This window comes from Mobula hypostoma, chromosome 1 (genome assembly GCF_963921235.1).
Source record: "Mobula hypostoma chromosome 1, sMobHyp1.1, whole genome shotgun sequence".
NCBI classification, from domain to species: Eukaryota; Metazoa; Chordata; class Chondrichthyes; order Myliobatiformes; family Myliobatidae; genus Mobula; species Mobula hypostoma.
Window position 1 is genome coordinate 164,420,015 of NC_086097.1, and position 143,344 is coordinate 164,563,358.

General features: G+C 42.5%; 1 protein-coding gene and 1 pseudogene across 1 annotated transcript; one reads left to right on the top strand and one right to left on the bottom strand.

The window, feature by feature from the left end:
* Nucleotides 1-2,273: 2,273 nt before the first annotated feature.
* Nucleotides 2,274-10,153, bottom strand: LOC134347239 (RNA-binding protein 25-like; annotated as a pseudogene).
* A 48,041-nt stretch (nucleotides 10,154-58,194) lies between these two features.
* On the top strand, nucleotides 58,195-100,472 carry rab12 (RAB12, member RAS oncogene family). Its single transcript, XM_063059007.1, has 6 exons — nucleotides 58,195-58,555; nucleotides 85,489-85,549; nucleotides 87,963-88,101; nucleotides 93,354-93,443; nucleotides 95,049-95,153; nucleotides 98,421-100,472. The coding sequence occupies exons 1-6, from the start codon at nucleotides 58,288-58,290 to the stop codon at nucleotides 98,529-98,531; spliced, it is 774 nt and encodes a 257-aa protein (XP_062915077.1). The 5' UTR covers nucleotides 58,195-58,287; the 3' UTR covers nucleotides 98,532-100,472.
* Nucleotides 100,473-143,344: the final 42,872 nt, after the last annotated feature.

A 143,344-nucleotide genomic window follows, 5' to 3' on the forward strand; every position in this document is an offset into this window, starting at 1 on the left:
ATGAAGGTAAGCTAGCCAATAATATAAAAGATGATACCAAAGGTTTTTTCAGGTATATGAGGTGTAAAAGAAAGGTGAGAGTGGATATCAGACCATTGGAAAATGATGCTGGAGAGATAGCAATGGGGTACAAAGAAATGGCAGATAAACTTAAGTATTTTGTGTTAGTCTTCTCTGCGAAGACTCTAGCAGCATGCCAGAAATTCAAGAGTGTCAGGGAGCAGAAGTGAGTCTAAGGAGAAGGTGCTTCAGAAGCTGAAAGGTCTGAAGGTAGATAAGTCACCTGGATCAGATGGACTACTCCCCAGGGTTCTGAAAGAGGTAACTGAAGAGATTGTGGAGATACTTGAAGTAATGATCTTTCAAGAATCACTAGATGTTCCAACTTTCAAATCCCTTACTCACTCTTCCTTCAGTTAGTCCTGACAAAAGGTCTCGGCCTGAAACGTCGACTGCACCTCTTCCTATAGATGCTGCTTGGCCTGCTGCGTTCACCAGCAACTTTGATGTATGTTACTAGATTTTGGAATGTTTCTGGAGGACTAGAAAATGGCAAATGTCACTCCACTCTTTAGGAAGGGAGAGATACAGAAGAAAGGAAATTATAGGCCAGTTAGTCTGACTTTAGTGTTTGGGAAGATATTGGAGTCTATTATTAAGTTTGAGGTTTCAGGGTACTTGGAGGTACATGTTAAAATAGGCCAGTCAATATGGTTTCCTTAAGGGGAAATCTTGCCTGACAAATCTGTTGTAATTCTTTGAAGGAATAGCAAGCAATATAGACAACAAGACACAATGGAAGTTGTGTACTTGGACTTTCAGAACACCTTAGACAAGGTGCTGCACATGAAACGACTTAACAAGATAAGAACAAGATAAGAGCCGTGTAATTGCAGGAAAGATATTACGAGGGGTGATTGATAAGTTCGTGGCCTAATGTAGAAGAAGTCAATTTTAGAAAACCTAGCACATTCATTTTTCAACATAGTCCCCTCCTACATGTACACACTTAGTCCAGCGGTCGTGGAGCATACGGATCCCTTCTTTGTAGAAGTGGTCCACAGCAGGGGTGATTGATAAGTTCGTGGCCTAAGGTAGAAGGAGATGAATTATACAGCTCTCATTACATGAGCGTGCAGTTCAACTCTTTGAGTGAAAATGCAGAAAGTTTGAAGTTTCTCCTCACCTCCTTCTACTTTAAGCCACGAACTTATCAATCACCCCTGCTGTGGACCACTTCTGGAGGTCCAAGACACTGACTTTAACAAAGAAGGGATCCGTATGCTCCACAACTGCTGGATTAAGTGTGTAAATGTAGGAAAAATAAATGTGCTAGGCTTTCTAAAATTGACTCCTTCTACCTTAGGCCACAAACTTATCAATCACCCCCCATAGAATGGATAGAAGATTGGCTGACTGGCAGGAGTCAAAGAGGAAGAATAAAGGGGGCCTTTCTTGGTTAGTTGCTGTTCACTAGTGATGTTCCGCAAGGGTTGGTGTTGGGACCATTTTTCTTCACATTATATGTCAATGATTTGGATGACAGAATTGATGGTTTGTGGGCAAGCTTTTCAGTTGATACTAAGACAGGTAGAGGGCAGGTAATATTGAGAAAGCAAAGAGTGTGCAGAAGAACTTAGACAATTATGAGAATGGGCAAAAAAGTGGCAGATGGAATATAGTGTAGGAAAGTATATGGTCATGCACTTTAGTAGAAGGAATAAAGGCATAAACAATTTCCAAAAGAAAGAAGTTAAGATTGGAGTCTAGCTTCATTTTTATTTTAACCAAGGCACACACGTACCACCTGATGCATAATGACGTATGCCATTTACATACTTTTATATATAACCTGCAATTAATTATTTAAACAACCAAACAATGCTTAATCAAATATTATAGTTACAATATTACTCAAATACAGCCGAAATATTAAATGTATAATACTTCTTCCTGCTTAGTTATAAACTCCAACTAAATACAGAATTTGTATCAGCTGTATACACAGTATACTATATAATACAACTACTATACAGACAACCACAATATAGAAAATTTTAAATTGCCCCACTCAGGCCCAAAGATTTAATCACTGTGGAGGATTTCATACTCTTGTGGGATAACACCGTTTCTGACAAGGGAGGACATTCTGCTTGGCAGGTGAGACATGTGGCTATGAAAACAGTCTCAGGTTCTGGGGTCTCCTCTGTGGTGGGTTGTAGGAGTTGACTCTGAAATTGCAAAAAGAAGTTCTGACTTCTCTGAGATATACTTCAATCCTTGCTTTTCTCCCAGTCCTGGCTTCTTTCTCTCTCTTTATCCAACTTTTTTTCTTTATCAAATTCTTTCCCTCTTACATGTCTTTCTCTTTCTTGCTCATGTTCTTTCTCTCTATCAGCACTCTCCTTTTCTACTTGTTGTCTTTCTTTTTCTCACCTTCCTTTTTCTTCTTTGAGTTACTTGTGAGCATCCCTGAGTTTACTAATTTCAACAGAAATTATGTCTCATTTATCCTCTTCCATTTCCATAGCACTTACAGTATGCCATCCTCCTCTTGCTTTTCCTTTTGATCTGGATGTGCATCTTGATCTAGGGAACGTGCATTCAGCTCACTGAAGTATTCTCTTAATAATCCTTCTAATGCTTCTTTTACATTCTGATCTCTCCTCCTGGTTTCCTCATCCACAACATCATCTGGCAAATCCTCTGTTTTCGTATCTCCATTCATCCGTTCTTTTTCACCTTCCATTCATCTAGCTGGGCCTTGGCCTTTACATCTACCTTTACAAGTTGCTTTATGTCTTTCATTAATCTTAGTACATGCAGAGTTGATACTGGTTCTTAAAATATAGCCACATTTCCAAGTAACTGCCTGATTAACATATCAGAAACTTAGTCAGATATGTTGCCTACAAAAATTGCTGTAGGCAGACCACTGCTTTCATGACTTTCATGTTTCCTCTGAACTGCATGGTCCTTCCTTGATGCAGTATGCTTTCCAACCAGAGGCACAGGGGTTGGCACAAACACCTATTTGTCCACTGTTGGGCAACAGTTCATGACGGTTGGTATGGGAACAGTTCTGGCATTATCCAGTACTTTTCTTAATTCACTTTCTGTTGGTTTTGTTACAGGGAATGTAGCATGCAAATTCTGGATGGATCTCCAAACAAGTTGTAATTGTCTCAGGCAATCATGCCCCACAATGCTAGTCCTTCTATTTTTACCACATACAATCTCAATGTGGCTTGTTGGTTGTTGTATTTCACTGTTATGGCTGTCATTTCCACAGGAGTTATCTTTGCTCCAGTATAAGTTCTTGGTTGGATATCTGCAGGTTTCAGTTTAGTATCTTTCAAATGTCATTCAAATTCATTTTGTGGAATGACTGAAACAGCTGAGCCAGTGTCCAATTCCATTTTAATTAATTTGCTGTTCATTTCTGGTGAAATTATTGCTTGTCTACTGGAAGATTTCACATTGTAAATCTCAAAGCTATTCAGTTCTGTGACATTTTCATTATTATCATATTTTTCATCAACAGCATACAGATTAGTGCTTTTTTTAAAACTGCAACTTGACTTTTTATCTTTGTACTTCCCCGTGCAGATCATTTATTTTTGACTGCCTGATATGCTCTTTGTATGTGTCTTTGTATCTGTCTTTTCCATTAACACAGCTATTTCAACTGCTCCTTTGAGTTGTGCTTCAGTTAGAAGCCATTTTTGAATGATTTCCTGTGAGGTTCCACAAATGAAATGACCTCTCAGAGCATCATTAAGCACATCTCTGAACTGACAGTATTTGGACAATCTCTTCAATTTAGCCATGTAAGCTGAAATGGACTCCCCTTCCTTTTGATTCCACTTATGAAACATAAAGCACTCTGCAAACAGCAATATTTTTGGATCTAAATGGTCCTGCATTACTTTCACAATATCAGCAAAGCTCATTTCAGTTGGTTTGGTTAGAGCAGTCACATTTCTAAGTAAACTGGATGCCTTTAAATCCAATACACTCAGCAAACTGGCACTCATTTCTCATCGGCTATTTCATTTGCTTCAAAATACTGTTCCAACTGTTCAGTATACATGAACCAATTATCAGTTGTGTAATCGAATGTGTAGCCAGGGTTTCTGCTCTTTAGTACTCAAATGTTTATGAGCCCATGAATTTTTCTGTTTGCTACTTTTTTAAAATCAACATTCCCTGTCTGTTCCTGAAGAAGCAAATGCAATACTGTTTTCTTTTATTCGACCACTTCTCACTGCACTTCCTTTTAAACTCAAACATCTTGCTGCGATTCAACAAGTAAGTATCCATCTTGGGTTTGTTTAAAACTTTCTCATCACCATTGGTGTATTTTATAAATCTAAAACATAAAGGCTAATTGAAAGGAAAGCAAGGGAGCTGAGTATGGGAGTCTAACTTCATTTTTTTACTTTGAGTGAGTCGCACACGTACCATGTGGCAGCATAATGACGTATGTCATTTGCGTACTTTTACATATAACCAGCAATGAATCACTTTAAACAAAGAATGGTTAATCAAACAATATATTTACAATGTTACTCAAATACTACTGAAATATTGAATACACAACAGAATGCTCCTCTTGTGGTATGTGGGAAGGCAGGGAAATCTCTAGTGTCCCTGATGCAGCTTCTTTCAGTCATGTTAAAGAATTGGAGCCAGAGCTGGAGCTGGATGAACTCTACATCATTAGGGAGGCTGAAAGGGTTGACCAACAGGAGATGCGGGGGGTAGTTACTCCCAAGCCGCAGGACACAGGTAACTGTGTGACCGTTAGGAGGGGGAGGTGGGAAAAGGAGATAGGCAGCCAGTTCAGAGTACCCTTGTACCACTTTGGAGACTGCTTGGGGAGGATGACCGAGCAGGGTAAAGTCACAGCAGTCATGTCTCTGACACTGAGTCTGGTTCTGTGAGTCAGGAGGGAAGGGATGAGAAGAGGGTAGAAGAACAGACAGGACGAGATTTCCGAATGGTGTGTTGCCTCCCAGGTGCCAGGATCAGGGACATCTTGAACAACGTCCTCAGCATTCTTAAGTGGGCGGGTGAGGAACCAGAGGTGATGGTCCACATCAATACCAATGACATGGGTAAAAAGAGTGACAAAGTCCTGCAGAGTGAGTTGTGCTAAGTTAAAGGACAGGACCTCCGGGGGTTGTGATCCTAGGATTGCTACCCGTGCAATGTGCTGGTGAGGCTAGAAATAGAGAGATTAACATGTGGCTAAGGAATTGGTATGGAAGAGAGGGCTTCAGGTTTTTAGATCACTGGGCTCTCTTCCAGGAAATGTGGGACTTGTACGGACAAGATGCTTTGTACCTGAACTGGAGGTGGACTGATATCACTATGGGAAGCTTTGCTAATGTCACACGGAGAAGGATTAAACTAGATTTCCAAGGAGATGTGAACCAGTGCCAGAACAGTTAATGGAGTTGTTATAGGGAAAGATGGATCAGCATGTGGAATTATGACATTGTAGACATTAGTGAAACTTGGTTGTAGGGGTTGGGGTGAGGACTGGCAACTCAATATTTCAAGGTTCCAATGTCTTCGACATGATGGAGCAGGAGGGATTAAAGGGGGGAGGGGTGACATTACTCATAGTCAGGGAATTGTCAAGGCAGTGCTCAGACGTGACAGGCTGGAGAACTTATTTATGAGGCTAAATGGGTAGAACCGAGGAATAAGTATTCCTTTTTCCCTCTCTCATTCTATCTCCTTACCTGCCCATCACCTTTCACAGGTGCTCCTCCTCCTTCCCTTTCTTCCATAATTTTCTGTTCTCTCCGATCAGATTTCCCGCTTCTACAGCCCTTTACCTCTTTCATCAATCTACTTCACAGCTCTTTACTTTACTCCCTCCCCCTCCCAGTTTCACCTATCACCTACCACCTTGTACTTTCCTCCCCTCCCCCACCTTCTTTATCTGCCTTCTCCTCTTTCTTTCCAGTCCTGATGAAGGGTTTTGGCCCAAAACAGCGACTGCCCTCTTTTCCATAGATGCTGCCTGGCCTGCTGAGTTCCTCCAGCATTTTGTGTGTGTTATTAATAGAAAAAGATGACCATGTTAATGGGATTATAGACCACCCAACAGTCAGCAGGATTTACAGGAGCACATTTGTAGAGAGATCATAGACTGTTGCAAGAAACACAGGGTTGTGATAGTAGGTGATTTTAACTTCCCACAGATTGACTGGATCTCCCATACTGTAAAAGGGCTGGATGGGATAGAGTTTGTGAAATGTGTTCAGAAAAGTATTCTTAATCAATGCATAAAGGTCCCAACTAGAGAGTGTGATACTAGATCTCCTAGTATGGAATGAGACAAGACAGGTTTGAGTAGGGCAATGGTTCCCAGCCTGGTGTCCACAGACCCATCGGTATTGGTCCATGGCATAAAAAAGGTTGAGAACCCCAGGGGCTTGTATGGTGTGCCTCATGGGAGGTTCAATCACTTGGTATTCAGGAAAAAGTAATAAATGGTTTAGAAGAAGCCACAGAGTGATAGTAAATGGTTGGCTCTCTGACTGGAGGCCTGTGATTAGTTGGGTGTCGCAGGGATCGATGCTGGATCTATTGTTGTTAGTATCTATATCAATGATCTGGATGATATTGTAGTAAACTGGATCAGCAAACTACTGATAGCTCCAAGAGTAGGGGGTAGTGGACAACGAGGAAGGCTATTAATGCTTGTGGTAGGGTCCAGACCAGCTGGAAAAATGGGTTGAAAATTGTGGATGGAATTTAATGCAGACAAGTGTGAAATGTTTCACTTTGGGGAAAAAAAACGGGATAGGACTTGTATGGTGAGCGGTAGGTCATTGACTAATTTGGTAGAACAGAGGGATCTGAGAATATAGATCGATAATTCCTTGAAAATTGTGTCACACGTCAATAGGGTCATAAAGATAGTATTTGGCACATTGGCCTTCATAAATTCAAGTATTGAATACAAAATTTGGGATGTTATGTTGAAGTTGTATCAGATGTTGGTGAGGACTAATTTGGAGCATCGTGTGCAGTTTTGACCACCTACCTACAGGAAAAATGTCAATAAGATTGAAAGAGTGCAGGTAAAGTTTACAAGGATGTTTCCAGGAAATGAGGGCCTGAGTTATAAGGAAAGGTTGACTAGGTTAGAAATTTATTCTCTAGAGCATAGGATAATGAGGGGTATACAGTACACAATTATAAGGGGTATAGGTAGGGTAAATGCCAGCAGGCTTTGTCCAATGAGGTTGGGTGAGACTACTACTAGAGGTCATGAGTTAAGGATGAATAGTAAAATGTTTAAGGGGAACATGAGGGGAAACTTCTTCCCTCAGAGGATGGTGAGAGTGTGGAACGAGCTTCCGGTGAAACTGGTGGATGCAGGTTCGATTTCAATATTTAAGAGAAATTTAGATAGGCACACGGCTGAGAGGGGTGTGGAGGATGCAGGGCAATGGGACGAGGCAGATTAATAGTTTGACATGGACTGAATAAGACCATAAGACCATAAGACGTAGGAGCAGTATTAGGCCTTTTGATTCATTAAATATGCTCCACATTTCATCAGGACTGATCCATTTTCCCTCACAGTCCTAAACTTCTGCTTTCTCCCATATTTCTTCATACCCTGACTAATCAAGAATCTATCAACCTCTGCCTTAAAAATACCCAATGACTTGGCCTCCACAGAAACCTGCGGCAATGCTTTCCACAGGTTCTCCACCCTCTGGCTAAAGAAATTACTCATCTCTGTTCTGAATGGACATCCCTCTACTCTTAGGCAGTGTCCTCTGGTCTTAAGCTCCCTCACCATAGGAAGCATCCTCTCCGCATCTACTTGTCAGTACCTTCATTTGAACTCTGTCTTTTTGTATGTTTCCCCCAGCTGTCAGTCTGTGGTTTTGTATTGTCATGTGCTCCTGTCCCCGCTCCTGCTCTACTCCGGCCCCTGTAATACTGAGTACTCTATCTCTCATCTGTTTCTCATTATTACCTGTGTTGCTGCCACCTGTATCTCATTGTGCTCCACCTATCATCTGCCTCTCTGTTTATTGCTCAGTGTATTTCAGTCCTATGTTTTCAGCCGTTTGTTGCCAGATTGTGCCAGTGAGTTTTCCTGAGCCTTTCCAGCATTTGTATCTGTACTCTGTCTGTCTGTCTGTCTGTCTGTCTGTCTGTCGACTCTGCCTGTTTCCTGATTCTGGTTTTTGGATTTCTCTGGATGTTTTGATCTCTGCCTGAATTCTGACGCCGACTTTGTTTGCACCTCTGGATTTGTTACTCAATTAATATCACTGTGTGCACAGTACTGGGTCTGCAATTGGACCCCTGCTCTAGCACCCCGACAGTACAATCTGGCCGGAATGGATCTAGCAGACCCTGATCATCTGAGAGCTGCCCTGGAACAACAGGGTGTGATGCTGGGGAGACACCAGAACCAGCTGGACTCTGTGTTCAGGGCAGTGGAGTTGCTTTCTGCCAATGTAGCCAATCTTGTGGCCCAGACTCAGTCACTCCAGCTGTCCTAGAGCACCCATCAACATTCTGCAACAGCATCTTCTGCCCTGGCCTCCGCGTCGACTGGGTCTGCGATTGGATCCCTGCTCCAGAGTCCTGACACTACTCTATCAAGACCTTTCAGTATTCGATAGGTTTCAATGAGATCCCCCCCACCATTCTTCTGAATTCTAGTGAGTACAGGCCAAGAGCTACCAAACACTTCTCATATAATAAGCCTTTCAATCCCAGAATCATTTCCGTGAACCTCCTTTGAACCCTCTCCAATGTCAACACATCATTTCTTAGTTAAGAGGTCCAAAACTGTTCCAAATAATCACAGTGAGGCCTCACTGGCACATTATAAAGCCTTAATATTACATCCTTGTTTATATATTCTAATCCTCTCAAAATGATTACTAACATTGTATTTGCCTTCCTCAGCACTGACTCAACCTGCAAATTAATGCTTAAGGAATCCTACACAAGGACTCCCAAGTCCCTTTGCATCTCAGATTTCTGAATCATCTTTCCATTCAGAAAATAGTCTACATTTTTATTTCTTCTACCAAAGTGCATGACAATATACTTCCCAACCTGTATTCCATCTGCCACTTCTTTGCCCATTATCCTAATCTGTTTAAGTCCTTCTGTAGATTCTCAACTCCCTCAGTACTACCTGCCCTTTCACCTATCTTCATATTGTTTGCAAAATTGGTTAACAAAGCCATGAATTCCTTCATCCAAATCATTGATATATAACGTAAAAGGAAGCAGTCCCAACACTGCTGAAAACCACTAGTCACTGGCAGCCAACCAAAAAAGGCTCCCTTTATTCTTATTTTTTCCCTCCTGCCAATCAGCCACTGCTTTATTCCTGCTAGTATCTTTCCTGTAATACCATGGGCTCTTAACTTGCTAAGCAGCCTCATGCATGGCACCTTGCCGAATGTCTTCTGAAAATCCAAGTATACAACACCCCACGATTCTCCTTTGTCTGTCCTGCTTGTTATTTCTCCAAAGAATTCTCATAGACTTTTCAGGCAAGATTGTTCCATAAAGAAATCATGCTAACTTTGGCCTATTTTGTCATGTGCCTCCAAGTACTTTGAAACCACAACCTTAATAATCAACTCCAACATCTTCCCAACCACTGAGGTCAGAATAATTGGCCGGTAGTTTCCTTTCTTCTATTCCTCTCCGTCCTTGAAGAGTGGAGTAACATTTGTAATTTTCCAGTCCTCTGGAACCATGTCATAATCCATTGATTTGTGAAAGATTATTACTAATGCCTCTACAATCTCTTCAGCCACCTCTTTTAGAATGCTAGGGTGTAAACCATCTGGTCTAAGTGACTTATTCAGTTTCCCTAGCACCTTCTCCCTAGCAATGACAACTTCACACACATCTGCCCCCTGACATTCTCAAATTTCCAGCATACTGCTAGTGTTTTCCACAGTGAAAACTAGTGCAAAATACTTATTCAGTCTGTCTTCCAATTTCTTGTCCCCTATTACTACATCTCCAGTATTATTATCCAGCGGTTCAATATCTACTCTCACCTCTTTTTAAAATTTTATGTATCTGAAGATACTTTTGGTATCTCCGGTAATATTATTGCCTCGCTTACCTTCATATTCCATCTTTTCCTTCTTTACAACTTTTTAGTTACCTTCTATTGATTTTAAAAGATTCCCAATCCTCTCACTTCCCACTAATTTTGCTCTATTTTAAGCTCTCTCTTTGGCTTTTATGTTGGCTTTGACTTCTCTTGTCAACCACAGTTGCGTCATCCTGCCTTTAGAATACTTCTACTTTGGGATGAATCTATCCTGCATCTTCCAAATCACTCGCAGTAACTCCAGCCATTGGTGTTCCACCATCATCTTTTTTAGTGTTCTCTTCCAATCAATTCTGGCCACCTCTTCTCTCATACCTTTGTAATTCACTTTACTCCACTGTAATACTGATCTATCTGACTTAAGCTTCTCTTTCTCAAATTGCAGGATGAATTTGATCATATTATGATCATTGGCTCCTAAGTGTTCCTTTACCTTAAGCTCTCCAATCAATTCTGGTTCATTTTACAACACCCAATTCAGAAACCTAATCCCCTAGATGTGCCAAATAGGCCTTTTTCTGTGTGGTAGTACTCTATGACTTTGAGACCACGAACATGCACTCAATGGCCACATTATTAGGTTAGGAGTTACCTAATAAGGTGGCCATTGAGTGTATATTTGTCATCAACCTTGAGTCAAGGACTTAGGTCTTTGCCAATGCCATATAAATACAGCGCTGGAGTAAACACAGATCCTGCCCTCAATTTGGACAGAGGTTAACAAAATTCTATGCACTTATACTTGATGTTGAGCCTTAGAGCTTTCATATCACTACAATTGATGACCAGTTCACACATGGGTCCAAGGCTTACTTCTTAAAAATGAGTGCTACTAGCATCATCTCCCTCACAGGAAGAGGTTCACAGTCTGCAGTTGTGTGCTTGGATCGCAGGGATTCACCTCAGAGAGACATTACTGGGAAGTGCAGGCGGTGAAGAGTCTGGACTGGAGATTGGGAATCACCACAGAGTCTGTGCAGAGTAGGAATTAAGGACATCCAAATAACTTAAAATATATTAAAACCGCCAGACAAATCTAAAACAAGCAAAAACTTTGATCATTCCTGTCCATTCCAGTGAATGGAAGAGTAGGAGAAAATTCTCCTGCCTGAATTCCAACTGTGTGGCAAGGAATCACTGCAATTTTTTGCTCCCGGAGTGTATTCTGCATGGTGCATATTTTGGTAGCCAGCAGCGAATTTCCATAGAGCATCTCCAGATCTTTGTGTGCATGGAAACGCAAAAGTGTCTCTAGTTTACAATGCAAGTAAGTGTTGTCAGTATTGTAGAGATTTCTCTTCAAATTCAGGCCAGTTGAGTATAAGATGGATTGATAATATATATAATATGTGCCTAAAAAAGATTTGAGATTTAATGTGTGAAAAAGCCAGAGAGGATATTTTGATGGCAATTAGTAGCATGGTTAGAGAGAAAAAGCCAAAGGTGATGGAGTCTGGAATGTATTAACTGAAAGGACAGTGGAGGCAGAAGCCCTCATTATCATTAAGAAGTTCTTGCACGTTTCTTTGAATAATGCTGCCCTGCAGGGCAATGGACGGGCGAAGAGCTGTAACCTGGATTGAGGCACGGCAACACCTTTCCAACAAGCACAGACATGATGGACTAAATGGTATCCTTCTGTTCAGACATTTTCTTTGATTCTGTTGATCAGTGGCTGGTTAATTTTGAAGGATAGACTCAAGAAGAAGCAAGAAATATTTTTAATTGCACATTTTGATTAAATATTCATTTACAGTCTTTCTACTGTCTTTGCAGTAAATTTTAAATTTCCACTATTATTTGATTTCAATTTGCATCAATCAAATATGCTGTGATTATGTTTTGATTTGCATCATGCAAAAAATTGCATTTTCTCAGCCTATTAAAACTAATTTTGCTGGTGTCATCGCTGATAGTAAATAAAATAACTGGACCCAGAACACACACATTCTTAAGAGTCAACCACACTTTATTCTATTTGTGCACAAGGAGAACAGTATAGCCTCTATCACCACTCTGTTACAAAGCCAGGACAGAAAACTACTATTTTTATACAGAATTGGGTTATCAGTTCTGAATATTGACCATTTGGTAAATTATATATGTTTGAATTTATTATTTGCAAGATCAATCGCCATTTAAATAGAGGAGTTAAAAGTCAATGGAAACTACGAGCTGGCAATTGACACTACTTTGAAGTTAGTAAATCGATTGTCTGCTAGTGGTTGGGTGTGTTTCACATCCTTCCATTATTCCTATCTCGTCTATATTTTAGGAAGACCCTTTCAGAAAAAGTCTCTCTTCAGAGATTTTACTCGTCTGGCTTGAGTACGCTTCAGTCACCCCCACCTATCTCATGTGTAGTCAGCAGAGGTAGCTCTGGTGGTCTCACTTCAGGGGTCTCCTTTGTTTTGGTTTGACTACACACTGCTGCAGATCAATCTCACCTGGATATTGTCTTTAACCCTTGCCTTACCATAACATAACACACACTGGTAAAGCTGGTTTAATTTTGTAGCATTTCCCATCACCTGAACTCAGAATTTAATGACAATTTCATTGCCAATCTGAACAGAAAGAAAAATAGGTCATCTTTAATGCCTCCTAGAGACCTCTCAGCAGCTTAAATAGAGAGGTGGAATGCTTCATGGAAACACATCCCAGGATCCAGGATGGTTAGTCATAAAGTCATTAAGCATTAGAAACAGACCTGCTGGATCACCACATCCATGACATACATCAATACTCATGTAATTTTTCCCCTCCATGGATTCTGTCTATTTTTCTTGCTGCCTCACTAAAGCATAATCAAAGACTCCAACACCCCAAACATTTATTCTTTTCCCTTCTTCAATCAGACAAAAGATCAAAAGCCTGCAAGCGTGTACCACCAGCCTCCAGAGCAGCTTCTGCCCTGCTGTTACTAAACCCTTCAATAAACCTCTTATACAATACAATGGACTCTTGACCTTACAATCGGCCTCATTATGATCTTCCACTTAATATTGTGTACCTGCACAGCACTTTTTCTATATCTTTTGCACTTTATTCTACATTGCTATTGTTTTACCTCAATGCACGGTGCAATGATTTGACCTGTATGAACTGTTTGCAAGACAAGTTTTTCACTGTATCTTCGTACATGCGACATTAATAAATCATTACCAATATCAATTGACCAGCATTCCGTCAATAGCTTTCTATATATTGCACTTAACATCTTGCTTATACCTTACAAGAGCCACTGCCTCCACCATCCACTCAGTTAGTGCATTTCAGATTCCAACAATTCTCGGTGAAAAAATTTTTCCTCAACTACCCTTTAATGCTTTTATCTCTCACCATTAACCCATGCCCTTTAGCTTTCAAAACCTTTCCTATGTGGAAATGTGTACCCCATAGCTGAAACACTCCATTCCAGACAACGTTTTTGCGAATGTCCCCTGGTGATCAGCACTATTTTTCATCCATATGGAGGGAAGCTTTGCAAAACAATGATAGTTCAAAAAAAGCTATCTCAAAGTGTTCCAGATTAATTAATGTTTTATTATTTGTTGTTTGGTTGATAGCCTCAATATCACTAATTTTAAAATTGTAAGTTCAGCTTCAACTATAGAAACCTGAGTACAAACATCTGTACAATGCTGTTCTTTGTCTGTGTTCTATGTTCTATGCTCTCTGACGGTCTCTGGATGACATTTCAAACCAAGGTCCTACCTGTTTATAATATTCCATGGGACAGTTTTGAACAAGAGCAGAGAACTTTCTCTGATGGTCCAGCCAAACCATAAGGCATTGCTCCACATTTTCATTGTTCAGTTTCCTCTTCTATCATATTCCATCATCTTCACACTTTGTCACTTCCACCTATTATCTCCCAGTTTCTGAATTCATTCCCACCCCCACCCCCACCCCCACCCCTCACATCACAGCCGCCCCACTCCATCTGCCTGGATGGAGGCTGCCAGGTTCTCCTCCTCACCTGGATCCATCTATTGACTGCCAGATCTTCCTCCACCCCCTCTCTTCACCTTTTTATATTGGCTGCCTCCCCTGAAATCTCTGTGTGTATAATTTCACTGCATTGTAACAGTGACTGCGCTGAATAATATACTCCCCGGTTGCAAAGAACTGTTTCATAGTACAATATTCAACAATGATAAGTTTGATTTAAATATAATCTCTAAAATAAATTACCTGACCATTGTCCGAGGCAACTTATTGCACAGGAATTAACAGACATTACATATTCGCTACATTACAAGAATGGTTGCACGTCACAAATCCAAAGCACTCTCATCCTTAATTTTGAAAATGTATTGTTCTGTGACTCCTATTTGATGAGTGAAGGTCAAACACAGCACTTTCTTTGTACTTCTTAATCACACTGTTTAATAAGGTGCTTCTTGTGTTACATGCCCACTGTTTGATCATGGGTCAGTGGTATGATGTAATTGTCTCATGACCGTGGGGTGACGTTATGTCACGTGAATGGCATGTTCCCTACGGTATTTAAGGAAGCCCGCCAAAGTGTGACGCAGTTTTTACTTTCTGTTTTAAGGTGCAAATGCGTTGTTGCTGGCAGTTTCGCCAATCGCTGCCAGTTTTTGTTTGTTGCACCTTTGTTTTACCTTTACAGTCTAGTATTGGAGAGCGAATACCTTACCAAAGTACGAGAACCCAAAAGATTGGGAAAAGTTAACGATGTTTGGTGTTTTGGAAGTGATCGACCATTTAGAATCGGAATCGTCCAGGAAATTGTGGCATGCACGTTCGAGTTACACCCCTGCAAGATCAGGACGGTTTGTGCAGTGTCCACCCTCCCGAGAGAAAAGGTCAGTTACTTTATGACTGTATATTCAGCGTGACTCCTTTTGTCAAGGCATCGCTCGACTGTGATCGGCAGATTCATCATTTTCTTTGGAGGAATTGTTGCTGCAGTAAAGTTTCTCCTTAAAGACTGTAAAAATCACTTGGACTTTTGAATTTACCACTTTAAGTCTGTGTTTGAATTTACCCCTTTTAGAAGTATTTTTAAGTTCGACTGTTTGTTCAAGATAGCCCAATAACGGTTAACTTCCGGTTAAGCTACTTCGTTTAATTTTTCTATGTTTTTAAGTAGAGGTTAATAAATATAGTTGTTTGTTTATAAAACCTGACTCAATTTCATATCCATTGTTGCTGGACACATGAAACTTGTTATAAAGCATCTGCAGAGCCAGTTGCCATTACTGGGTTTTGTGCAAACTCTGGTCTGTGAATCTCAGACATATGAACACGTAAAATGTACCATATACAAGGAGGGCATGCAAAACACCATTCCCATGCTGCTTGGAAAAGTGCTAGTGACCTAATGCCATGTTTCCACTCTAGTCCGTAATGTAATGGGCCATGACTCTTCAAGTACACAGATAAAAGCTTTGTTTAAAGGTGATTAGGGTTTCTGTTTTGTAAAATGCATCAGGTCTGTACCACCTTCTGGGTGGAAAGTACCTTTCTCAGTGCTCCTTCTACCAAGTTTTGACCCTTTTAGGCCAAGAACAACACAGCACATTACAGACTCATACCCCCTAGGGAATCACAGGAGTGCCTACAGGACTGCTTTGAATCGGTGGACTGGACTGTATTCAGGGATTCATCTTTGAACCTGGATGAGTATGCTGCAGTTGTTACCAACTTCATTAAAACCTGTGTGGATGAGTGTGTGCCTACAAAGGCTAACTGCATATTCTCAAACCAAAAACTATGGATGAACCAGGAGGTACGTCATCTGCTGAAGGCTAGACTTGTGGCATTCAAGTCTGGTGACCCAGGCCTGTCCCCGAAAACCAGGTATGATTTGTGGAGGGCTATTTCAAGGATGAAGAGACAATTTCAAATGAGGTTGGAGATAACATCGGATACACGACAACTCTGACAGAGTTTGCAAGGCATTACTTCCTACACAGCAAAACACAATAGCATGAATGGCAGCGATGCTTCACCACCAGATTAACTCAACACCTTCTATGCTTTTTTGAAAGGGAGAATACAACTGGAGCTGTGAAGATCCCTGCTGCACCTGATGACCCCGTGATCTCTGTCTCAGAGGCCAATGTTAGACTGTCTTTAAAGAGAGTGAACCCTTACAAGGCGGAAGGTCCCAATGGAGTACCTGGTAAGGCTCTGTAAACCTGTGCCAACCAATTGGCGGGAGTATTCAAGGAGTTTTCAACCTCTCACTGCTACAGGCAGAAGTTCTCACATGGCAACGACTGGTCAAGCGTGCAGACGTTAGCCAGGTGAAAGAGCGAGAAGAGTTAAAAGGAGACAGCTTTATAGAGCAGGTGTCGGAGGAGCGAGCAACAGAATAGTGGGAGACAGAGTAAGAAGGTTTGGCTCAACAGAGCTTCGGCGATAACAGACTGAGGCGAGGTAGGTTATCTGTGTAGAATACAGACAGGAAGTATGTGAGTGAGGCTGGTGTTCTGTGCTGGGTGTCAGATGTGGGAAGTCCAGGAGACTCCCAGCCTCCCGGATGGTCACATCTGTGCCAGGTGCATTGAGCTTCAGCTCCTTAGGGACCGGGTTAGGGAACAGGAGATGCAGCTCGATGATCTTCGTCTGGTCAGGGAGAGTGAGGATGTGACAGGGAGGAGTTATAGGCAGGTATCACACCGGGGCCTCGGGAAAGAGATAAGTGGGTAACAGTCAGGAGAGGGAAGGGCAAGAAGCAGGTGCTAGAGAGTACCCCAGTGGCTGTCCTCCGAAACAATAAGTACTCCTGTTTGAGTACTGTTGGGGGGGGGGGGGGGATGGGCCGACATGGGGAAAGCAACAGTGGCCGCACCTCTGGCACAGAGTCTGGCCCTGTGGCTCAGAAGGGTAGGGAAAGGAAGAGGATGGCAGCAGTGATAGGGGACTCTATAGTTCGGGGGTCAGATAGGCGATTTTGTGGAAGCAGGAAAGAAACACGGATGGTAGTTTGCCTCCCAGGTGCCAGGGTCGGGATGTTTCTGATTGCGTCCGCGATATCGTGAAGTGGGAAGGAGAGCAGCCAGAGGTCGTGGTACATATTAGTATCAACAACATAGGTAGGAAAAGGGAGGAGGTCCTGAAAACAGACTACAGGGAGTTAGGAAGGAAGTTGAAAAGCAGGACCACAAAGGTAGTCATCTTGGGATTATTGCCTGTGCCACATGACAGTGAGTACAGGAATAGAATGAGGTGGAGGATAAATGTGTGGCTGAGGGATTGGAGCAGGGGGCAGGGATTTAGATTTCTGGATCATTGGGACCTCTTTTGGGGCAGGAGTGACCTGTACAAAAAGGACAAGTTGCACTTGAATCCCAGGGGGACCAATATCCTGGCGGGGAGGTTTGCAAAGGCTATTGGAGAGAGCTTAAACTAGGATTACTGGAGTGTGGGAACCGAACTGAAGAGTTGGAGGAAGAGGCAGTTGGCTCACAAATAGAGAAAGCTTGGAGACAGTGCGAGAGGGAGGATAGGCAGGTGATAGAGAAGGGACTTGCTTAGATTGATGGTTTGAGATGTGTCTATTTTAATGCAAGGAGTATCATGAACAAAGCAGATGAGCTTAGAGCGTGAATCAGTACTTGGAGCTATGACGTTGTGGCCATTACAGAGACTTGGATGGCTTAAGGGCAGGAATGGTTACTTCGAGTGCCAGGCTTTAGATGTTTCAGAAAGGACAGGGAGGGAGGCAAAAGAAGTGGGGGCGTGGCACTGTTGCTCAAAGATAGTGTCACGGCTGCAGAAAAGGAGGAAGTCATGGAGGGATTGTCTATGGAGTCTCTGTGGGTGGAAGTTAGGAATACGAAGGGGTCAATAACTCTACTGGGTGTTTTTTATAAACCACCCACTAGTTACAGGGACATTGAAGAGCAGATAGGGAGACAGATTCTGGAAAGGTGTAATAATAACAGGGTTATTGTGGTGGAAGATTTTAATTTCCCAAATATCAATTGGCATCTCCCTAGAGTGAGGGGTTTAGAAGGGGTGGAGGCATAATATGATTAGAAATAGTCAGCATGGCTTTGTCAAAGACAGGACATGCCTTACGAGCCTGATTGAATTTTTTGAAGATGTGACTAAACACATTGATGAAGGTAGAACAGTAGATGTAGTGTATATGGATTTCAGCATGGCATTTGATAAGGTACCCCATGCAAGACTTATTGAGAAAGTAAGGAAGCATGGGATCTAAGGGAACATTGCTTTGTGGATCCAGAACTGGCTTGCCCACAGAAGGCAAAGTGTGGTTACAGATGGGTCATATTCTGCATGGGGGTCGGTGACCAGTGGTGTGCCTCAGGGATCTGTTCTGGGACCCCTTCTCTTTGTGATTTTTATAATTGACCTGGATGAGGAAGTGAAGGGATGGGTTAGTAAATTTGCTGATGACACAAAGGTTGGGGGTGTTGTGGATAGTGTGGAGGGCTGTCAGAAATTATAGTGGCACATTGATAGGATGCAAAACTGGGCTGAGAAGCTGCAGATGGAGTTCATGCTAGGTAAGTGTGAGGTGATTCATTTTGGTAGGTCAAATATGATGGCAGAATATTAATGGTAAGACTCTTGGCAGTGTGGAGGATCAGAGGGATCTTGGGGTCTGAGACCACAGGCCACTCAAAGCTGCTACGCAGATTGACTCTGTGGTTAAGAAGGCATACGGTGCATTGGCCTTCATCAATCATGGGATTGAGTTTAAGAGCTGAGAGGTAATGTTGCAGCTATATAGGACCCTGGTCAGACCTCCCTTGGAGTACTGTGCTCAGTTCTGGTTGCCTCATTACAGGAAGGATGTGGAAACCATAGAATGGGTGCAGAGGAGACTTACACGGATGTTGCCTGGATTGGGAAGCATGCCTTATGAGAATAGGTTGAGTGAACTCGGCCCTTTCTCCTTGGAGTGACGGAGGATGAGAGGTGACCTGATAGAGGTGTACAAGATGATAAGAGGCATTGATCATGTAGGATAGTCAGAGACATTTTCGCAGGGCTGAAATGGCGAGCATGACAGGGCACAGTTTTAAGGTGCTTGGAAGAAGATACAGAGGAGATGTCAGGGGTAAGTTTTCGACGCAGAGACTGGTGAGTGTGTGGAATGGGCTGCCAGAAACAGTGGTGGAGGCAGATACAATAGGGTCTTTTAAGAGACTCCTGGATAGGTACATGGAGCTTAGAAAAATAGAGGGCTATGGATAACCCTAGGTAATTTCTAAGGTAAGGACATGTCCGGCACAGTTTTGTGGGTCGAAGAGCCAGTATTGTGCTGTAGGTTTTCTATGTTTCTATGTTTTCTATGCAACAATTATACCAGTGCCTAAGAAGAATAATGAGAGCTGCCTTAATGCCTATTGCCCGGTAGCATTCACAGCTACAGTGATGAAATGCTTTGAGAGGTTGGTCATGACTAGACTGAACTCCTGCTATCGCCACAATAGGTCAACGGCAGATGCAATCTCAATGGCTCTCCACACGGCTTTAGACCACCTGGACAACATAAACACTTATGTCGGGATGCTGTTCATCGACTATAGCTCAGCATTTAATACCTGATTAAGAAATTGCAAAACCTGGGCCTCTGTACTACCCTCTGCAGTTGGATCCTCGACCTCCTAACCAGAAGACCACAATCTGAGCAGATCTCCTCCTTGCGACGATCAACACTGGCGCACCTCAGGGGTGTGTGCTTAACCCATTGCTCTACTCTCTATATACACATGACTGTGTGGCTAGGCATAGCTCAAATACCATTTATAAATTTGGTGATGATACAACCATTATTGGTAGAACCTCAGATGGAGACAAGAGGCTATACAGGAGTGAGATATGCCAACTTGCGGAGTGGTGCCACAGCAACAACCTGGCACTCAACATGAGTAATCAAGGAGCTGATTGTGGACTTCCAGAAGGGTAAGATAAAGGAACACATACCAATTTTCATAGAGGGATCAGAAGTGGAGAGAGTGAGCAGTTTCAAGTTCCTGGGTGTCAAGACCTCTGAGGATCTAAGCTGGTCCCAAATATCAATGCAGTTATAATGAAGCAGTTATACTTCATCTGGAGTTTGAAGAGATTTGGTACTGTGTGTCAACAAGTACACTCAAAAACTTCTATAGATGTACCATGGAGAGCATTCTGACAGGCTGCATCACTGTCTGGTATGGGTGGGGGGGGGGTGCTACTGCACAGGACCAAAAGACGCTGCAGAGGGTTGTAAGTTTAATCGGCTCCATCTTGGGTACTAACCTACAAAGTACCCAGGACATCTTCAAGGAGCCATGTTTCAGAAAGGCAGAGTCCATTATTAAGGACCTCCTTAATAAAAAGGCATGCCCTTTTCTTACTGTTACCATCAGGTAGGAGGTACAGAAGCCTGAAGGCTCACACTCAGCGATTTGGGAACAGCTTCTTCCCCTCTGCCATCTGATTCCTAAATAAACATTGAGGCTTTGGACACTAACTCACTTTTTTTTATTATATAGTATTTCTGATTTTGCATGATTTTTAATCTATTCAATATACATACACTGTAATTGATTTACTAATTTATTTATTATTATTATTTTATTTTGTTTTTTTTCTTCTATATTATGTATTGCATTGAACTGCTGCTGTTAAGTTAACAAATTTCACGTCACATGCCGGTGATAATAAACCTGATTCTGATTCGGATGAATCTAACACTTTCCCTCCCACATAGCCCTCCACTTTCGTTCATCCATGTGCCTACCTAAGAATCTCTTACATGTCCCTAACATATCTGCCGCTATCATCATCCCCAGCAGTGTATTCCATGTACTTACCACTCTCCTTTTGTTAAAGCAAAGAGGACCTTTATATTTATTCATCCAGGGCTCTTAATTGCCTCAACTTTATTAAAATAAAATACCAATCTTCTCAAAGCTCATCCAATCTTTCATAATTGTTTAAAATTTCCTTGTAAACCTCCTCAGCACGCTCTCAGGTACAATAGTAACTTTACTATGCTGTGATGACAGAACTAGAAACAATATTTGTCTGTGCTAAACTGGTATGGTATACAGTTCTAGCACAACTCCCTACTGTCATAGCTAATAAAGGAAAAGATCTCATATGCTGTCCTGTTTTAACCTTTTTATTGATCTGACTTGCTGCCTCAAAACCTATATACTGTAGATGTATACCCCAAAGTTCCTTAATATCTCCCTTAATATCACTTAATCTTTCAACAATTGTTTTTCTATATTTTCTTACAACATGGGACTAGGTGAGAGTAAGAGTTCGGCATGGACTAGAAGGGCCGTGATGGCCTGTTTCCCTGCTGTAATTGTTATATGGTTATATGGTAATATATGGTTATAGAAGGAGACCATTTGGCCCATCAAGTCAATGTAGGCTCTCAGAACATTTCCATTCTCTGTAACATATTTTCTCATCACATTCCCATCAGATTCTATTCCTCATTTTCACAAAGGGCAATTTATAGCAGTCAATTGACCTGCTATTTGCACATCTCTGGGATATGGGTGGAAACTGGAGTGCCCAGAGGAAATACATGTAGGCATAGGAAGAGCTTGCAAACTTCACACAGACAGAACCAAAGGTTAGGATGGAGCCAACACTGTGAAGCACCCCATTATTTTGACCCTCAGCTGAGGAAAGTACTCACTTATTTTGCCCTTTACTTTTATAGATAGTTTCATGGTGATCCTTCAGCCTCCTCTATTTCAAGGAAAACATGCTAACAATACACTCTCTAGTTTACGTGCTATATAACTCTAACTGGCAGTATGAGATCAATTGCAGACTCCCTGTGACCGGAACACTATACTGTACTCAGGCAGTGGTTTGTGATCCTCTGCTGCCATCTATTGACTATTGTTATTTCAAAAAATATACTGAAATTATCATGTATAAACTCTTAAGTACAATCAAACGAATCTTTCTCTCCATTCACTGCACACACAAAGTGTTTGAGAGACTGTTACACAGGACCCACCCTTCAGTGTCCAACAGGACCCTCAACTGTATTCTTTCCACTCAGAGGTTTTGCAGTGGCTGCACTAAGCTTTGATCCATCCCTTGGAATATGCTCCCCACAGAAGATTAGAGATAGTGTTGATACTGGACATGTTCTGCATTAGGTTGCAGCATTTAAACGTTGTCTGTATTTGTCCAGTTTGACTTGCCTGTTGCTGTCCAGTTGATATGAACAAAGCAGGTGGATACTTTCCACTAACTCAGTCACAACCAAATAAGATATAATTATTCTCTGTGAGCTTAGTTTTAAGTTCAATGTGAAATAAAGATGAATTATGCCAGTGCATCTTAGCCTCTAGGTAAATCTGATTAGTTACTAAGTTGGATATATGACAACACTTGCATTTCACAGTATTTCAATGGCATTTTGTTCCCCTGCATTTTTCATAACTTCTTTTCTCAAAGACATAAAGACTGATATTTCCTTGGAGCTGCTTTGCACCTGTTGCCAAAACTTTGCTAGAAGTTTTATTTCACTCACTCGGGAGGTGTAGACTTGGCTGATTAGGTATGCATTAACTGCCCATCCTCAAAGATCCCTGAACTTATCAAGAGAGCAAGAAGAAATGCACTAGTTATAGGGGATTCCATAGTGAGGGGAACAGACAAGAGATTCTACGAGCCAGACAAGGATACCCGGATGGCATGTTGCCTCCCTGGTGCCAGGGTACGGGATGTCTCAAATAGGGTCCAGAGAATTCTGAGGAGAGAGGGTGAGCAGCCAGAAGTCTTGGTACATGTTGGTACCAATTACATAGACAGAAAAAGAGAGGAGGTCCTGAAGGAAGATTACTGGGAGCTAGGAAGAAAATTGAAAAGCCGGACCTCCAGAGTAATAATCTCAGGATTCCTGCCTCAGACATGCGCTAATGAAGGTAAGAATAGCAGAATTAAGCAGATGAATGTGTGGCTAAGTAACTGGTGCAGGGGGCAGGGCTTCAAATTCTTGGATCATTGGGATCTATTTTGGGGGGGAGGGTACGACTTATACAAAAACAATGGGTTACACCTGAACTCAAAGGGTACTAATATCCTGGTGGGATTGTTTAATATAGCTGTTAGGGAGGGTTTAAACTAAGCTGGCAAGGGGAAGGAAACCAGGGTGTTAGGGTCGAGGAAGAGGAAAATAGAAATAAGTCAAAGATACTGTGCAGCAAAGATGGCAAGAAGGACAGGCAGGTGAATAGACAGAATAATTTGGTGTGTGATAGAAATATAGCAAAATCGGTAACAAATACTGATCTAAATGTACTGTACTTAAATTCACACAGCATTAGAAATAAAGTGGATGACCTTGTTGTACAGCTACAGGTTAAAAGATATGACATTGTGGCCATCACCGAGTCATGGCTAAATCATGGATGTGATTGGGAGCTGAATGTCCAAGGATACACAGTGTATAGGAAAGGTAAGAAGTTAGGTAAAGGGGGTGGTGTGGCCCTGATGGTAAGCAACGATATCAAATCACTAGAAAGAAGGGACATACGATCAGAAGAGGTAGAATCCTTATGAGTCGAGTTAAGAAATGGCAAGGGTAAAAAGACAGCTGCCGGGATGTGGACTACAAGTTACAGCTGGAAATAGAAAAAGTATGTCAGAAGGAAAATATCAGGATAATTATGGGGGATTTTAATATGAAAGTGGATTGGGAAAGTCAGGAAGGTACTGGATCTCAGGAGAGGGAGTTTGTAGAATGCCTACGGGATGGCTTTCTGGAGCAGCTTGTCCAGAAGCCCACCAGGGGATCGGCTGTTTTGCATTGGGTGCTGTGTAATGAACCTGAGGCAATTAGGGAGCTGGAGGTAATGGAACCCTTTGGAAGTAGTGATCATAATATGACTGAGTTCAGTTTTAAATTTGAAAAGGAGAAGCTGGTATCAGGTGCATCGATATTTCAGTGGAATAAAGGAAATTACAGTGGTATGAGAGAAGAACTGGCCCAAGTAGATTGGAAAAGTAAGTTAGATGGAGGGACAGTAGAGCAGAATTGGATGAAATCCCTACAAGAAATAAGGAAAGTGCAGGAAAAATATATTCCAAGAAAAAAGAAAATCATGAATGGAAAAATGGCACAAATGTGGCTAACTAGAGAGGTTAAGGCTAAAATAAAAGCAAGAGAGACGGCGTACAAGGAAGCAAAAATTAGTGGGAAAACTGAGGACTGGGCGACTTTTAAAAACTTAACAGAAGGAAACTAAGGAAGTCATTAGGAAAGAAAAGATGAATTATGAAAGGAAGTTAGTGATTAACATAAAAAAGGATACTAAGTTTTTTTAAATATATGAAGAGTTAAAGAGTGACACAGGTAGATATAGGACCGATTGAAAATGATGCTAGAGAAATTATAATGGCTAACAAAGAGATGGCAGAGGAACTAAATGAGTATTTTACATCAGTCTTCACAGTGGAAGACATTAGCAACATACCTGTTAGCCAGAGGTCTCAGGGAATAGAATTAGGTACAGTCAAGATTACTAGAGAGAAAGTGCTTGGGAAGCTAAATGGACTAAGAATAGATAAGTCTCCCGGACCAGATGATGTGCACCCACGGGTTCTGAGGGAGGTGGCTTTGGAGATTGTGGAGGCATTGGAAATGATCTTCCAGGAATCAATAGACTCTTGCATGGTTCCAGAGGACTGGAAGGTCGCAGATGTAGTTCCGTTGTTTAAGAAAGGAGGGAGGAAGCAAAAAGAAAATTACAGACCTATTAATCTGACATAGGTAGTTGGAAAGTTACTAGAGACGACCCTCAAGGACGAGGTTATGAAATACCTCAAGGTGCATGACAAGACAGGCCCAAGCCAGCATGGTTTCAAGAAGGGAAGATCCTGCCTCACCAACCTATTGGAATTTTTTGATTGAAAAAATAAGATTGACAAGGAAGAGGCTGTGGATGTTGTGTATTTGGATTTTCAAAAGGCCTTCGATAAGTTGCCGCATAAGAAGCTGCTTAATAAGATGAGAGCCAATGGAATTATAGGAAAGATATTGGAATGGGTGGAGCATTAGCTGATAGGCAGAAAGCAAAGGGTGGGAATAAAGGGATCCTATTCTAATTGGTTGCCGGTTACCAGTGGTGTTCCGCAGGGGTCAGTGTTGGGACCGCTTCTTTTTACAATGTATATCGATGATTTAGATTATGGATTAAATGGTTTTGTGGCTAAGTTTGCGGATGACACCAAGATAGGTGGAGGAGCAGGAGGTGTTGAAGAAACGGAAAGGTTGCAGAGACTTGGTCAGTTTAGGAGAGTGTGCAAAGAAATGGCAGATGAGATACAATGTTTAGAAATGTACGGTTGTACATTGTGGAAGAAGAAATAATTGGGCAGATTATTATTTAGATGGGGAGAAAATTCAAAAATCAGAAGTGCAGAGGGACTTGGGGGTCCTCATGCAGGATACCCTAAAGGTTAACCACCAGGTTGGATCGGCAGTAAGGAAGGCGAATGCTATGTTGGCATTCATTTCAAGAGGAATAGTGTATAAGAGTAAGGAGGTGTTGATGAGGCTCTATGGGGCACTGGTGAGACCTCATTTGGAATACTGTGTGCAGTTTTGGGCCCCCTATCTTAGAACGGATGTAGTGATGTTGGAGAGAGTTCAGAGAAGATTTACGAGGATGATTCCTGGAATGCAGGGGCTAACATATGAGGAGCGTTTGTCGGCTCTTGGACTGTATTCATTAGAGTATAGAAGAATGAGAGGGGATCTCATAGAAACATTTCGAATGTTGAAAGGGTTGGACAGAGTAGATGTGGAAAGACTGTTTCCCTTGGCGGGTGAGTCCAGGACAAGAGGTCACAGTCTTAGAATTAGAGGGTACCCACTTAAAACAGAGGTGAGGAGAAATTTTTTTAGCCAGAGGGTCTTGAATTTATGGAATTCGTTGCCACATACAGCTGTGGAGGCCTGATCATTGAGGGTGTTTAAGGAGGAGATTGAAAGGTATCTAAATAGTCAGGGTATCAAGGGATATGGGGAAAAAGCCGGAAATTGGAACTAGATGAGAGAATAGTTTAGTTCATGGTGGAGCAGAGCAGACTTGATGGGCCGAATGGCCTACTTCTACTCCTTTGTCTTGTGATCTTGTGACCTGAGATTATTTCAGAGAAAATTAAATGTCCATTTTCTGCTATAAGTTTGGGACAAACAAGACTGCTAAAGATAGCAGATTTCCTTTCCTAAGGGGCTACAGAGATCCAGATTAGCTTTCATCATACTCTTGTAGTTTTATGGTTATCATATGTAGCATCACAGAGTCATAGGAAGTTACAGCACAAATACAAGACCTTTGGCTGGCTAACATTAATGACCTTTGAAGGACAGTTGGATCGATGCATGGATAGGGAAAGGTTTAGAAGGTTATGGACCAAATGTGAGCAAGTGGGACTAGCTTAAATAGCTAAAGGGCCTGTTTCCACATTATGTGACTCTCAAGCTCTCTAACGAACTTCTACAGAAGTACTATATAATTTAAAATTTATTTTTGTTTTTCTTGGAAATGCTGTTTATATGATGCTTCAGTATATGCCAGTGATAATGCTGCAGATAATTTTTAATCGCTCCTGTGCATACATGTACTTGTGCATCTGACAATAAACCTCAACTTTGACTTTATGCTTTATGACTCTATGATTCCATGCCAACCATCAATGACCCATTTTTACTCATTTAATTCCCCCTATGTTCTCTTCAACTTCCCCTCTACTACTTAAGGATAACTTCCTATGACGAGTTAACAACCAAGACACTAACCTTTTGGATGTTAGAGAAAGCCAGATTTCTCAAAGGGAATTCAACCACTTACAGGGCAAAAGTATAAACTCCACATAAACACTGCCAGAAGTTTGTATTGAACCTATGTTGCTGGATTTGAGAGGCATCAGTGCTACTAACTGTACTACTGTGCTGGCCCAAGATGCTAACTTTCCATTCTAGATTTACCAAGTTATTTGTAGTTGAATTCCCCAGCTGCCAGGGTGAGACTCAATTTCATGGCTTCAATCAGTAGTCTACAGGCTTCTAAACACTCATTGTGTGATTTATCTCAGTCCTAAGCTGACAACCCAGTAAACCAGATCAACTGCTAGAAATCTGAAATAAACATAGAAAATGGTGTTAACTCTCAGCAGGTTAGACTTCAAATCTTCCTTTGGACTGTCACCCCATCACCAAAGGTGAGGCCATACTCTCCCAAGCAGTTTGGAAGGTCAAACTTAAAGGCAGAGTATAGGGTTAATGGCAGGATACTTAGCAGTGTGGAGGAACAGAGGGGACTTGTGGTCTGCATCCATAGATCCTGCAAAGATGCTGTGCAGTTGATAAGTGAGTTAAGGAGGTGTAAGGGGTGTTGGCCCTCATTAGCTGGGGGACTGTGTTCAAGAACCACAGTGTAATGTTGCTTAATGTTGCTATTAAATTCTGCTTAAACCACATTTAGAGTATTGTGTTCAACTCTGGAAGGATGTGGAAGCTTTGGAGATGGTGGAGAAGAGATTTACCAGAGTGTTGCCTGAATTAGAGAGCATGTCTTATAAGGAAAGTCTGATTAAACTAGGGCTTGTCTCTTTAAAGCAAAGGATGAGAGATGCTGTGATTATACTGTTTCTACCACCTCCTATGGCAACTTGTTCCATGTACTTATCATCCTCTGTGTGAATTTCCTCCTTACATCTCCTTTAAATAACTCCCCTTCATCTTAAATATATGTCTTCTAGTTTTAGACCCCGCCCCTCCTTGGAAAGAGACTGTGACTATCTTGTCTGCCTATACCACTTACTCACCAACATTCCACTCTGTATGTCATATTTGTTCACCACTCTTAATGGCCTCACTTCACATTTTGTATGAATTCCCTTTCCTGGCTCTTCCCAATGAGTCATTGGGATGTCAATCGTAACCTTTCCTTTGTTTCATTTCCTTCTTCTCCAGAATTTCAATCACACAAGGCCACGTCAAATCCAAGCTCATTCAAAGTCTATGATGCACCAAAAGCACTGCAGATCCAAAGATCCTAAGAGGAGTCAACGGGGTAGAATTTGAGATGTTTCCACAATTGGAAGAGTTATGAACTAGGGAATTCTCTGCAACATAAAGGGGTAGTCATTTTAATGTATGGAAATTTCTTCTCCCAGGGAGGTGGAATCCAGATCATTTATGATATCAAAAGTAGGGATAGATACTTAGTGAAGGAAAGGATTGAGGGTTATTGGGAACTGGCTCAGAAGAGGAGTTGAGGCCAGCCATGATTATATTGAATGGTGGGGCATGCTTGGGGGTTTGGTCCTAGCTCCTGCTTTAATTTATGTTCTGTTGTGCTCGTGGAGTAAAATGTAGCATGTACAATACTTGAATATGAGGTTAGCTTATCAATGATATATTGTTAAATTCAAACTGTTCAACCCATTTCACCTCCACTCCAGAAACAATGTCTCCACCCCCCAGTCTCAGTCATTGAGCTCAGTACATAGGCAATGCTTGTGTATGTGAACCAGGTGCCTGGTCATTGCTGACTCATTCACTGAAGGGTTCAAGAGTTTGTGAGCAGGATGGGGGAAATGGAAGTTGATAGAGGTGTCCAAAATTATGGGCGGGGGGGGGTCCATGAATAGAATAAACAGCATGATCTATGTTCACATCTGCTACCTCGTGTTAAAACTTTACCCCAGATGGTGAGGATTCTTGCTGATAGATGATATCTTCTACCATATGGAATGGTCTATAAACAGAAAACTTAGATTATTATAGGGAGTACAAGTTTGGAGGGGAGAAAAGGAAGGTTTTTTTTGTAGTTTGGAGCACTATACTTTAGGGTGAGAGTAGACACTCTCACAATATTTAAGAAATATCTAGATAAGCACTTGTGTTATCAAGGCATAAGCTGCTGGCAAATGGGGTTAGCATAGATAGGAACTTGATGGTCATCTTGGTCGCAGTGGATCTGTATCTTCTCCATGTGATCTGATGACTCTACTATCCTGTTCTAAAAGAGGTGCAAAAGCAGAGGAACCTGGCAGTATCGTTACACAAATCATTGAAGTTGACAGGACAGATTGAGAAAGTAAAAAACAGGTCCTCCCAAGGTTACAATTGCCTGACTGATGTACAGTTCATACACGTGAATGAGCATTTGGGAGACTAGCGGGGATGGATTTATTGGTGCCTGCAAAGCTGCAGGCATTTTCTGCTCTCTGGGATTCCAGTTTGCAGCCACATTTCTAACTTGCGAACTGTCCTGCTATGAACAGTTCATATGAATGGAACGCTCCTCTACCTTAGAGAGAACCTGTCACAACGAATTTATAATTCTGGTGTTTTTCTGGCAATAGTTTTTTCATTCTATGTCTCTGGGGTTTAATTTCACCTGCACAGATCTGACAACCTGCCCCGTGCTGAGTATGCACAGCCTGCATGCCAGCACTGTTGAAGGGATTCAAACAGATGGACAACCAGTGCTGGGTGCACCTCCCTTATCATCCAGCAGAACCCCCTTCCAAACAATAATTTACTGTTCTCTTTCAGATTTTGGTGCACTTCCAACATCTTATAACATCAGCATAGGGAGGAGAATGAGGGGGGACCTAATAGAGGTGTATAAGATTATGAGGAGCATAGACAAGGTCAAATCACACATTTTCCCCCCAGGGAGGGATGTGAAAAACAAGAGGGCATCAATTTAAGATTAGAGGTGATAGATTTAAAAGATAGATCAGGGGTTTCTTCACACAAAATGTGGTGGGTATGTACGGGGTCTTTCTTTTGTTACATTTAAAATGGCAACTTTGTTATGTTAATCTGGGGAATGCGGCTTTGTTCTGCTAAACGCTGAAGAGAGTTTGCGCTAACAGTTGTTTTACTTTAAAATGAGATAACAGGGTTCTCCCCCATTTCACGTACATCTCCCCCAGTACATCTGCTCTCACTCCATCCTCCCGCCACCCCACTAGGAATAGGGTTCCCCTGGTGCTCACCTACCACCCCACCAGCCTCCGGGTCCAACATATTATTCTCCGTAACTTCCGCCACCTCCAACGGGATCCCACCACTAAGCACATCTTTCCCTCCCCCTCTCTCTCTGCATTCCGCAGGGATCGCTCCCTACGCAACTCCCTTGTCCATTCATCCCCCCCCATCCCTCCCCACTGATCTCCCTCCTGGCACTTATCCGTGTAAGCGGAACAAGTGCTACACATGCCCTCACACTTCCTCCCTTACCACCATTCAGGGCCCCAAACAGTCCTTCCAGGTGAGGCAACTCTTCACCTGTGAGTCGACTGGGGTGATATACTGCGTCCGGTGCTCCCGATGTGGCCTTTTATATATTGGCGAGACCCGACGCAGACTGGGAGACCGCTTTGCTGAACATCTACACTCTGTCCGCCAGAGAAAGCAGGATCTCCCAGTGGTCACACATTTTAATTCCACATCCCATTCCCATTCTGACATGTCTATCCACGGCCTCCTCTACCGTAAAGATGAAGCCACACTCAGGTTGGAGGAACAACACCTTATATTCCGTCTGGGTAGCCTCCAACCTGATGGCATGAACATCGACTTCTCTAACTTCCGCTAAGGCCCCACCTCCCCCTCGTACCCCATCTGTTACTTATTTTTATGCACACATTCTTTCTCTCACTCTCTTTTTTCTCCCTCTGTCCCTCTGGATATACCTCTTGCCCATCCTCTGGGTCCCCCCGCCCCACCCTCCTTGTCTTTCTTCCCGGACCTCCTGTCCCATGATCCTCTCGTATCACCTTTTGCCTATCACCTGTCCAGCTCTTGGCTCCATCCCTCCCCCTCCTGTCTTCTCCTATCATTTTGGATCTCCCCCTCCAACTTTCAAATCCCTTACTCACTCTTCCATCAGTTAGTCCTGACGAAGGGTCTCGGCCTGAAACGTCGACTGCACCTCTTCCTACAGATGCTGCCTGGCCTGCTGCGTTCACCAGCAACTTTGATGTGTGTTGTTAACAGGGTTCTATTAGCCAATGGGTGGTTACGTATCGTTTTGTTTTCGGATACCATGCTGTATGATATGACTGTGGACTGAGTTTTGGCGGGGAGTCGGAGGAGAGACGAGGAAGACCGCGGATGTGTGGAGAGGTTCCGGTTGATCACTCAGGGTGGTCCCGAGCCATGAGTCAACGGAATTCCGGTGGTCGTCTGAAGTCGAATTGAGCTCCAACGTAGCGCGCAAAGAACTTGGACTTTGATAAGTGTTGGCGCCTTTTTTTTTCATTATTTTCCTCTCTGTATCAAATGTATATTAATGTCATAGAATTAGTAATATCTATAAAGTGTATTTGTTAAAATTCACTGGGTGTGCTGGCTGATGATTGATGTTTGTGATTGATTCGGGCGGCGACCGACCCTGTGGGGAGTGTTGAGGCGGGTGCTGGGCTGGATTTCCCCTAGACATAGACGAGCCAATATAACTGAACGTTACAAGTGGGGGCTACCGTCCTGGATTTGGACTTTTTGGGAAAGTTGTACTTGTCGTTGCGGTAAGTGGTGTGAAGATGGATCGAAATAAGATTATAAGTTGGTGTGAATTGGAGGAGGTACCGGTGAATCGTGCGTGTGTGGTAAGCGGGGTCGATTATCGCATTCCGGCAGAGGTACTGGTGGGAGGGTTGAGTTTGATTAAAGGTATCGGGCAGGTAGAACTTGTAGCTAGAAGGGGTGGGAAAGACCTGGAGGCTAGCTGGATGTTGGTGCGGACGAGTGCCGACATCATGACTTTGGAACTACCAGCGACAGTCCATGCCCCGGGGGAGAAGGGGCCGTGGGGTCTCCACACTCTCCCCGAGGACGCAAGTGAGGAGGTGCCGGAGAAGGAGGAGCTAGATGAGACCCCAAGGGAGGTGCCAGTAGCCAGGGGTGGAGGTGTGGAGTGGGAAGGTTTGGCCAGGCCCGGGATGAGACTGCCGAGTTAACGGCTGCCATTAACTCCCTGGCGAGAAGGGTTGAGGGGCACCGCCCGAAGCTGAGAATTTTCTCGGGAGCCAAGCCCACCCCGGAAGGGGAGGATGACTATGATACCTGGGTTGAAGATACATCCCAATTGTTACAGGTGTGGCCAGTTTCGGATGAGGAAAAGAGACAGCGATTGGTGGAAAGCTTAAGGGGCGGGGCGGCCCGGGTGGTCCGCGATCTGAGAGCGACACGCCCCTTGGCTTCCCTGTCGGAGTGTTTGGACTGTCAGGGGATCCCTGGCGGCATTTAGCGGAGTTTCAACGGATGGGGCAGAGAAGAGGGGAAAAGCTCTCAGACTATGCTTTCAGGCTGGAAGGAAAGCTTACGGGGTTGCTGCGACGAGGGGTAGTGAGGGAGGACGAAGTGGCGGAGTTAAGGATGAGCCAGATATGTAGCGGTTCCCGGGAGGATGACAGGGTGGCTTGGAGCGTACAGCAGTCATTTAAGCAGAGCCCCCCTCTATCATTCGGACAGCTGATCCAAGAGGTACGGGCCGAGGAGTATGCTTTGGGCCGACCAGGGGGCTCGGACCCTCAGGGACGGTCTTCAGCGGTTCAGGAGGTGGTAGTCGGGGTGAGACCAGAGAAATCCAAGGGGTCTCCGGAGGGCCGTATCGGGAGGAGAGAGGCGGCGAGTAGTGGGTGCTATAACTGTGGGAGAGAGGGGCATTTCCGCCGAGAATGTGAGTGGCCGGGTGCGTGCTACCGCTGTGGGGAAGCTGGCCAATTGCGGAAGGATTGTGAGAGACGAGATGCGCCGAGGGGGGAGGGCTCCCGGGCCACTAAGAAGGAAGAGGTGTCGGGAAACTTAGGAGAGGCTCAGTGAGGGAACAGACTGGAGTCTCGGGAGGAACACGTTCCCAGAAAACCGCTATGTAACCCCGGAAAGAACAAGCCCAAATTCCTGACGGACTGGTGGGACCCCGTTCCAGCGTGTTCCTACGGATAGAGGGAATCTTTGCGAAAGCCATCCTTGACACCGGGTCGCAGGTTACCTTACTGTACCGGTCGTTCTACAACAAATATCTGAAACATTTGGCAGTCACTCCGTTTAAAGCATTGGAGATTTGGGGCAGAAGTGATGGTGATTACCCGTACGATGGATACTTGTCAGTGAGATTGGAATTTTCAGAGGGAGATGTGGGAGTATCGGAAGCCTTTGAGACGCTGGTGTTGGTTTGTCCGGACCCGGTGGAGACCGGTGGTGCTGCCCTGTTGGTGGGGACTAACTCCCCTCTGGTGCGACAGCTCTTGGGAGCCTGTAAGAAGAAGGGTGGGGAGAACTTTTTGGAGACCCTCTCGGTACACCCCGTGTTGCGAGCGGTGTACGAAGGAGTGAGTGACCCCCAGGGGCTGGATCCTGAGTGTAAACGAGGGACGGTGTGGTGCACTCAGGCGAGGCCTAAGGTGATACGGCCAGGGGAGGCGGCATTAGTGATGGGGACCCACAGATTCCCCGGATTACCGCCGGGCGAGGCCCTGCTAGTAGACGCCCCCGACGACCTGGAAAGGGAGTCCCGGTTCCCGGCTGGGGCGCTGGTGAGACCTGAATTGCAAAGGCCCTCAGCTGTACAGGCACGGCGGATGGGGGTGATGGTAAGGAACATAACGGAGAGGGAGATCACCTTTAAGCGCGGGATGCCCCTTGCGCACTTGTTCCCGGTGACGGTGATGTCTAGCGCCCCCGTGAAGCCTACTGGAGGGAAACTATTGGGAAACGGGGGGCGGCTGACCGAGGAGGCCTTTTAATTTTGAAAACTCCCCTGTACCGCCGGAGTATAAGAGCAGGCTGGTGGAGAAGATGCTGAAGTTAGGGGGTGTCTTTTCTCAGGACGAGTTTGATGTAGGGTGTTCCAAGAGCACTCGGCACACCATTCGGGTGACAAATGACACCCCGTTTAGGGAGAGGTCGCGGCGGTTGGCCCCAGCAGAGGTGGAAGATGTGCGGCAATTGAAAGACGCAGGGATTATTGTGGACTCCCGAAGCCCCTATGCGTCCCCCATAGTGGTGGCAAGGAAGAAAAATGGGAAGGTACGCATGTGCGTGGACTATAGGACCCTGAACCGCCGCACTGTTCCTGACCAATATACGGTCCCGAGGGTGGAAGATGCCTTGGCCTGTCTGAGTGGTGCACAGTGGTTCAGTGTATTGGATTTGCGGAGTGGGTATTACTAGATTCCAATGAGTGAGGCCGATAAAGAGAAGACGGCCTTTATCTGCCCCCTGGGGTTTTTCCAGTTCGAACGAATGCCCCAAGGCATCTCGGGGGCCCCAGCCACCTTCCAGCGGCTCATGGAGCGGACAGTGGGGGACATGAACCTGCTGGAGGTGTTGGTGTACCTGGACCACCTGATGGTGTTTGGATCTACGTTGGAGGAACATGAGGAGCGGCTGCTGAAGGTGCTGAGTTGGCTGAAGGAGGAAGGATTAAAACTTTCCCTGGATAAATGTCAGTTCTGCAAGACGTCAGTCAGTTATGTTGGGCACATAATCTCGCGAAGTGGAGTGACCACCGATCCGGATAAGATAGCCGCAGTCACCACCTGGCCGAGACCTCAGAAGGTGAGCGCCTTACGCTCGTTTTTGGGGTTTTGCGGGTATTACCAGCGGTTCGTGAAAGGATATGCGAAAATGAGTCATCCATTGAACCAGCTGCTGTGTGGCTATCCACCTGTGGGGAGGAGGAGGAAGGGAGACCGAGGGTCGGAGGTAGGAGGATACTTGAACCCGGGGGAGCCTTTTGGATTGAGGTGGGATGCTCAATGTGAGGAGGCGTTCCAATCTCTGAAAAGGGCGCTGACACTGGCCCCAGTGTTGGCATTTGCTGATCCCCGGAAGCCGTATGTTCTACACACTGATGCCAGCCACGACGGTCTGGGGGCTGTTCTGTACCAGGAACAGGGAAACGGATTGAGGCCGGTAGTGTTTGTCAGTCGGAGTTTGTCGCCATCTGAGAGAAACTATCCCACTCACAAGCTGGAGTTCTTGGCGTTGAAATGGGCGGTGGTGGACAAGTTGAGTGACTACCTATATGGGGCCCAGTTTGAGGTGAGAACCGATAACAACCCCTCACTTATATCCTGACCTCGGCTAAGTTGGATGCTACTGGGCACCGGTGGTTAGCAGCCTTGTCTGCCTATGAGTTCAGCCTGAAGTACCGCCCGGGGAGTCGGAACATCGATGCAGATGCCCTGTCTCGTCGGGTGTACGACGAGTCGGGCACGGCTGAGGAGTGGAAGAGTGTCCCTGCCCAGGGAGTAAAGGCCATGTGTCAAGTTGGGAGCGACAGGGAAGTAGGAGCACTGATGGGAACTGATCGGGCAGTAGATCAACTGGGGGCTGACGATGATGCGCTGCCCACTGTTTACTGTAATGTGACTGCTCTGAGGAACAGGCAGCTGCCGGAGTTGAGACCCCAGGAAATGGAGGTGGCTCAGCATGATGACCCAAGCATTGGCACTATCTGGTACGCGGTTAGCCAGGGTGATATGGGGCAGGTGGAGAAGGTGAAACATGCCTCCGTTCCCCTACTACTGAAGGAGTAGCCTCGGTTGAAGCTGAAGAACCACGTCCTGTACCGGGTCACGTCGCCTCCGGACCACCCCCGGCGCTAGCAGCTGGTCATGCCTGAGAAGTATCGAAAGGCTGTGCTCCAGGCTCTACATGATGATTCTGGGCACTTAGGGGTAGAGAAGACCTGTGGATTACTCAAGGACCGGTTTTACTGGCCCCGGATGAGGGGGGAGGTTGAAGAATACTGTAAGACCTGTAGCTGTTGCGTCAGGAGGAAGACCTTGCCTGTGCAGGCGGCTCCGTTATCCCACTTGCAGAGTGCGGGACCCATCGGCCTGGTGTGTATGGATTTCCTGTCTATTGAGCCAGACACCAGCAACACCGTGAATGTCTTGGTCCTCACGGATCACTACACTAGATATGCGCAGGCTTTTCCTACTAAGGATCAGAAAGCAACTACAGTGGCGAAGGTGTTATGGGAGAAGTACTTTGTTCATTATGGCCTTCCCCGGCGGATCCACAGTGATCAGGGACGGGACTTCGAGAGCAGGCTTATACATGAATTGCTGGATATGCTTGGGGTTGAAAAGTCCAGAACCACCCCCTATCACCCGCAGGGTGATCCTCAACCCGAGAGGTTTAACCGGACCCTGCTGGACATGCTCGGCACCTTGAGATTGGATAGAAGAGTAAGTGGAGTCGACACATTGCCCATTTGGTTCATTGTTACAATTGTACTTGCAATGATGCTACGGGGTACTCGCCCTACTATCTGATGTTCGGATGGGAAGCGAGGTTGCCCATTGATCTGTGTTTTGGGACTGAAGCGGGGGAAATACCTTCGAAGCCATGTCTGAAGTACGTGTCCGATATGAGGAGAAAGTTGAAAAAGGCGTACGAGTTGGCTGAGGTGGCAGCCACCAAGCAGAACCAGCGGAATAAAAGGAGGTATGATCAGAAGGTAAAGTTCATCCAGCTATTGCTGGGAGACCGAGTCCTTATCCGGAATTTAGGACTACAGGGTAAGCACAAGTTGGCAGACCGTTGGGCAGTCACCCCCTACGTGGTGGAGAGTCAGATGCCGAATCTCCCGGTTTACCGGGTGAGACCTGAGGGCGGGCAGGGGCCTGTCAAGGTACTCCATCAGAACCATCTGTTGCCTCTGGGTCGAGAGGTGAAGATGGACCCAGAGCCCGAATGGGAGTTTACTCCTATTACGAGGACTCTGTGAGGGCGCGGGGCGCGGGAGAGCCCGCTGCGAAGAGAACGGGGCCAGTCCCCACCTCGAGAAGGGATACGTCATCGGAAGATGATGAGTCGGACGTGTGGTACCTGCTTCCGTTCGCTGATTCCCCGGTGCCGGGAGAAGAGACTCCTGGCCCTTCCATCACTGAGTCAGGGGAACCGAGGGAGGGTGTTGCAGAGCCGCCTGTATTACAGCCGGGATTGGGGGAGGGTGTTGCAGAGTCGCCTGTATTACAGCCGGGATTGGGGGAGGGTGTTGCAGAGCCGCCTGTATTCCAGCCGGGATTGGGGGAGGAGAGGGTGGAGGCAGAAGCCGAGCCAGAGGGCTCACAGGGGCAGAGGGATCCCAGTGAGGGGGAAGGTCCGACAGATAGGCTCGAGGGGTCAACTGGGGTGTCTGAACAGGGAGAGTCAGCAGAGGAAGTACAGAGGCCTCAGAGGAGTAGGCATCCCCCGGAAAGACTCACTTGTATAGCGCCGGGAGAGCAGGGTGTGATCTCTACTGCCCTGCAAAGTTATGTCACTGCTTTATGCACCTGGATTGGGTTTTGTGTTTTACAAGGAGCACTGGTGAACTCTGTTAATGTCATGAGGGCATGACTTTTTGTGGTGGAGGGAGAGTGTACAGGGTCTTTCTTTTGTTACATTTAAAATGGCGACTTTGTTATGTTAATCTGGGGAATGCGGCTTTGTTGTGCTTTCACGCTGAAGAGAGTTTGCGCTAACAGTTGTTTTACTTTAAAATGAGATCAGAGTTCTATTAGCCAATGGGTGGTTATGTATCGTTTTGTTTTCGGATACCATGCTGTATGATATGACTGTGGACTGAGTTTTGGCGGGGAGTCGGAGGAGAGACGAGGAAGACCGCGGATGTGTGGAGAGGTTCCGGTTGATCACTCAGGGTGGTCCCGAGCCATGAGTCGACGTAATTCCGGTGGTTGTCTGAAGTTGAATTGAGCTCCAACGCAGCGCGCAAAGAACTTGGACTTTGATAAGTGTTGGCGCCTTTTTTTTTCATTACTTTCCTCTCTGTATCAAATGTATATTAATGTCATAGAATTAGTAATATCTATAAAGTGTATTTGTTAAAATTCACTGGGTGTGCTGGCTGATGATTGATGTTTGTGATTGATTCGGGCGGCGACCAACCCTGTGGGGAGTGTTGAGGCGGGTGCTGGGCTGGATTTCCCCTAGACATACACAAGCCAATATAAACTGAACGTTACAAATATATGGAACGAACTTTCAGAAATAGTGGCTGAAGCAGGCACGTTGGCAACATTTAAAAATTGTTGAGTTAAGTACATGGATTGAAGAGGTTTGAAGGACTATAGGCCAAACACAGGCAGATGCAATTAATACATGAGGATGAGTTGGGCCAAAGGGCCTATATCCATGCTGTATAACTCTAACACTGATTCTACTTATCATTTTGATTCTTTAAGTTACAGATACAATGGACAAGAACAGTTGCATGACAACTAATCACAAAATGTATTGCAAATATTACGTTACAGATGTAAAGGAGTTATCTTTATTTACAACAGGCAACCGATTGCAAATGGTTGAAGTGGGAAATATTTCAATATTTGTTGAGACGAAACTACAAGCCAACCTTGTTCAGGAATGTCACAACATCTCCACAATTAAACCGACCAACACATGTAATTGGAACATCATGTGTACTTTAAAAGACAGGGAAAATGTATAGATTCATAGAGCAATACAGCATGGACACAGGCCTTTTGACCCAACATGTCTATGCTGACCGCCAGCTAGACCCACTTTCTTGCATTCAGCCCATATCCCTCTCAACCTTGCTGCTGTATGTGCTTGTCAAAGTGATATTATTGTATCTGCCTCACCCACTTCCTTGTTCAATGCTTACTATCTCACTACCCTCTGTGTGAAACAGTTGCCCCTCAAGTCACTTTTAAATCTTTCTCTTCTCATCCTAAATCTATTCCCCCTAGTTTTGGACTCCGCTATGCTAGGGAAAACATTGCAACCATCCACCTTATCTATGCCCCTCTAGATTTTATAGACCTTTATTAGGTCGCTTCTCAATCCCAATGCTCTAAGAGATAAAGACCTAACCTAGCCAACCTCTCCATATACCTCAGGTCCTCTTGTACTGCATACATTTCTGTACTTGTTCTAGTTTAAGTACTTGTTTCCTATCACAGGATGACCAAAACTGTACACAGTACTCCAAGTGTGGCCTTACCAATGATTTATACATCAGCAACATAGCAACCCAAATCCTATATTCAATGCCCTGACTGACAAAGACCAGCAAAGACCAACTTCTTTTCAGCACCCTGTCTATCTGTGATGCTGCCTTCAATGAACTATGCACTTGTACTCATGGGTCCCTCTGTTCCATTACATTATCCAGGGCCCTACCATTTATTGTATAAGTCCTGGTTTGATCTATGATAATTTTCTTCACTGTCAATCACACATCCTCATTTTATGTCATCCACAAACTTACTGAACAAGCCCGATGTATTCACATCCAAATCATTTATATACAGTAAATCACAAATAATAAAAGTCCTAATGCGAATCCCTACAGCACTCCACTAGTCTCTGGCCTCCATTCCAAGAAACAAAGTTCAACCACCCCCTCTGTTTCCTACCTCCAAGGCAATTCCGAATCCCCCTAGCTAGCTCTCCCTGCACTCATGCCACCTGACCTTCCAAACCAGCTAACCATTTAGGACCGGGGTGTCAAACTCATTTTAGGTCACCGGCCGGATTGGGTAAAATGCGATTTCATGCGGGTTGGATCAGTTGTGCACGTGCACGTGCTCCCACAGCTTTCATTGCCTTCGTTTTTTCAACCTGCTCTCGTGTGTCTCAGTCTCTGCTATAACTACTAAGTGTTTCACTTTATGAATTTCATTTCTTGTGAAGAAGATTGCCTAGCAAGCATTATTTTTATGATTGGTATTAACTTACAGTCGTAGGCTACAAGAAAGTTGTGATGAGAGAGAGAAAAAACGATGCTATTTTGGCTAAGGTTGTTTTGGGAGCCACACCCTTTCCATTAATAAACCGTTTGAAATCGAACATTAGCAGACACAAATGTAGACCTAACGAAACAAATTGTAAATGGAGGCTGCACAACTGCGCCTAATGTTTATTAGCCTGCTTCCAGCAATCAAACTCAGACAATGAACACAGTTAGCTTCTAATTTTTATTGAAGTGATCACATTTACAATAATAAAATAGTCAGAAAATGAATGAATCACAATATTATGACACTCAATATTTCATAATGCATTTTGCTTACATGTCACAGTGCATCAAATGGTGTCACTCATTTTTCACTTGCTGCTTCCAGACACCTGACATCTCTTGGCTTTAACCAGCCTGTCAACATCAGGGACCAGTTTCTGGGCAGTTGTGATTTTCATAATGTCATTTAGATGTCTGTGTGTCAGCTGCGAGCGCAGTTTGGATTTGTTAATGTTCATTATGGAGAATGCATGCTCACAGAGGTATGTTGTCCCGAACATGCAAAGGATCTTTGAGGAAAAGCCTGTCATCTTGGGGTACATCGGTCCCAGGTATTGATAGAATGAGTCCAGACCCACAGTCTCAAATTTATATTTCAAAGCCGAATTACACTGAATTTCAATTAGTTCCATTTGGAGTTCCTCTGGCACATCTGATGCTGCGTTGACAGCAAACAGCGAGCAAAATAGTGAGAATTCCTTCTCGAGCTGAGTGAAGACTTGGAAACGATTCTGAAACTCACTTTTCAGCCGTGATATTTTGTCCTTGTACCTGTCCATGTTGTCATTATTCCCATGAGTGACACACACAGACTGCAAAGAGGGGAAATGAGCTGGGTTGCTCCTGGATAGTTGCATCTCCCACAGGCCTAATTTAATGTGAAAGGCACGAATGCTGTCGTAGTATTCTGTAACAAGTTTGTTGCAGCCTTGCATGTTAACATTAAGCAAATTTAAGTGCTCTGTTACAGCTTAATGTGAAAAAGACTAAGGAGCTGGTGGTGGACCTGAGGAGAGCTAAGGTACCGGTGACCCCTGTTTCCATCCAGGGGGTCAGTGTGGACATGGTGGATGATTACAAATACCTGGGGATACAAATTGACAATAAACTGGACTGGTCAAAGAACACTGAGGCTGTCTACAAGAAGAGTCAGAGCCGTCTCTACTTCCTGAGGAGACTGAGGTCCTTTAACATCTGCCGGACGATGCTGAGGATGTTCTACGAGTCTGTGGTGGCCAGTGCTATCATGGTTGCTGTTGTATGCTGGGGCAGCAGGCTGAGGGTAGCAGACACCAACAGAATCAACAAACTTATTTGTAAGGCCAATGATGTTGTGGGGATGGAACTGGACTCTCTCACGGTGGTGTCTGAAAAGAGGATGCTGTCTAAGTTGCATGCCATTTTGGTCAATGTCTCCCGTCCACTACATAATGTACTGGGTGGGCACAGGAGTACATTCAGCCAGAGACTCATTCCACCAAGATGCAGCACAGAGCGTCATAGGAAGTCATTCCTGCCTGGGGCCATCAAACTTTACAACTCCTCCCTTGGAGGGTCAGACGCCCTGAGCCAATAGGCTGATCCTGGACTTATTTCATAATTTACTGGCATAATTTACATATTACTATTTAACTATTTATGGTTCTATGACTATTTATTATTTATGGTGCAACTGTAACGAAAACCAATTTCCCCCTGGGATTAATAAAGTATGACTATGACTGTATCCACCAAAAATGCAAGATCATGAAGCCAGTCTGGGTCATCCAACTCTGCCACTGGCTTCTCTTTCTCGTTCATGAATAATCCAATTTCTGCACGTAATTGATAAAAACATTTGAGCACAACCCCTCTGCTCAACCAGCGGAATTCAGTGTCATAGGGTAGACTGTGTCCAATATTACTTTCGGACAAAAGAGTGTCAAGTTGCCGATGGTTGAGTCCCTTGGCTCTAATAAAATTAACCGTTTTGATTACTACATCCATGATATTGTCCATTTTCAGGGTCCCGCTACATAACGCCTCTTGGTGTATAATACAATGAAAATTCCAGAATTCCTGCTGTGGATTCTCTGTCTGAACTTTCTCTCTGAGTTTCACAACAACACCCGCCTCTTTCCCGACCACGGACGGTGCGCCATCTGTTACCACGCTGACAGCGTGACTCCAGTCAACCCCCAGTCTGTCCAAGGCCTCTACGAGGCTGGAGAAAACGTCGTTCGCTGTTGTGTTTGTCATGGGCACCATCTCCACAAACTCCTCGGTGACAATCAAAGATGCATCAACACCACAAATAAATGCTCCCAACTGAGCTACATCAGTCACGTGGGTGCTCTCATCAATTGCAATAGAGAAGGCAATAAATGACTTCACTTTGTCTTTTAGTTGACTGTTCAAATCTCCTGCAAGGTCCCCGATTCTCTCTGCCACAGTATTTCTTGACAAGTTGATATTACCAAAAGCCTGTCTCTTCTCAGGGCACACCAGCTCAGCCGCCGTCAGCATGTATGCTTTGATGAATTCCCCCTCTGAGTATGGCTTTGACGCAGCAGCTATTTTGTTGGCAATAATATAGCTGGCCTTGACAGCTCCATCATGAGTCTCTCGACTTTTGGTGAACACTGATTGCTGTTCTTTCAGAGCTGTTTCAAGCTTGTTTGCCTTTTGCGTTCTGAGTCGTCCTGCGTACTTGTCATATTTTTCTCCATGTGACGTCTCATAGTGCCGTCTGATATTGTACTTTTTTGCCACAGCCACTTGTTGCGAGCGTATCAAACACATAGGTTTGCTGTTGACCTCACAGAAGAAAAGATGGTCTTTCCGATTATCATTGAATATCCGACCTTTGATGTCAACTTGTCTTTTCTTTGAAAGCATTTTGAACCACAGCAGCAAACAGTCTAAGCCTTGCGACAGGTGTTACTTACCTGAGTACTCTGTTTGTTTACACTGTGTCTGACGACGTAAGTAGAGCCCTAGTTGTCTTCAGTGCAGGGTGGTAGGTGCTTAGGCACTGCGGGTGGTTAACTGCCGCCTATTGTTTTCTAAGTACACAAAACAAGCTGCGGGCACAGACAGCAGTGGGGAAAGAGCGGCGAGGGAGAGAGAACGAGCCGGATTGGACACCCCTGATTTAGTACTTTGTAAAGGACCTTGCTAAAGCCAAATAGACAACATCCATTTCCCTACTCTTTTTGTTAACTCATTTATCTTTTTTGATCCACCTAAGAACTGCTTAGTCACTACACTTCTCCATGTCTTATACAAGTAATTGGTCAAAGCCGCTCTTTTTATATACAGTATTTAAAGTAAAAGGCAGTTAACATGGAAACCATATTTCTGCTGAACATTTGAAAATACCTGTGAAGCTTGTGTATATGACAGCCCTGCCAAAGGGTTTCAGCCCGAAATGTTGACTGTACTTTTTTTCCATAGATGCTGCCTGGCCTGCTGAGTTCTTCCAGCATTTTGTGTGTTGCTCAGATTTCCAGCATCTGCAGATTTTCTCATTTGTGTATGTGACAGTGTTGCTATTTCTCATGACAAACAAGAAATAAAACTTTCATCATCCAAATCTAAGAAGGTTTTATCATCAGTTCCTATATATTGCTTAAAGATATTCTTAAACTGAATTTATGAATGTTTTGACTGTGTATCTAACCAGTCCTATAGAGTGTTTTGAAGAAAGTTGATGAAGTCAATGCAGTGGACGTTGTCTACATGGACTTTAGCAAGGCATTTGACAAGGTCCTGTGTGGGAGGTTGGTCAACAAAATTCAATCACCAGGCATTCACAATGAGGTAGTAAGTTGATTTAGACATTGGCTTCACAGGAGAAGCCAGAGAGTGGTGGTAGATGGTTGCCTCTCCGATTGGAGGCCAATGACGAGTCGTGTGCTGCAGGGATCAGTGCTGGGTCTCTTGTTGCTTGTCACCTATATTAGATTGTGAAGACACGCAGTCCTCTTTTATTGTCATTTAGTAATGCATGCATTAAGAAATGATACAATATTTCCTCCAGTGTGGTATCACAAAACACAGGACAGACCAAGACTGAAAAACTAACAAAACCATATAATTATAACATATAGTTACAACAGTGCAACAATACCATAACTTGATGAAGAAGTCCATGGCACAGTAAAAAGTTCAAAGTCTCTCAAATATCCTACATCTCACGCAGACAGGAGAAGGAAGAAAAACTCTCCCTGCCATGCCGACCACAGTCTGACTCTGAGTCATCCGAAAACTTCGAGCCTCCGATCAGCTCTCCGACACCGAGTACTGAGCACCATCTCTATCTGAACGATTCGACCTTCGACCTCAATCTCGGTCGCCAACAGCAGGCAAAGCCGGGGATTTTGAGGCCTTCCCTCCGGAAGATTCTCAATCGCGCAGTAACAACAGCAGTGAACCTGCGTTTCAGAAATTTCTCCAGATGTTCCTCTGTGCTGGATCTGGATGGGTAAACTAGATCAGCAAAGTTGCAGATAACACTATGATTGGGGTAGTAGTGGACAGGAAGGAAGGCTACCAAAGCTTACAGCGAGATCTGGACCAGCTGGAAAAATGGGTTGATAAATGACAGATGGAATTTAATGCAGTCAAGTGTGCTGTATTGCACTTTGGGAGGACCACCGGGGTAGATCACAGTGAGCAATAGGGGTACTGAGGAGTATGATAGAACAGAGGAATCTGGGAATACAGATCCATAATTCCTTGTAAGTGGTGTCATAGATTGATAGGGTCATAATGAAAGCCTTCGGCACATTAGCCTTTATAAATCAACATATTGAGTACAGGAGTTAGGATCTAATATTGAAATTGTACAAGATGTTGGTGAGGCCTAATTTGGAGTATTGTGTGCAATTTTGGTCACCTACCTACAGGAAAGAGTTAAGTAAGATTGAAAGAGTGCAGCTAAAATTTACAAAGATGTTACCAGGACTTGAGGACCTGAGTTATAGGGTAAGGTTTATTAGAGTCGGAATTTATTCCCTGGAAGGTAGAAGATTGAGGAGAGATTTGATTGAGGTGTACAAAATTATGAGGTGCAGATAGGGTAAATGTAAGCAGGCTTTTTCCACTGAGATTGGGTGAGACTACAACTAGAGGTCATGGGTTAAGGGTTCAACATTTAACAGAAATTTGGATGAGAGGGGTAGGAGATCTATCGTCCAGGTGCAGATCGATGGCATTAGGCAGATTAATGGTTCTGCACTGACCAGATGGGCCGAAGAGCCAGTTACCATGCTGTAGTGTTCTATGACTCTATTCTATGTCCACTACACAAAAGAGTAAGAATTGGACTTCCTAAACTCCTTCCCAAACCTAGAGTTGTATCTCACAGTCAAGTTCAAACCTCTCCAAACAAACCCAAATCACAAGCAAAAGTATTCGTCGTTGTCCTTTTCTTATGTATATACATGTTAAGATTTAATTACTGAACCAGGATTGTTGACAGTGTAAGCTGCACCAGCAATATGTGGATTCATTCTAATAATATATACTGTAATGGGTGATTTAAAATGGATCAAATGTAGTCTTCCAAGGAAGGTCAAGCCTTCATTCATCAATTCTAACAAATTCTTCACTGGTTAACAATATTAATTTGGCAACTAAATTAGTTTTTATGTTCATGGTGTCTTGAATTATTGACAGTGATAAAAGGACCATGAAGTGACTATACTGAGATAAATAATTTGTGCTGTATACTTGCTTATGAATGTAATATCATGTTTTGCCTCATTAGAATCCACATGGATAAAACAATGATAAAGAAAACTACAGTGTGAATAATAAAGCATCCACTTCAGTGCAAGCAAGGTCATGTGGTATTAGAAGGTAGGAATGTGATGTAATCTCTGCTGTTTCTCTGCATTTTTCCTCCATACTAGAGAGGAAGAGGGCTATTAAAATCATTTCCAATGTTCTGCTTTCTGTATTTGCTGTTGATAGTCATTTTTGTAAAAATTGAGGTCCCTTAGTACAATAATGTTAGTTAAATTGTGACATTTACTTTGTAGTCTTCCACTCCCTTCCAACATCTTTCAGGCTTGGAGCTAGTTACTTGTTAAGGTATGAAATTCAGGGCTCTCCCACAATGTAAGTGTGAAGTATTTGTCCCTGTGTTGCTGCTATGGCTAACAAGATGAAAAGTCACAAGGTAGTATCCTAATCTACTGAGAATTATAGCTGTCAGCGAGGTAGGTGACGAGGCAGGAACTTGGACCCTGGAGCATCTGAAATAGAATAAATGGAGGATCACAACCAAGGTATCACTATTTCCATTCTTCCCTCCTCACTACTCCTCACATGGATCCACCTATTGCAAATGCAGTTTAATATATGGATATATGAGCTTATGTAGTTCAAAGAGAAATCAGATATGTTGCAATCCAAATGGAATGAGACTCAAATTAGTGACGTACAGCAGGTTCTAGAAGATGTTATAATATGTGAATCATAAATAGCTAACAGGCAGGTCCAACAAGTAGTTAAGAAGGAAATCAGCATTTCATTGAAAAGGGGTTGGAGTTAAAAAATAGGAGGGTTTTATTGCAATTATACAGAATAGTTTGGACCTATATACAAATAAGAGATGAATTTATTCAAACATATAAGATTCTAAGGGGGCTTGATTTTTTTCACTGTTGGGAGAATACCAAACAAGATAGGTGCCAGTCACATAAAATAAAATTACCTCTCACAAAGGGCAGTGGACTTCAGGAATTCCTTGCTTCAGCTGGTGGTGGAAGCTGGATCAAGCATTCAAAGTGGAGGTGAATAATTATTTGATAGGTTTAAAAAAACAAGGATAAGGAAAAATGACATAGAGGTTAAAGCTAGTATAGATGAACCATGATCGTATTAAATAGTGGGGTTGGCTTGAAGGGCCTGATTGACAACATCCTCTCCTATTGTGTTAGCAAAGTTAAGTATTGGATGAGGGCATCAACCTACTCGTTGATATTTTTATTAATTTGAGCAATTTTAAATATTAAAATGCCCATTGACAGTTTTTATACAGCTTATTCCCTGTGAGACGCTTAAAATACTAGCATCCCTTTGATTTTCATACAGAATTAGCTTTCCAAATGTATCAAATACAATAAACAGTCTTGGCCTCACAGCTTCTACTTCTTTAAGTGTTCTGATATAAAACTTCTATGAATGGTTTATTCACTTTCAGACAGCTGAAAGATCCTTAGAAATTCTAGAATGTCCATTGAGAAAAAAACTTGGCTCACAAACCCTGAACTTAATCAACACTCTATTCTAATGCTGGGCACCTGTTTTAATGGGTCGGTCCATGTAGAGTAAAGCTTGAAACCCCAGCTGCAAGTCTGTTCAAATTTAAATGAGGAGTCATAAAGATTGCTTCTAATTTTCTCCAGATTCAAGCATAATATCGTCTGAGAAAACCAAAAAAAGGTAGTTGGAGCATTAAGCTCTTTCCAATGTTGTAAGATACATCTTTTCACCATTAAAGTAAGAAATGCAATCATTCTACGGGCTGAAGGGGAGAGATTACTGGAAATTTTAGGTAGTCCAAAGATAGCAGTAATAGGGTGAGGAGAGATATCTATATTTAATACCTTAGAGATAATATTAAAAATGTCTCTCCAAAAAATTTCCAAAGTAGGGCAAGACCAAAACATATGAGTTAAAGAGGCTATCTGCCCCGGACATCTATCACAAAAAGGGTTAATATGAGAATAAAAGCGCGCTAACTTATCTTTGGACATATGAGCTCTTTTATTCAATATTTTCATTTAATGTAATATATACCCTTCTTGTTTTTTTTTACTGTTTTTAATGGAGGTCAGGATTGAGGACGTGATTTTAAGTTTATCTCTGTTTGGTTTCAAGTTAGCCCATTGCTTTGTTTTGCTTTTAGTTAGTTGCACGGTAGGCTTTTTTTGGGGTTTTTTTTTCCTTTTCTCTATTGATATATATATAAAATTAGTATACTATTACGTTACCTTGGTATGTTATGTTTAAATTACATTGTTTGTAGTATTTTTTTTGTATTAATATCTTCTGTAATTTTATTATATTCTAACAGTGTATTAGTGTCTATATGGCTTACCTTTTTGTATACTTATTTAATAAAAAGATTTAAAAAGAAAGCAAGAAACCCCAGCTGCAAAAATGACTCAATTGAACCAAGTGTTTTTTTTCTCAGCTGCGTCACTAATTCTAATCTGTCTCCTTAGATCAAGGTCTGCTCTATGCTAGCATAGGTCCCGTCCCTGTGGAAAAATTGTTTTTAGATAATATATTTGCTCAGTTATTTGAATACTTCGCAGGGATCAACTTTAAGTTTAAAATTTGTTTGTGCTATTTCCATTATTTCCATAAGTATAGGTGGATGAAGGGATAAAAACCATGTGCAGGCGGATGGGTGGCACAGACGTTGTGGGCCAATGAGCTCATCCTATGTGGTGCTGATGTACATTCTCCGAATCAGTTTGCCATCAGACAAGGAAAACCTGGATCCATGCCAGTGCAGCGTTGTTCTGTTCCATCACTGGATACTGAGCGACGTCCAACAGTACAGGCCAGCTTTGTTGAGTTCCAGAGCTTTGCATTAGTCTCTTCAATGGAGATTCCCTGGCAAGAAATAGGAGAAAAAAGCTGGTTATTTATTTTTCACATTTCAAAGCCACATAGTCAAAGTCAAAGTGCATCCATGTCAAATTAAAAGTCAAGGTGCGTATATAATACCTTGGGGTTCATCGTCTTGCAGACATTTACAGGAAAAGAAGAAATACAATAGAATTTCATGATAAACTATGCGTAAACAAAGAGTGACAAACAACAGATGTGCAAAAGGCAAATTGTGCTAATAAAAAATATCATGTTGAGAACAAGAATTGTAAAGAGTCCTTGAAAGTGTGTCTGTAGGTTATCAAATCCATTCAGAGTGATGGTAAATGAAGTTATCCACGCAGGTTCAGGACCCTTGGTTGTAAAGTAGTAACTGTTCCAGATCCTGTGTTGATGTTGGACCTGAGGCTTCTGTACCTCATGCCTAATTGTAGTAGTGAGAAGAGGCCATGGCCTGGACAGTGGGGGTCTTTGATGATTGCTGTTGCTTACCTGTGGCAGTGCTCCGTGTAAGTGTACTCAATGGTGGGGAGGGCTTTGCCCATGATGGACTGGGTTTCTGTTCCTAGGCATTGGCGTTTCCATACCAGGGTATGATGCAACCAGTCAGGAAACTCTCCACTGTGCATCTATAGAAATTTTTCAAAGTTTTTGATGACGCATTGAATTTTGATGATATACTTCCAAGAAAGTAAAAGTGTTGTCTTACCTTCCTTGTCATGACACTTACGTGCTGGTCGCAGGCAGATCCTGTAATATGTTCACATCAAGGAATTTAAAGCTACTGACCCTCTCCATCTCCAATCCCCTAATGAGGTTTGGCTCTTCTTCCTCCTGCAGTTAATAATCAGCTCTGTGGTTTTGATGATGATGAGTCAGAGGTTGTTGTGGCATCACTCAACCCGATTTCAGTTTCTCTCCCAATACGCCGGTTTGTTACCACCTTTGATTCAGTCAGCAACAGTGGGGTCATCAGCAAACTTAAATACAGCATTGGAGCTGTACTTAGCCACACAATCAAAAAGTGAGCTGAGCCGGGGGTTAAGTACGCAGCCCTAAATGTATGTGCGCTGATGATGATGAGATGTTGTTGCTAATCTATCTGAAGCAATACAGCACAGAAACTCTGTCCATTGATTCAGCATTAACACTGCCAACTGCACATCTTTGTGGTGTAGGAAGCCTGATAAAGCCAGTAAAATATGACTTCCAGCATGCTGAGTGTCTGCCCCTGGACTGAGGGTGAGGGGCAAGGCGAAATCACCTTTATTCAGGGAACTGTGGGAGGAGCCACAGGGGCAGTCAGCAGAGGGGCGTGTCCAGACAGTTAACCCAGTTACAACATGTATATGGTTTACCACAAAGCTTGTAAGCACATACCACCAGGGTCAAGGTCAGACCTTATCCCACTGTTATAAGATTATTGAACAGTCCTCTTGTATGATAAGATGGACCCTTGACCTAATGGTCTTGCATCATATTGTCTGCCTGCACTGCACTTTCTCTGTAATACTTCATTCTGCTTTCTGTTATTGCTTTTCCTTTGTACTACCCCATTGTATCGATGGGATAAAAATGATCTGTTCGGGTGGCATGCAAAACTTCACCTCAATACATGCAACAACAATAAACCAATTTACCTATTACATTCAGCCCAAGAGAGTATGAGCAAGTGGGGATGATAGGGAGCAAACCGGGGAGACCAAACGCTCTTGATTTTGCCCTAATGTTGGCCAAGCTTCAAGTTATTAAGACTCTGCAGACAAAAATCTAAACATTGATTTTCATTTCTTTTAGTGTTAAAAAGCCACAATATTCACTTTGTTTTCCCTGATTAATACACCGCCATGCACTGTTATCACAGAACAGATCAGCAGCAGAATGCCAGCATGGTGCAACATTCTGCAATGGAGTTATTCAACTAAAATGAGGAATTGGATGCTGTTTAATTACATAATTTATTAAATAGTGTACATGTTAAGTACAATAATTTATTAAAATTATATTCAGGTGTATGCTAATTTTTTGTTCCGTGTATCAATAAGTGATAAAGATGACAGGTCTTAAAAAACTTAAGGAGTTTTTACAGCTGTGAAAAAAATAAACCATGAAAATTGATTTGCTGAATTTTATTCCTTTAATTCATGGCATATAGAAATAAGTAAAAAATTTTAAGAGCTGTCATTTTTTATTACTTAAATTTCAGATGAAAAATACTTAATTTCACTGCAGGAGTTACTCAGCTGAATCCCAGTCCTATTTTCAGCTGCTTCACCAATGACCTTTACTCCAGTAAGGATTAAATAAGGAATACTCCAAAAAGGACAGAAGTAGGATTTTTCATTGATTAAGTAACATTCAATTACATCTGTAATTCCTCAATTAATGAAGCAGATCTCCAGCATCTGCTGTTGGTTTGATTTTCACTCACACTCCTCTTCTTCGATTGGACTTGTCCACACTAACCTCCAGAGGTTTATTTCAATGTCACTTCCACTGTCTAACCACTATGGTCTCAGTGGGAGCCAAACTTGACACCAATCTGGTTCAGTAATATCCTTCATGGGGTTCATCTACCACCCTTGTCTGGCCTGGTTGAAAAATGACTCCATACTGACAATGTGGTTGACTCACAAACAGCCTAATCCATTCATGGAAAATAGAGAAAACAATAAGTGCCTGTATTGCAGCTGACATCCACATTCAAAGTCCAAAGTCAAATTTACTGTCGTATACATAGGTACTGTACAAGTATGCACAGGTGCAGTGAAAAACTTTGCAGCATTATGTTGAGTCAATGTGGGTGGAGATAAGAAACTGCAAGGATAAAAAAGAACATTCTGAGCCCTGCCAAAGGGTCTCGGCCTGAAATGTCGACTGTACTTTTTTACATAGATGCTGCCTGGCCTGTTGAGTTCTTCCAGCATATTGTGTGTGTTGCTTGGAATTGCAAAGGGAGCTGAAAAAGGTATGTAATAAGGGTAATATCACAATTGGGGTGTGGGACTTCAATATGCAAGTTGATTGGGAAAACCAGGTTGGTGTTGGATTGCAAGAGAGGAAATTTTTGAATGCCTACGAGATGGCTTTTTAGAGTAGCTTGTGCTTGAGCCTACTCAAAGATAGGCTATCTTAAATTGGGTGTTGTGTAATAACCCAGATCTACTAGAGAGCTTAACATGAAGGAACCCTTAGGTTGAATTCATACTGTAATTTGAGAGGGAGAAGCATAAGTCTCATGTATCAGTATTGCAATTGAATAAAGGGAATTACAGAGGCATGAGAGAGGAGCTTGCCCAGGTGGATTGAAGGAGGATTCTGGTAGGGCTGATGACAGAGAAGAGGTGGCTGAAGTTTCTGGGAATAGTTCCCAAGGCGCAGGATAAATATGTCCCACAGAAGAAGTTCTCAAATGGCAGGGGTAAGCAACTGTGGTTGGCAAGGGAAGTTAAGGACTGCATAAAAATCAAGGAAAGGGCATATAAAGTAGCAAAACTGAGAGGGAAGTTGGATGATTGGGAAGCTTTAAAAATATAACAAAAGGCAACTGAAAAAGTACAAGAAGGGAAAAGATGAAATATGAGGGCAAAATAGCTAATAATATAAAGCAAGATACTAAAAGTTTTTTTTTGGTTATGTCAAGAGTAAAAGGGAGGTGAGAGTTGATATTGGGCCACTGGAAAATGATGCTGGTGAGGTAGTGATGGGGGACAAAGAAATAGCAGATGAACTTAATGAGTACTTTGCATTATTCTTCACTGTGGAAGACACTAGCAGTGTGCCAGAGGTCCGTGAGTGTCAGGGAGCAGGAGTGACTGTCATTGATAATACAAAGGAAAAAGTGCAAGTCAAACTCAAAGGTCTTAAGGTGGATAAGTCACCTGGACTTATATGATGGACTATACTTCCCGAGTCCTGAGAGAGTTTGCTGAAGAGATACTGACTGGATGCATTGGTCATGATCTGTCAAGAATCACTTGATTCTGATGTGGTCCCAGAGGACTGGAAAATTGCAAATGCCTCTCCACTCTTTAAGAAGGGAGGAAGGCAAAAAAAAATTATAGTCTAACCTCAGTGGTTGGAGTCTATCATTAAGGATGAAGTTTCAAGGTATTTGGAGACTAATGAAAAAATAAGTCATAGCCAGCATGGTTTCTGTGAAGAGAAATCATGCCTGACAAATCTGATATGAGTTTTTCGAGGAAGTAACAAAGAGAGTGGACAAAGAAGAGGCAGTGGGTGTCATTTACTTGTATTTTCAAAAGGCATTTGATAAGATGCTGCACGTGAAGCTGCTTAACAAGATAAAATCCTATGGCTTTACAGGAAAGATACTGGCATGGATGGAGGAATGGCTGACAGGCAGAAGCAGTGAGTGTGAATAAAGGGGAGCCTTTTCTGGTTGGCTGCCAGTGACTAGTGGTGTTCCTCAGGGGATAGTATTGGGAATACTACTTTTCACATTGTTTGTCAATGATTTGGATAATGGAATTCATGGCTTTAAGGCAAAGTTTGCAGATGATATGAAGGTAGTGTAGTGCTAAGGAAGCAATGCAGCAGGACTTAGACTAATTGGAAGAATGGACAAAAAACTGGCAGATAGAATACAGTGCTGGGAAATGTATGATAATACATTTGGTAAAAGGAACAATAGTGCATTCTATTATCTATATGGGGAGAAAATTCAAACATCAGAAGTGTAGAGGGACTTAGGAGTACTTGTGCAAGACTCCACTGTTGAATCTCTGGTAAAGAAGGCAAATGCAATGCTGGCATTTATTTCAGGGGGAATCGAATATAAAAGCAAGGAGATAATGCTGAATCTTTATAAGATACTAGTCAGGCTGCACCTGGAGAATTATCAACAGTTTTGGGCCCCATATCTCAGAAAGGATGTGTTGTCATTGGAGAGAGTCCCAGTGGAGTTTCACGAGGATGATTCTGGAAATGAAGGGGTTAACATACGAGGACTGTTTGACAGCCTTGGGCCTGTACTCATTGGAATTGAGAAGAATGTGGGAGGAGCTCATTGAAACCTACCAAAAGTTGAAAGGATTAGATGAGGTGGATGTTGTGGGTGTATCCAGAACTAGAGGGCACAGCCTCAAAACTGAGGGGCAACCGTTTAGAACAGAGCTAAGGAGGAATTTTTTTTAGCTAGAGAGTAGTGAATCTGTGGAATGTGCTGCCACAAGCTGCAGTGGAGGCCAAGTCTGTTGATATATTTAAAGCTGAAGTTGATAGTTTCCTAATTGGTCAGGGCATCAAAGGATATGGCAAGAAGGCAGGTGTATGGAATTGAGTGAGATCCAGGATCAGCCATAATAGAATGACAGAGCAGACTTGATGGGCTGAATGACCTAATTCTGCTCCTATGTCTTTGGTCTCATCACAGCAACATTGTATCATATAAGGAGAATTCACAAAAAAAACCTAATTTTTCTAATGCTACTCTGAAACCAGTTATTATCTGTTGGTTTAAACAATGTAAATTTAAAGGTCAGCATTTCATCTCCCATCTGGTCATATTACAGTTCATGGGACTTTATTGAACTCTGCAATTTCAAACGTAACTCTAACCCTAACTCTAATGTCATCTTCCTCTTTGATGCAAGATCATTCTTGTTAACCCACTTTTTCTCTTAAACCGTTGAGGATTTCCAGCATTCTTTATTAATTCAAATTTCCTGCAATTGTAATATCCAACCTCTCAAAGTTTCTGCATTCAGTTTTGTGGGTTTTTTCCATTCTTTAATTGTGATCATTCATCTATTAAGCACACAACTTCAAAGGTCTGGTATAATCTAAACAAACTTGGTCTCCATCCTACAACTGGCAGTTATTTTGCCTTCATTGTTTTCCAAGAACTAAAACATTTATGATTCGGAGAAGACATTCTCTTTTGGGTTTGTTTTTGAGATGACATATGAATGCCATATTAATGAAACCAATAGTGAAGACTTGGATAAAGTTTCATCTTCATCATCTTCAGTATATTCCGGAGGAGCTATGCTCTTGAAGAATCTACTTTACTTCCATTGAGCTGAAGAATTAAAATCAGGTTAGTGGCCAGGTAACAAGGGTGAAAATTAACCCCTTCAATTTTCATGATAGGATTTGCATTTGGAGTCATGAACAAAGGGTATATGTTGGATTTCGCAGGGAGATAAGGGTTAACTGTCAATATTCATCAAACAATGAACTTTGCAAGATAAAGTGAATGTCTTTGATGTGTTGAGAGGAGGAAAGTACAGCTTGTCTTCTCTTCTGAGTCCAAGAGTTACTATCAAAATGTGTTACTGTATGAAGTAAGTGGTGGTAATGACATCAGCTATAAGGTGCTTAAAATATAACTTTGGGGTCTGGGACAATAAGCATAGATAATGGGATCCATTAAGAATAGAATGAAAAGGGGGTACTATAAAAAAGTATCATAAACCTATCAGATTGACATTAAAACCCAGCTGCTCTGTAAACTCCCAAAGGGAAAGAAAACCATGGTGCTTAGCATTAAAATCTTTATGCAACATAAGCCCTATAACATTGTGCCTGCTTCTTAACAACCCTCCAGCAAACTACTCAATTAGAGCAAACTATCACATTGGGGCACAAAAAATGTGCAATAAATACTGAGAATGAAAAATATTCATGTTCCTGATACAATTTTTGCATTATGTTGAATACCTTACCTTCATAAGGATATAAGAGACAAATGCATTCTAGAGCAGTATTGGCATAAAACCCACATTGAGTGGATAAAGCTTATAATGCAAAGGGATTTGGCTGGGGAAGCCACACTACAAAGGAAGGAATTTAGCTCAATTCAGCCAATTAATTGTCAGCTTGTGGTGTTTTAAGCAACTTCACAAGAATCAGACATCTTAGAGATGTAGAGAAGATATCACACTTTCACATTATATGGCATACAGTATGCAGCTTAGCTCACTGCTCTACTCTCTGTATACACATGATTGTGTGGCTAGCCATAGCTCAAATACCATCTACAAATTTGCTGACAATACAACCATTGTTGGTAGAATCTCAGGTGGTGACGAGAGGGCGTACAGGAGTGAGATATGCCAACTAGTGGAATGGTGCCGCAGCAACAACCTGGCACTCAACATCAGTGAGATGAAAGAGCTCATTGTGGACTTCAGGAAGGGTAAGATGAAGGAGCATATACCAATCCACATAGAGGGATCAGAAATGGAGAGAGTGAGCAGCTTCAAGTTTCTCAGTGTTAAGTTCTCTGAAACTGCAGAAGGTTGTAAATCTAGTCAGCTCCATCTTGTGCACTAGCCTACAAAGGACATCTTTAAGAAGCGGTGTCTCAGAAAGGCAGCGTCCATTATTAAGGACCTCCAGCACCCAGGGCATGTGCTTTTCTCACTGTTACCATCAGGTAGGAGGTGCAGAAGCCTGAAGGCACACACTCAGCAATTCAGGAACAGCTTCTTCCCCTCTGCCATCCGATTCCTAAAGAGTGGGAATAAAGGGAGCCTTTTCTGCTTGGCTGCCGGTGACTAGCGGAGTTCCACAGGGGTCTGTGTTGGGATTGATTCTTTTTACGTTATATGTCAATGATTTGGATGATGGAATTGATGGCTTTATTGCAACGTTTGCAGATCATATGAAGATAGGTGGAGTGACGTGTAGTTCTGATGAAGTAGAGAGACTACAGAAGCACCTAGACAGATTAGGACAGTCGGCAAAGAAGTGGCAGATGGAATACAGTGTCAGGAAGTGTACGGTCATGCACTTTGGTAGAAGAACCGACATGGTTGACTATTAAATGGAGAGAAAATACTAAAAAACTGAGATGCAAAGGGACTTGGGAATCCTCATGCAGGATTCCTAAATGTTTAATTTGCAGGTTGAGACTGTGGTGAGGAACGTAATTGCAATGTTAGCAATAATTTCAAAAGGACTAGAATATGAAAGCAAGGATGTAATGTTTACACTTTATAAAGCACTGGTGAGGCCTTAGTTGGAGTATTGTGAGCAGTTTTGGGCTCCTTATCTTAGTAAGGATGAACTGAAACTGGGGAGGGTTCAAAGGAGGTTCATGAAAATAATTCCAGGATTGAGTGGCTTGTCATGTGAAGACCATTTGATTACTCTGGACCTTTGCCACTAGAATTCAGGAGGGGTGAAAGGCCTTGACAGAGTGGATGTGAGAGGATGTTTCCTATGGACCCAGCCTTGAATAGAAGGGCATCCTTTTAGAATGGAGGTAAGGAGGAATTTCTTTCGCTGGAGAGTGGTGAAACTGTGGAATTCTTTGCCACAGGTAATTGCCAAGTCTTTATGTATATCTAAGGCAGAGGATGATAGATTCTTGATTGGTCATGGCATGAAAAGATATGGGGATAAGGTAGGAGATTGGGGCTGAGAGGAAAATTGGATCAGCCATGATGAAATGGTGGAGCAGACACCATGGGCCAAATAGCCTAATTCTGTCTATCTTATGGCCTTATGATGCACACTAACTGTGGTCTCCTGATGAGAAAATCATGAATCCAAGTTGCAGGATAGAGTGAGTTAATGTGGCAGATAGATAATAATTTTTGTTTGTGTTGTGTTGCTGATTTGGGGCTGGGGTCCAGAAGTGGGGAAGCCATATACACAAGATGGCTAGAAGAGCAGGTCAAAGGCTAGGAATCCACTTCCCAGCTCCCTCTCTACCTTCTACGTCCGCAGACATGGAACGCTCCCTACTTGTCTAGATGATTGCAGCTTCAACAGCACTCAAGAAGCTCGGCATCATAACAGTTCATAGCAGCCCACTTGAGAGGCACCCCAACCACTGTCATTCACTCACCCCACCCGACACAGAGTAGAGACACCATATGCAGAATGCGCTGCCACAACTCACCAAGAATCTTTAGAAAGCATCTTCCAAACCCACGACCTCTAACAGCTAGTAGTTCAAAAGCAGCACAACCATAGGAACACCACCAACCAGAAGTTGCTTTTCAAGACACACAACTACCAGACGTGGAAAAGGATCGTCAATCCTTCACCATCACTGGATAAAAGTTCTAGAACTCCCCGCAGCAGTTCAAGAAGGCAGGTCACTGTCACCTTCGCAAGTGAAATTAAAAATAGGCAATTAAATTCTGGTTCAGCCTGTGAAGCCAAATCCCTTGAATTAATCAAAAATATCATTCACACGCAAAAAAAAAGCTAAATCAACCAATCTGTTTTGGTATAAATAGGAGTGACATCCTATAGTGTGGATGTTTCGCTCATGGAGCATGACCAAAGCCCATGATGCCATGTCCAACCAGATGTCAAGTTAACCTAAACCCAGCTACCGGTACATGAACATGTCCCTTCATTCTCAGCATATTGAAGTGTCTGTCTAAATGCCTCTTTATGGTCAGTATTTTATTTGCCTCCACCAAACCCCCAGGGCAGCACATTCTAGGCACCCACCACTTCTGTCTAAAAGTACTACATATATTATATGAATCAATCTACTTTTAAATATATCCGCTAAAATTTGACATTTGTGCCCTGAGAAAATTGAGTTCATCATGTAACTGAACATATTTGGTTGCTTTTCCACCAACCACCCACACGGGGCGATTTTGGTAATTAATATTAATGAGGAGTGGGCATGACGTAAGATGACCCTCGTGGTGCTGTCTGGGATACTGGAAGAGTGCGGACAGTCAGCCTGGAGGAGATTTGTTGTTGGCGGAAGGAAGGGCGGAAGGGCTGGGGGTAGTTGAGAGTGGCGAGCCGATGGAGCGGGCAGCCGTGCCACGGAGGAAGGGGGTCGGTGGAGGCGGGGGGCTGAGCTCCAACTCCAGGTCCGTGTCGGCTAACAGCTTGTCGACCAGCGGCGGGGCTTCGCCGAGCCCGGCCAACTCCCGCCGCCGGAGGCAGCCGCCGCGGCCGGCCGACTACAAACTTCAGGTGATCATCATCGGCAGCCGGGGCGTGGGCAAGACCAGCTTGATGGAGCGCTTCACGGACGACACGTTCAGCGAGGCCTGCAAATCCACCGTCGGTATGTGGGGAAGGGAAGGAGGAGGCGGCGCCAGTTGGGCTTCGGGCCTTGCTGTTTCTCTGGCCGAAGCTCTGCTTATTGCCGGACTGTTATTTTATAGACGCCCCCAGCCTGTCTGGGGTTACTGTGCTCCCCCGGTTACATCCCCTCCCCACACCAACCTGCCCAGCTCCACTATCTCAGCCTTTGCTACCTCAGTCCGACACCCCAACCCCAGCAGGATGTTATCCAAGAGTGCTGGTCCCTTTAAACCTCATTTACTCTGGATAGGTAGACTAGATTTCCTGTAGTCTCTTCCAGGAGTTTGGCACTTCTGTCATGGAGTCATAGCACAGAAACGGGCCCTTCGGTCCATCTAGTTTACGCCGAACTAGTCATATTGACCTGAGCCCGGAATGTAGCTCTCCATACTCCTCCCATCCATTACCTATTCAAATTTCTCATAATTGTTGAAATCAAACCCATCCACCACTTCTGTTGGCAGCTCGTTCCACACTCTCACCACCTTCTGAATGAAGAAGTTGCCTTTCATGTTCCCCTTAAACATTTCACCTTTCACGGTTACCACATGACCTCTAGTTCTAGAAAAAGCCTGCTTGCATTTATTCTATATACCTATACCATTCATAATTTTGTATTCTTGATCCTCTCCCTCTCCCTCTCCTCAGCCTTAGTGAATGAAGTCCTAACCTGTTCAACCTTTCCCTTTAACTCTGGTCCTGAAGTCCTGGCAACTCCCTTGTAAATTTTCTCTGCACTCTTATTGGGGAATCAAGGGTCTGACAGCTGTGGACCTTTCTCCTTGTCCAGTCACTTTGGTTGGGGATTTGGCTCTGTTGTTCTTACGACTCAGGAGTTTGATAGTCTTGTGATCCACATGACACCACGATGCAGATGATGGGTTAACACAAACTGCTGGAGGAACGCAGCATTGTTAAGGCAACATGTGCAGGAGGAAATAGACCGCTGACATTTTGGGTTCAGACCCTTCTTGCGGCCTTCCCTTCAATACTCCACAACTGTCACCATCCTGATCAGAGGGCTTGACTACTTGCAGGAAGCTAACCCTTTCCCTTGCATAATGGTCCACTTTTCTCCCTAGCCTCAGTCTTTTTTTGCCTTTCTTTCCACCAGAATTCTCCCAGAATACTCTACATGGTGTCTGATCTGCTAATAACTCCTATTTTGGATATTGAAGTGTGGGGGACGTATTTATTTGCAAATTTGACTTATTCACAAAGTAATTTATTAACTTTCCCAAATTAATCTGAATAGATTTTCAGATACTGCTTAGATCAAACTTTCTTCATAATATTGTACTTGGAGCTTCAATGTAAAGTGTTAATGATTGGGGTCAGAAACTATATTAAACATGTGAAAGCAACAAGTACTACCTAGAAAATTTTTTTTTAAAAGCTGCAGTTACTGTTTACAAAAGCGCCTGATAATGGAAATGCTCTGCAGTTCAGGCGGCCCCTGTGGAAAGAGAACCAAATTACAGGTTAAAATAGTATGTTCTGCCTAGTACAGTCTTGTATAGTAGATGTTATGGCTCATCTTTCTGAATTTTGCTAGTATTTTGTGAAGAAAATGTTTATTCCACATCCCAGATAAAGCTGCAGTCTCATTGACTTGCATCCTCCATCCACTTTAGAGCTTATGAACTTGGACTGTTTTGTATGGTTGGTCAGTCTCAGATAGCCATCTTCCATCCTCTCAGGCTACTAGAAATTCAGCCTCTTAGGTCATTAGAGTTTTTTTGAGCTGGATGAAAGTTGGAGAAAGCACCATCCTTGCTGATCTTGGCATTGTGTAAGCCTGTGTGCTTACTTCAGATTTTGTTTTGAAACATAATCCTTGGTATGATCAGAAGGAAACTAAACAGCAGTTCTTCACTGACTGTGAGAAATAATGCAGTTCTGCATGAGATAGTAACTCCATTGTATTATGCATAGAGCTGGTGTGCAATTCTAGGGATAGAAATGACGCATATTTTCCCAATTTCTCCTTCATTTCGTTGGGAGTGATCACCATGGAAAAATTTCATCTGAGGCTCACTGATTACCTCCCTGATTGCAGGCGAAAAGTTGCACCACCAGCTTTTCTCTGTTGATAATATGATTCAGTAATTCAGGGACAGCTTCTTGCCCTCTGCCATCCAATTTCTAAATGGACATTGAACCCATGAGCACCATCTCACGACTTTTTGTAAAATTTCTGATTTTTCACTGCTTATCTTAATTTAACTATGTAATTTATATTTACATTAAACTTAGTGTAATTCAGTTTTTTCCTATATTTATCATTGTACTGCTACTGCAAGTTAATAAATCTTAGGACATAAGGCAGTGATTGAAAAATTTGCACAGTAGTTTGGAGTCAACTAGGGCATAATTGAAGTTGTACCTCAATGTAAGCATACCTTTGTAGCCTTTATACTTCAATTACCAAAGCAGTGTCTGATTAAAACGCTGTTGAGGTGGCTTATCTGCTGTTCAGTAAACAGATTGAATGGCACTGATGCATCCTGGAAAATGAGGTATGCTGAATGTGTTCAGACTACATGATCCCATGTGCTTGCAAAGTTCTCAGCAATACGAACTTCAGGCCCAGGATTGTGCTGCAGCATTAAAAGTATTGAAAATATTAAAGTCACGCAAGTTTGGTTATCAATATGCAGTCATCATTGAATTGGTGATTTTGTACTGCTTTTTGAGGATCAGATGTTTTAGCTTGGGGCAGTAGTGAAGCCTGGTGGATGCACTATTTTTCCCCAAGAAACTGGAGCAAAAAAAAATCAGGAAATAATTAACTTGAGTATAAAGAATAAGTGGTTGGGGTTATTGTAAAAGCCAAGAGGCAATACAATTTAAGCAAATAAAAATGGGGAGTAGAGTAAAAGGACAAGTTGTTGAAGGTCGTCGTAGGAATATTAGAGATTGGGACTGTGTAGCTGTGAAAAGGATAACGCCTGAATCAATGCCATTTGATCGCCCTTCGGTTTCAAACAAATAGGTTATAATGTAGGAGGAAGAGCCTGTCAAGATATCAACGTAATTTTTTTCTCAATGTTTACTGAGTGTATTGGGAATAACGCCACTACTCTTTTTCAAAGACTCAATGTATATATCCAAACGTACACTGAGGTGTGTTCTCTCTGGATAGCCATGAAAGTCACTCAGAGTGAAACATCAAACCCACCTCCCCCATACAAAAAAGAACGGCAACCCAATCATCAAACCCTCCACCCTCAGCACAAAAAAACTTAACAAGACGTGACAAGAACATTAACCCACCCCCCCCCAACTCCCTACCCCTGCAGAACAAAACAGAAACAGGCAGAAACACAGAATATAAAAAACATAAGTCTGAAAAAGTCCACAGTCCATAAATGCAATAGTCCAATTCATGAATCCAGAACCACAATAACACTCTCCAACATCATCGAAAGAGAGAGACACCACACAAGTGCAGAGGCCTATCTGCCTGCCACAGTGAGCTCCAGACGTTGATAGGCCGTTCACAAACTTATCTGGCAGCAGAGGGATCTATCAGCAATCAAAAAGCAAGCAGTCGGCACTGAACCCTGCATTTGCCTCAATGTCTCAATCTTCCTCGACGCTTTAATCAGCTATTAACGGATGCTTTAATCATCGAAATGAAGTCGGGCATCAGCTTGCATCCCATCTCTAGGTTTCTTCACCTCAAAGGCACTTGCTTCCCCGAATCTTCTCTGAGACAGCAAGGCGTTGGAGCACTCAATTGATCTCTGAACTGTAAATCTCAGGCTCTAACAGTTCCAGAAATACATTTAAGATGAAAAACAGGCATAAAAGAAGTAAAATAAGTTGTTCCGTAGACTATCTGGAGGATGTCGGCCGAGGGATTGTTGTACACTGGAAGTAGCAGTATGGGCTTTTCCACATCCACCTTAAGAGTGCAAATTGGGTCTTAGTTCAACATTTCTTCTGAAGGCTGGTATCATCATCCTTCAGTACTGCACTGAAGAGTTATTTTAAGCATCAGTGCTTGTTTCTGAAGGAAGACATACTAGGATTCTGCTGATTCAGTGGTGAGATTCTACCAAATCCATAGCTGAGTTCGAACAGTACCATTCTCTCTGTGTCAGAGTTACTGATCGAAAAATAATTTTAACTTAAGGCTAAGAAGTAAAAATTAAGTGCTGTTGAATCCAATTGGCTTGGGAATGAAGTGAGTTAAATTGCCGAAGTTGAGTTGTATATACAATGGTTGCAAGAGGGGACAGATACGACAGTGGTATTGGAAATTGGATTTGGTGTGGTGGGATTGTTTGCGGTAATCCAATTTGATAAATTTTCCATACTGAATAATTTACAATTTGTACAATATTTTTGTTTGCCCCAAACAATCTCAATCTTGAAAACAGCAGGCCAGGCAGCATCTTTGGGAAGAGGTACAGTTGGCGTTTTGGGTCGGGACCCTTCGTCAGGACTAACTGAAAGAAGAGATAGTAAGAGATTTGAAAGTGAGGGGCGGGGGGGAGATCCGAAATGATAGGAGAAGACAGGAGGGGAGAGGTGAATCTAAGAGCTGGAGAAGGGAGAGGATCATGGGACGGGAAGCCTGGGGAGAAGGAGAAGGGGGCAGGGGAGCCCAGAGGGTGGAGAGCAGGCAAGGAGTTATTGTGAGAGGGACAGAGGGAGAAGAAAAAAAAGAGGGAAAATAAAAAATATATAAAATAAATAAGGGATGGGGTGTGAAGGGGAGGAGGGGCATTAACGGAAGTTAGAGAAGTCAATATTCATGCCATCAGGTTGGAGGCTACCCAGACGGAATATAAGGTGTTGTTCCTCCAACCTGAGTGTGGCTTCATCTTGACAGTAGAGGAGGCCGTGGATAGACCTATCAGAATGGGAATGGGATGTGGAATTAAAATGTGTGGCCACTGATCTTGCTTTCTCTGGCGGACAGAGCGTAGGTGTTCAGCGAAACGGTCTCCCAGCTGTGGAGCTGAATAGGCAGTCAATATTTTGGGTTGAGATCCTTCGTCTGGACAGGACTAAATGAAGATTGGTTGAAGCAGGTCAGGTGATAATAACATCAGGGCTGATCATTAGCAAAGTGTTTGATAGAAATGACGTGTGAAAGATACAAGCATGATGATATGAAAGGGTTGATCTGAAGTTGGAAAAATCGTGTTCTTTCCAGAAAATTACAAAATGCCCAGACTATAGCCAAGATTGAGCCTAATCGTGGCAGTGGAAGAGCTTGCAGACAGATGAGTTGGAATAGAAGTGGGACTGAGTATTAAAGTGGAATACAACAGGAAGCTCAAGATCAACTCACAGACAGATCTAAGGCTACGTCCACACTAGACCGGATAATTTTGAAAATGCTGGTTTCGCTTAAAAACGATAGGCATCCGCACCAAGCGTTTTTCAAAATATCTCCTTCCACATTAGAACGGATATTTGGGCAAATCTCCTCCTACTGGGCATGTGCAGGACTCACAGAAAACAAGCGAAGAGGAAACGGTCTACTTGGTGCACATTTGTCCAGTTACGGAGTAGAAAAACTTAAAAGGAATTGCTCTTGACTCTCGCGCAGGAGGACTTAAAACTAGAAAAAACAAATAATGGAGCGTATGGAGCCAACCAACAGGGAGTTCACGGACAGTATGACCCAGCTGACGACGAACACTGAAAAACTGACTAACTCTGTTGCATTAATAAAGCACCTTGTTAAATGTATAAAACATGTCTGCATCATTGTTATCTTGTATTTCCATACAATGTTACATTAGGCTGTTGCTCATTTATTGTCAGAGAAGTACTTGCATAAATAGGTAAACCACCTTCATACAAGGAAGGACATAAAACTGGGCAAAGTGAATATACTTATTTATTCAGTAAGCTATGGTTCAAAGTATTTGGTCAGTACATTTCTAACTCTTCTGGCTTCGTCTGGTTGCCGTTTGTTCTGAAATTGTTAGGTTGTGCGTTCAAGAAAACAATGAAATGCCACGCTGCCACCATCTGTTCTGTCACGTCATGACAGCGGTTTTAAAAAGCTTTGGTTACCCCGTACACACTACGATGGATATTAGGTGTTTTCAGATTTATTCACCCTGGAGACCGTTTCTGAAAATCTCCGTTTTCGGGGGATGAAAACACCGTTTTAGTTTGGATGGAGGGTTAAAAGGAAGAGAAAAGGTTTCGGTTACGGATTTATCCAGTCTAGTATGGATGTAGCCTAAGTGCTCTGCAAAGTAAACACTCCATCTGTTTGGTTTCTCTAATGCAAAAGAGGCAAATGTACTTGCCCTGTGTGAATTGCCCTTAGCTCAAGTTAGCATTGTATTGCCTTTACTCAGATGAAATGTTTTTACTATACACCTTATTGGATCCCATTAAGTTTCAGTATTGTCTTTAATTTTTTTTAAGCTGATGAAGCGTAACCTCATGGTATTAGGCTTTAGCCCTGAATAATTATTGTAAAACCCTTTCCAATTCATATTTGTTGAATCTGATCAAGAGTATAAGGAAATGAAGGTTAATTTTCTCATTTAACTGTTCTTAAAATTTGCTGATGTTGCTTCCCTTCCTGATGCTCTTGTTCATTGCTTGCAACAACTTCCCTTTAAAATTTGGAACTTCAGTTCTGCCATTTAAAAAAAAATCTTCTTGTAATTAGCGAGAACTATTTGCTGTTCTCAGATGTTATCAGAGTCTCTTTTCAACTTCCATTCCTGCTTTTTATTGGACCACTCACTATTGATTGAAAATTTTCTTTATGGAGAATGGCTCCAGATTTTCTTAAAAGGGGAAGCCAATGTGTACTTATGATTTTTTTCCTCTGTTTTTATTAAATGTAGTCTATAATTTACAGCCTTGATTTGTTCTGTGACCAAGGAGGAAGGTAGGAAGTTTATCCATTGCAGTAACTATAGAAACTTAATGTTGCAGATTTTAAAATCACATTTTAGGGCATGGTTTGCAAAGAATATTATCGTATTGTGACTTAATTCCTTTTGCAAAACGCTCGGTCAATTATCTGCTTGTATATGTTACTATGAGATGAAAAAAAGGAAAGGGGTCAAGAAAGTCCAAGTGCTATTATATTGAGTGTACTGTTATGAACTCTCAATATAGTTGGAGCACAGAAGGTTGCCATTCAGTCTATCATATTGTACTGACCCTCTGCAAGTGCAGTCTGGCTTGACCTCCTGTCCTTTTCATACCCTGTAGCCCTGCAAATTCTCTAATGTCTGATACTTAACCAATTTATTTTGAATGTTGCAATCAAAATTGCTTCCACTACTGCACTGTCAGTACATCCCATACCCTAACCATTCTCTTCATTTTATTAATTCCCTTGTGATAGTTTTGCTTCTTTTGCCAGTCTTCTTGTATTTTATGGTCTATAGACCTTATTGCTTCTGCCATAGGAACATTATTCTTTCAGATCCTCTCCACATCTGCTCTATTCCAAGGAGAATATCCCCAACTTCTCTGATCTGTCTGCATAACATAAAACTTCTTTTCATGAAATAGTTTCAGTAAATCTTTTCTTTAGCCTCAAAAACCCTTGCATCTTGTCTAAGGTGTAGCACCCAGTATTGGGTACAATACTCCAGCTGAGCCTGCACTCGTATTTTATAAAGATTCATCATGATATTTGCTCATACACAGTTGCAAGAAAAAGTTGTGAACCTTTGATTTAATGAGAGGAAACAAGGCTACAGATCCTGAAACAAAAAAAAATCAAATTGCTAGAGGAACTCAGCAGATCAGGTAGGATCTATAGAGGGGAATGGTCAGTTGATGTTTCAAGTCAAGACACTTTGACCCAAAACATCAACTGTCTATTTTTTCTCCACAGATGCTGCCTGACTAGATGTGTTCCTCCAGCAGTTTGGTTGTTTATTTTGGAACTGATGAAGCGTAGTGTGAATCTGTTACAGCTTGGGATGTTGGAGTTCAAAGTTCAATTCTGGTACCAGCTGTAAGGGTTTTGTATGTTCTCCCCCTTGACCACATGGATTTCCTCTGGATGTACTGGTTTCCTCTCAAACTCCAAAGACATACTGGTTAGTGGGTTTATTGGCCATCGTAAATAGCCCTGTAATTAGGCAATAGTTAAGTGGTAGATTGCTAGGTGCAGCCTGATGGGCCGAAGGGCCTGTTTGATGCTGTATCTCTTTTTTTTTAAGTAAGATATAAGAAGAATGTAAGGCAAAGACCCATCACAGCTACTGCTAATCAAGACATATTTTACAGGTTATGTGCAAACTCAATTGTGCATTGTAAAATCTATGAAGTGGGTCTGGCAAAAATGTGCAAGCCCCCAGTTCTATCATTTTAGTAATGGGAAGAGATAGTAAACATTAACAATGGAGTACATTTGCAAAAAAAAAGGCTTATGAACCCTTTGAGGTTACCTGGTTTTCTGCATTTATTACTCATAAAATGTGGTCTGATCTTCATCTAAGTCACGGTAATAGACTTAATCTGTTTCAACTAATAACACAAAAACAGTTAAATTTTTCATATTTATCGTTTCGTGTTTAATCATTCACAGTCCTGGCTGGAAGAAGTATGTGAACCCTTGTACTTAGTAACTGGCAGAACCTCATTTAGCAGCAATAACCTCCACGAAACTTTTCCTGTAACTGCTGATCAGACTTGTACAATGGTGAGGGGGAATTTTAGACCATTCCTCCATGCAGAACTGTTTCAATTCATCAATATTTCTGGGATACCTTGCATGAACAGCTCTCTTCAAGTAATGCCACAGCATCTCAATTGGGTTAAGGTTTGGACTCTGACACGGCAATTCCAAAACACAAATTTTCTTCTTTTTAAACCATTCTATTGTTGATTACTTTTGTGTTTCGGATCATTGTCATGTTGCATCAACCAACTTCTATTAAGCTTCAGGTGATGGACTGCTACCCTGACATTCTCCTGTAAAATGTCTTCAATCAGAATCAGGTTTATTATCACCAGCAGGTGATGTGAGATTTGTTAACTTAGCAGCAACAGCACCAGTTCAATGTAATACATAATCTCGCAGAGAGGGAAAAAATATGAAAATATAAAAATAAAAAATATAAAATAATAAATAAACAAGTAAATTAGTTACATATATTGAATAGATTAAAAAATGTGCAAAAATATATATTTTTTTAAAAAGTGAGTTAGTGTCCAAAGCTTCAATGTTCATTTAGGAATCGGATGGCAGAGAGGAAGAAGCTGTTCCTGAATCGCTGAGTGTGTGCCTTCAGGCTTCTGTACCTCCTACCTGATGGTAACAGTGAGAAAAGGGCATGCCCTGGGTGCTGGAGATCCTTAATAATAGACGCTGCCATTCTGAGACACTACTCCCTGGGTACTTTGTAGGCTAGTACTCAAGATAGAGCTGACTAGATTTATTACCTTCTGCAGCTTCACCTGGTCCTGTGCAGTAGCCCCTCTATACCAGACAGTGATGCAGCCTGTCAGAATGCTCTCCATGGTACAACTATAGAAGTTTTTGAGTGCATTGTTGACATGCCAAATTTCTTCAAGCTCCTAGTATAGTCGCTGTCTTGCCTTTATAACTACATGGATATGTTGGGACTAGGTTGGATCCTCAGAGATTTTGACACCCAGGAACTTGAAGCTGCTCACTCTCTCCACTTTTGAACCCTCTATGAGGATTGGTACGTGTTCCTTTGTCTTACCCGTCCTGAAGTCCACAATCAGCTCTTTCATCTTACTGACGTTCAGTGTCAGGTTATTGCTGTGGCACCACTCCACTAGTTGGCATATCTCACTCCTTTATGCCCCCTCGTCACCACCTGAGATTCTACCAACAATGGTTGTATTGTCAGCAAATTTATAGATGTATTTGAGTTATGCTTAACCACACAGTCATGTGTATATAGAGAGTAGAGCAGTGGACTAAGCACACACCCCGCGGTGTGCCAGTGTTGATCGTCAGCAAGAAGAATATGTTATCACCAATCCGCACAAATTGTGGACTTCCGGTTAGGAAGTCGAGGATTCAATTACAGAGTAAGGTACAGAAGCCCAGGTTCTGCAACTTCTCAATCAGGTTTGTGGGAATGGTGGTATTAAATGCTGAGCTATAGTTGATGAACAGCATCCTGACATAGGTGTTTATGTTGTCCAGGTGCTCGAAAGCCATGTGGAGAGCCATTGAGATTGCGTCTGCTGTTGACCTACTGTGGCGATAGGCAAATTGCAATGGGTCCAGGTCCTTCCTGAGGCAGGAGTTCAGTCTAGTCATGACCAACCTCTCAAAGCATTTCATCACTATCGATGTGAGTGCTACCGGGCGATAGTCATTAGGGCAGCCCACATTATTCTTCTTGCACTGGTATAATTGTTGCTTTTTTGAAGCAAGTGGGAACTTCCACCCGTAGCAGATAAAGGTTGAAAATGTCCTTGAATACTCCCGCTAGTTGGTTGGCACAGTTTTTCAGAGCCTTACCAGGTACTTCATCGGGATTTTCTGCCTTGCGAGGGTTCACTCTCTTTAAAGGCAGTCTAACATCGGCCTCTGAGACAGAGATCACAGGGTCATCAGGTACAACAGGGATCTTCACAACTGTAGTTGTGTTCTCCCTTTCAAAGCATTCATAGAAGTTGTTGAGTTCATCTGGTAGTGAAGCATCGCTGCCATTCATGCTATTAGGTTTCGCTTTGTAGGAAGTACAATTTTGAATTCGTTGTTTCCTCAACGATTGCAGTCTGCCCAGGTCCTGAGGCAGCAAAGCAGATCCAAACCCTGATGCTCGTTCCACCATGCTTCACAGTTGGGATGAGGTTTTGGTGTACATGCGCACTGTTCTTTTTCCTCCAAACATTGCAGTGTACATTTCTGCCAGAAAGTGCAGCTTTTGTCCCGTGTGCCCACAGAACGTTGTCCCAGAAGTGTTGTGGATTATCCGGGTGGTCTTTGTACGTGCAGTAATTTTTTTTTTTGGAGAGCAGTGGTTTCCTCCTTGGTGTCCTTCCATGAACACCATTCTTGTTCAGTGTTTTTCTTAAATAGCGGACATATGCACAGAGTTTTTAGCAAGTTCTAGAGATTTCTGCAGATCTTCCACCGTTACCCTTGGGTTCTTTTCACCTCCTTCAGAATTGCACATTGTGCTCTTGGTATGATCTTTGCAGGATGCCCACTCCTAGGGAGAGTAGCAACCGTACTGAATTTCCTCCATTTGTGGACAATTTCTCTTGCTGTTGACTGATAAACACTCGGGTCTTTAGAAATGCTTTTGTAGCCTTTTCTAGCTTTGTGCATCTGAGGTCTCCTGAAAGTTGTTTTGATCAAGGTATGCTGCACATAAACAGATCTTTCTTGAGAAGAGCAGGCTCTGTCAATAACCTGACTTCGTGTATCTATTTTATAGGGCAGGGTACCTCTACCTCTCCCTCCAATCTCATCTCATTGATTGGAACACCCAACTCCAAATAGCTTTTGTAGCAGGTATTCCAGTCAATGAGATGTACCCCAGAGGTTCACATACTCCTTTGAACCTAGACTGCGATTGCTTAATTGATGTACAAGAAGTAGTGCAGTTGTTTATGTGTATTAGTTTAGGCAGATTGTGTTTGTCTATTTTGTGACTTGGGTGAAATTTAGACCACATTTTATGAATAATTAATGCAGATGACCAAGTACAGTTGGCCCTCCTTATCCGCGAGGGATTGGTTCAGGGACCCCTCGTGGATATCAAGAAACACAGATGCTCAAGTCCCTTATTCAACCTGTCTAAATGTGGTGGACATTAGGACCCAGCGGCGGAGCTCTGAACCCGCAGTGTTTCTGTTCACGAAAATAATCACAATTACGATTTAAAATGAAGTGGAAATAATAAAGCGATTGGAAAGAGGTGAAATGCCATCCGTCATTGGAAAAGCGTTAGGCTACAGTTGATCAACGATCGGAACAATTTTAAAGGATAAAATGAGAAAGGCCCTGCCCCGATGAAAGCTACAATTATCACTAAGCAACACAGTGGTTTAATTATTGGGTTTGGGGATTTTGGGTTTTTAATCCTCCACATCAACCCGGCACGGATGGAGAGTGTGCTCGGGAGCGGTCTGTCACTGGATAAAACTCGGGAATTTCTGTTCCCCAGCCTGGCGCTGAAACATACGTTTCTTAAGTGTTTTATATGCATAGAAAGGTAAAATATATACTATGTACTAAGACAAACATTTGACTAACCGACGCTAAATAATACTGGATGTACCTGTTCCGACTTACTTAGTAAGAGAACTTACGGTTTTTTTCCGATCCCGATCCACGGTAACCTACGCACATCCTCCCGTATACTTTAAATCATCTCTAAATACCTAATACAATGTAAATGCTATGTAAAAAAGTTGTAATACTGCATTGTTTAGGGAATAATAACAAGAAAAAAGAAGTCTGTACATGCTCGAACAACAAGTGCTGGAAGAGCACTTCTGGGTTTTCTCGATTCGTGGTTGGTTGAATTCACGCATGCGGAACTCGCGGATAAGGAGGGCCGACTGTAATTTTACTTGCAACTGTATATGCATGGAAGCAAAGGATATGTCTGTTACTAAATTACTATATTACAACAGGCTTCAAGAAAGTTTATGATATAGAATGATGAGCAACACTCAGTGGATAAATTACTTAATTCAAATGAGATACCTGTACACCTGACGTTGCTGAAGGAAGGGAGGGACAGAATTACAGGGCCATTCCTGTAATCTTCCAAATATTTAAAGAAACAAGGACAGTACAAATGTTATACTTGTACATAAAGGTGTTGGTATGAATTCAATTGTATGTAATTCCTTAATTTAACCTCTGGTTGGAAAATGCCAGAATTTGGCATGGATTTAATAGTCATTTTGTGGTGTGGGTTAATTTAAAAAAAAATTGATTTCTGAAAAAGAAATTATATTTTGGCATTTATTTTCATATTTTTAATGGAACAAAGCATTGATGAGGGAAATGCAATTGCTGTGATATATGCAAAGGTATTTGAAAATGTGCTGCATAATCGACTTGGCAAAAAGGTGGAAAGCAGTTTTGAATTGTGCTGCTGTTTATTTCTTGCTAAATATCAATGACAAAAATCACTTTTTTGAACACGAACACATAACTGACAATTTTTTAAAAACTGTTCGCTGTAAGCACAGTATAGTGTCTTAACAGCCATGCAATTGTGTATGACTGACACTAGTTAGAAACCGTTCCGTAGCAGTCTCCAGTCCCAATTCAGCAACGTTGTGTCACAGATGCACCCTAACCTCGTTAGATGCAGGGGATACGTTCCTCAAAGTCGACGCATAATGTGAATAATTATTTAAATGGAGAAAATAGGGATGCGTTCTTGAGGGCCACCTAAATATGTTTTATCTGTAATTTATTCACATTTTCATACCAATACGACACAAAAGCAGTACCACAAGGCAACATTTGTTTTATATTTCATCAATTTAAGGTAATATTCAACGTAATAATTTATAGAAAGTTAACATACTAGGGTGTACAGTATGCACCAACAGTGGCAAGTGTGTTCGCTCTGGGAGATGAGTGGTTGTTGTGGTGTCGGACAGCTTTACATGGATGAGGTGGATGGTTGTGTGTCGCAGGATCATCAAGAACAGCAAGGGGTGAAGGAAGACTCACAAAACTCTCAGTACTGTCGGCAGCAGGAGATGACACCGGTTTGAAGAAAGTGGTGAGGATTGTTTGCTTGGCAGCATTTTGTTTTTCAGCATAAATTTGCTTGTAGGGAAGAGGGCTTGACTGCAGGGAATGACTGAAATGCTGACTCCGTTCTAAACATGGGTCCATGTCCATCGCCATTTGTGCCAAGTGTTCCAAAGGCTTAAAAAAAAATCCTACCAGTTGCTTCAGAGTGAAAGACCTGACCTCTTTCCAGGATTCATCACTGCTGTTGATGGCATGTTTGATGTTGAAGGACTTCCACCATTCCCTCACCATTGGTAAGTTCCTGGGATTTTCAGAATCGCCTGTTGCTTGCAGCATCTGAGAGACAGTTCGGCGTAAAAAATTCGCCTTGAATGTGGATATCACACCTTGGTCGAGTGGTTGAATCAGCCATGTTGTGTTAGGCGGCAGGAAATGCACTATTATGTTAGGATGAATGCTGTCCAGATGTTTAGGAGGGGCTGGTGCATTGTCAAGCAACAAAAGAGCTTTAAAGGCAAGATTCTGTTCCCGGCAGCAGTGTTCAGCCTCAACAGCAAAATGATTAGCAAACCAATCTTTAAAGATTTGACCAGTGACCCATGCTTTCTTGTTAGCTGCCCAGCGGACAGGAAGCATATTCTTACTCAAACCCTTAAGAGCACGGGGGTTAAGTGAATAGTAAACTAAGAGAGGCTTCATCTTACAGTCTCCTTCGGCATTGGAACACATAAGCAAAGTCAATCTATCCTTTGCTGCCTTAAAACCTGACGCAGTTTTTTCATCCTTACTTATGTAAGTGCGTTTCAGCATATGCTTCCGAAAAAGCCCGGTCTCGTCTGCATTAAACACCTGCTTTGGTGTGATGCCTAACTAAGCTATCATAGCCCGCAACTGCACAGGGTAGCGTCCCAGAGCTGTGTTACCTTCACCTGACGCCGCCCTGTTTATAATTTCCAACTTTTTTTCCAAATGTTAAAGCAGTTCTCTGCCACTTGGCTGATGGCCCAGGACTTGACATCGGATGCTTAGGAGACATAGTTAAATATTTCAAGCGCAAAATCACTGCACCGTAGGTAAAAACACAAAAGTTTAAGAGCGCAAGATCGCACATCCATACGTTGCCAAAACCAATGCGAGACTGGCGGGAGTGAGACTGTGAGAGATGCGCACATGACTTGTATTGGCGAGAAAGCAGTGCTGCTCGCATAACTGTGAGTTTTGGATGTATATAACGAGAAGTTGGTAGAAATAGGTTCCTCGCATAACTGTGAATCTGCATTGTCTGAAGACGCATATAACGAGGATAGGGTGTAAGCAGCTACACCAATTAGTTAATAGCTCAATTAACTAGAATCCAATGTGTGTTGATGTATGTGTATATTATAATGTAATTTACAGTATTTTATGTATTACATTGTATTGCCACAAAGTACAAGTTTCACAACCTATATCAGTGATCATAATAAACCTGATTTGGATTCTGAAAATCTAGCTTTCTCTCTGTCCCTCATCTTTCTGTGCGACTTAAAACAAGTTTGTTTTTAAGCTTTTCCTCACTCTACTTGTATAATGCAACTGAAGTATTAACTCTGTGTCTCTTCAATTGTTGTCTGACCTGCTGAGTATCTCCCATCATTTTGCTTTTCTGTTTAAACTAATCTTAGTGTCCAGGGCTAGTCTAGGAGCATGTAGGAGCTTGCCCAAAGATGGGGAGCTAGCAAAGTAAAATCTCCAATTAAACAACTCACCAATGCCCCACATTCTTAACCCACCAAATCAAATTATCGTGGACAAAAAAGTTTGAATAAGGAAGGATGTACATGCCCCTCCAAAGATCATCAGATACATCATTGTGTACAAGCTCTATTTTATAGCCTTGTGGGCAATAGCTTTTCAAATGTTCATTCAGGGACTCACTAAAAGGCAGTAGAATAGCTTTTCAAAAGTTCATACAGGGACTTTTTTTTTAAAAGATAGTCAAGGTTTACAGTACAACAAGATTTATGTGAATGCCTGACTCCAACTCAACCTGCTCTCCTTCAGCTGGTCTCCAGTGGTCCGGATCTGTTCTGTTTACCTGATGCTCTGGAGATGATTGCTCACCTATTTCCCGTGGCAGGTAATGTAGCTGCACTGTCATGGGTCACTGCTGCTGTTTCTCACTCTCACTGCTGTTTAGTTTTGTTTCTCTGGGTGTTTCATGAATTCAGGCATCCTGCTCTCTAACCATCTCCCATTATGAGTCACGGGTGGTAGAGCTGGAAAAGAGACCTACAGCCATCAGCTATTTATTTTACACAGACACATGCACACTAGCAAGAGAAATTCTGCAGATGCTGCCAATCCAAGCAACACACACAAAAGTTTGGAGGAACTCAGCAGGCCAGGCAGCATCTATGGAAAAGAGTAAACAGTGGATGTTTCAGTCTGAGACCCTTCAGGATTGCACACGATTCTAGCTTAATGGGGCTAGTAGGGGCCTCAATTAGCTGAAGTTTTATGATTATTATTTATTTTTGTATTTGCACGCTGGTTGAACGCCTGGTCGGTGCAATCTTTCATTGATTCCATTATTGTTATTATTCTATTATGGATTTATTAAGTATACCCACTAGAAAATGAATCTTGGGTTTGTATATGGTGACGTGTATGTACTTGGATAATACATTTACTTTGAATTTTAAGGTTTCATGGCAATAGTTAAAATGATGTAAAAAAGACAAACTGAATAACAAATTATGTATTTAAATGAAATACAGAACAAATTAGAACACTACCAATAATACTACAATACTATAAAACACTATATTCGTTCCTAATGGTTATCACTGGAGAAATTCATCCTATGTGTGCAATGAAAAAATCAGTGCAGACACAGTGTGGATAATGGACTACCTTCATACAATGCTTTCAATAATTGCATCCTCCAAATCTTCATTGTCATTGTAACATTCAAGATGATTATTGATAACTTCAAATTCTTCATAGTTTCTAACTTACTGAAGTAGTGAAATCATTTCATTTTCACCCCCAGCTATTTCTGGCACCTCTAAGTCTGAATGCTTGAAACCACGATGACCAAAACAGTTCTGAATTGTCTTGCTGCTTATTTCTCGCCAACTATCAATGACAAAAATAGTCACTGCTTTTTGAACACAAGCACACACAACTGATGCTATTTAAAAACTGTTCACTCTAAGCATGGGGTAGTGTCTAATGGCCACAAGCATATGCAACTGACGCTAGTTAGAACCTGTTCAGCTACAGTTTCTTGTCCCAACTAAGTGGCAAAGTGTCCCAAATAAACAAAGGGAATCCTGACAATTTTCTCTTCAGTTTTATTTTTTTAAGTTTTCCCAGTAATTAATGGCTAACTGATTAACTGATGGTCCATTTAAACAGAGCCCACTGTATTCATTCAAGTGATGTTGGATTCGCATGCTGATCCAGTTTTAATGCCTTTTCCTATTTGCCCTCAAAGGTGTTGGGAAAACTACACTCTTGAACCACTGCAGTTCTTGAGGTATTAAAGAATTTCAGGTTTTTGACTCCGTGACTGTAAAGTCAGATGATGTGTGTAGTGGAGGGTACCGTCCACAGGCTGCTTCCCATGCTTTAGTTGACTTTGTCCTTCTAGCTGTAGTGATAATGTTGCAGCTCTATAAAACTCTGTTTAGACCACAATTGGAATATTGTTTTCAGTTCTGGTCACCTCATTAAAGGAAAAATGTGGAAGCTTTAGCAACAATACAGAGGAGATTTGCCAGGATGCTGCCCGGACTAGAGGGCATAATTTTAAGGTGTTTGGAGGAAAATGTAGGGAAGATGTCAGTTAAGGTCTTTCCACAGAGTAGTGGGTGTGTGGAACGCCCTGCCAGGGTTGGTGGTAAAGAGAGAGATTGGAGGGATTTAAAGAAACTTAGATATACACATGGATGATAGAAGATGGAGGCTTATGTCAGAGAAAAGGGTTAGATTGATGTTAGGGTAAGTTAAAAGGTTGGTGCAACTTTGTGGATTGAGGGGCTTGTAGTCTGCTGTAGTGTTCTAGATGTGAGTTAAACCTGTTGAATATTGTAAGGCCCAGGTAGTGTGAACCTAGAGAGGATAATTCCCATAGTGGAGAGAGCCTAGGACCAGAGAACACCGCTGCAGAATTGAAGGATGTCCCTTCAGGACAGAGATGAAGGGGCATTTCTTTAGCCAGAGGATGGTGAATCTGTGAAGTTCATTGCCATAGATGGCTGCAGAGATCAATTCATTGGGTATATTTGAAGCAGAGGTTGATAGGTTATTGATTAGTAAGGGTGTCAAAGGTTACAGTGAGAAGGTGGGAGAATTGGGTTGAGAGGGATAGTAAAGTAGCTGTGATTGAATGGCAGAGCAGACTTAGTGAGCCAAACAGCCTAATTCTGCTCCTATGTCTTATGGTGTGGAAAGTGCTGTCTCAGGAGTCTTGAGTCTTGTTGAGTTACTGCAGTGCATCCTGTAGGTGGAACAAACTGATAATGGTGGAGAGAGTGAATGGTCATGGATGGGTCTCAATCACATCAGCTGTTTTAATGCTACTGCTTTAATCCCATTTCATTCTCCGTATATTCTCATTGGTTCTCTTCTCCCGCCCCCCCCCCCCCCCAAGCCCCACTTCCCACCTCCACTATATTACTCGGGTACAACTAGAGGCAATTAAAGGTAGCCTATTATCCGACCAATCTGCACGTCTTAGTGGTGTGGGAAGAAACTGGAGGATTTGAGAGAAACCCACACAGTCACAGGGAGAATGAGGAACAACACCAGAGATCAGGATTGAACCCAAGTGATAGAGCTGTAAGGCAGCAGCTCTACCACCTGCATCACTGCCCAATTATCTCTCTCATCCTTTCCCAACAGGTGTCTGCTCCAGTGCAATGCATATTTAATTTAAACAAGAATCTGATACCCTTTGAAGTTGGAATTCTAATAATCTATTTTAATTATCTTACAAACATAAGATTTTGATGCATAAGCAATATTTTTATTTGTATGATTCATTTTGCATTTTATCAATTATATTCAACAAAATACAGTTTTCAAAATATGAGCAGAATAAGGGTTTCAGTTACTGCATCTATAAAGCATTTTCAAGCTTCACGTGTTGACGTGTAGTTAGCTGGATTATGTTGCCTTGGTTTCAGTCTTGATAAGAAAGAATGTTATGAACGCTTTGAATTCTTTCAGAAGTGGCCAGGAAAGAAGAGTTTATGGGGATGTTTTACATTGTGTAAAGTATCAGCTGAGTTCTCTTTGCTGTCTTGGATTTCCCAGAAGTAAGGGAGATGTTGGTGGATGATAATGAGGTTCACCATTGAGTAGGATGTCAGAGATACTAGCTTTGTTGTGTCTACCTGCAGATTGAGATTAGGTCCAGAAGCAGATATATATTATCTCACAAGAGATTCTGAAGATGCTCAAAATCCCAAGCAACAAACACAAGAATGCTGGAGGGACTCAGCAGGCCAGGCAGCATCTGCTGATGTTTCAGGTTGAGACACACGCCATCAGGACTTGTGAATATCGTCTATGTCAATCGTTGAATAACCTGCGGATGTCAATTGTTGCATCCTACATCAGAGACTTGAGAGCTTCGTCATATTCTGTAACAAGCTGCAGAGAGAGTTAGATGAGATCATTGAACAACCATGTGGGTCTGTGACAATTAGCAATTTGTTTATGCAAATACAGCGCAAATATAGTAAGCTTTACAAATATAGTTGTTGGGCACACTCATTATCTTTCAGTGATTTGCTGGTGGAATAATTCTTCAGCAAATGAGAAGTCTGCAAAGATGATCTGGGATTATAATGATATTCCAGTATCAACACAGTGAGGTTGATGGAGCTCCTTCTGTATTGGTTCAAAGCTTTGCACACTCTGTCCTTTTCTTATCAAACAGAAAGACTCAAGTTTGTGTGAAGTTTTTAAGAAATTACAGAACACTTCGGAACTAATGAAGTCGAAAGTACATTGTAATGTAGAAAATGTTCATCTGAGCTACTACATATTAATTCCCTGTGCAAGTACTGCAAAATCTCTGCTACTGGAAGAGTGATCAGGTTCAATGCTGATGATTTTGACCTTGTTGCAATTTTCTCCATTAAGACTGTTATTACTGCTTTGAGGGGAAATGTAAAAGTAATTTATTGGAGTTGGCTGCATCTGATGGCCATTGGGGTTGTGTATGTGCTATCTATTTTCCAGACTGACTTTGTAAATAGCATCTGGTTACAGCAGATGACGGTAAACACTGTTCCTTCAGCATGGTGATGAGTTTAGTCATAGTCTATAACGATAAAAATAATACAGGATGTCACTAATGTAATTAAATAGTACTCCTTATTGAAAAAATAAATTCAATATCTTAGGCAGTCCTTAAGCATCAAGAATACATTACTTCTACCACAGGTTTGTGGGTTTTGAGGTGGCTGATGGAGACCAATGTGGGAACTGTTGACTGTTCCACAGATAGGGCAGGTAGTAGCCAGTGATGCAGGTGAGTGGTTAAGTTTGTGAGAAAGAAGAAGAATAGCCCTTAACTCAGCAGTGGAGTTGTAGGGGCACCATTGTGACGGTGTTTCCGTGGCAAGCTATTCTTGTTTTTACGAGGCCGAGTTGCTAGCTTGACGCTCAACCCAACTTGGATTCGAACTCAGGAACCTTCGCTCCAGAGTCCGGCGCTGATATTATTGCACCACCAAGCAGGACTAAGTTTGTGAGATGATGCACTAATTCCACAACTTGTACAGCATTTCTGTGTACTCCCAACATGTGGGCTTGAGGTTCTCCGTGCCATCCTAAATGCTCCTTGCGCTGTAAATGGTCACGAGCCAGAGCTTCACAGGAGTCGGGGAGGAATGATATATTTCTTCAAGGAGGGGTAGAGCACACGTTGGTAATCTGTGAGAAAGCTCAGAAAGGAATGTCTGTTTCAGGAGCCTGGTGTAGGATGTGCAGATGATGTGGTCTCTGATGACCTATGAACCAAATTGGACACTGAAATGAAATCTGTGCAGTTCCAGACAGGATGCAGTTAAATCTCCTTTGCCTTGTGAATTGCTGCAAAGAATTTCAGATATTGAAGGAACTTTCAGCATAGATGGTTGTGGAGGCAGAGTCGTTACTTATATTTAAAGCAGAGTTTGATAGGTTCTTGATTAGTAAGGGTGTGAAAGGCTACAGGGAGAGGCAGGAGAATGGAGTTTAGATGGATAATAACTCAGCCATGATAGAATGATAGGGCATATTTGATGGGCTAAATGGCCAAATTTTGTTCCTGTGACACAGTCATGTATGTCATATTATTAAAATACTATGTCACTGTATTTTAATTATGCCTTTGGTCCACACATTGGTATTCATGAAAGAGTTAGTTACAGTGTTATATCTCTTAAGCCAATTTGAATACGATTGTGATGTGTTTTTTTTAATTGCTTCATTTCTGGTGTGTGGTTTTCACTGTGCTACAAGTAAGGAAATGAAGAAATTGAGATATATCAAAATAACCTTGGTGACCTTTTGCAGTACATCTTGTAGATAGTACATAACGCATGCGAGAGCATCAGAAGAGTTCAGTGCCAGTGCTAGTGCTACACCTATCTTGATAAATGATACCCTATCACACATGGCTTCAGCCTCTTTGTATTATAGAAGCATTATAAGATCAGAATGTACCGTTACCTTGATGTTATTCAGAGTTCAAAGATAATTTATTATCAAAGTATGTGTATGTCACCATATACTACCCTGAGATTTTGTTTTCCTACAGGCATTCACAGTAGAACAAAGAAATACAATAGAATCAATGAAAAGCTACACAGAAACAAATTCTGAGTGACCAATAACCAATGTGCCAAAAAAGACAATACAAAAAAAATAATAGTACTGAATAAATAAGACTGAGAACATGAGTTGTAGTGTCCTTGAAAGTTAGTCCATAGGTTGTAGAAGCAGTTTAGAGTTGAGGTGAATGAAGTTATGCTGGTTCAGGAGCCTGACGGTTGAATGGTAATAACTGTTTCTGAATTCAGTGGTGCTCACTTCTCTATCTCCTGCCCCTTGACAGCAGCAAGAAGAGAGCATGGCCTGGATGGTGCAGGTTGTTGATGGTGGATGTTGCTTTCTTATACTAGAGCTTCTTGTAAATGTGCTCCGTGCTGTGGAGGGCTTTTTCCTGTGATGGACTCTGCAATATTCATCACTATTTTGGACGCTTTTCCAATCTTCGGCTTTGGTATTTACATACCAGTCTGAATACGGTCCACTGTGGCAAATTTCCATCGGTGCAAAGTTTTAAATGACATGCCAAATCTGCAAATTTCTAAGAAAGTGCAGGTGTTGTTGTGCCTTCTTTGTAATGCTACTTACATGCTGGTCCCAGGACAGATCCTCTGATATGGTAATGCTAAGGGGTTTGAAGTTGCTCTCTCTACCTCTAATCCCCTAATGAGGGCTGGCTCATGGACCTCTGGGTTTCTTCCTTCTGTAGTCAATAATCAGCTCTTTGGTTTATTATTTGCTTATTGTTCAAAACTGCTATGTTGATGTTTTAGCAATTATGATGTATGTGAAATTGCTTGGAGATGGTCTTTGATTTGTTCATAGTATGGCTTAATTGTAATCTACCTCTTGACTGTTGATATGTACAAACCCCATTTCCAGAAAAGTTGGGATATTTTCCAAAATGCAATAAAAACAAAAATCTGTGATATGTTAATTCACATGAACCTTTATTTAACTGACAAAAGTACAAAAAAAAAGATTTTCAATAGTTTTACTGACCAACTTAATTGTATTTTGTAAACATACACAAATTTAGAATCTGATGGCTGCAACACACTCAACAAAAGTTGGGACAGAGGCATGTTTACCATTGTGTTGCATCACCTTTCCTTTTAATAACCCTTTTTAATCATTTTGGAACTGAGGATACTAATTGTAGTAGATTTGCAATTGGAAATTTTGTCCGTTCTTGCTTGATATAAGACTTCAGCTGCTCAACAGTCCGTGGTCTCCATTGTCTGATTCTCCTCTTCATGATGCGCCATACATTTTCAATAGGAGATAGATCTGGACTGGCAGCAGGCCAGTCAAGCACACGCACTCTGTGTCTACAAAGCCATGCTGTTGTAGCCCGTGCAGAATGTGGTCTGGCATTGTCCTGCTGAAATAAGCACGGACGTCCCGGGAAGAGACGTCGCCCTGATGGCAACATGTGTCTCTCTAAAATCGTAATATACGCCTCAGACTCAATGGTACCTTCACATACATGCAACTCACCCATGCCGTGGGCACTGATGCACCCCCATACCACACAGATGTGGCTTTTGCACCTTTCGCTGATAACAATCTGGATGGTCGTTTTCATCTTTGGCACAGAGAACTTGACGCCCGTTTTTTCTGAAAACTAGCTGAAATGCGGACTCATCTGACCACAGCACACAGCTCCGCAGTCTTTCGGTCCATCTGAGATGAGCTCAGGCCCAGAAAACTCGCCGGCGTTTCTGCATAGAGTTGATGTATGGCTTCCTCCTTGCGTAATACAGTTTCAAGTTGCATTTCTGGATGGAGTGATGGACTGTGTTGAGTGACAATGGCTTTCCGAAGTACTCCCGATCTTGCGTTGAGAAATGTTCCTTTTGAACTGACTAACAATTCTCTCATGAATTTTGGCACAAAGGGGTGAGCCACGACCCATCCTTGCTTGCAAAGACTGAGCCTTTGATGGACGCTACTTTTATACCCAGTCATGATACCTCACCTGCTACCAATTAGCCTGCTTAATGTGGAGTCTTCCAAACCGGTGTTACTTGAATATTCTGTGCACTTTTCAATCTTATTTTAACTCTGTCCCGACTTTTGTTGAGTGTGTTGCAGCCATCAAATTCCAAATTTATGTATATTTACAAAATACAATTAAGTTGGTCAGTAAAACTATTGAAAATCTTTTCGTTGTATTTTTGTCAGTTAAATAAAGGTTCACGTGAATTAACATATCACAGATTTTTGTTTTTATCGCATTTTGGAAAATATCCCAACTTTTCTGGAAATGGGGTTTGTAAGATTCTTAAACTTAACATGAATGAGTCATGTTTTATTGACACATTAATAAAAAGAGGTTGGAATAGTTGGTGATAGCTCCACTCCCAAGCATCATAGTGGAATAAAGATCATTATAAAATAGCTTAAGGTCGTGGGGTTATGTCCCTCTGGAGCGCTAACAGAAATATTCTGGAGTGATGCTGTTTGATGCATTGTAACTATCTTCCTGTATGACAACTCTGACTGCTCAGTGATTTTTCACCCCCCCCCTAAATTCTCAGTGTTTCTTAATGTTTAGTGGTGGCAGCTTTATTGATGTTGGGTGCAGGTACCATATTGAAGTGCCTCATTTGATTTACTTGAGGGTAACTTTGGTGCTAATTTTAATTTGCCCATATATCTAAGCAAGTTTGTATGGTTTCCCATAGGTGTTTTCTGATAGATAAGTCTCTCTTTTGCAATAAGTGACACAGTAGCATCCCCAAGTATTGTTGCTGTCTCTCAATGACCGAGAACTGGGTTCATCCGGACACTGGGTGTAGTGTGTATCAAGTTTGTCAGTTCTCCTATGACTGTGAGTTTCCTGAGGGTGCTCTGGTTTCCTCCCAATGCAGGTAGATTTGTTAATTGGGCATTGTAAATTGCCACTTTATAGGTGAGCAATAGTATTTGTTAATTGGGCATTGTAAATTGCCACTTTATAGGTGAGCAATAGTATTTGTTAATTGGGCATTGTAAATTGCTTCTTTATAGGTGAGCAATAGTATTTGTTAATTGGGCATTGTAAATTGCTTCTTTATAGGTGAGCAATAGTATTTGTTAATTGGGCATTGTAAATTGCTTCTTTATAGGTGAGCAATAGTATTTGTTAATTGGGCATTGTAAATTGCTTCTTTATAGGTGAGCAATAGTATTTGTTAATTGGGCATTGTAAATTGCCTCTTTGTAGGTGAGTGATAGTATTTGGATGTGTTTGATGAAAAGGTGGGTTAAAAAATATGGGATTAACGGCGTATTAGTCTAAATGGGTGCTTGATGGTCAGCACAGACTCAGATGGCCAAACTGCCTGCTTCTGTCTCTGTCCCTCTGACCTAACCATTTGAAATAAATAGAGTAGCTATGAAGTTGTGCAATAAAAATATATTAAAGCAAACATTTCAGGTTTGAAACTTTGATACATTGTAATTTTATTTGTTTCTTGGCTATCTTGTAACAACTGCACATTCCTTCTGGGTTTCAGTTGGGTTTGTATCTCCAGCTATGGGTACTCATTTACTTCAGGATACCGTAATTATTTGCTGCATCACATGCATCATTTTTTTTCAACTTCTGTATGAAAGCTGTTTTTCAAAATGGATTTGCACATTATTTTGGAAGTTACATTTGTAACAAAGCAAATGAAATTCAAGGTGGTCTGAAAGACAAATAATCGGCCTGGAAGAGAATGTACTTGTTCCTGATGATAAATGTGACAAAAAGTTCAATCAACTTTCATCATAATAGAATGCAGTGGAAGTAAAGCTTGCAGACAAAGTCTTGCATGAACAGTCCGCTAAAACATGGCAGCTAGTAAATCAATAAAGTAAGCAGTGTGTTAATACAAGATAGTTATTCCAATTTTGAAATAAAAACACCTTCCTGTCATCCTAATTGCAGGCACATCTGTCGTGGAAAACTGGTGTTGGCTTTCTATCCAATGTATGCATTTTAGTAGCTTTATATATCTGTACAATACCACTTCCCAGCCACCTTTGCTCCTCCAGAGAAAAACAGATCCAAATTGAAAAACTCTACTCATAATTTAACCCTCCAAACCAGGCAATGTTCTTGTGAATCTTTTCTGAACCCTCTCAAGCTTAATCATCACCTCCTTGATTAAGCTGATAGAATTGCACGCGGTACTCCATGTGAACAAATAAGTTTCTTGAACAGTCGTAACATGATATCCCAAGTCTTGCAGTCAATGCCAGTCAAAGCCATTGTCAATAAAGGAAAATACACACCTTCCTCAGTGCTGTTTCCACCTGTGTTGCCACTTTCAGTCAGCTATCGCAAGGTCTAAGGTCATTGACAATTCCCAAAGCCCTGCTATTTCCTGTGTATGTCTTGTCCTGGTTTTACTTGCCAAAATGCAGTGCCCTGCGCTTGTCTGAGTTAAATTCTGTCTGCCATTCCCATGCCCGTTTGATCTAATTCCTGTTGTAACCTTCATTCGCCTTCACTCTCCACTATACTACTAATTTTAGTGTCATTTGCAAACTAAATACATTCTCATCCATTTGCAGAATTAGGCCATTTTTAATATATATGACAAACAACAGAAGACCCAGCACTAATTCTTTTGACACCCCACTGGTTATAGGGCTCTGTCTGGGAAAACAGTCCTCTCATTACCACCCTGACTCTTCTCACCAACCCAGTTTCACTCAACATAGACCCCTTGTGATCTAACCTTCTGTAACAACCTACCATACAGGACCTTGTCAAAGACCTTGCTAAAGTTCGTGTAGACATGGTGTACCACCTTGCCTTCATCCCTTCAACAAAACCAAAATTTTTTTAAGATATCCCACACATAAACCCATGTTAACTATCTTTATTCAGTCCTGCCTTCTTTTTACAAGATCCTACTTTATTCACATTTTCACATTACAAGACTTCCAATTCCACTTCCTTTGTAATATTGATATGCTCCAAGATATCACTGTTACTTCCCATGAAGTCACTAGCTACCATGTCCTTCTCCATAGTAAATAGTTCAAGTTTATTGTCATCTGACTGTGTTTGTTTGTGTGTATGTATATCTATATATATCTTTCTTTTACTGGCATATCCATGTAATGCACTTGTAGGGTGTTATAATCTGCTTGGAAAATGTTACTAAAATATTTGAAACAAAATATTGTGTTCATTTCTCACACACACACACACACACACACACACACACACACACACACACACACACACACACACAGCATGTGTGCAGAAAATTACAGTATCCTGGGCAGCTATCTTTCCCTGTCCTTTTCCTGTGATATGAAAATTTGCTTTTACAGAGTGCTATGTATCCTGTTGGAAATGTTTGCTTTTTGCTTTTGAATTCAACTTTGTATTTGCTTTTGCTGCTTATTCCTCCTTTTCCTTTTGCTGTATTTGTTTATAGGTGTTGATTTTAAAATCAAAACAATAGAGCTAAGAGGGAAGAAAATTAGATTACAAATCTGGTAAGTGAACAACTCATTTTCAGTTTCTTATTACCCGGACTTGAAATTTCACTTGCAATCTCATCCTTGGCATGGGCTGGTTTTCCACTTCTGGTAAGGATCGGCTGTTATTTTTTGACGTTTTGGACCCAGTTGAAATTTCAAAACGTAGTGCAAAGGCTGCATTTTTAACAATGTTGATTTAATCTTGATTTTTTACATTTTCAGCCTGCAGTGCGATTGTTCTTAAATTAAAATTTTCAAAACCTTAGTTTTGTTGTTACCTTAGCTAATTTACTTCATAGTGGCTACTTTTGTCATCTGACGGAGCCAAGCAAGACACAAATACTAAAATAGCCTTGGACAGTTCTTTAGTTTTGTTCACTTTGTTCTCAACTTCCTTTAACTGGGCTTTTAACATTGTTTCTTTATCCCAGGATGATCAGCCCACTGTTAGATCACTGGGTGATTCATTTTGTAGTTGCCTTGACAGCACTTCTCATCAGTGACAAGCCTAAATCACTTTTATGTTCTGGTCCCCTTGGTGTGACATATGGCATTTCTACTAAAGCAGACTGGCATCAGCTTGTAGTGCAAGAATTTGAAATGATAGCTTAAAATAAAGTATTCAATTGGTGTCAATCCTGCTAATTAAAGTATCTTCATTTTTCTAAGCTGGAAAGCGGTGTTAATTCATGCCATGTAATTCCAATGATTGGATAATGCATTTGATTTATGCAGATGTTTTTTCATTTCAATAGGAGTAAATAGTATTCACAATGCAACGATTTGAAAGCAGTAGAAAACAAACTGTCTTAATATTCTCAGAGTATAAACCACCTGTGCCAACATTGAGTGTTACAGGAAATTTCCCTTGGTCTTATTTAACATAAAGCCTTTAATGAGCCTGTGGGATCGCTGCTGCTGTGTGTACTAATATATGGTACGTAGGATTTCAGTATTTCTAAACTACATCTGGCTACCATACTGTCCCATCAGTGAGAAAGAACAATGGAGATGCAACAGATAGTCTGTGTGAGACACATGGTTTGTCAGTTGTCTTTGTTTTCATGAACTCTTGTGAATGATAATAAAAAGCTTACTAACACTCCACTCCACTCCACCCCACTTCCCAACAGGATTTTGGCTTTGGATTGCAGCACTGCTCTGGAATTCCTTACTCATCCATAGTTTCCAGCTAACAATAGTCTAATTTCTAACTGTCTGTGTGTTCTCATCCCTCATCTGTGTGACTCTTTAAGATATGGCTGCGAGGGGCTGGCAAATAGTAGCACTGTTTCTACTGGAGCATGCGGAGGTAAAATGTATTATTTTATTCAAACTGTATTGTTAGTTTGGTTTTATTTGTAATATGACTTGTGGTTACTCATCTGCCTCATCGGATGCTACAAAGCTACAAAACTATTTGGACTTTAACCAAAATGGGTAGTAATATATAGTGTTGCAGCTCCTTTAATAGAATCTGATAAATTTGACCCAGGAGGGTCATTCAACCCCTCAAGTGTGCTGGTCAATAAATAGTTGCCCTTCTAATTCCATCTTCTACAGCAGGACTGAACCCTTGTAGTTCATGATTCTTAAGTACAGATGCAAATATTCTTTTAGATGAACTACTTTTCCCATCTCCCTTGTGATCCTTGACCAACTTTTTTTTTACTCTTTTGCTGGGGAAAAATCAGTTTTATTTGGAAATTTCATATGCCTCAATTAAATCTCCCCTCAGTCACCACTATTTCAAACAGAACAGCCCTAGCTTATCCAAATTCAATCTTTCCTATAATATAGTTATCAGAAATGGGTATATTACTCAAGTTCACCTTTACAGTTGTAGTATAACCCATCAGCAATTAATGGCATGCCTCAGCAAATAAAGGAAAACAAATTTGTCTTTTTAACCATATTATTGAATGATCATACTGTCATTAAGAATACTTGGATATACATTCAAAGATCCCTTTGTTCCTCCACAAAGGTATCCTGTCGTTTATTATATACTCTGTTGCCTAGTTGAACCTCACTAAGTCATTATCTCATACTTTTCTAAATTATATACGACTGGCCTCTTTCCTATCTAACTTTGTTATTTATAATTAATGGTTATTTGGACATTGATGCTGTAATAATTTAATCAAAGCAGGTCTATACAACTTTGACAATATATTCAATTACCTCTATTTTTTAATGTTCCTTGCTTAAAAGGCTGACATTTATCAGCTGAAGAGTATGTGGGTTAAGTACTTTTTTGACCAAGGTTATTTTAATCAACCCACTGTATAAATCTCTATTGGAGTCCTGGATTACTAATGTAACTAGGTGGCAGGGATAAAAAAAACAACTGATTGGATGTGTAGGTGTTTCATTGTGTCAAAAGTTTTGAACAGTCTTAACTTTTTAAATCACACTTTTTCCTCAGGGATACCGCAGGGCAGGAGAGATTCAACAGTATTACTTCAGCATACTACAGGAGTGCCAAAGGAATAATCTTGGTATATGACATTACAAAAAAAGAAACATTTGAAGATGTACCTAAATGGATGAAAATGATCGACAAGGTAATGAAGCTGATATTGTAAAATTTATAAGTTTTCAGAGAATTTGTAAAAGTTCAGTATCTGTTTTGGCTGAATCTGACTTTAATATGCTTTGTTTTGTTTGCTTCCAGAAAAAGTTTGGTCTGGTCTGTTAGCAAACTTGTTTGTTTCACGTGGGCACTAAATGGTAATACCATACGATACAGGAGCAGCATTAAGCCATTTGACTCATTAAGTCTGCTTTGGCATTCCATCTCCTTATAACATTTGATGCCTGATTAGCCAAGAACCTTTCAATCGCCACCTTAAATATACCCAATGACTTGGTCTGCAATGAGTTCCATAGATTCACCACCCTCTGGCTAAAGAAATCTTTCCTCTTTGTTCGAAATGGATCTCCCTCAATTCTGAGGCTGTGCCCTCTGTTCTTAACTGCCCCACTGTAGGAAACATCTTGTCCGCATCCGCTCTACCTAGGCCCTTCAATGTTCAATATGTTTCAGTGAGATCCCCACTCATTCTGCTAAACTGCAGCAGCTACAGGCCCAGAACCATCAAATGCTCCTCATATGTTAACCCTTTCTTTCTTGGGATAACTCTAGTAAACTTTTTCTGGACCCTCAATGTCAGCACCATTTTTTTCTCAGATAAGAGACCCACAACTGCTCACAATACTCCCACGTATGGTCTGATCAATGCTTTATAAAGCCTCAGCATTACATCTTTGCTTTTGCATTCTTCCCACCTCCTCAAATGAATGCTAACATTACATATGTCTTCTTTACCAGTTACTCATGCTGTAAGTTAACCTCTATGGAATCCTGCACAAGAACTCCCAAGTCCCTTTGCACCTTAGAGTTTTGAATTTTCTCCCCATTTAGAAACTAGTCCAGGCCTTTAATGCTTTGCCATAGTGCGTGGCCATGCACTTCCATGCAATATTTTCCATCTGCCACTTGGCCCATTTCCCCCAGTCTATCCAAGTCCTTCTGTAGATGCCCTGCTTGCTCAACACTACCTGCCCCTTCCACCTATCTTCATATCATCTGCAAACTTGCCACAAAGTCATCAATTCCATCATCCAAATCATTGACATATAATGTGAAAAGAAGTGGTGCCAACACTGACCCCGTGGCACAATTCTAGTCACCAGCAGCCAACCAGAAAAGGCCCCCTTTATTCCCACTCTTTGCCTCCTGCCAGTCAACCAATCTTTGCTACATGGTTAAATAAGAGAAAATCTGCAGATGCTGGAAATCCAAGCAATACATACAAAATGCTGGAGGAACTCAGCAAGCCAGGTAAAATCTGGAAAAAAGTAAACAGTTGATATTTCAAGCTGAGACCCTTCATCAGGGCACTTCTTCAGTCCTAATGAGGGGTCTCGGCTCAAAACATCAACTGTTTACTCTTTTCCATAGATTCTTCCTGGCCTGCTGGTTTGCTCTGTGTTAGGACCGTTCCTGTAATACCATGGGCTCCTATCTTGTTAAGCAGACTCATGTATGGCAACTTTTCTTTCTTTTTCAATATTTTTATTGATTTGATTTCTATATATAGAAAAATACAGAGTTCAAGAGAATACATATTATAAAACAAAATGTAATACCAGATACAGTATATTAAATCACAGTAACGAACTCCTTACTCTATATTCATATGGAGAATATAAACAATTTTATTGAGGAAAAAAGAGTCTACACCCACTACCAAAGCCGAAGCTGTTTGGGGGGGGAAAAAAAAGAATAAGAAACTTATCAGATAATAAAATATGCTATTAACCAACTTCTGTACTTTAACAAGAAGTCAAAGATTATGAAAATAATTTAAGGACGGCCCCCACAAATTTTGTAAGTCTTGGTTAGATTCAGAAATTGAACAACGAATCTTTTCTAAATTTAGGTATGCCGTAACATCCCGTAACCACTGAACATGATTAGGTGGAACAGCATCCTTTCATTTAAACAAAAGCGCCCTTCTAGCCATGAGAGATAAAAGCCAGAATGTGCAAATCAGATGCCTTCAAAGTGATATCTTTCCTTCCAACAATACCAAATAGGGCAGTCAAAGGATTAGGCTTAAAATTTACTTTAAAGAGTGCAGAAAAAGTTTGAAATATTTCCTTCCAATATTTTCCAAGATTTGGGCAAGTTCAAAACATATGAATAAGTGAAGCTCCTCCATTGTTACACCTATCACAATAGAGAGATATAGCTCTATAAAAACGAGATAAAGCCCTATGAACCACTTTAAATTGTAGAGGAGAATGACGAGCACATAGCGATGAAGTATTAACCAATTTAAAAATCTCATTCCAAGTTTCTTCAGAAATTGAGGTCTGTAAATCTTGTTCCCAAAGATTTTTGATCTTGTCTAAAAAATCATTTCTCATTCCCAACAACATATCATAAATATTGGATATTGAACCATTACAGAATGGCTTTCTGAAAATGCAAGTAAACAACATCCACTGACTCCTTTGTCTATTCTGCTTATTTCTTCAAAGAACTCCAACAGATTTGTCAGGCAAGGTTTCCCCTTATGGAGACCGTGCTGACTTTGGCCTATTTTATCATGTGCCTCCAAATACCCTGAAACCTCATCCTTAATATTAGATTCCAATATCTTTCCAACCACTGAAGTCCGACTAACTGGCCTTTAAGTTCCCTTCTTCTTCCTCTTTCCCTTCTTCTGCCTCTTTCCCTTCTTCTGCCTCTTTCCCTTCTTATTCCTCTTTCAAGTGGAGTAACATTTACAATTTTCCTGTCCATAAGACATTGGAGCAGAAATAGGCCATTCAGCTCATCAGGTCTGCTCCACCATTCCATCATGGCTGATCCCAGATCCCACTCAACCCCATACACCTTTGATGCCCTGAGTGATCAGGAAACTATCATCTCCCACCTTAAGTATACCCACAGACTTGGCCTCTAGCACAGTCTGTGGCAGAGCGTTCTACAGATTCACTACTCTCTGGCTAAAAACATTTCTCCTTGCCTCTCTTTTAAAAGGTCACCCCTCAGTTTTGAGGCTGTGCCCTCCAGTTCTGGATACCTTCACCATAGGAAACATCTTCTCGACATCCACTCTATCTAGTCCTTTCAACGTTCGGTAGGTTTCAATGACATCTGTGCATTCTTCTAAATTCCACTGAGTACATGCCCAAAGCTGCTAAGCTCTCATATGTTAACCTCTTCAATCCCAGAATCATCCTCGGGAACCACTTCAAGAATTCTCTCCAATGACAACTGTTACGTACCCCGTAACTGGGTTGCCAAACCAGCAGAAATGGATCACTCAGTTGGAGTCTGGATTACTAGAACTAAGAAAGTTTTATTAAAGAAACAAGCAACACAGTACTCTAATCAAAAGGATAATAAATGCAACAGTTCAGCAATGATAAACACACATGTACACAGAATTAAGATAACAGGATCAATCAAGCTCTATCGTTCTCTAGGGGTAAATGACTAGTTTCAAAGTGACGCAAAGTTCAGTTCAATTTAGTTCAGTTCAGTTCGCAGTAATCGCTGCCATGGGAGATGGACAGTGGGGGGAAGGAGAGAGAGAGCAAAATGAATGAATATTCAAACGGGTTCCACACACAGACCTTCGCAGTCAGCTTTCGGGCGAGCCCTTTGTGATGTCATCTGAGGTCACCGACCGTGACCCCCTCCGTTTCCAGATACGATCGTTTCTCTGCGGTGAACCTGGCACCCAGGCAAGGGTGGACACACACCAGATTCCCGCCGATCGTGCCTTTCCACCCTGTGCGTCTATGGCTTGGTCCCGCGACCAGCCGTCCAAAACTTCCCACCGACTTGTGGGAGACGCACCGCTTCCAGAGTCTCGTTACCTCGGGGTGTCGTGTGTGTGTTGCCTTAGCGAACCTGTCCCTTTTTATCCCCCTGCTGGGGTATCGCCTGTCCATCACTTCAAACAGTTCAGGGTTCAAAGGGGGAGCCGATCTTGACAGCTCTCCTTCCGTTACTCTCTCCTGTCCCTTCAATAACATCTCCAAATGCTGCTCCATTGTTTTCCTTATCTCTCTTTCTCCTGAAGACAGGTGGCAGACCAACTGCTGATCCCACTGGTGCCAGCCCAGGCCAGCTAACATCTTAATTTATGTGTATTCTCGTCACACAACACATCCTTATTGATATGGGGCCCAGAACTGTTGACAGTGTTCCAAGTGTGGCCTGACTAGTGTCTTATAAAGCCTCATCATTTTCTCCTTATTTTTATGTTTTATTCCCCTTGAAATAAATGCCAAAATTGCATTTGCCTTCTTTACCACAGACTTAACCTATAACCTAATGGGAATCTTGCACGGGAACTCCCTCTGCACCTCTGATGTTTGAACCTTCTCCCCAATTAGATAAACCTGCGCTATTGTTCCTTTTACCAAAATGCATTATCGTAAATTTCCCAACACTGTATTCCATCTGCCACTATTTCTTGCCCATACATCCAATTTGTCTAAGTCCTTCTGCAATCGCATTGCTTCCTCAGCACTAGCTATCCCTCCACCTATCTTCGTATCATCTGCAAACTTTGCCATAAAGCCATCAATTCTATTGACGATGTGACAAGTAGTGGTCCCATTACTTACCCTGAGGAACACCACTAGTTACTGGCAGCCAACTGGAAAAATCCTCCTTTATTCCCACTTGCTGCCTCCTGCCTGTCAGCCATTTCTCTATCCATGCCAGTATCTTCCGCCATAGGATTTTATCTTGTTAAACAATCTCGTGTGTCAACTTATCATTCTGAAAATCCACTTAAATGGTATTCACTGGCTGTCCTTTGTCCACCCTGCTTGTTACTTCCTTGAAGAACTCTTAAGAGTTTTGTCAGGCAAGATTTCCCTTTACAGAAACCATGCTGACTTCGACATTTTATCATTAGTCTTCAAGTACCTTGAAGCTCTTGTTGCCTGACATACTGAGTTTTTGAATATTTTGTTCTTATTTCAAATTTCCAGAATTCTATGCTAAATTAGGTAGGGGATTAAAATATCTTTAGTGATTTAGAATCATGTCAGTGATAACTTTGACCAAGTGACTGTTCCCTCTGCTTGCAGGATTGGTGATTGGGTTACTACAATTTTTTTTTGCTGGAAAGAAAGCGCACTGTTACTAAGGTTTTAATATTGCTGCTTCTGGAATTATTCATGTTTTTCACCAAATATCTCAAATGTTAGTCCATCTGTACTTCACGGTACCTTCTAACTGCTGGTAACTGTTATTTTTTTTTTATTTTGTGTTGTATAGTATGCTTCAGAGGATGCAGAACTTCTGTTAGTGGGAAATAAGCTAGATTGTGAAGTTGACCGAACAATTACTCGTCAGCAAGGAGAGAAGGTAAGAAATAGAGCCCTCTCTCGAAGTAGAACTTTAAATGATAATAACATTCAAATTATTTTGTGAGAAGCTCTGTTTCAGACTGTAACAATAAGGAGTTAGTCAGTCTCTGGTACTTGGATAGCAAAGATTGAGTAGGTCAACTTCGTGGAAGGTTGAGGAAGGCTTTTTGGCTAATTGGATCCAGAGAGGGAGGTTTTTTTTTGGTATTCTGGGACATTCATCTGGTTATCTCTTTATTGTTGTGTGATATGCATACCTTAAAAATAACAATGCTAAACCTTTGTGCACTGTTAAGATGCAAGACCAAAGATGAGCAAAAATAGGTCATTTCTCCCATCAAGCCCTCTCTGCCATTCAATCATTAATTCAGTGACTTGGCCTCCACAGCTATCTGTGGCAATGAATTCCACTGATTCACCACCTGCTGGCTGAAGAAATTCTTCCTCATTTCTGTTCTAAAGAGACATCCTCCTATTCTGAGTCTGTATCCTCTGGTTCTAGACCCTCCCACTCCATATCCTCTCTATATCCACTCTCTCTTGCCCTTTCTAGATTCTATATTTGCATTTTAAGTTATATTGCAGACTGTATTTTGTCATCCTTGGAAGTTTTGTACAAGAAATGATCTCACTGAAGTATGCGAAATGACTAATGTTCTACTGTTCTAGCTGTTCTTCATTGTTGTATTAGCTTTAATAATTACTGTTGTCTGATTCAGCATACTGCATGTTAAATCAATCCATGGCATTTCATGGAATACTCCTCCTTGCTATGTGCATTGTTTTACTTTCTCCACTTTTATCTGGCAGAATTCCGAATAAGGTACTCATTCACATTTTATCCAACTTACACCCTGAATCAGGTGCCTCTCAGTCTGATGTTGATCTGTTAATAAAAGCACTGTAGATTGCATTGAATTTCAAAATACGTACAATTTAATTTCTTTTATTCTCTTAGAAATCATAAAGAAGTTTCATGATACGATTCTGTTATCAGGCATGATCAAATAATGTGATGGGGAAGAGGGTATTGGTACCATTGCAGTTGTTAATGGACAAGTCAGCATCTGTATAGATCCTGGGGTATGAATTTGAAACCAAACCAAGAAAATTAAATTTGGGTAATTGATTCATCTATTATTAGTAATAATAAAAAAAATTGCTGAATTGTCATAAAAACAATTGTTTCACTGATATCCTTTGGGGAACAAAATCTGCTGTTCTTAACTCAATTTGGTCCACATATTGCTATTGTAATATGGTTTATTCTTAATCCCTCCATTGTGAAATCATTTGGGGATGAATAATGAATGCTGGCCCAAGACTGACATCCATATGCACTGAAATAAATACTAGAGAGCTTAATTCCAGTTTTTAGGATCAATGTTAGTAAGATCCAGATAAAATAATTTTACACCGAAGCTCATCTGTAATTCATTCTTTTTCCTCATATTTCTGATCTGCTCTGTGCCGATCTGTAATTTGCTTATAATGCTCCTTTTTATCAAAATGCATATTCCCACTTCTAGTGAAATTATTTAAAGACCAAAGGAATATTTTTCTCCAACTGCCTTGCTAAACATTTAATCTTTAATTTCCTCAGTTTGCCCTGCAGATAACTGGGATGCGTTTTTGTGAAGCTAGTGCAAAGGACAACTACAATGTCAGTGAGATATTTTTGAAGCTCGTGGATGACATTTTAAATAAGGCAAGTTCATTTTGAATGAAGAGCAAAGCTTTTAAACATCAGTCTACTGTTGTATTTATGGTCTTTCATGTGAATTTCAAGGCCAATTGAGACTGTCACTTAAGAAGCTGGCAGTGTTGTATGGTAAATATCATTCCTGACAAGACTGGTCATAATTAGTTGTGGCAATTAAATGGAGGAGGAAACTTCATGAACATCCCCATCCAGGACAATGTCAAAGCCCAGCATAAGTGGCTGTTGTTGAGATCCTCTACATCATTAAAGCCATTCATTAGTTAATTACATTCACTTCATATGATATAGTCATAGAAAGATACAGCACAAATAAGCTGTTCAGTCTACTGAGTCTGTGCCAATCATCCACCAATCATTTACTCTAATCCAACATTAATCCTTTTTTTTCCCTCTCCACTTTCTCATATACTTCCTAGATTCTACACACGGTATTAGGATATAAAAGAGCAGATGACCCAAAGAAAATCCATGCAGTCAGATGACGGATATGGAAACTCACACTACCAACATCAGTAGTCTCTCCCACTGCATGGCAGCAGCTCTACTATCTCCACTGCTGTGCCTCCCAGTAGGAAATGACCTTGCATTAATACAACAGAAGTCATGGTTTCCATCAACTGTAGTGCTGAGACAATGTGTGCTACATTATACTTACCTATGCCAATCCCATTTGCCCACATTAGAACTGTATTCTTCTATCCCTGTCTAAGTTCCTGACTAAAGTACCTTTTTATGCGTTGTAATTAGAGTAGAAAGTGATTCCCTTTACTACTTAAAGGCTGCCTACCTTTCGCAAGTTTGAAGTAAATTTATTATCAAATTACATATGTATATGTTACCATATACAACCCTGTGATTCATTTTCTTGCGGGCATTCACAGTATATACAAAGAAACACAATAGAACCAGTGAAAGACCACATTCAATAATATGGACAAACACCAATGTGCAAAAGGCTGCAAATACAAAGAGTGGAAAAATAGTAATAACTATCGAGAACATGAGATGAGTCCTTGAAAGTGAGTCCGTAAGTTGTGGGAGTAGTTCTGTGTTCTGGGTGAGTGATGTTATCCTCCGGTTGAAGAGCTTGATGGTTGAGGGGTCATAACTGTTCCTGAATCTGGTGGTGTGGGTCTTGAGGTTCCTGTACCATCTCTTTGATGACAGGAGTGAGAAGAAAGCATGGTCTTCTGCCTTTCTATGACAGCACTCCGTGTAGATGTGCTCAATGGTGGCTCATCTTGGATTCTGCCGGGGCCACTCACTCCTGATCTCTTTACACTATTATTTCAAACATGGGCAAAAGCTGAATTCCAGTTTACAATTCCTCGGGTAATAAAGTACACCTGCACTTAAAACAGCCTGGATAATCAAAGAGTTTTCAAATGGTGAATACATTCAGGTCACGAGTTTCTGGCAATGGAAATCTCCAAACAGATGCAAACCACCTTATTTCCCCAGTGACCTGCTATCTGAAAAGCTGTTTTGGACTGTAATGGAATGCTTTCAAATAGCTATATACTAGCACCAACAGCATTAAAGAAACTCGGTACCATCCAGGCCTAAGCTGCTTATGTCTTTTGGTATACCATCCACATGGCCACCACATTCACACCACAAACATAGCCTGACTGTGTTATGAACCATAAGCAGCAGTTGATTAGGAGCAGCTTTATCAGCAGCACCTTCCAAACCCACAGTCTCTACTCTCCTAGAAGGGGAAATGCAGTAGCTGCAAGCTATTGGAAACAAACCTGCAAGTCCTGTGTTAGATCACACATAATCCTGACTAAATACATATTTTTCCTTCATTATTATAGACCAAAGTCTTGGCAATCCTTGTATAAATTCAGCACAAGGACCACCTGATAATAGAAGGCAGCTTGTCACCACCATGTTAGGACAATAAGAGATTCTGCATCATTACATAATGAACTGACCGCAGTAATTGGGATTTTTGTACGTTCCACATAAGGTGGGAATCGCAAAGTTGCTGAAATAATTGATTCCTGCTGTTGGAAGCTTTGCTACGTTTTCCAGCCTTCTCCAAAGGAATGAAGTATAAACGTTTGAATCGCTAGTGACATAAGCTATTCATGAACCAGACTCACTGTAAAATGTTACAAAGTCTTGATTATTTTTCTTTGCAAGAGATCTATTTTAGAGGTGCATTGTGTTATATGTAGTGCTTCTCAAAGCTCCTAACTTAATCTCTCAGTTCAACAATTCACTCTGATATGCTGTAAAATAGACTGATATATCAGCTCCTACATTAAACGTGCATTATTTAGTCTTTGCTCTATTGAGTGCTAGTATATTGAGTAAAACTTTTACTTTTCCTTCCTGGCTTGCTACCTGAGAACTCCTCAATGTGTTGGGCTGCTGACGAGCTTGCTGGCATTCCATCTGCTGGATGTATGTGATCACTCTGAACCAATGCCTGCCTGTAATCATCATTGGAAATTCCCATCCCAAATATTGCTATATATCTGTGAATGGCTTTTTCCAAGTTAACAACAAGTGTTATGGCTTCAATGCTATCTATATTAGCATTCTCTAGTAGTGTTTTATCAACTCCAAAACAGTTCCATTTATTTTCTAAATAAGTTCATTCTAATAAATGATGTTTGTTTGAATGTTAGTGACAGATATGCTTGTAAGTAGAAAAAACAGTGAAAGCAGGAGTTCATAGTGTGATTTTTAGTGAATGTTTCACCAAGGTCTCCTTGTGATGTTACCATTGACAACAACTCACCCAATCTTGGCATCTTTGGCACACTGAACACAACTTGCAACAGCAGAAGTGACAGCTGTTGTTTCATTGCCTAAATCACAATTTAGAGCAGTGAGAAACAGCCAGCCATCAAAATTGTTGCAAAATGCCTTTTTCCACAGAGTACCCTGTGCAGTGTTGTAGCACATAATAGCATGCAGATTCCACAGTATATTGGCAACTCCCCAGCTGGTGTTAATGCTTCTCATAAACCTCCTCCAGCATCTCTGATCTATTAGCACTACATATTATTTTGTATTCCTTCAGGTATTTATCGAGCATTCCTATAAATACATCTGATTTGCTTTTATGCCTCGGATTATGTTGACTCAACTTTTTGACTTGGAAAATTGCTTTGAAATCACAAAGCGTTCGTATAAAGTTAGTTTTTAAAAATCTGCTTTCATCTTTTATCTCTGTTCTGTTTTGATGTCTGAAGCTTAAAGAATTATAATGTTTTATCATATGCAAACTTTCAGATGCCTGACGTACCCAAGCGCGAGTTATCAAACAGCATCCTGTCACTACAGCCAGAGCCTGAAATTCCACCAGAACTTCCACCAGCTCGGCCGAATGTTCGCTGCTGCTGACTGGTGCTTCTTCCCTGCGCCATACTGCGCTCGTACTCGCGTACGTTTCTGCAATGCAATCAGTCTCACCATTGTCATCATTGCACTTTGTAGGAATGATCAGAGAAGAACTTGGACTAACTTTGTATATGTGTGAAGTTTTAAAATGGCATAGGATAAAATTACTCTGTTCAGAATAACTGCACATGTATTTTTAAAAATCCTCTGATCTCTGGCAAAGTTGATGTTTTCTATACTAGTACAGTATTTAATGTTGGCACGTAGTACCAAGTGATTTCTAAACTTTGGAAGGGGCTTTTTTTTATTGGTACTCTAAAGAAAGTCAAGCCACCAAAAAGGCTGTCTGAATATTAGCACAGAGCTGCTATTGTCAGTGGTATCATGGTATCACTGCTTCCTTTGAGTAGTACACGGTGGGTACATTAGAAAAACATATGAACCCAGTTTGGAAATTTTGCGAATCCTAATGATACACATACAAGGGAACCCCATTAGACACATGGTTGGTTTGTTTGTACATTGGTGCATAGACTGCAAATATGCATTTTATGTTCCCGGGAAGCTTTGGGAACTAAAGGGTTAACACTAAGTTGTGATCTGTCATTTGGAGAAAACGAGTTGTTCTCAGAGTGTGAAGCACAGAAATATTTGATGTGCAGTGGCAGAAATGTGCCATGCAATTTGAGTATTTTATCAAAGACAGAACACTATTGTGGTCAAGGCAGGCATAATCCACTTTTCTCCATACTAACCATAAAGGTGTGTTGTGAAAGGACACAATTTGTGGTCATTTTAGAAGCACTTAATACTAAGTTCTGGGCAGAGGAGGGGGTACTGGGTAAATGGTTCAGCCTCATATTTTAGCTGAGTATTTTATAGTGTACTTGAAATTTCAAGAGGGCATTTTATAAAAGTTGCCTTATGTGGATCAAATGTTTCAAAATTTGGTCTGTTCAAAGATATTTTGATTGTGCAAATGACTGCACCTCACTCTTGCACCATAGCTGTAATCAGCACTCCCTCATAACAATGTTAGATTTAAATTTTGGATGCCAAGTGCATTGCAAAGTGGGTGTAATTTACTTGAAGGAAACCCCCACTTAAGACGTGGCTCATAATACGAGCAACAGAGTAACTTCCATATCCAAGACTGAAGATTTTTTGTGGAATATGTGAGTACAGTATTCACTTTGCTATATTAATGGTCGGGGAAGTAATTTTGATTTACACAAAAAGTTTGTACTGTGGATCCCACAAAAGGGCAGATACACTCGCAGCTTGATTCCAGATTGTGCTTGGTCATTGCTGTATGTGGAATATGAAGGTCTTCCCACTATTAGTGCATGTTATTTAAAAAGTGAAGTCTGTCTCTGGTGTAGCTGATTTCTTCTTTTGATGGATTCAAATATAAGCATGGTATGTAAAATTGTGACTTATTAAAACTATATATACATAAGCACCTAAACTGTTTACTTCATTTCTTGAAGCAATGCTGGAAATGATCGTCTGCCTAGAAGAATGGATATTACATTGTACCGTAACATCTTCTGTATAAGAACACTATTGCTTGTGTAGGGCTTTCTCAGCTGATCACTTCTTGGCACTTGGGAGATGAGGATGCTACACATGTACATTTTAAAATTGTGTGATTTACTGATGTACATTCAAAATTATTTTTTTTAAACTTGGACTACATTCAAAGTTGTTGGTTCCACCGTGCATTTACTCTTCAGGTGTTTGTGAATTGGGGCTCTCACCAGGTTGTTTTCTGGGAAAGCTTGCGGAATCACTGGTTGGGTTATCTGTGTTAGGTCTCAGTTTGTACTGTTTCTCAGACTGAGGAGGGGATGGTTAGCAGATGGTAGGAAGTATCCCCGTGGGGGAGAACAAGTGGTGGTGGAGGCTGCATAAGTTAGGTACAGATCCAAAACATGGCTCCCATTCCAACATAATACATGCATGAAACATTTCATTCCTACAGATAGCATAACTGATTTGCTGTGCTTTTGGTAATTATTTCTTCTCAGTCTTATTGTACATCTGATGTCATTTTTTAAACATTTATCATTGTAAGTAATCTTTGTGTATTTTCCTTATAATATTGATTTATGGATATCAGAAAAACAGAACCTTTTTTTTAAACTGCGTACAGTCCATCCCTGGTAAGGGAGGGAGAAGTGTAGGGCACTTCGGGGAAGAGGTATTTGGAAGATTGTTCTGCGAGACCTAGAGCATGTATGTGAGCATGGGAGTTTGTGTATGTCTGCATGCAGGAACTTGTACATTGCTGCCAATCTGATATCCTAAGACCATGAAATGTGGCAACAAGGTATTCTGCCCTTTGACCCCTCATTATTGGATCGGATTGTGGCTGATCTCGACATTCATTATATCCGCTTACTCTTTCCCCATAACCCTTGCCACCTTTACTGATAGGAATCTTTCTCTCTCAGCCTTATTTGTACACAATGATTCTGCTTCCACTGGTCTCTTTGTCAATCCAAACACTACAGATTCAGACTTAATATCAGTGATATATGACATAAAATTTGTTTTACGGTCACAGTACAGTGTAAGACAAAATTACCATAAATTACTAAAGTAAATAAATAGTGGGGAAAAAGGGAAGAATTAATCAGTTTCAAGTAGCTGCCCCCTTATTCTTAAGGAGGTATCCATGGGTTCCAGGCTCTTGAATTTTCTTGGATGCTTTTACTGCATAAACTCATTCCAGCTGATCAAATACCTGCATTTTTTAAATTTACCTTGTTACTGAATCTGAAATTGAATTATTACCAGGTTAATGCTGAAAGTGGTGAATATTTCTCATATTTGAACATAGTAAAACAATTAATAATTCACTGAATCTTCAAAAGACAGCCAGTCTTCAATATTGCCAGGAGGAAAATGAGGAAGTCTTATGCCAGTGCGTGGAAAGCTGGGTCTTAAGAAGCTAATAAATCATTTGGATACAGTTTATGAACTGCCCTACCATGTCTGTTATTAATTAGGACCCATATATTATTCTTACTCTGCCCACGTAACCAACATTGTAGAAAAAGGAAAAATGAAACATTAATTTTGATCCTCCTTTCTCTAAAAAAAATCTTAACCTTTATTGGAACCTATGAAGCTTTTGAATTACTTTGCTTCAAAAGGGGAGTTGCAGATAAAAAGCAATACTATGGATTAAATTTTCTAGAGACCAACTAAAATTATTAAGGTGGAGTATAACTTTTAACATCAAAATACTCAAAACATCCTTCTGAACAGCTTTAAACTGGTTTATACTAATTAACCATGGAAATGAGCAATGGATAATTTTTACTTAAGGTACAAAAGGGTATAGGTTTTAGAAGCAGGGCAGAGTGCCCTCAGCTTCAAGCACAAACTAAAGTTTAAAATGCTTCATAAATATATCAATATACAGTATAATTGATATAATATAAATATATAATTTTAAAAGTATAGTGGTATGGTAGCAGAGTGCTTAATACAATGTTGTTACGTTGAGCCAGGTCCAATTCCACTATTGCCGGTCAGGTGCTCTCCACATGACAGCGTGAGTTTCTTCTGGGTGCTTTGATTTTCTCCCACAGGCGTACAGGTTAGTCGTTTAATTGGTTACAGAGGTGTAATTGAGTAGCACAGGCTCATGGGGCTTTAAGGGCCTGTTATCATGCTGTATCTCAAAATAAAACAATTTAAAAATATATCTAATTGGACAGAACACTGCACTCTCTTACCTAGTACGAAGGTACTTGGTGCCATTTGTAATGGAACAGTTGTAACTGGGTGTTCTTCAGGTAAAGTGAGAAATACTTTGCTCCCAGCAGTGCAGCCAGCTTTTCTGGAGAGACAAACAGAATTATTGACAAATGTGGAAATCAAAGCAATCACACAAAATGGTGGAGGAACTCAGCAGGCCAAGTAGCATCTATGGAAAAGAGCGAACAGTTGACATTTCAGGCTGAGACTCTTCATTAGAATTATTGTGTCAGTTCATGATTTATATCAGATTTAGGAAGTGTTTGATAAACAGGTATAAATGATGTTAAGAGTAGGGGAAGGGAGATCAAAAGGAAAGATCTGGTAAGGAAAAAGGTGGACTAAATTAAAATACAAAATGGACTGGTATTACCAATTCTTTTTGTGTTGTACTGAGGCAAATGACCTCAATGCTTTGGAAAATAACTGATAAATAAAGATTGGTGTTTTATGAATCAGTTCATGTTTGTCACAGTACGAAAGCTGATATCTTCTAAATACTAGAAATTATCAGCTACACTCTGGCCCCCCTTTTTATTAGAGTAAATTATCTTTAAATGAAGATTTTAAGCTATTCATAATATCCATGCTGGTAATAAGTGTGTGAAAACCCAACAACTGACCTTAGCAAGTTGAGATGTGATCAATAAATTAATTGGGAAAATAAAATGAATTAGATGTGTTAACCAACTGTTTTGCAAGTGTTGTCTATAATAAATGTAAAAAAGCATATATTTCTATTACGTACATCAAAGGTAGTGTGTGATGTTTTCCTCATCCATTGTGGATATGTATATGTGAAATTGGGCTCCTTCCCAAGCTAGTTACATACATTAAAAATGCCACTTTATTAGGTACAGGAGTGAAATCTGGTGTGGTCTTTGCTGCTGGAGCCCTTCCACTTCAAGTTTCGACGTGTTGTGCATTCACAGATGCTATTCTGCACATCGTGCTATAACACCGGGTTATTTGAGTTACTGTCAGCTTGAACCAGTCTGGCCATTCACCTTTGACCTCTCCCATTAACAAGTTGTTTTTGCCCACAAAACTACTGCTCACTGGATTTTTTTTTTTCTCTTGCCATTAAACAAGGGATCCATGGACTGCATGTTGGGAACCCCTGCTCTAGTCACTTTTTGTGTGTGAAAATCTCAGATCAGCAGTTTATGAAATATTCAAACTCGCTCATCTGGCACCAACAACCATTCCACAGTCAAGGTATCTTGGTGCTAATTAATTCTTCATTCTGATGTTTGATCGAACAACTGAATTTCTTGACCAGGTCTGCATATTTTAATACATTGTATTGCTGCCACATAATTTTGGATATTTGCATTAGTAAGCAGGTGAATCTAATAAAGTCATCACTGAGTGTAATTTCTTGCACTTTTATGAATGTGTGATGCTATAAACATTGTTTTATTTCAGAATTAAATTGCTTCATAATTCTGGTCTTGGTGTTTCACATTTTCAAACAAGCAGTGTACCTTTCCCAAGCTGAGAATGGTTTTGTGGCTTATTTTGCCAGAAGGGGAGTGATTTACACAAAAGAAAATTCTGAACGGGGGCATTGGGAATCTTCAACAATGATCCTACACCTGTGGAGAGAGAAATAATTAACATTTCAGGTGATGCATTTTCATGAGAATGGCAAACCCCTGTATGAACAATAACTGACCTTGAAGCCTTTCAGTTCATTCCCACCACCATGGCCACTAAATTGAAGTCAAGTGATCACTAGATTCGGAAGAATGAATTTCGAGGTATTCTCGTACAAATAGATATTCTGGCACTGGAGTATGTTGTGTCCACCGCTTGCTGGTTGTGTTTTGTAATTTACTAAACAGAGAAAATATTTTTGAAATAAACTTGGGTATCTCAAAAACTGCTGATCTGGTATTTCCACACACACAACACCCTCTAGAGTTTGCAGAGAATGGTTCGAAAAACACAAAAAAAAAGAGAGTGGGAATTCTATGGGCGAACATGCCTTGTTAACGAGAGAGGTCAGAGAGAATGGCCAGACTGGTTCAACAAGTTTGACTTTACTGTTATAATTTGAAACAATAATACAGTATATAGTAAATTACCTACAGCTGAAAAAAATGGACATTTCACTGTTATCACATTCCTTTTGTCAGCTGTTGCAGCTGCTCTCATTCATCTGTCAATCTGATAACGTCAAAGGATTATCCCCAAGGTAAATCTAGCCTCTCCTGTTCTGAGATATGCCCCTTGCCCTTTTCATCCCTCTGTTGGCTTTTTCTGCAACTTGAAGTTAACTTGTTTTCTTACCTCCCTACTTCTAGCAAGGGATCTTTGACCTGAAATGTTATCTCTGTTTCTCTTCAAACAAATGAGCCCTGACCCGGAGGATTGGAAGATTGCAAATGTCACTCACTCTTTAAGAAGGGAGGAAGGTAAAAGAAAGGAAATTATAAGCCAATTAGCCTAACCTTAGTGGTTGGGAAAGTGTTGGAGTTCATTGTTAAGGGTGAGGTTTCGAGGTACTTGGAGACGAATAAAGTAAGTCAAATTCAGCAAGGTGTCTGTAAAGGGAAATCTTGCCTGACAAATCTGTTAAGAGTTCTTTGATGAAGTAACAAGCAGGGTGGGCAAAAGAGAGGCAGTGGATGTCATTTACTTGGATTTTCAGAAGGCATTTGATAAGGTGTCACACATGACGCTGCTTAACAAGATAAAGTCCTAAGGTGTTACAGGAAAGATGCTGGCATGGATAGAGAAATGGTTGATGGGTAGGAGGAAGTGAGTGGGAATAAAGGAGGCCTTTTCTGGATGGCTGCCAGTAAATAGTGGTGTTCCTCGGGGTTCAGTATTGGGACCACTACTTTTCAGATTGTTGTCAGTGATGGAGCTAATGGAATTGTTGGCTTTATGGCAAAGATTGCAGATGATACAAAGATAGGTGGAGAGGTAGGTAGTGATTACAGAAGGATTTAATCAAATTGGAAGAAGAATGAGCAAAAAAGTGGCAGATGGAATACAGCATTGGGAAATAAAGCATTTTGGTACAAGGATCAATATTGTAGACTATTGTCTAAATGGAGAGAAGCTTCAAATATCAGAAGTGCAGAGGGGCCTCGGAGTCCTCGTGCAAGACACCAAGAAGGTTAATCTGTGGTAAAGAAGGCAAATGCAATGTTAGCATTTATGTCAAGGGGAATAGAATATAAAAGCAAGGAGATAATGCTGAGCCTTTATAAGACACTAGTCAGGCTGCACTTGGAGTATTGTCAACAGTATCGGGCCCCGTATCTCAGAAAGGATGTGTTGTCATTGGAGAGTCCAGAGGAGGTTCACCAAGATGATTCTGGGAATGAAGGGGATAACATGAGGGGAGTTTAGTAGCTTTGGGCCTGTCCTCAGTAGAATTTAGAAGAATGCTGGGGGATCTTATTGAAATCCAGAACAGAATATTGAAAGGATGTTTCCTCTGGTGGGGTTATCCAGAACTGGAGGTCACAGCCTCAGAATTGAGGGGCGATCTTTCAGAACAGAGGATTTTTTTTTTGCCAGAGAGTAGTAAATCTGTGGAATGCTCTGCCACAGACTGTGGTGGAGGCCAAGTCTGTGGGTATATTTAAGGTGGAAGTTGATTGTTTTCCTGATCAGTCAGTGCATCAAAGGATATGGCAAGAAGGCAGTGTATGGGGTTGAGTGGGATCTGCGATCAGCCATGACGGAATGGTGGAGCAGACGCGATGGGCTGAATGACCTAATTCTGCTCTTGTGTCTTGTGGTCTTATGGAGCTGTTGCACTGCATTTCATCAACACTGTGGGACCTGCATTTTTTTCCCTTTTTTATGATTCCCACAGAGTTTAATGGTATTTTGTGGGAAGCTTTCTTTTGAGGTTGATCCCTGGTGGACATGCAATGTTGATATCAGAGTGCTTCCATTAGTCAGAGAATCTTAAACAAGGAGGCATAGTTGTAAGAATGGGGAGCAGATATGTAAATCAGTGCATCAGAGCCTCTTGCAGAGGGTGTGGAAATTCCCAGAGGAGTGTGATGACTAGATCATCGAGGAAGCTGACACATTTGTCTTCCCTCCTGTCTTCTCTTATCATTTCAGATCTCACCCTCCCCCTCCCACTTTCAAATCTCTTACTGTGTCTTCTTTCAGTTAGTTCTGACGAAGGGTCTTGGCCCAAAACATTGACTGTACCTCTTCCAATAGATGCTGCCTGGCCTGCTGCATTCCACCTGCATTTTGTGTGTGTTGCACATATTTGAAAGATCAGGGAACTGACATTTCTCACTGCCATACCAATCCATTCCATGCTGGGCATTCCCTCTTTTCCCTTCTCCCATCAAGCAGAAGATACAAAGTAGTAAAAACACCTACCACCAGGCTCAAATATAGCTATTATAAGACTATTAAATGATTCCCTTGTACTATAAGATGGACTCTTGCCAACACAATTTACCTCATCATAGCCTTGCACCTTATTGTCTGCCTGAACTGCACCTTCTCTGTAACACTTGATTCTGCTTTCCGTTATTTTCTCTTGTACTACCTGTATAGTACAGTGCATTGGTGTACTGCTCTCCTTGTCTGTGAAGTAGGAAGTACACAATTCAGAAATAATCCAAACTCCACTTAATTGAACACGGTAGCGAGGACCTAGTGTCCAAGCTCCAGGTGCTTTATTGGGCAACACTCACATATACAATTGAATAAGAGTAAAACAGAGAGAACCAGAAAAATCTAAGTACTTAAAGCAGCTAACATGATTAAGTCAAACATTCATAAATTAGGAATATATGAAGATAGACTTGCATGTAAAATATCCAAAAATTATGCACCACATGAGTAAACAAAGTTTTAAAGTTTGTGAAAAGATTAATACGTTAAGCATTACTTCCCACTGCTTGTCAAAGACTATACTGATAATCAGGGAAGAAACTTTTACATGTTAGCACAAAAGGTAGAAAAATCCCCTAATCTCAATGGCATGACCGAAGGATATTGTTTCCATCCCTTCAGAACTGATCAGCTAAATTCTGCATCTGATGCCATTACTGTTTATAGAGGTTCTGTTCTGTAAAGTTTCCAGTTGAGGTGATGCCCTGTGCTATTGTGTGAGAAGCAATATAGGAATGAGAATTAAAGATGAGTTTGCATCTGCAGAGACTGGAACCAATTGCCTCGTGTTCGTAATTGGCATTGCATGTGCTGTGAGAATGCACAGAACCTCATGACTGAAGATGAAAGATCCTGGATTAAAGTCTGACGTGCAGCCTTGGCTGTTGATATACCTCTGCACCTTAGAGTCCTTTGTTACTTTCTGTAACTCAAGTTCATTGCAAATACCAACAACATTCATACCACAGTCGGAATATAGTCCTTCAGAGGGACTACAGTCAACAAAAAATTGTCACAGTGCATTAATGGAGCTGGATGGATCCATGGACTCAATCACTTCTATGTAGACAAAGAGCACTGCTCATCACTTGCCGTGAGCTAAACTTCCTCTTCAAAGTTCAAAGTATATTAATAATCAAAGTATGTATACTATATAAACCTTAAGATTTGTCTCCGTACAAGCAGCCACTAAACAAAGAAACCCAATAAAAAAAGATCTTCAAATGCCCAATGTGCATAGAAAAGAAACCAAATTGTGCAAACAATAAAAATAAGCAAATAACTTTTCAGAACTGAAGTTCATGCAAGTGAGTCTGTGACAACAAAGCTAGTCATCACTGCAGCCGATCCAGGAGCCCGTCAGTTGCAGGCCATCACCTCAGTTCAGTGCAGAGCTGGAACAGTGAGCAGAGCACTAGCCCATCCCTCATCTCCAGAATGAACACCCTGATCTTTTAAATCTGGCCTGATGCTTAAGTGGACCAAACCTCAGGTCGTTCTTTTCACTCAGATCCTGGCCAAAGCCCCACCTCCTCAACTCTGCCTCGCCTCAGTTCTGCCGCATCAAATCACCTCGGTCCACTCCTGCAACAGCGGAACATTAGCTAATTCCGTGCTCTCGGGCCCAGGCCCCACTGCCTCAATTCAGCCTGCCCTGTACCTGCCACGCCACAACCATTCTGCACCTTTGAGACTTAAGTTCATACTGAAAGAATGCCAGGTCATACGGTCAGTTCCAAAAGCAGAGTTACAGGCTATTGATAGCAGTGATTGTGTCCAAGAAAAAGTGTGATTGCTATAGTAATCTATAGTTTTGTGCTTCACCAGTGCCATCTTAAATCTTGTACACCTACTAACCACGGTCCAAGAACAACGACATCCAGACCAGTGTATATGAAGGGTGGAGAGGTTGGTTCACCCAGTGAAAAAATGTTCTCTTATTTGATCCTGTTTTTCTGCTGTTCTGTTCCTTTGTGGCATTACTGTTTCGTAATAAGTTAGCAGTGAACAGTAGAGGGTGCCGAAGACAAGACGAACTCATCGTATTCCATATGTTGTCCCTGCAGCATTAATGCCATCTACAAAGTCAACTATCTTGCAGTGGGGTAAGAAGAATTGTTTTTCACTCCTAAATTACATGTATTTTAACTAAACTTAAATCTGCACTGTTTACTCAAACATTCAAACATCCTGGGAAAAAATCGGAGGATTAACACGAGGGTTTAACACATCCTTGTATTTACCACAAGAGGGCGCTTTGACTCTACATTAGCGTATGAACAGCCATGAGTTTTCAGTGCTGCTAACGGGATAGTGCTGCACACTTCAAAGAACAATTTCAATCTGAAGTTACACTCTCTGTGATACACGAAACAATTTGTAATTAAGATGTTAATAATTGTTTTTAAGATTATGAAAGGTATAGATAAGGTCATGGTAACAGTCTTTTTCCCAGTGTAGGGGAATCCAATACTGAGGGCATAGACATGGGACGAGAGGGAAAAGATTCAAAGGGGCTTTGTGATATTTTCAGTCCTTGGAAGTATCTGTTTTGGGACACTGGGGTCAGGATGACTGTGCACAATCAAGGCGTTAGTGCAGTGGTTGTTGAGCCGGGGGAAAGGGCAGATATTGATCCACTTAACCTGCCAGTGAATTTGAAAGAATTTACGGAGCTGGTAATTATACCTCTGGTGCTTGGAGGTGGTAGGTAGTCCACATCTCAGTAAGGAGCGAGAGAGCAAGGATCACACTCAGCTTCTTAGAGACAGCTTTTCCCCATCTGCCATCAGATTTCTGGACATTCCATGAGGCACATAAATATTATTCTTTTGTTCTATTTATTTATTTTACTTTTTATTGTAACTTATAGTAACTTTTGCAACTTACACTGCATTGCTGCCATAAAACAACACATTTCACAACATATGTCAGTGATATGATTCTGATTCGTCCTGTTTGACTTGAGCCCTTGTACCAGGGTTGAGTTGCTGATTTCACACAGATGGCCAAAGCTTGCACAGACACCCTAATGGAGACTGTGAGTTTTGTCACTCCTATTTCGAGGCCCCCACCCCCTCTGTGAACCACTCTTGCTGGAGAATGATATTGTAGATTGGGAGCAATTGGGCAGAGGACATTTACTTTGCAGATGTGGTATAGACATACATCCCACTTTCTCATAGGTTTCAGTGAATGATTGACAATGACTTAGAGTTAGGCCTCCAAAAGTATGCAAACACTGCCATTGTCTGCATACCGCATTTCAGCTACAGAGTTTGGGGAGACCATAAGATATAGAAGCAGAATTAGGCCATGTAGCCCATCGAGTCTGCTCCATTTCATCAGGACTGATCCATTTCCCTCTCAGCCCCAATTTCCTGTCTCCTCCCCATATCCCTTCATGCTCTGACTAATCAAGAATCTATCAACCTTTAAATATATCAAATGACTTCACCTCCACAGTCGCCTGTGGCAATGAATTCCACAGAGATTCACCAATCTCTGGCTAAAGAAATTCCTCCTGATATCCGTTCTAGACGAGCATCTCTCTACTCTGAGGCTGTGTCCTCTCATCTTAGACTCCCTTATCATAGAAAATATCCTCTCCACAACCACTCATATCAAGACCTTTAGCATTTGTTGTGTTTCAATGAGATTCCTCCGCGCCCCCCCCCCCCATTCTTCTGAATTCCAGTGACTATAGGCCTGGAACCTTCAAACGCTCCTCGTATGATGAGCCTTTCAATCCCAGAATTATTTTCAAGAAACTTCTTTGAGCGCTCCCCAAAGTCAGCACATCCTTTCTCAGATGAGGGGCCCAAAACTGCTCACAATACTCCAAGTGAGGCCTCATCAGTACCTTATAAAGCCTCAGCATTACATCCTTGCTTTTATATTCTAGTCCTCTTGAAATGAATGCTAACACCGCAATTGCCTTCCTCATTACCGACTCAACCTGCAAATTAACCTTTAGGGATTTCTGCACAAGGACTCCCAAAATAGTCTACACTTTTATTTCTTCAACTAGAGTGCATGACCATACACTTCCCAACACTTTATTCCATTGCCACTTCTTTGCCCATTCTTCTAATCTGTCGAAGTCCCACTGTAGCCTTCCTGCTTCCTCAACACTACCTGCCCCTTCACCTATCTTCATATTGTCTGCAAACCTTGCAACAAAGCCATCAGAGGGTGTTTAGAGATGGAAACAGGGAGGAGCTGAGGACAATACAGAGGGACCTGAAAGCCAGGATCAGGGAGGCTAAAGACAGGTACAGGAGGAAGCTTGAGTGGAAACTCCAGCAGAACAACATGAGAGAGATCTGGAGGGGGATGAGGACCATCACTGGGTTCCGGCAAACCAGCAACAGAGGAGTTGAAGGCAGTGTGGACAGGACCAATGAACTTAACCTGTTCTTTAACAGATTTGACATTGTGGCCCCCACATGAGTCATCTGTTGTCGGCCCCCAAACAACACATATTCCACTCTCCCCTCCTACCCCTCCTCACAGTCCCCCACCCTGCTCCCATGACCCTTCCCCACACAAAACCACCACGGTGGGCTTCACGGCTGAACAGGTGAGAAGACAGCTGAAACATCTCAACCCAAGCAAAGCTGCAGGACCGGATGGTGTCAGTACCAGGGTGCTCAAAGTCTGTGCCCCTCAGCTATATGGAGTACTTCGCCATGTATTCAACCTGAGCCTGAGGCTCCGGAGGGTTCCTGTACTGTGGAAGACGTCCTGCCTCGTCCCTGTGCCGAAAACGCCACGCCCCAGCGGCCTCAATGACTACAGACCGGTGGCATTGACCTCCCACATCATGAAGACCCTGAAGAGACTTGTTCTGGAGCTGCTCTGGCCTATGGTCAGGCCACACTTAGATCCCCTCCAGTTCGCCTACCAGCCCCGACTAGGAGTTGAGGATGCCATCGTCTACCCGCTGAATCGTGTCTACGCCCACCTGTACAAGCCAGCGAGTACTGTGAGGGTCATATTTTTTGACTTCTCCAGTCTGTTCAACACCATCCACCCTGCTCTGCTGGGGTAGAAGCTGACAGCGATGCAGGTGGATGCTTCCCTGGTATCATGGATTCTTGACTATCTGACTGGCAGACCACAGTACGTGTGCTTGCAACACTGTGTGTCCAACAGAGTGATCAACAGCACTGGGGCTCCACAGGGGACTGTCTTGTCTCCCTTTCTCTTCACCATTTACACCTCGGACTTCAACTACTTCACAGAGTCTTGTCATCTTCAGAAGTTTTCAGATGACTCTGCCATAGTTGGATGCATCAGCAAGGGAGATGAGGCTGAGTACAGGGCTACAGTAGGAAACTTTATCACATGGTGTGAGCAGAATTATCTGCAGCTTAATGTGAAAAAGGCTAAGGAGCTGCTGGTAGACCTGAGGAGAGCTAAGGTACTGGTGACCCCTGTTTCCATCCAGCGGGTCAGTGTGGACATGGTGGAGAATTACAAATACCTGGGGATACGAATTGACAATAAACTGGACTGGTCTAAGAACACTGAGGCTGTCTACAAGAAGGGACAGAGCCGTCTCTATTTCCTGAGGAGACTGAGGTCCTTTAACATCTGCCGGATGATGCTGAGGATGTTCTACGAGTCTGTGGTGGCCAGTGTTATCATGTTTGCTGTTGTGTGCTGGGGCAGCAGGCTGAGGGTAGCAGACACCAACAGAATCAACAAACTCATTCATAAGGCCAGTGATGTTGTGGGAATGGAACTGGACTCTCTGATGGTGGTGTCTGAAAAGAGGATGCTGTCCAAGTTGCATGCCATCTTGGACAATGTCTCCCATCCACTACATAATGTACTGGGTGGGCACAGGAGTACATTCAGCCAGACACTCCTTCCACCGAGATGCAGCACTGAGCATCATAGCAAGTCATTCCTGCCTGTGGCCATCAAACTTTACAACTCCTCCCTTGGAGGGTCAGACACCCTGAGCCAATAGGCTGGTCCCAGACTTATTTCATAATTTACTGGCATAATTTACATATTACTACTTAACTATTTATGGTTCTATTACTATTTATTATTTATGGTGCAACTGTAACAAAAACCAATTTCCCCCCGGGATCAGTAAAGTATGACTACTACTACTACTATTCCATTATCCAGATCATTGACATATAATGTAAACAGAATCGGTCCCAACACAGACCCCATTGAACACCACTAGTCACTGGCAGCCAACTATTACTTCCCACTCTTTGCCTCCTGCCAGTCAGCCAAAGCTCTATCCATGCTAGTATCTTTCCTGTAATACACTGGGCTCTTAACATGTTCAGCAGCCTCACGTGTGGCACCTTGTCAAAGGTCTTCTGAAGATCCAAGTTCACAACGTCACTGTTTCTCCTTCGTCTGTCCTGCTTGTTATATCTTCAAAGAATTCCAACAGATTTGTCAGGCAAGATTTTCCCTTAAGGAAGCCATGCTGACTTTGGCCTATTTTAACATGTGCCTCCAGGTACCCCAAAACCACATCCTTAACAATTGACTCCAACATCTTCCCAACCACTGAGGTCAAACTACCAGGCTTATAATTTCCTTTATAGTTTCTTAAGGAAGGCATCACTTCCTTGAGAGTAGGTGTGACATGGGTTAAACTGTTTTCCATTAGTCCGCTAGATTGGTTTCAGGAAATTTGTAATTAATAACTGGTAAATGGTTTATTATTGTCACATATACCAAGATATAGATAGACTGGAAAGTTCGAGAGCAGAGGCGAGGGTAGGGTGAGTTTGCTGACTCTCCCGTGATGTTCATTCCTCTCCCTGGTGGCTGCCGTCTCTGCAGGTTTTGAAGTGTTTTTGCCCTGCTAATACGATGAACTTCAGATCAAGGTTTGGGCCTACTACTCCGGCAGCTCCGGGAGGTGGATCTAAGGCTCAATCTGGTTCGAAATGCTGTTGTTTGCATCTACTGTTTCCATGATTTGTCCTTCTTCCTCTTTCTCTGCGCAGTAGTTATGGTCTTTCTTTTTAATTGCTTTGTGGCTGCCTGTAAGCAAACAAATCTCAAGGTATACTCCCTGTATAGTGTACGCATTCTTTGATAATAAACAGACTTTGATTGATTGATATGATATGATTATGAAGACACGTAGTCCTCTTTTATTGTCATTTAGTAATGCATGCACTAAGAAATGATACAATATTTCCTCCGGAGTGATATCACAAAACACAGGACAAACCAAGACTGAAAAAACTGACAAAACTAAGTAATTATAACATATAGTTACAAACAGTGTAACAATACCATAACTTGATGAAGAAGTCCATGAGCACAGTAAAGTTCAAAGTTTCTCAAATGTCCCACATCTCATGCAGATGGGAGAAGGAAGAAAAACTCTCCCTGCCATGCCGACCACAGTCCGACTCTGAGTCATCCAAAAACTTCGAGCTCTGATCAGCTCTCCGACACCGAGTACTGAGCGCCATCTCTGTCCGAATGATTCGACCTCTTTCTCGGTCACCAAAAGCAGGCAAGGCCGGGGATTTTGAGTCCTACCCTCCGAAAGATTCCCGGCCACACAGTAACGACAGCAGCAAATGGGCGTTTCAGAAATTTCTCCAGATGTTCCTCTGTGCTTTCACATCCATTCTCCATCAAATCAGAATTGTCCACAGCCCCTATTTAACAGATATGATATCATTTTTCACTGGAGAGCTGCGCACGCGCAGCGCGCCACCATCTTCTCCTCCCACCAGTTAAAAGTGGAAAGTTTAAGGTGGAAAGGTTTGTTTTGCATGTCATCCATACAGATTATTTCAAGACACAAACATCAGATCAACCCTTCTGGCAGTGGTGGAATTCAAACATACACCTCCATGGAGATTGGAACCTTAATCCCGTGCCTTTGATCACTCAGCATAAGTTGAGTTAAAGATTGCAAAAACCTCTAACAGAATTCATTATTGATAGTCTCTTAACAAATAATTTCTAGCTACTTTTTAAGAGACCATTTACAAGTTTGTCTTAACTGTAAAATGATTACTGAACGCTGTAAATCAAAGCTCTTGCTAAACCTCATGTCTGTTCTGTGTTTTGTCTCAGGCTGCTAATGTCAGTGGGATTTGCTATCAGGTTATTCAGAAGCAAAGGAAGGTAATCAAGAGGGCACTGCCAGCTCCTAACCCCAGACGGACAGAGAGAGAGGTGAAGGCTCGTCAATCACGGCTGATGTGTGTATGGGAAGTGTTAACAGAGGAGATGGTCAGAATGGGGAAGAGAAATAAACAATGCTGGGGCTATGAGATACAAAGTCACTGGGAATCTGAAATCAAAGAGAATAGTAGATATATCCAACAAGATGGGCAGCACCTGAGCAGAGACCAAAAGGAAGTTAATATCATAGACTGATATCCTTTCATTAGAGGTTCATCTGTTCTTTCGATAGACTTTTGACCTCACAATCTACGTTGTCATGCCCTTGCACCTTAACCCCAAATGGATGTCTCAGTCCTCTAGCTGACCAAATAGGTGGACTCCCTGCGTAGAAGTTATACAAATACTGCTTAGTTTTCACCATTTGAAGGGTTTGTGCTGCAGAAAACTAAGACAAGAAAGGCCTAAGAGATGCTTGTGAAAATATTTCCTTCAGCACAGTCTGTATTTGCTCATGCTGAAGACTTTATCTTGAAGTGTGGGGACCTGCAGGAACAATAAATATACACAAGGGAAAGAACAACGCTGGTCCTTGTATATAACAATGAAGGCTTACATTTTTGATATCTTGATAGATGATTAGCATTAACAATGGTTTTTCCATAATCTAGATAAATAAACAAAATAATAACATTTTAATTAATTTGTGCGATGAGTGCAGTTGGCCAGACTTTATTAATTGCCATTCTTGATTGCTCTTGAACTTTGATGTTTCACTGGAAACTTTAGAGGACGGTTCACTGTAAATGCTTCTTTGCTGCGTGGGTCTGGAGTCACATTTTGGTCAGGTTAAGTGAGGACAATAGATTTCCTTCAACAGACATTAGTAGGCCTAATGGAGATTTATAACAATCTGGCCTTTCCATGCACACTGAGGCATTTTTAAAATCTATGATTCCTGTTTCCTTAACTGAGATTAAATTCCCATGTCTGTGTTTGTGGGATTTCAGCCTCTAGTTGACTGCCGCACTCTCATATAACACCATAGCTTTAAAGCCGCAAAGCTTTCCCTATTGCTTGGTTTCAAGCTGTTCAATATCAGCCTTTATTGCAGTAGTTGCTCTTGGTAATGTCTCAGTTTCCCAAAGGGCTGGTTTTGACATTTTGACTTTTGTGTGACTTATAGGACAGCAGCGATCAGCAAAATGAAGATCCATCTACAGTTCACAGCAGAACTTGGATCAAGAGATTGCATGTTGTTGAGGCAGCCAGTTGTGTGGTTAACTCAGCATCAGCTTTATTGTCACTGACATGTGTTGTTTTGTAGCAGCAGTACAGTGTAAGACAAAATATTACTGCAGGTTACAGTAAGATAGAAAAATGAGTATAGTGCAGAATAGTGAGGTGATATTCATTGAATTTTGGACCATTTTGATTTCTGAAAGCAGAGGGGAAGAAGCTATCCTTAATATGTTAACAACAGGAATTCTGCAGATGCTGGAAATTCAAGCAACACACATCAAAGTTGCTGGTTGAAAGCAGCAGGCCAAGCAGCATCTATAGGAAGAGGCGCAGTCGACGTTTCAGGCCGAGACCCTTCGTCAGGTTAATATGTTAACTGTGGGTCTTCGATATCCTGTACCTGCTCCCTGATGGTAGAAATGAAAAGGGAGCACATCCTGGATGGTGCGGATCCTTAATGATAGATTACCACCTTCTGAGGCACTGCAATGCCCCCTGAAGATATCCTCATTGCTGGGGAGGGTTGTGCCCATGATGGGGTTGGCTTTCTTTTTGATCCTGTACATTGGAGCCGCCAGACTCGTTGATGATACAACCAGTCAGAATGCTCTCTATTGTACATCTGTAACACATTCGGGAAAAAAAATTATCTCCAATGCTCAATTTGTTTACTTGTTGGAAAACTGGCATTCTGAAGAGGGTTGCAAGACAGAAACAATCATTTCGAATCTGGAAGTGATTCTCCCAGTTGAAATGTGCTTTTGTAACTATCATTTGCATTTTGAAAAATTGTGAATTAACCTGGTGGTGAACGCACGACTCCACAGATTAGAATCAACAACTTGATTTACAGGTCCTTCCACCTCATTCAAAGTAAAATCATTAAATGGGAGTGGGGGGTGAGACAAAATTCCCTGTTAAGTTAAGGTTTCCAGAACTGGGATTTCACCTCTAGATAAATCGCTCGTAGAATAGTTTGAAATAATGTTTTTAAAAAATGGGTGTATTTACAAAGACTACCTTTATCCATGGTATACGTGATGAGCTACATCTACTTCTGTTCACCAGCATTGGTCTTTAATTTTCACCAGATAAAAAGAAATAATAAAAAATAACCTATTCTTGTTCAGTTTCCTATGTTTCTTGTAATGACTAATTTTTACCTTATGCATATTAAACTTTTTCCAAAGATATTTCTTCTCATTGCTGGAGCTAAGAGAGCCAATGGATTCCATGTGTGTTAACCACACATCTGCTGCTTATTATTCATCACCTTATAAGCCCTGTGCAGCCTGATGAAAGCTTGGGACAGTCATCAGCTATTGGTTTGACATGTTGAGCCTGAAGCTAACCTTTCTGTTTCTTTGTTATTTCCAGAATTGCCAGCAAGAAAAGAAAGTGCCACCATCTTTAAATCAATTATGACCCCAAGATTAATGACAAGAAATGGTTCTGTGCACCAAGGTTGTGTTTGTTTTGAAATGTATGTAACGCTCGGTAAGGTTTCACTGCTAATGTCATGGTTTCTCTGTAGCAGCAGTGTTTGGGTTATGACTAGAGATAACGGGGGCTTTGGAATGTATGCAATCAATGAGAGGCATGTTGTTTCTTCTTGTGTGTCTGAGAGAAGGGATACACAGTTTTTTGTTGGTGAGAAATGAAGAGAGAAGACGTGAGTGGAGTGAGTTGGTAGACCGCTGGATGGAGTGGTCTGGGAGTTGGTGATGCTTGGAGGAGGTCGATGGGGAATAGATGGACAGAACCATGAGCTCCCACATGCACATTAGACTGGGCCCCTTTTCTTTTTATTTTCTTTACTAACCCTATAGTCAGATTAAGAATTATAAAGCTCAATCATTTAATTGCCTATGGTGTACTGTCTGATATTTTGCGGATTTGTAACCGGGCAATGCATCATGCAGCATCCACACAAGCGAGATTTCTCAGTTTGGCCGGGCCAGAGGCTGTCTTCCCCTTGACAAATGCATGCTGGCCGAACCTGTGGGTTACAATTGTGGGGGCTCATCTGGGAATGATTTTGTTGGATGCTGTGTGATTGCCATGTTAGCAAAGTTACTTTTGCAGTGTGGCGGTTTGATAAAATGGTGGGCACAGACCTTGTTTTAGTTCAGACCAGCACTGATGAACTGCCTGCTACTACCGGTGCCCCAGGTGAGACGGGGCCGTGGCCTCTCCATACTGTCAAGGAAGGAGGAGAAGGTAGAGGAGCAGGCTGAGTCGCAAGTCGAGCTACCCGTAGCTGGGGGTGGAGACTTCAAAGACAGGGTTCTATTGTTTCTGAAGAGGGAGGGGAAGGAGTGGTCAGATTTGGAATGTCTAATTAGTCCCCGTTCCCCAGTGAAGAGTGAGAATTCTGAGTTGGCATCAGCCCTTACCTCTCTGGCGAATAATTGGCCCAGTGCACAGGCAGAGGGTCCCCACAAGAAGCTAAGACTTTTCTCTGGAATAATGCCGACCTCCGAGGGGGGACAGGGGTATGAGACTTGGGCGGAGCAGACCTCTCAGTTGTTAGATGAGTGCCAGTGCTCTGATAATGTAAAGTGACAGAGATTGGTTGAAAGTTTGAGGGAGCTGGCTGCTGACGTGCTGAGAGCTGTGACAACACGCCAACCCTTAGCCAACACTGCTGATTACCTGGGAGCATTGGAGAGCGCCTTTGGGACAACAGGGAGCCCAGTGGAGCTCATGATGGGGTTTCAGAACGGTCATCAGAAGGGGGAGAAGCTTTCTGCTTACATCTTTCGGCTAGAGAAGCAGCTAAATTGCTGGCAGCGCAGACGGGCAGACAGCTGAGGTGGATCAATTAAGAAGGGACGAGATAGCAAAGGGCACCCAGTCCCAGGACTTGACTGCTTGGGGTCGCTAACTGTCTCATAAGATGCGCCCCTCTCCCTCTTTTGTTGAGCTGATTAGAGAGGTATGGGAGGAGGAGAATGCAGCAGAGGTGCAGGAGGGCTCTGTCAGCAGGGTACAGTCCTCAGTAGTGACCACGACTAGCCCAAGCCGGGGGATGGTAAAGGAGATTGTGGCAGAGCTGGGAACTGAGATGTCCCAGGTGTTAACTGCGGGAGTGGACCCCCCCCCCGGTATGATAAGACTGGTAGAGCGGGGGACCCCCTAAGGGGATGGACTACGCAGAGAGCTGCAGGTGGCCGGTGTTCTGCGAGAAGGGGGGCGGCCGGTATCGTCTGCTATTACTGTGATGAAGAGGGCCACTTCAGGTGGGAGTGTGAGCAGTGGGAAGCCCCTCGGAGAGTGAGCCCCCAGGTACCTAAGCAGGGAGAGGCGTAGGGAAACTTAGAGGAGACCCAGCGAGTGAACGGCCTGGTATCTCTGGGGGAACAATATACCCAGCAATATACCAAGGAAGCACTGAAAGCGAAAGGCCCTATTCCCGAAGGCTTAGTAGGACCAAGCTCCAGTGTGTCACTACAGATGGAGGGTATTTGTGCTAAAGCCATACTCGATACCCGGTCGCAGGTCACGTTGTTATACCATTCATTTTACAACTGGTATCTGAAGCATTCACCATTGACACCATTCAGGGCACTGAAGATCTGGGTTCTCAGTGCCAGTGATTGTCCATACGACTTGTTAATGAAGCTGGAGTTCTCGGAGGCTGATGTGGGAGTGTCTGAGGTCCTTGATACATTAGTGCTGGTTTGTCTGGACCCTGTTGAGAGGGGTGGCGTTTCAGTTCTGGTGGGGACCAACACCCCTCTTGTGAGGAGGCTCCTGGGTGCTTGCAAGGAGAAGATTGGGGAGAGTTTTCTGGGAACATTTTCCGTGCACTTGCTGTTTCAAGCTGAGTTTGAGGAAGTGCAGGGTACCGAATGTAGATGTGGGACTGTGTGGTTCACCCTGTCAAAGCCAATCGTGTTACAGCCCGGGGAAGTAGTGAGAGTGATGGGGACCCCCAAATTTCCTGGAGTGCCTGAGGATGCGGCCCCAGAAGACCATGAGGGGGAGTCGGAATTTCTAGCTGGGGTACTGGTTAGGCCTGAACTGCAGAGACCCTCAGCTGTACGGGAACGCAGGATGGCAGCGATTGCAGGAACACTACAAAGAGGGAGGTCACCTTCAAGCAGGGGATGCCCCTGGCGCATTTGTTCCCGGTGATGGTAATGTCTAGTGTCCCTGTGAGACAAGGCGGGGAGAAACTATAGGAAAAGGGAAGAAAGTTGACTGCTGAGTCATTCAACTTCGGGGACTCGCTGGTGCCTGCGGGTTGGAAGAGGAGGGTAGAGAAGATGTTGAAGCTGGAAGGTGTCTTTTCCACTGCGAGTTTGATGTGGATTGTTTGCCACACTATCCCAGTGACCGAGGACAGCCCATTCAGAAAGAGGTTGTGGCAACTGGCCCCTGCAGAGGGGGAGGACGTTCGGCAGCATTTGTGTAAGTTGAAGGAAGCTGGGATCATCACAGAGTTCCGAAGCCCCTATGTGTCCCCAATAGTAGTGGCCTGAAAGAAGAATGGGAAGGTACAGATGTGTGTGGACTATAGGACTCTGAACAGGCACACCGTCCCTGACCAGTATACGGTCCCGAGGGTCGAAGATGTGCTGGCCTGTTTGAGTGGTGCGAAGTGGTTCAGTGTCCTGGATTTGAGGAGTGGATATTACCAGATCCCAATGAGTGAGGCTGACAAAGAGAAGACGACATCTATATGTCCCCTGGGATTCTTCCAGTTTGAAAGGATACCCCAGGGCATATAGGAGGCTCCTGCAACCTTCTAGTGGCTCATGGAGAAGATGGTGGGGATATGAATTTGCTTGAGGTATTTGTGTATCTGGATGACCTCCTGGTGTTTGGATCCACCTTGGAAGAACATGAAGCGAGGCTACTGAAGGTGCTAGGCTGCCTGAAAGATGAAGGGTTAAAACTTTCCCTGGACAAGTATCAGTTCTGCAAAACGTCTGTTAGCTATGTTAGGCACATATTCTCACGGGATGGAGTAGCTACAGATCCGGATGAGATAGAAGCAGTGACCACCTGGCCAAGACCCCAGACTGTGAGCACTCTGCGCTCATTCCTCAGATTTTGTGGTTACTATCAGAGGTTCGTGAAGGGCTACACGAAAGTGAGTCACCCATTGAATCAGCTTCTGTGCGGTTACCCTCCCTTGGGGAAGAAAGCGAGGGGGGGAAAGGGCAGGAGGGTGCAGAGTAACTAAGTTCGTCCGAGCCCTTTGGACCAAGGTGGGAAGAGGCAAAATGTGAAAAGGCTTTCAGTCGCTGAAGGAGCTGCTAACCCAGGCACCGGTGCTGGCTTTTGCGGACCCCCGATTGCCGTATGTACTCCACACGGATGCCAGCCGAGACGGTTTAGGGGGCGTCCTGTATCAGGATCAGGGCACTGGGTTGAGACCCATTGCGTTTGTCCGCCTGAGTCTGCCACCCTCCGAGAAAAACTATCCCACGTACAAGTTGGAGTTTCTAGTGTTGAAATGGGTGGTGGTGGATAAACAGAGTGACTACCTCTATGGGGCCAACTTTGAGGTGAGAACCTCAAAAATCCCCTAACTTATCCTGACCTCGGCGAAACTGGATGCCACAGGCCATCGGTGGTTGGCGGCGTTGTCTGCCTATGATTTCAGCATGAAGTACTGGCCAGGAAGCAGGAACATTGATGCTGATGCTTTGTCCCAATGGGTGCATGAGGGACTGGACAGGGACGAGGAGTGGGAGAGCGTTCCTGCCCCGGGGGTGAAGGCCATGTGTTAGTTTGCAATCACGGTGAAGGCAGGGGAAAAGGAGGGGCAGGATTGAGCAATGGATCAATTGGGGGTTTCTGATGATGTAATTCCACAAGTTTACCATAACCTGACAGCTCTGAAGACAAATCAGCTGCCGGAATTGAGCTCTGGGGAAGTGGCAGCTGTTCAGCAAGCTGACCCGGGCATCAGTACCATTTGGTCAGCGGTCAAAAAGGGAGACGTGGCTCAGGCCGAGAAGATAAAACAAGCAACGGTGCCTCCATTACTGAAAGAATGCCCTCAGTTGGAGTTGCCGAGCCAGATCCTATACCGGGTCATGTCACCTCTAGATCAACCTCGACGTTGCCAGTTGATTCTGCCAGAGGAATGTGTTGAAGTCACTTCCTGATGATTCTGGACGTTTGGGGGTTGAAAAAACCTATGGTTTGCTCAGAGACCGGTTTTACTGGCCCCGAATAAGCCGGAGATCGAAGAATGCCGCAAGTCGTGCATTCGAAGCATACGGCGGAGGACAGCTTACACAGGCAGCTCCTTTGTCCCACCTTCACAGTGCGGGGCCTCTGGACCCGATATGTATGGATTTTCCGTCAATAGAACCTGATGCCAGCAACATGGCGAATGTCTTAGTCATCAAGAACCAGTACACCAGATATGCTCAGGCTTTTCCTACCAAGGACCAGAGGTCATCCACTGTGGCCAAAGTGTTATGGGAGTAGTATTTCATCTATTATGGCCTCCCCAGGCGGATACATAGTGATCAGGGATGGGATTTCAAGAGCAGACTCATCCATGAGTTACTGGGCATGCTTGGAGTTGAGAAGTCAAGGACCACGCACTATCACCCGCAGGGTGATCCCCAGCCTGAGCGGTTTAATCAGACCTTGCTAGACATGCTCAGAATCTTGGAGATCAGCAAGAAGAGCAGGTGAAGTCAACATATTGGACACCTGGTTTACAGTTACAACTGTACCTGAAATGAAGCTACTGGGTACTCGCCATACTACCTGATGTTTGGGCGCGAGGTGAGGGTGCCCATCAACCTTTGTTTTGGGACTGACAAGGGCGATGTGCCACTGAAGACTTTTCTGAAGTATGTGTCTGATATGAGAAGGGAGCTGAAAAGGGCCTATGAATTAGCTGGGGTCGCGGCTGCCAAGCAGAATAAGGAAATAAGAGGAGGTATGATCAGAAGGTAAGGTTCTTCCAACTCCTGCCGGGAGACCGAGTCCTCATAAGGAATTTGGGGCTGACTGCTGGGCAGCTATGTCTTATGTGGTGGAGAGCGAGATGCCATACCTACCAGTTTTCTGGGTGAAACCAGAGGATGGGAAAGGGCCCGTCAAGATTCTCCTTCTGCCTCCGGGACAAGAGGTGCAGGTTGACCCAGAGCCTGACTTGGAGCCTACACCTAGTAAGAGGACTCTGCGGCGAGGCAGGGCGACTGAAGGACCAACAGCAGGAGAGGGTAGGCCGGCCTCTGCCCCTGAGAGGGATACTGATTTGGAGGATGAGGACCTGGATGTGTGGTATATGCTGCCTTTTGCTAACTCCCCATTGATGAGAAACAGGCAAGGTACTCCCAGACCTTCTCCCGCTGAGTCAGGTGAAATTGTCTTCCCCCAGACAAACGCATGCTGGCCAAACCTGAGAGTTACATGTACATTTCAGCCTAGTCATTTTGTATATTAACACCAGCAGAGAGCCACCGTTACCTCTGTGCGGGAAAGATTCTGGAACAAACTCATCACTAATGAGGATTTTTCTTTTGCTCGTTATGTAGCAACGAAAGACATTCTTGCAATTTTACTCAGGTTTGACAATACATGCTCACTGTGACAACACCACGAGCAACAGATACAGTAGTTGTCCGAAGAAACTACCAGGGATTAAAAATAGGAGATATTTGTGGACCTGAGGAGTTTGTAGGATGCAAGCAGATCACATTGCAGGACTTGCACCCCAAGGTCACTCTGTATATCAATGCTCCAAAAATCCATATCATTTGCAGTACCTAATGTGTCTTCAAGAGTTTGACTTTCTTGAGTGCATTACCTCACACTCGTTTGGAATAAATTCCATCTGCCACTGCTCTGCCCAACTGTCCAGCTGGATATGAATGTATATTTGAACAACCTTCTTCACATACATTTTTCATACAATAGTAAGACAGGAGCCTGCGGCCATACATTGATTACAGAGGGCTGAATCGCATAATAACCAAAAATCATTATCCCCCCTTTCACGAACACTGCCTTCAAGATTCTCCAAGAAGCACGACTATTCTTAAAGTTAGACTTATGAAGTGTGTACAACCTTATCTGCATAAAGCAGAGTGATGAGTGGAAGACTGCATTCAATACACCCACAGGGCACTGTGAGTACCTGCTCGTGTACTTCAGCCTCGTGAATGCTCCAGCAGTTTTCCAGGCCTTTATAAACGACATGCTCTGGGATGTTCTCTATAAGCATGCCTTCGCCTACTTGGATGATATCCTAATCTTCTCAAAGTCTATAGAAGAGCATATTGCTTATGTCAGGGATATCTGAAAGAAGCTTCTAGATCAGGGACTCTGTCAAGCTAGAGAAGTCCGAATTTCACATAACCACCACTTCATTTTTGGGTTTTATCATCTCTTGTGCCAATCTCAAGATGGACCCTACTAAAATACATGCAGTCAGAGATTGGCACAACCATCCAATGTGAAACAAGTTCAATGATTTCTGGAATTTACCAATTTTTACATAAAGTTCATCAGTGGCAGCCCTGCTGACAACACTAACCAAGAGATCCACAGGTCCTTTTGTTTGGGCTACTGAAGTGGAGGCTGTCTGTGAAGAGCTCACACAGCGGTTCACAACAGCTCCCATTTAGGTTTCACTTAACCCAGACCTTCATTTCATCGTGGAGGTGGATATGTCAGACGTCGGAGTGGGTGTAGTGTTGTCTCAATGGACACCTTCAGACAAACTGCACCCATTTGTGTTCTCCAGGTGGAAAAAGTGAAATATGACGTCGGGAATACTCGCGGTCAAGTTGGCTCTGGAGGAATACCATCACTGGATTGAGGGGGTCTGGAACCTTATTATTCAGGCCACAAGTACCTGGCTTATATTGAGGTGACTGAATTCCAGGCAGGCCAGGTGGTCTCTTTTCTTTAACCACTTTAATTTCATCCTGACATATCGACCGGGGTCAAAAAAAAAACAGAAAGCAGATACCTTGTCTCATCAGTTCGATGAACATGTAAGAGAGGAGCTGTCTACCACCATTTTGCCCCATGCCAGGGTGATCGTGCCCATTCGTTAGGGAGTCAGCGCACTGGTTTGCAAGGCCCAGACACAAGGGAAGATTCCTAAGAACAGTCCTCAGCTCATCTATTCGTCCCAAGTTCCCTCAGGTCTCAACTGGGACACAAATTGAGAAAGACCACTCACCCGGGGATTTCCAGGACCCGCAAGTTCATCAAGAAGATACTGGTGGCCCGGAATGGTGAGAGAGGTCCAACAATATGTGTAGGCATGCAAGATGTTTGCCTGGAACAAGGTGCCCTGCACCCAACCTCAAGAGCACTTCACCCTGTGCCTGTTCCGACGGACCATGAATGCGTATCTCCATGGACTTTCTCAAGGGTCTTCTGCCTTCCAAGAGGAAGACCATCATCAATGTAATTGTGATCATTTTTCAAAGGCCTGCAAATTTATTGCCCTGACAAACTATCACTTGCAGCAGGAATGGCCAAAGTTGTCCTGCACCAGGTCTTTACGATTGTGACGAAAGTACACATAGACTAAGATGTTGACTGTCCTGTGCTATCACCAGTGGCATCAACAGTTGATCTGCCAGCTGTCTTCAGGAGAGAGATAAGTAAGACAATGGAGCAGCATTTGGAAATGTTAATGAAGAGACGAGAGAGATTAACGGAAGGAGACTGGGTATTGTCAAGACTGGTTTGCTTTGAACCTGAACTATTTGAAGTGATGGACAGGCGATACCCCAACAGGGGGATAAAAAGGGACAGGTTCGCTAAGGCAACAGACACCACTCACGACACCACGAGGTATCGAGACCCTGGAAGCGGTGCGCCCCCACAAGTTGGTGGGAGTTTTGGACCAGCCATAGATGCACAGGGTGGAAAGATTCAGTCGGCGGGAACCTGGTGTGTGTGTCCACCCTTGCCTGGGTGCCGGGTTCACCGCAGAGGAACAATCGTATCTGAAAACGGAGGGGTCACAGTCGGTGACCTCAGAAGACATTACAAAGGGCTTGCCCGAAAGCTAACTGCGAGAAATATCAAAGGTCTGTTGAATCCGATTTTGAATATCAGCATTTGCTCTCTCTCTCTCTCTCTCTCTCTCTCTCTCTTCAACGGCACAACAACGATTGCTGCGAACTGAACTAAATTGAACTCTGTCACTTGTGATTGAACATTTTACCCCTAGACTGCGATAGAGCTTGATTGATCCTATTATCCTAGTTCTGTGTACATGTGTGTTTATTCAGTGCTAACCTGTTGCATTTATATCCTTACGATTAGAGTACTGTGTTGCTTATTTCTCTAATAAAACTTTCTTAGTTCCAGTAATCCAGACTCCAACTGAGTGATCCATTTCTGCTGGTTTGGCAACCCAGTTACGGGGTACATAACACGATGTATGGCATCCCGGTGGACATTCTGTCAGATCACGGTCCTCAATTTGTATCATGTTTTTGGAGGAATTCTATACACCAACTGGGGCAACAGCAAGTCTTCCCTCTGGGTCCAACTTCCAGACAGAGCGGGTGTACCAGGAAATGGAATAAACCCTAAGGTGCCCGGCATCAGAAAAAACAGACAAGTGTGACCATTTCGGGTGGGCAGACATTGCTCACCACACTTAGCAGCGTTCGGCGCATGGGGTGTGCCCATTCGAATACCAATTTGGCTATTTTCCACCACTTTTCCCTGAGCAGCAGGCTGAGGATGTTGGCCAATGCTGCAAGGAGAAATGGACAAGAGAGATTTTGTTGGCCTCTATCCAAAAGGCTGAAATCAAGGCTAACTGCAGGAGAAGAAAGGGACTAGCTTTGCAGCCTGGGCAACAGGTCTGGCTGTCTACTTAGGATTTGCCTCTCCAGGTGGAGTCTAGGAAGTTGGCACCCAAGCTCATTGGCCCCTTCAAGGTTCTCAAGGATGTAAACCTGGTGGATTACACCTTGCAGCTCCCCAAGACCCCAAGATCAATCCCACTTCCCACAGATCCTGTAAACCCCAATTCCCGTCACCACCCAGGTTTGTCATTGGGAAACAGGTCTTCACTGTAAAAAGAATTCTGGGTTCACAAACTATTTGAGGTACTCAGCAGTTCCTTGTGGACTGAGAAGCATTTGGGCCTGAGGAATGGTGCTGGGTTCCTGAAAGGGACATCTTGGTTCCAGTTGTCATCAATGACTTCCATCATCATCTCTCCAAGCAGTCAGGAGTTGGCCATAGGGAAGGGGGCCCTGTTATGACATGCAGTAGACTGTGCCAGCCTCTGGTGTATAGACACTCTAACTCTCCAGAATATGAAGAGTTGGCATGGCCCCTTTAAAGATTCAGACCCACCCCACTAATTAGTGGCCATGTTTGGCACCAGAGTTTCAATATTTAAGGAGCACCTGAAGTGAGGTTTGATGCTCTATTGTCAGCTCTACTTTGGATTCACATCTGACATCTAGTTTAGAACCCTGAACTTGTTTCATTCTCGATTTGTCTCAATTCTAGTCTCGGAAACTCCAGCTCTTGAGTCCTAACTATCCTCGCATAGGACTCTCATCATACTTACTAATTGCCTGCTGTATATATTAAACACAAAGAGCTCAGCACAAGTCCCTGTAGTACATGACTTATCATAGGTCCTTTTCCAACTCAGCATGAAATTTGTCCAGTTTACTCTGTGATGCAGGAGAGATTTCATGTGCCTGAGCTAAGTAAATGTTGATATCTTCCATCAGGATGGAGTCAGCTTCCATCATCTCACTTCTGCATGACATCCTCACAGAGTGTCTAGTGTTGTGAAAGAATTGCCAGGGACATGATCAATATCATAACAGTATAGCACAAATCTCATTCTGAATCTTTGCAGACGTGGAGGTAAGTCATCGAAGTGTCATGAGCTGAGTAGGAATTTACTGCCTATCAAGTAACAGCTGACGCGCTCACAAGCCCACACGAGAGCCAGCATCTCCTTTTCAATTTGGGTGTAATGCTGTTCAGTAGGAGTCAGTGCTCTTGATGCATTAGCCAACGGTTTCCATACACCACTACGGTATTGCATGACTACTGCTACTAGGCCAAAGGAAGAGGTGTCCGCTAGGGCATTGACTGCTTTGTTTAAGTCAAAGAGCAACAATGTTGACCGAGAGATGAGCTCTGCTTTAACTGATGAGTTCTCCTTTAGTGTGTCCCAGGTCCAAACATTTCTCCAAGAAAGGAGGTCATGTAGTGGCTTTGTTTTCTCTGCCAAATCTGAAATGAACTTTCCCAGCTTGTTTACCATGCCATGGAAACTGTGGATCTGTGATACATTTGTAGGTCGTTCCATATTCCGAACTCCTGCCATTTTATCTGAAGCTCATTGCACACCCTCTGAGGACAGTTGGTGGCCTACAAACTTTACCTCCCTCTTCACAATTTCACATTTCTTTTTGATTCCAGCTTGTTTCAGCTTCCTCAAGGCAGCTTTCACTCTTTTGTTATGTTCCTACCTTGAGCTTCCAAAGATGAGTATATTGTCCATGTGGCAGACTTCCAGTCCCTCCAAAATTTGTTTCACCCGCATCTAAGAGAATTCAGGAGCTGATGAGATGCCAAAAAGGAGTCTCTTAAAGGCATAGCATCCATATGGTGTGATAATGGTTGTGAGCTTCTGTGACTCAGGAGCTAAACGGATCTGCCAGAACTCTGAGTTTGCATCTAGTTTGGTGAAGAACTTTGCTCCACCCAGCATACCTAATGTGTGCTCAATAGAGGGTGGAATAAACTTTTCCCGCCTCACTGCATAATTCTATTTTGTTAGATTAACACAGATCCTCACTGTTCCATTTGGCTTGGGAACAAGCACAATGCTCGCACACTAGTCAGTAGGTCTATTCTCTCTAGTTATGATGTCAAGTACGTGCATTCTGTCTTTGACTCTGTTCATGAATGGGACTGGTATATACCTCACTGTGGTCAGAGAGTGGGGTGTCACTGCAGGCCATAGCTGGGTAAGGTACTCTTCTTTTAATACCTGCCACTGAATATTGTTTAGCAAATCCAACTTTGCAATGAGATTCAGCTTCTCGATGGCATGTTGTCCCAGTAGTGGTGAGAAGAGATTCAGAACAATATAGACATCCTCTTTTAAATGTTTCCCAATTTTACAGATGAAAGTAGTAAACATTTCTTTCACACTGAGCTTATGTTTCCCTGACCCCATGACCACTTTCTTTGTTGGGTCTTACGTAATGCCTGTTTTCTCACCAGGGTTGTGAACAGACATTCGGGGATGGCTGTGACATCTGCCCCAGTGTCCATTTTGAACATCACTGCTTCATTTGCAACTGAACCGTAGTACACTAGCCTGCCTATTTGAATCTAGAGCCCCAAGGAAAGCTCTCTCTTTGTCGGAATCATGGTTGTCTTTGATCTCCTGAAGAACTACTTTTGAGTGACACTGGCTTTTATAATGGCCAATTCTATTGCATTGGTCCCATTTCACTTTGTTTGTTGGACAGAGCTCTTTGACATGGAATGGAGACATGCTGCATTTCCCACAGCTGGGCTGTTTACCTGCTCCTGTTTCGCTTGTCGGTTTTGTTTGAGCAGAGCTCTACTGTCAACTCTTTCTGTAGTCTTTCTGACTGCACCTTATTTGTATCCTTTCTTTTTGTACACCTTCTAGCTTTACCTCAGCATCGTTTTCGTGCCTGAGTTCTGCCTGTTGCTGCTGAACATTCTCAATCTGCCTGACCATAGTAATAGCTTTCTCTAGTGTGAGATTTGCCTACAACTGCAGTCTCTCCGACAATTTGGTGTCTATAAGCCCAACAGTAATCCTGTCTCTAATTAGCTCATCTCTTAGATTTCCAAATGCACAGTTTTCTGACAGAGCATACAGTTTCATCTGGCTTCTGTTTTCTGGAGTGAAATTTGCCCTGTCATATATCACATCTTGCTTTCCTGAGAAATATTCTTTGAATTTGTCCTGCACTGTTTTGTGCTCCTTTTCCTGAGCATCTAATCCACCCATGACATCATCTGCTTTGTCACCCATGCAGTACATCAGTGTGCTTATTTGATGCTGTCCTGAAGCTTCAGTGAGATTGCTTGAAACTCTAAATCTCTCAAAGCATCTGAGCCATCTCTCAAAGTCCCCTGCTTTACAGAAATCAAATGTCTCAGGGGGCTGTATTAGGTAAGTAGATGTAGGTGCTGAAGGTGTTTGCTCCATTTCCTGTTTGTTTATGTCAATACCTCCAGTTGAACGCTGTCTTTTTGTGTGTTTCCCCCTAGCTGTTAGTCTGTGGTTTTGTATTGCCATGTGCTCTACTCCAGCCCCTGTAGTACTGAGTACTCTGTCTCTCTTCTGTTTCTCATTATTACCTGTATTGCTGCCACCTGTGTCTCATTGTGCTCCACCTATCATCTGCCTCTCTGTTTATTTTTCAGTGTATTTCAGTCCTGTGTTTTCAGCTGTTTGTTGCCAGATTGTGCCAGTGAGTTTTCCTGAGCCTTTCCTGCATTTGTATCTGTACTCTGTCTGTCTGAATATCATAGAAACATAGAAACATAGAAAATAGGTGCAGGAGTAGGCCATTCGGCCCTTCGAGCCTGCACCGCCATTTATTATGATCATGGCTGATCATCCAACTCAGAACCCCGCCCCAGCCTTCCCTCCATACCCCCTGACCCCTGTAGCCACAAGGGCCATATCTAACTCCCTCTTAAACATAGCCAATGAACTGGCCTCAACAGTTTCCTGTGGCAGAGAATTCCACAGATTCACCACTCTCTGTGTGAAGAAGTTTTTCCTAATCTCAGTCCTAAAAGGCTTCCCCTCTATCCTCAAACTGTGACCCCTCGTTCTGGACTTCCCCAACATCGGGAACAATCTTCCTGCATCTAGCCTGTCCAATCCCTTTAGGATCTTATACGTTTCAATCAGATCCCCCCTCAATCTTCTAAATTCCAACGAGTACAAGCCCAGTTCATCCAGTCTTTCTTCATATGAAAGTCCTGCCATCCCAGGAATCAATCTGGTGAACCTTCTTTGCACTCCCTCTATGGCAAAGATGTCTTTCCTCAGATTAGGGGACCAAAACTGCACACAATACTCCAGGTGTGGTCTCACCAAGGCCTTGTACAACTGCAGTAGTACCTCCCTGCTCCTGTACTCGAATCCTCTCGCTATAAATGCCAGCATACCATTCGCCTTTTTCACCGCCTGCTGTACCTGCATGCCCACTTTCAATGACTGGTGTATAATGACACCCAGGTCTCGTTGCACCTCCCCTTTTCCTAATCGGCCACCATTCAGATAATAATCTGTTTTCCTATTTTTGCCACCAAAGTGGATAACTTCACATTTATCCACATTAAATTGCATCTGCCATGAGTTTGCCCACTCACCCAACCTATCCAAGTCACCCTGCATCCTCTTAGCATCCTCCTCACTGCTAACACTGCCACCCAGCTTCGTGTCATCCGCAAATTTGGAGATGCTGCATTTAATTCCCTCATCCAAGTCATTAATATATATTGTAAACAACTGGGGTCCCAGCATTGAGCCTTGCGGTACCCCACTAGTCACCACCTGCCATTCTGAAAAGGTCCCGTTTATTCCCACTCTTTGCTTCCTGTCTGCTAACCAATTCTCCACCCACACCAATACCTTACCCCCAATACTGTGTGCTTTAAGTTTGCACACTAATCTCCTGTGTGGGACCTTGTCAAAAGCCTTTTGAAAATCCAAATATACCACATCCACTGGTTCTCCCCTATCCACTCTACTAGTTACATCCTCAAAAAATTCTATGAGATTCGTCAGACATGATTTTCCTTTCACAAATCCATGCTGACTTTGTCCGATCATTTCACCGCTTTCCAAATGTGCTGTTATCACATCCTTGATAACTGACTCCAGCAGTTTCCCCACCACCGACGTTAGGCTAACCAGTCTATAATTCCCCGGTTTCTCTCTCCCTCCTTTTTTAAAAAGTGGTGTTACATTAGCCACCCTCCAATCCTCAGGAACTAGTCCAGAATCTAACGAGTTTTGAAAAATTATCACTAATGCATCCACTATTTCTTGGGCTACTTCCTTAAGCACTCTGGGATGCAGACCATCTGGCCCTGGGGATTTATCTGCCTTCAATCCCTTCAATTTACCTAACACCACTTCCCTACTAACATGTATTTCACTCAGTTCCTCCATCTCACTGGACCCTCTGTCCCTTACTATTTCTGGAAGATTATTTATGTCCTCCTTAGTGAAGACAGAACCAAAGTAATTATTCAATTGGTCTGCCATGTCCTTGCTCCCCATAATCAATTTGCCTTTGCCTGTTTCCCGATATCGACTTTGCCTGTTTCCCGATTCTGGTTTTTGGATTTCCCTGGATGTTTTGATCTCTGCCTGAACTTTGATGCCGACTTTGTTTGCACCTCTGGATTTATTACGCATTTAATATCACTGTGTGCACTGTACTGGGTCTGCGATTGGATCCCTGCTCCAGTGTCCTGACAGTTTATTATGATTTTGTTTACTTGGACTGCAAAAGTCTTCTTTTCTCTCCCTGAGAGTTTGACTGACTTCTCTGCTGTGTCTGTGTCTCTGTGCACTTCCCCAGGCTAGTGGCCCACAGATTATTACAATGTAATCACTTTTGGGTGTAGCTTGAAGGCATGCCGAGCAACCCTGGCCAGTTTTCAGCCCATACAGTGCATACAATTAGCAAACTAGCATAGGTTGTTTAGGTTGATTAGTCACTGGATAGTTTTCACATATAAATGCAAACAAGAACAGTCTTATTGTAAATTCTTTCTTGTTAGGGATCTCACATGGTTTGTAGCACCAATTCATCAATGATCAAACACTTCTGACACTATGTTGTGTTCGTTACTGAGGGAAAGTGCAGAGCACACCAGGATGCCAGCATGCAGGATATTCAACTGAACTTCATTGATAACCATGCTTGTGCAGGATGTGAACTCCTCCCACTCCCATGTGGGAGTGGCTAACTGAGTGGCGTAGGAATAACATTATTAACTACCACACAAAGATGGAGATCAGGGAGCCTGTGGCAGTTGGGATGGAGGCCAGAATTCCCAGGAGTGACCAAGAAGGAGGTCAGAGATCCTGAGTATGGTCAAAGCCAGAGTGCCAGGAGTGACTGGGGTGGAGAGTGAATGAGACAGAAACTTGAGAATTTGAGAATGGATGAAATCGGTGACCCTGGCAGTGAGGGCATTTAGGATTTTCCAGCCCATCGTATTAGAAACCTGATATTGCAGAATCAGTAATATCTTCAGTCTTACATCTTAGAATGTCTTGAAATATATATTTGCAAGTTCACTTCTTCTCATTAGAGCTTTGTGAATTGTCCTTGCAGAGTAAGAAACAATGTGTGCGGCTGGCTGTTGCTCTTCCATCTCTTAATAGTTTCTTTAATCCATTTGGGAATTTTCACTGAAACAATCAATGGTGAAACAGAAAAATCCTTCAGATTCACCAGTTATATTGCAAGGCAACCCTAAAGGGCTACTTCAGCATGGTGAGCTCAGTAATGATACTCGCCAAAAGTGCGCACTTCATTATATCCGCTTTCAGCTGATGCTCTGCCGCCATGCATTTGATTTCCCCTGAAATCACTTGGTAAAATAGAGACATTGTGACAGTTCCATTGGAAGCAAGCATTAATTTGAAGAATGTGCTGATGGTTGCAAGCAAGCTGAATGCCCTTTGTGATTCATGTCGACAAACCCTGCCTCTTATTGCCTCACACGGTGACAGCTTTCCATACATGTAATATCCCTGTTTGCTACAAATAGAAATCAGACAACAGTCTGACATTCTGTTAAAAGTCAGGCTCTGCTGGGGTTCCCAGTGGGCATCGCCATTTCCCCTTCAAAGGTAAGTAAAGAGAAGGAGCTGATCCATTTCTATCCTAAAACCGCTTTTATTGCATTATTGATTTTTATATAACATCTGACCTCTTACAATTCTTCATGCTTCAATATGCATGTTTTTCATCTATTCATGATAGGATGTGATGTCACCAGCAAGCCCATGTTTTTAATCCATTTTAGACCGCCTCAGAAGCACCTTTTAGTGGGTGTGGAGCTATACACGGGACACATCAAGTCAGGATGGCAAACTTCCTTCCCTGAGGACATCAGTCAGCCCGATGGGTTGTAAAATGATAATCCATTAATTTTACAGTTACCATTAGGCACATTTTATTTCAGATTCCTAATTACCTGAATTTAATCTCCCAGCAGCTGTGGTAGGATTTGAACTCGCATCTCTGGAATTGTAGTCCTCACCTCTGGATGATGAATTAGTGTCTTAACCCATATGGTGTAATGCCATATCCTCAAGTGGACCTTCCTCAACCATGTTATTCTTTATTTAGAGATACAGCAGGGTAACAGGCCCCTCTGGCCCAATGAGACTGCACTTCCAATTACACCCATGTGACTAATTAACCTACTAACGTGTCACCTTTGGAATGTGAGAGGAAACCCACGCAGTCATGGGGAAATGTACAAACTCCTTACTGACAGCACAGAATTGAACCCGGATCACTGGCACTGTGATTGCATTATGTGAACTGCTACACTACCTTGCCACCTTAGATTGCCTATTTATCATGTGGCCAAAGGTAGAAAGGTCAAAATGAGAGTGGGTCAGAAGGTTAACAACTAGAAACTCAATCACTGCAGAGTGAACTGAAGTCTTTTACAATGTTGTCACCCAATCTGAACTTGGTTTCTCTTATTTTTCAGATTTTCAGTAACTGAAGAGGAACAGGATAAGCTGGGTTTGATTTCCTTAGAACAGAGGAGACAGGCTGAGGAGTTACTTGATAGAAGTATGTAAGTATTCAGGGACATCGATAAAGTAGGTGGATGGTAAGAAACTTTTCCCAATAACAGAGACATCTAAAACCAGTTGAAGGTGAAGAGAAAAGGGGTTGGAGGGGATTTCAGGAAGAGCTTCTTCACTTGGGGGCAGGTTACAATCTGCTGTAGGAATTCATTTGGTCAAGCGCCATCTATGAGAGGAAAGGAATTGTTGATGTTTTGGGCTGAAAACCTATATTAGTCCAGACCACTTTTCCCTCTAAGCTGTGCGGGTGCACGGCCACGCAGTAACTGAAATGCTCCCGCGCACACAACCTTTATTAAAAAGCCTCTGGGTGATCATTTCTATTGCCAAGGCATTGAAGGCTGTGGATCATGTGAAAGCGATGATTATAGATGGGTATTTGATGGTCAACATACAAATTGTGCACTGAATTGTCTGCTCCTGTGTTGTATGGCACACTGAATTTGCTTCATTTTGCATCTTACAGCCCCCACTCCCCTCCACCACCCTCATTTCCCCCCCCCCATCATTTCTGATCTTCTTCATCTTCTTGTATTCATCATTTCAAGTCCTCCAGAGAGCTCAGTTGTGATAAAGAAGATGTCAGCTTCTGATACAATGCTAGGTGGCAGTATGGACTGTGAAGACAACGTAGAGCGACTTCAGAGGGATATAGACAGGCTGAGTCACTAGGCAAGGTCATGGCAGATGGAATATGATATAAAATATGTGGTTTTCTGCTTAGATAGAGAAAAAATAAAAGGTAAATTAAATTAAAAAATTAAAATCTTTCATACCAATTCACAAGGCGCTTAGAGGGACTTGAGTGCCTGTGAACCTTGCAAAGATTAAGGTGCACACATAACTAGGCAAGATATAGAAAGATTTGGTAGTAATGTGAGCAAATGGGATTAGTATGATGTGGACGATCATGGTCCGTTCCATGACCATGATTTTCCTTGGTAAATTTTTCTACAGAAGTGTTTTGCCACTGCCTTCTTCTGGGCAGTATCTTTACAAGATGGGTAACCCCAGCCATTAAAAATACTCTTCTGAGATTGTCTGCCTGGTATCAGTGCTCACATAACTAGAACTTGAGGTACACACCAGCTGCCCATACGACCATCCTCCACCTGCTCCCATGGCTTCAGATGACCCTGATCGGGGGGCTAAACAGGTGCCACACATTGCCCAAGGGTGACCTGCGGGCTAGCAGAAGGACTGAGTGCCAAAAACCTCCTTTGGTAGAGACGCATCTCCACTCCGCCACCCTATGGAGTAGCTGGGCAAAAAGGTTGGCATGGATGTGGGAGCCAGAGGACCCATTTCTCAGTTGTACAATTCCATGATAAATCATAAAAGGCTAATTTTAAGGGTCAGCAGATTATTAGGAAGGTAAGATGTGTAGTCTTTAATGCAGGAGGATTTGGATACGAATAGTTACACCTTGCTCTAATTTCATAATGGTCTTGTCAGAGCTAGGATGGCACAGTGACACAGCTGGTAGAGCTGGAGCCACATTGCTCCAGTGTCCCGGGTTCAATCCTGACCTCTCATGCTGTCTCTGTGGAGTCTGCATGTTCTCCCTGTAAGCCTGTGCTTTTCATCCCACATCGTAAAAATGTAAGATAATTGGTCACTGCTGCTACTGTGTGGTAAGTGACAGATCCTGGAGGAAGTTGATTATGATTTAGAGAAAATAACAAGGGATTAGTGTGTGATTAGTATAAATGGGTGATTGATGGTCAAAGCAAAGTTAATGAGGTGACGGGACTTTTTCTGTGCTCCATGATTCTGTGGCTCTGTATCAATAATACTGTATATATTGTAGGTTTCGTCTCCATGCCCGAGGTACGTATATTTGTGATAGAGGGAGCAGAGCAAAACTCACTGGTACAGTGGGATTGTTGTCAGAGGAGAAATTAGCAGCCTAGGCTGATGCTCTCTTGTGTTTAGGAACGAGAGAAGTGATAACATTAAAAAAGAACAATCTCCAATGGAGCTGATATTTTCCCTCACTGAGCATCCAGCAACAAGGTATTGCTGTCTCAAAATAAGAGGGTTAACCATCCAGGATAAAGATGGGGAAAATATCTTTTAATTAGAGTGTGGAGAATCTTCAGAATGTTCCACTTGAGAGGTGTGGGAGCTCAGTGACCAAGTAGATTCGGGGCAAAGATAAATAGATGTTTAGATATTAAGGAAATAATGTAATAGGGATAGTGCAGAAGAGTAGAGGTAGACATTCAGCCACAACTGTTGAACATTATTGAATGGTAAATAATGCCGCCAAAAGCCGAACGTCCCGCTGGCCAAACATTTTAATTCTGATTCACATTCCCGTTCCAATGTAAACACGAGGACTGTTCCTCTTCCTATAGATGCTGCCTGGCCTGCTGCGTTCACCAGCAGTTTTTGTGTGTGTTGCCGTTCCAATGTGTTGGTCCATAGCCGCCTCTTGTGCCATGCTACACTCTGGGTGAGGAACAACACCTTATAATCCTCTGGGTAATCTCCAATATGAATATCAACTTTTCCTTCCTGTAAAAAAAAAACTTGCCTCTCCCTCTCCTCTTCTATTCCCCCCCCCCCGCCCCCGGCCTATTACCTCTTCTCGCCTGCCTATCACCCTGCCCTGGGTCCCCTCTTCCATCACTTTCTCCTATGGACCACTGTTGTCCCCTATCAGATTCCTTCCTCTCCAGCCCTTTAACTTTCCCACCCATCACTTCTAGCTATCCTGCTTCTTCTCCCCTCATCTTTTTTTATTCTGGCCTCTTTTCCCTTCCTTGTCAGTCTGGATGAAGGGTCTTGGCCAGAATCATCAACCGTTTATTCATTTCCATAGATGCTGCCTGACCTGCTGAGTTCCTCCACCATTTTGAGTATGTTGAATAGGTTTCTATTATTTCTGGCCAGCACCACATTGTTTTCAGATGATTCTTTCTTGCTCACTACCCTACCACAGATATTCCTCTTGTTCTTCACACTCTTCTACTTTCATTAACTAGAAGCATATTTGCATTCTAACCGTTCACAATTTTCTGTAGTCACTTAACCAATGCTTTGCTTTCAGTTCACCTTTACTTTTGTTGCACCAACCTTGGCTGCACAGTAAACAATGAACAAAAATGGAAAATGATGTAAATACTCTGCCTCGGGAAAGCAGACAGCATAGTCAAGGAACCCTCCCTGGGCATTCGCTCTTCTCCAGCTTCCTTTAGAAACATAGAAACATAGAAAATAGGTGCAGGAGTAGGCCATTTGGCCCTTCGAGCCTGCACCGCCATTCAGTATGATCATGGCTGATCATCCAACTCAGGACCCTGTATCAGCCCTCCCTCCGTACCCCCTGATCCCTTTAGCCACAAGGGCCATACCTAACTCCCTCTTAAATATAGCCAATGAACTGGCCTCAACTGTTTCCTGTGGCAGAGAATTCCACAGATTCACCACTCTCTGTGTTAAGAAGTTTTTCCTAATCTCAGTCCTAAAAGGCTCCCCCTTTATCCTCAAACTGTGACCCCTCGTTCTGGACTTCCCCAACATCGGGAACAATCTTCCTGCATCTAGCCTGTCCAATCCCTTTAGGATTTTATATGTTTCAATAAGATCCCCCCGCAATCTTCTAAATTCGAACGAGTATAAGCCTAGTCAATCCAGTCTTTCATCATATGAAAGTCCTGCCATCCCAGGAATCAATCTGGTGAACCTTCTTTGCACTCCCTCGATGGCAAGAATGTCTTTCCTCAGATTAAGGGATCAAAACTGCACACAATACTCCAGGTATGGTCTCACCAAGGCCTTGTACAACTGCAGTAGAACCTCCCTGCTCCTGTACTCGAATCCTCTTGCTACGAATGCTAGCATACCATTCGCCTTTTTCACCGCCTGCTGTACCTGCATGCCCACTTTCAATGACTGGTGTATAATGACACCCAGGTCTCGTTGCATCTCCCCTTTTCCTAATCGGCCACCATTCAGATAATAATCTGTTTTCCTGTTTTTGCCACCAAAGTGGATAACCTCACATTTATCCACATTAAATTGCATCTGCCATGAATTTGCCCACTCACCAAACCTATCCAAGTCACCCTGCATCCTCTTAGCATCCTCCTCACAGCGAACACTGCTGTCCAGCTTCGTGTCATCCGCAAACTAGGAGATGCTGCATTTAATTCCCTCATTTAAGTCATTAATATATATTGTAAACAACTGGGGTCCCAGCACTGAGCCTTGTGGTACCCCACTAGTCACTGCCTGCCATTCTGAAAAGGTCCCGTTTATTCCCACTCTTTGCTTCCTGTCTGCTAACCAATTCTCTATCAACATCAATACCTTACCCCCAATACCATGTGCTTTAAGTTTGCACACTAATCTCCTGTGTGGGACTTTGTCAAAAGCCTTTTGAAAATCCAAATATAGCCACCATCAACTGGTTCTCCCCTATCCACTCTACTAGTTACATCCTCAAAAAATTCTATGGGATTCGTCAGACATGATTTTCCTTTCACAAATCCATGCTGACTTTGTCCGATGATTTCACCGCTTTCCAAATGTGCTGTTATCACATCTTTGATAACTGACTCTAGCATTTTGCCCACCACCGATGTTAGGCTAACCGGTCTATAATTCCCTGGTTTCTCTCTCCCTCCTTTTTTAAAAAGTGGGGTTACATTAGCCACCCTCCAATCCTCAGGAACTAGTCCAGAATCTAAAGAGTTTTGAAAAATTATCACTAATGCATCCACTATTTCTTGGGCTACTTCCTTAAGCACTCTGGGATGCAGAACATCTGGCCCTGGGGATTTATCTGCCTTTAATCCCTTCAATTTACCTAATACCACTTCCCTACTAACATGTATTTCCCTCAGTTCCTCCATCTCACTAGACCCTCTGTCCCCTACGATTTCTGGCAGATTATTTATGTCCTCCTTAGTGAAGACAGAACCAAAGTAGTTATTCAATTGGTCTGCCATGTCCTTGTTCCCCATAAGCAATTCACCTGTTTCTGTCTGTAGAGGACCTACATTTGTCTTAACCAATCTTTTTCTTTTCACATATCTATAAAAGCTTTTACAGTCAGTTTTTATGTTCCCTGCCAGTTTTCTCTCATAATCTTTTTTCCCTTTCCTAATTAAACCCTTTGTCCTCCTCTGCTGGACTCTGAATTTCTCCCAGTCCTCAGGTGAGCCACTTTTTCTGGCTAATTTGTATGCTTCTTCTTTGGAATTGATACTATCCCTAATTTCCCTTGTCAGCCATGGGTGCACCACCTTCCCTGATTTATTCTTTTGCCAAACTGGGATGCACAATTGTTGTAGTTCATCCATTAGATCTTTAAATGCTTGCCATTGCATATCCACCGTCAACCCTTTAAGTATCATTTGTCAGTCTGTCTTAGCTAATTCACGTCTCATACCTTCAAAGTTACCCTTCTTTAAGTTCAGAACCTTTGTTTCTGAATTAACTATGTCACTCTCCATCTTAATAAAGAATTCCACCATATTATGGTCACTCTTACCCAAGGGGCCTCTCATGACAAGATTGCTAATTAGCCCTTCCTCGTTGCTCAATACCCAGTCTAGAATAATCTGCTCTCCAGTTGGTTCATCGACATGTTGGTTCAAAAAACCATCCCGCATACATTCCAAGAAATCCTCTTCCTCAGCCCCCTTACCAATTTGGTTCACCCAATCTATATGTAGATTGAAGTCACCCATTATAACTGCTGTTCCTTTATTGCACACATTTCTAATTTCCTGTTTAATGCCATCCCCAACCTCATTACTACTGTTAGGTGGCCTGTACACAACTCCCACCAGCATTTTCTGCCCTTTAGTGTTATGCAGCTCTACCCATATCGATTCCACATCCTCCCGGCTAATGTCCTTCCTTTCTATTGCATTAATCTCCTCTCTAACCAGCAATGCTACCCCACCTCCTTTTCTTTCATGTCTATGCCTCCTGAATATTGAATATCCCTGAATGTTGAGCTCCCATCTTTGGTCACCCTGGAGCCATGTCCCTGTGATCCCAACTATATCATATTCATTAGTAACAATCTGCACTTTTAATTCATCTACCTTGTTATGAATGCTCCTTGCATTGACACACAAAGCCTTCAGGCTTGCTTTTACAACAGTCTTAGCCCTTATACAATTATGTTGAAAAGTGGCCCTTTTTGATTTTTGCCCTGGATTTGCCGGCCTGCCATTTTACTTTTCACCTTACTACTTTTTGCCTCTACCCTCATTTTACACCCCTCTGTCTCTCTGCGCTTGTTGTGAACTAACCTCCTCTCTCCTAGTCTCTTTAATTTGATTCCCACCCCCCAACCATTCTAGTGTAAAGTCACCTCGGTAGCCCTCACAAATCTCCCTGCCAGGACATTGGTCTCCTTAGGATTCAAGTGTAACCCGTCCTTTTTGTATAGGTTACACCTGCGCCAAAAGAGGTCCCAATGATCCAAAAACTTGAATCCCTGCTCTCTGCTCCAATCCCTCAGCCACGCATTTATCCTCCACCTCATTGCATTCCTACTGTCACTGTCGCGTGGCACAGGCAGTAATCCCGAGATTACTACCTTTGCGGTCCTTTTTCCCAACTCCCTTCCTAACTCCCTATATTCTCCTTTCAGGGCCTTTTCCCTTTTCCTCCCTATGTCATTGGTACCTATATGTACCACGACCTCTGTCTCGTCACCCTCCCACTTCAGGATATCTTGGATGCGATTAGAAATATCCCGGACCCTGGCACCAGGGAGGCAAACTACCATCCGGGTCTCTGGACTGCATCCACAGAATCGCCTGTCTGACCCCCTTACTATCGAGTCCCCTATTACAACTGCCTTCCTCTTCCTTTCCCTACCCTTCTGAGCTACAGGGCCGGACTCTATGCCGGTGGCACGGCCACTGTCACGTCCCCCAGGTAAGGTGTTCCCCCCAACAGTACTCAAACAGGAGTACCTATTGTCAAGGGGCACAGCCACTTGGGTACTCTCTATTACCTGACTCTTCTCCTTCCCCTCCTAACCGTGACCCACTTGTCTGCCTCCCGTGGCCCTGGTGTGACCACCTGCCTGTAACTCCTCCCTATCAACTCCTCACTCTCCCTGACCAGACGAAGGTCATCGAGCTGCAGCTCCAGTTCCCTAACGCAGTCCCTTAGGAGCTGCATCTCGGCGCACCTGGCGCAGATGTGGACGGCCGAGAGGCTTGGAGACTCCAGGGCCTCCCACATCCGGCACTGAGAACAACAAACTGCCCTCACACTCATACTGCCCCTCTCCTCAAATAACAACAAAAAATGAATACCAAACCTCCTTCGTCTCGCCCGTTTACGCCTAAGCCCGTTGAGCCAAAGCCCTTAAGCCTTCACTCTGCTCCCAGCTCACTCCGCCACCCACAAACTCCGCTGCCCGCTGTATGAGGCTCTGTTCCTTTTAAGTCTTCTGTGCTTCACAGCCCGACATCACATGCCTGCGCAGTTCCGCCTCTCTGAACGCTGATGGAAAAAATAACCGAAAAATTCAAAAATGGCTTCCTCCGCACTCCCGCTCCGATTCTCAGATATCCTTCTCTGAATTAAACCCGAAGCAGGATTTCTATCCTTTTAAATCTTCCACACTTCACTGCCCGACATTACACGCCTGTGCAGTCCTGCCTCTCTGAACGCCGATGGAAAAAAACCCGAAAAATTCAAAAATGGCTTCCTCCGCACTCCCGCTCTGATTCTCAGACTTCCTTCTCCAAAGATAGAAGATAAAAAGTTTGAGAATACATACCACAAGGCTTACGGACAGTTTCTATCCCACTGTCATCAGATTCTTAAACAGGCCTCTTGTATAATGAAGATGAACTCTTGATCTCCCAGTCTACCTCATTATGGCCCCTACACATTATTGTCTATGTGCACTGCACTTTCTCTGTAAATATAGCGCTATAGTCTGCATTCAGTTTTTGTTTTCTTGCTGTGCTACTTCAATATACTTATGGAAGATCTGTCTGGAGAGAATGCAGACAAAAGTTTTTCATTGTATTGTGCCACAGTAAAAGAGCTTTGACCAACGGCCAATCCAGACATCAGAAGTTTTGAGAGGAACGGCTTCTTCCCCTCTGCCATCCGGTTCCTGGATGGACGTTGAACCCAAGAACTCTACCTCTCTTTTTTAATATATATTATTTCTGTTTTTGAATGATTTTTAATCTATTCAATATACGTATACTGTAACTGATTTACTTATTTATTTATTAGTACTTTCGTCTTCTATATTATGTATTGCATTGATCTGCTGCTGCTAAGTTAACAAATTCCACAACACATGCCGGTGATAATAAACCTGATTCTGATTCTGATTCTGACTTGAATCGGGTCCGCTGCTCGTTTATAAAAGGCAGCAGAGGATCAGTGCAGTGAAAAAGAGATTTGACCAGTGAGCATTCAATGT

What these genes read in the sequence shown, in the direction of transcription:
- rab12 (XM_063059007.1), top strand. Translation starts at nt 58,288, where the DNA reads ATGGAGCGGGCAGCCGTGCCACGGAGGAAGGGGGTCGGTGGAGGCGGG. An exon ending in GGCCTGCAAATCCACCGTCG is followed by an intron (nt 58,556 to 85,488) that starts GTATGTGGGGAA and finishes ATTTGTTTATAG; the next exon opens with GTGTTGATTTTAAAATCAAA. An exon ending in GGATGAAAATGATCGACAAG is followed by an intron (nt 88,102 to 93,353) that starts GTAATGAAGCTG and finishes TGTGTTGTATAG; the next exon opens with TATGCTTCAGAGGATGCAGA.